The sequence below is a fragment of the Callospermophilus lateralis genome, chromosome 5 (assembly GCF_048772815.1).
Source record: "Callospermophilus lateralis isolate mCalLat2 chromosome 5, mCalLat2.hap1, whole genome shotgun sequence".
Lineage (NCBI taxonomy): Eukaryota > Metazoa > Chordata > Mammalia > Rodentia > Sciuridae > Callospermophilus > Callospermophilus lateralis.
In genome coordinates this window covers 143,468,982-143,613,160 of record NC_135309.1, presented here as the reverse complement: position 1 = coordinate 143,613,160, position 144,179 = coordinate 143,468,982, and the positions used below count along the sequence as shown (strand labels likewise).

General features: G+C 39.8%; 1 protein-coding gene across 4 annotated transcripts; it reads right to left on the bottom strand.

Moving 5' to 3' along the window:
* Positions 1–44,575: 44,575 nt before the first annotated feature.
* On the bottom strand, positions 44,576–112,618 carry Npr3 (natriuretic peptide receptor 3). 4 transcript variants are annotated; one of them, XM_076857355.2, is made up of 9 exons: positions 111,933–112,618; positions 111,768–111,838; positions 100,221–100,343; positions 86,018–86,184; positions 60,263–60,398; positions 54,464–54,558; positions 52,505–52,640; positions 50,892–50,979; positions 44,576–49,865 (listed from the first exon to the last, which is right to left on the bottom strand). In XM_076857355.2, the coding sequence occupies exons 3-9, from the start codon at positions 100,333–100,335 to the stop codon at positions 49,754–49,756; spliced, it is 849 nt and encodes a 282-aa protein (XP_076713470.1). In that variant the 5' UTR covers positions 100,336–100,343; positions 111,768–111,838; positions 111,933–112,618; the 3' UTR covers positions 44,576–49,753. The 4 variants fall into 4 exon arrangements, with proteins under 4 accessions (XP_076713470.1, XP_076713469.1, XP_076713467.1 ...); XM_076857354.2 differs by having other exon boundaries at positions 111,768–112,618; XM_076857352.2 differs by lacking the exons at positions 111,768–111,838; positions 111,933–112,618 and adding an exon at positions 110,034–110,847.
* Positions 112,619–144,179: the final 31,561 nt, after the last annotated feature.

The following is a 144,179-nucleotide window of genomic DNA, read 5'->3' as shown; positions in this document are numbered from 1 at the left end:
AAATGATGGCTGTATGGAACAGAAAATAATGGTTGCAGTGGAAACTGAGTGTAACCTTGGCGTTAGAGAACAGGCAACTGAGAATCCGAGGTTCTAAGGAAAAGAATATAGAGAGTCAGGAAAATCTAAACTCTTGTTCTGGCTCCACTAACTTACTGGGTGACATGAGCAAATCACTCAATCCTTCTGAGCTTCTAGTCCCCCATCTTAAAAATGAAGACAATAATATCTCACAGGGATACTATGAGGAGTAAATGAGATGATGTGATTAAAAAAACCCTTGTTAAGAGTTAATAAAGGGTTGTTACAGACAGTGTCTCTACAATATTTATAAGGAAGTAGAACCTAGGGGTAGATGTTCAAAGAGGGGATTCAGTGGGGAGATGTCATGGACAGAACTCAGAAGCTTTACACAGTGGAGTTCATAGGGGTTCAGGAAGAAGGATCTGGGGATGGAGAGGTACATATATAGTCCAGAAAAAGACATGTGGTTCCATAAAGTTCTAACGCTAGCTGGGCCATAGCCCTGGAAATTACCATAAAGATTTCCACCATCTATGAAAGCCAATCGCTAAAGTCAATGCACATATAACTCATCTTACAAAGTTCTTACACAATAATAGCCACATTGTGCTGTGCCTGAGTTTGTTGTATGGAGACGATACATGATAGGAGCAATGACTCCAGAGAGTGTAGAAGAAAGGGCAAGAGTTTGGAGGAGAAGTCACGTTGGGTGTGATAGAGGAAGGTTTTCAGTGTCTACCAACCCAGGCAGATGCATTCTGCCCAGATGATTCTGTTTAGCAAAGGCTCCACTTTGGAAACCCTGGCAGACAGTCAGAAAGGAGATCAAGTCAAATTTGAGTTGATCAAGTCAAATCAAACCATCTGAGTATGGTCATATCTGTTCCCTCAACTGCCCTGTATACGGGGTCACCCAGCTTTAAAGCTGAACAACGTGACAAAAGCTGCATCCCCAAATTCCAGTAGATACATATGACTGAGTGATTTTCTTGAAGCCCCTCCCCTATGTGACTTAAGGTGAGAGTGAGTATCCCCTGCTCTCACCACCATGTTGAAAATGTTCTTCAGAAATGTGCCCCTGGCTTGGCGACTTCTTCAAGAGTTCACCGACTTTTTAAATATAGCTCCTCCTATAATAATGGCAGACCTAGTCCTAGGTCTCCAACTTTGCAAAGTTTATTTGCATAAAACACTCTGATAACTTCACTCTAGAATGTAGATATCGGCACCTAACATATTGTTCTTGACTCTGTGGGCTTCTAGCAAATCCAAGATAGCAAGAACAAAATCTCAAAGAGCATCCCATTTCATTAGCATGTTTGTGAAAAAATCAGAAGAAACACATACAAAAGTCATTTTCAAGGAAATGAAGGTGCTCCCTCAGGGACTTTGATTTTTTACAGGACTATTCTACTAAGTGCAAACTTTTTAAATATCTTCTTTTATTCTAATTTGTTATGTATGACAGCAGAATGCATTACAATTCATATTTCACATATAGAGCACAATTTTTCATATCTCTGGTTATACACAAAGTAGAGTCACTCCATTCATGTCTTCATACATGTACTTAGGGTAATGATGTCCATCTCATTCCACCATCTTTCCTACCCTCATGCCCCCTCCCTTTCCTTCCTTCCCCTTTGCCCTATCTAGAGTTTGTCAAATCCTCCCATGCTCCCCAACCCTGGACAACCCCATTATGAATCAGCCTCCTTATATCAGAGAAAACATTCAGCATTTGGTTTTGGGGGATTGGATAACTTCACTTAGCATTATATTCTCCAACTCCATCCATTCACTGGCAAATGCCATGATTTAATTCTCTTTTAATGCTGAATAGTATTCCATTGTGTATATATACCACATTTTCGTTATCCATTCATCTACTGAAGGGCATCTAGGTTGGCTCCACAGTTGAGTTATTGTGAATTGTGCTGCTATAAACATTAATGTGGCTGTGTCCCTGTTGTATGCTGTTTTTAAATCCTTTGGGTATAGATGGAGAACAAGGATAGCTGCGTCAAATGGTGGTTCCATTCCCAGTTTTCCAAGTATTCTCCATACTGCTTTCAATATTGGCTGCACCAATTTGCAGTCCCACCAGCAATGCATGAGTGTGCCTTTCTCCCCACATTCTTGCCAACACTTATTGTTGTTTGTATTCTTTATAGCTACCATTCTGACTGGAGTGAGATGAAATCTTTGAGTAGTTTTGATTTGCATTTCTCTAACTGCCAGAGATGATGAACATTTTTTCATATATTTGTTGATTGATGATATGTCATCTTCTGAGAAGTGTCTATTTAATTCCTTGGCCCATTTATTGATTGGGTATTTGTTTTATGGTGTTAAGATTTTTGAGTTATTTTTATATCCTAGAGTTTAGTGTTCTATCTGATGTGTAAGTGGTAAAAAGTTGCTCCCAAATGTAGGCTCTCTATTCAACTCACTGATTGTTTCTTTTGCTGAGAAGAAGCTTTTTAGTTTGAATCCATCCATTTATTGACTCTTGATTTTAATTCTTGTGCTATAGAAATCTTATTAAGGAAGTCGGGGCCTAATCTGACATGATGGAGATTTGGGCTTACTTTTTCTTCTATTAGGCACAGTGTCTATGTTTTAATTCCTAGATCCTTGATCCTCTTTGAGTTCAGTTTTGTAAATGTTGAGAGATAGGGGCTTAATTTCATTTTGATGAATATAGATTTCCAGTTTTCCCAGCACCATTTATTAAAGAGGCTATACTTTCTCCAATGTATGTTTTTGGAGCCTTTATCTAATATAAGTATAGCTATGTTATATTTAAAGTCTTGTAGAATTCAGCTATGTATCCAGTTGATCTTGGGCTTTTCTTGGTTTGTAGATGTCTGATGGCATTCTCTATTTCATTGCTTGAAATTGATCTGTTTAAACTGATCTGATTCAATTTGGGCAAATCATATGACTCTAGTAATTTGAGTTTTCTCTCTCCTGTTTGTTAGCATGGCTAAAGGTCTGTCAATTTTATATATTTTTTTCAAAGAACCAACTTTTTATTTCATCAATTTTTTTTCAATTGTTTCTTTAATTTCAATTTCAGTGATTTCAGCTCTGATTTTATTTCCTGTATTCAACAAATTTTGGTGTTGATTTGTTCTTTTTTTTCCTAGGGCTTTGAGATATAATGTTAGGTCATTTATTTGTTGACTTTTTCTTCTTTTAAGGAATGAATTCCATGCAATGAACTTTCCTCTTAGTACTGCCTTCATAGTGTCCCAGAGATTTCAATATGCCATTTCAGTATTCTCATTTACCGCTAAGAATTTTTTTAATCTTCTTTTTGATGTCTTTTGAAACCCATTGTTCATTCAATAGTACATTATTTAGTCTCCAGGTGTTGGAGTAGCTTTTCTTTTTTATTTTATCATTGTTTTCTAGTTTCATTCCATTATGATCTGATAGAATGCAGGGTAGTATCTCTACTTTTTGTAGTTGCTAAGAGTTGCTTTGTGGCATAATATATGGTCTATTTTAGAGAAGGATCCATGTGCTATTGAGAAGAATGTGTATTCACTTGTTGATGGATGAAATATTTTATATATGTCAGTTAAGTTTAAGTTATTGGTTGTATTATTGAGTTCTATAGTTTCTTTCTTTTGATTTTGTTTGGAAGATCTATCCAGTGGGTTAAAGAGGTGTGTTAAAGTCACCCAGAATTATTGTGTTGTGGTCTATTTGACTCTTGAACTTGAGAAGAGTTTATTTGATTAAGGAGATGCTCCATATATATTTATAATTGTTATGTCTTATTGGTGTATGGTTCCCTTTAGGCATATGTAGTGTCCTTCTTTATCCCTTTGATTAACTTTAGCTTGAAGTCTAGTTTATTTGTTATGAGAATGGAAACTCCTGCTTGCTTCCATAGTCTATATGAGTGGTATGATTTTTCCTAACCTTTCACCTTTAGTCTGTGGATGTCTTTTCCTATGAGATGAGTCTCTTGGAAATAGCATATTGTTGGGTTTTTTTTTATTTTATTTTATTATTATTTTTTAATCCAGTCTGTTAGTCTGTGTCTTTTGATTGGTGAGTTTAGGCCATTAACATTCAGGGTTATTATTGAGACATGATTTGTATTCTCAGCCATTTTTGTTTATTTTTGGTATTTAATGTGACTTGGTTTCTCCTCTGATTAGACTTTTCCTTAGTGTAATACCACCTTCTGCTGATTTTCATCATTGTTTTTTATTTCCTCTTCATGGAATATTTTGAAGGTGTTCTGTAGTGCAGACTTTTTAGTTTCAATTCTTTTAACTTTGGTTTATCATGGAAGTTTTTATTTCAGTATCAAATCAAAACTTAATTTTGCTGGATAGGAGATTCTTGGTTAGCATCCATTTTCTTTCAGAGCTTGATGTATGCTGTTCCACTATTTCCTGGCTTTTAAGGTCTGGGTTGAAAAATCTGCTGAGATATGAATTGGTCTCCCCCTATATGTGATCTGATTTCTCTCTCTTGCAGCTTTTAAGATTCTATCCTTATTCTGTCTGCTAGGCATTTTCATTATAATGTGCCTTGGTGTAGATCTGTTGTAATTTTGTACATTTGATGCCCTTTAAGCCTCTTGTATTTGATTTTTCAATTCATTCTTCATGCTTGGGAAATTTTCTGATATTATCTCATTGAAGAGATTGTGCATTTTTTGGTTTGAAACTCTGTGCCTTCCTCTATCCCAATAACTCTTATATTTGGTCTTTTGATGCTGTCCCATAATTCTTGGATTTTCTGTTCATGGATTTTTACTATCTTCACTGTGTGGACAACTTTATTTTCCAGATTGTATACTTTGTCTTCATTATCTGAGTTTTGTCTTCTAAGTGATCTCTAGTCTGTTGGTTATACTTTCTGTTGAGTTTTTTATTGTTTCCTTCATTTCTTTCTTGAAATTATCTTTTGCTCTCTTATCTCTTATCTCTTTGTTGAGGTGATCAACTTTCACCTATATTTGCTCATTTAGGACATTCTTTAATTCACAGATCATTTTAATTATTAACATTCTGAACTCCTTCTCTGACATTTCATCAACTTCACTGTCCATCAGATCTGTTATTATAGTATCCTGGTTTGTTTGGGACAATTTCCTCCTTGGTTTTTAAATGTTGTCTATGTGTCTTCCTTTCTTGCAGTGTGGATATGAATATTACAGTATCTACCTGATAATCTTGTAGTATCCATGCAGCTTCTCTGTACCTCACCTTGATGCTGGGCTTGCAAACCCTGCAGGTATCCCACGATGGATGCTACTAATGGTGGTGGTGGCAATAGCGGAGGTAACTCGAGTTAGCAATGGAGGTGCCCCAATGGATGCAAGGTCTTTCAGAGATGGGGCTGAATTGGTGGGCCTTACACTGGCTTTGGGATGCCTGTTCCGAGATGCAGCTACTTCTAGGCCCTGTCTGTTGTTGAAAAGTAGAGGCTACTACATGGGGAAGACTATGGCAATGTCTGCAGTGTCCCAAGATGGAAGTGGCTTCCAGGTGTGTGTGTGTGGGGTGACCACCCCAGACCTATCCTGGGCCTGGGTCCCGAGCAGATGGGCAGAGGCAGATCTAGGCCGGGCTTGAGTTCTGGCAGGGTCTGCTGGTTGGAGGAGGTGGTTCTGTGCCAGAGTCTGAGCTCCATCAGGTGACTGCCAGTGGAATCGGGGCTACCCTGCCAGTGGAATCGGGGCTACCCTGGCCCTGAGCCCCACACTGCTGGGCAGAGGCAGATCTGGGCTGGGCCTGAGTTCTGGCAGGTGTCTGCCAGTGGTGGGATGGCAAATTTTTGTTTTTAATTTTTGTAATCAGGAACAACAGCAACAACAAAACATTACTATGAATGTCCCCAGGCCCTGGAGTTAAAGCATTCACAGGAAATGTTGAGTTGTATATGAAGTTCAAGGAAAGAGCTGATCCTGGTGTCAAGGGCATGGTGAATCCAGAGATTGAAAAGATGACATCCACTCCTGCCCATCTCTCCCTCCAACACTTTGCTTTTCTCTGAGTTGGTGCCATTCCTAGGCAGACTCTCTCTACATAGAAGAAAATGTGCTTCATGGAGTTTCAAGTTCACTTGGTGCTCACAAAGTCAGTCGTATGGAACTTCTTTCCATCATAGAGTTCATATTGTTCTCCACCCCCAAAGATTCTGTGGCCCTCTAATATCTCCAGACCCATCTCTGTGCCCAGGGGGTGGCTCACTTTAAATGGTAAGTATGGGTTAAGTGGCTTCCAAGTGGAAGGTCAGACAAGGTCCCCTTGATTATCAGCACAATTAAAATACACGTAAAGGAGAAAAGGACACACTCTGTAGTGACATGAGGCAGACAGAAAGGAAGGGAGGGGGGGAGGCAAGAGGGAAGGAAGGGAAAGATGCCTACTTCATTAAACACCCGGTATCTACAGGGAACATTTCTTGATTGCCAATTGAGTGAATGGTAATTATTGGAAATACAGAATTTAACATTGAAAATTTTACTATAAGAACTTCAAAGACTCATGATACAAAGATTTTAAGTTCAAGGCCAGTCTGGGCAACTTAGTAAGACCATGTCTCAAAAAATTAAAAGGGTTGGAGGTGTAGCTCAGCGGTAGACTGTTTGCCTAGCATCTGAGAAGCTCTGTGTTCCATCCCTAGTACCAATAAATAAATAAATTAAGATTCATGACATGTTTGGCACTTAATAAATTCTATAGTGATATGTTGATAATGTCTCCTACACCTGTGGTTCCCAAACTTAGTGTGCATTTGAATTGCTTGGAGAAATTGCTAGAATACAGATTTAGGGCCTAATAAGACAGGGGTAGGACCCAAGAATGTACAGTTCTAGCAAGTTCTCAGGTGACGCTGATTTTGTGAGGACTATACATTGAGAACAAACGACCTATATCAAAGGGATTCATGAAGGTAAAATCAGATAATATAAAAAAAAAAAAAAGTGGCTACTGCCAATTTGAATCTTAGTTTGGCAAGAAAGGTAACTTTATTGGTGAAGTCGTCAACTTCTATCTCATGGTTAATGGTGCTCTTGATGTTAGGAATGCCCTAAAGTCTATCCATGTATTCTTCACCATTATCAAGAGTTTGTTGTTCAAACAAGCTTCATGGTATGCCTAGAGAAGAGGGAGATTCAAATGCAAGTTCTCTGACTCAAGCAAAAGCCTGAAGCAAATGGCCTATCCTGACCTTTCCTCACTTCTGTCCCTTCCTATGCAAAACAATGCAAGTCCTGGCCAAGTCAAGGACACCATGAGAAAGATGCCAGGCCAACAGGCAGAAAAGGCACCAGGAGCTTTAAAATTAGTATGCTTTCATCTCCAAAACAACATGTTCTTTCTCTTTGGTTCATTCAATGTTTCTGACGGAAGTGAATTTCTTCTCTGGCGTCCAAGAAAGATTTATGACTGAAAAAGAACAGATTTTACCTGGCAGTGGGTGCATGCGAGGTTTGTTCTGTCTCCTACCAAGCCCAATTGCTCTTTATTTTGCAGATACTAATATTAGACCCAGTTAATCATTGCACATTCCTTTTATTAGGTGAGGAGCTACATTCTTGAAACCACTCTCAGGAAAACAATCCTTCCCTTCCAGACCACCCTGAGTCGTAGACTTGGGGTTTCGGCAGCGGCAGCACTGCTGAGCCATGTGGCAGACGTTTGGGCAGTCCAGAGACATCTGCTCTTTAGCCTCAACCCTTTGGAAGTGGTTCGGAACTTCCTCTTTTCTTGTTCACTTGGCCCAAGATTGCTCCTTTTACAAACATCGTGAAGGTGTTAGCACCACCAGAGTATTAGACTTTATTGCCTCTTTCCCTATGGGCAGAGCTGTCTTTAATCAGGGCAAGCCTGCTGGAGTAGGATGTATTCAATAGACTTTTTTGAAGGTCCTGATTCATACAAGCAAGAGCCTCCTGAGATCTGGGCAGTCTGAAATGTGAGATTGTTAGAGCATATTCAATTCCATTTATTCTAAGTGAATATATCTTGATTCTAATAATGTTTTTTTCTAATTTGATTACTGGCAAATTAGTAACCAATTTGCCATAGAAACACTGTGGTCAGCTTCTGAGCCAACTGCCAGATGCCTCCTGAACTCATCTTGTGCTTGAGTTATGTATGCAGTACTATACTAATAGTACCATGAAATCTCATCACCACTTCCAATTTTACTTTTGGAAGAAAAATAACCCAAGTTCCAACTCAGGACTTTAGGATGTATTTAGGGGGCTCCCCCTTCACTCTCTCTGATCCATCCATGGTGGTCAGCAGGACTCACAATAAACAGGTGGAAACTCTGAAAAAGAGAATGGAGTTTCTAAGAGGAGATTAGAAACATTAGAAAAACTTTGGTCACTGAGTGATACAGTGACCAAAACACAGATCTCTGGTGAACATGGGCAGTCAGTAGCAGGTGTCCACATTTTGCATGGTCCTTGCTGGGTGATGAAGATGCAAATGAGCAGTGAGGAAACAGAAGAAGGGAAAGATGGTCCTCAATCCCCCAAAGGGAGATAATCCTCTGGTTTGGCCTCTCGGTCACCAGAAGAAAATACTTCAGAGTCTTGAATTAACTCCATGTTGCCAACATGATCCTTACTGAACCAGCTTCACCAAAAAATGAATAAGATGATTTATAGCTGGCACATCAATTGGAAAACTCAATGCTTTCATTATGCTTGAAAATCATTTATTCTTTTAAGTCTTTTAGTACCTATTTCTCTGCCACCCACAGACTCTATAATAAGGCCATACCCAACAACTGTTGTGAATACCTAGTTCATAAGGTGCTTACAATCTTATGTATCCACTACTAGTAGAGCCTGCAGAGCATTTGCTGTGTGTATCAGGAATAAACTCACTCACCTCCACCTATGCACAACTTCTGTGCACCCTCTCTCCCTCCTCCTCACTTGCTCTCTTCTGTAAGAGTCACTCCAATTGACCAGTGTAAGAGGGCTCTTAGCACTGAAGTTTCTAGAATCCCATTCCTGGTCATAACCCCAGATTCACACCTATAAGATCTTACCAGCTCCTAGAACAGTGAAACAGACACGGGTCCTAGCCACAGCCACACTGTGGAACAGGACAAATGAAGCCTGTTTCTATTTCTGTGTTCTATTTTTCAGACTATATTTGAAATTTTTTCTTTCTTCCTTTATTCTTTCTTTTCTCTTCTTTTCCTTCTCTTTCTTCTTTTTTCTTCCCTTCCTTTTTCTTTATTTCTTTTCCTTTCATTTCTCTCTTTCTTTATTTTCTCCGCTGACATCCTTTCCTTTTCTTTCCCTTTAATTTTTCCTTACATTCTTTAAGCATTTACCTGAAAACCTTACACATTCTGCTAATTACATTACATACGCAAATGCCCAGCACACGTGGAAGAAAGACACATTTATTTATCAGGATGCAAATGATAACAACTGGAGCTCAAAGTTTCATTCCCAAAAGAAATCCACTTGGGACAGACACCTTGCAGGCATCCACAGAAGGGTCCAGCCTCTTAAGCTTTTTTACATTTCATAGCTTTTACTGAATTTTCTTCAACTGTGTCTCTGAACATACTTCTCTGGTTCATAAACTGTTTCAGTGAAACTTGGATCATATTTGGTGTGATTCCTGTAACACTGCAAGAATCTGAGACAGGCCATTCATTTCTAAGCCAACCTTTCTATTTAAAAGACCATGTTTGCCGTTTCTCTGTCAGTGTCTCAACCACAGCATCCTCACTGCCTCTGATAATCACTGTGGTCTGTGTCTTCCTCATATAGCAGTTGCTGGGACCCTGCTTGCCACTTTTAATTTTATTGCTTTTTTATAAACCTGCGTTTGCTTATTACGCTATGAACAAGTCAGCTTGAGTTGCTTGGGGCCACTTGTGAGAGAAATACTGATAACATTTGGTATCCAGCCTTTCCACCCACTCCTTTGCAAATAAAAAATATTCCATACTAAAATTTAGATAAAAGATAAGGCTTAGAAGCGACTTCTTCCAGGAGACTGTGGTTTAGTTGGGACTGAAGTAATGTGGAATTTCAGGGAGGACTCATCAAGGATATGTTCCGTGGCTCTTGAAAGATGATGTTACCTAGCCACTGGCTACCCTGCTTCTGGAGGTGGGGGGTGGGTTCCAGGAAATGAGAGGGATTGCTCACTGTCCCGCAGCTTTCTGGGGTTTCACTTTTAAAATAATCAGGATGTAATTAGGAGGTAGCCTTGTCTGTAAGACCATCTAAGACCCAGAACTTCACCAGTAAGGGAGGAAATAGCTCTGCTATTCCCCCTTGGAATGAAGAGAACACAGTCCTCATTAAGCCACCTAGGAGAAACAGTCTTTCTCCTGGGCATCTAGCCAAGGAAAAGAACATTTTGTTAATCATTACTCATTGTCAGTTTGGCCAAAGAATGGTTGTGGGTTTGGGGGTGTTTTTATTTGGTTTGGTTTGCATCTGGGTGGTACAGGCTCAAGGCAAGTTTCATCACATGAGCAGCCAGTTTACAATCCTGGGTGGTTTCCCTGGGGCAGAAATTCTCAAACCTGTCCTTCTGAACTTCCAGAGAATCTCTTTTGCCTTGAACTTGAAAGACTTGACTTTTTCAGGCATTCTCTTAACTTGGTGAAATGGAATTCTCCATTCCTCTCCTCAGGGCTCAGGAAGCCATTCTGTCAAATGGCTATTTCTCCAGGACTACTGCTTTCACATATATAGCCCCAAAGTGGAATCATCTTGAAACCCACTCCTGTGCACTCTTCTGCTCCCATCGCCTGGTGTTCTGGGCTCCAGGGCTCAGCTCTCGGGTCATATTTTCCAACACTACTAACAGCACCTGCTGCTCTTCCACAAGATAAGTTCTTCGAGCAGCGACCTTATTTAGTTTAGACAAGCCTCTGCCTTCAGCAAAGGGAAAAGTCCAATAGGAAATCCACATTTGCTCCTGTGGATGGTAGATATGCATTGTTAATGACTCTAATCCTCGAAAGTACTTAGAAGTGGGAGTCAAGTTTTCATCTGCAATTGTTGCTGCAGAAATTTCAAACACAAATCACTTGCTTAGGTAGGTAGGAAGCAATTGTTAGTGCTTCGTTTTGTTTCCTTTCCTGAGAGGACTTGGAAAATACAAATTCCTGCCATTCCTCTGATACAGGATATAGAACAAGACAAACTATTCTCCTTTGAATACACCTCAGGGCAGATTGGACTAGCCACAGCAGTCCTGATTCTAAGAAAAAGATCACTTATTCAGGTCAAAACCAGAGGATATTTTTTGGAGGTATTAAAATGGTATTTTTCAAATATGTATTCTAACTACAGCCCTAAGCAAAAAAACATATGTTTTACTTACATGATTCATACACAAATATTCGCCAAAATTATGTTTCACTATATGCTATGGACTCTGACACTTAGTCTGTTCTATTCCATTCTATTCAACTCAATTTTATTCTTTAAAAAAATACTAGCTGTGGGATAAGAGTGTGGCTCCATGAGCACTTGCCTAGTATGTGCAAGACCCAGCCCCACAAAACAAAAACAAACACACACCACCAGCTGTGACCCACGAAACTGATTTCCCAATCCATCACCCACAATGTGAAAAACATTCTTATGGGTAAGGGGTAGATTTATCACAAGTCCTCCAAATTCTCCTAGTCCAATGGAGGATGCCCAAAATTGCCATTAAGAATGTCATTGCTTTGGCCAAAAAGCTTCTCCCTTATTGAGACGTAAATGAAGCCTGAATGAGTAACACAGTGAAACAACAGGTCCATCAATCAGACCTTGACGGGTTGAGTCCACTGTATGGTTCACTGCACTGCACAGGCATCACAGTGAGAAAGGGAGGTCAAGTTGGGTGAGGGAGGAGTGCAAGTTGGGGGAAATGAGCCTCCTGAAAGCTCTGAGGAAGGGGAGGGGAGGGGGCTCTTTTGAGGAAGTTAGTGAGCCTCAGAGATACTGGGCTGTTGCCCCCTCCCAATATATGGATGGAGAGAACCTGGACTGAGGCCTCCTTGGCCCACCTGGAGTTCCCTGGCTATCCGCGCTCCATTCCTGCATGGATGTGGGGCAGGAGTGGAAACTGCTTGGTGGAAATGGAAGGGGCAGAGCCAGAGCACCACGAGGCCCATAGGGTACAAGTGGCAGGCCCCACTTCTTTCCCTTCACTGCCCTCTCTCTCCCCCTCTGGTGATGTTCTTCCTCTTCCTCTCAACTTGGCCCCCTTTTCTAGTAAGAGCCCAACTCTGCCAGACTTTCTCTAAGCTCCAGCAACCTTTTCTACCCTGATGCTCCCTGTGCTCTCACAGCGCCATGCCCGCACTCCACAGAGCGCTGTGTGCAGAGCGTCAGCATCATTTGATCAGTCACCCCAGGGTGAAGAGTGTCCATATGAGAGTCCCATGGTTACCTCCAGTGCAGCGCAACAGTGACTACACCCGTCACGCACCCACGCAGGCTCCCCTGTGCGAATACATATCAGGCACTGTGCCAAGTGTAGAGGACAGGAACCAACCGCTTTTCTTGTAGAACCTGTCTCCTGGTTAATGCTGTCTATGTGGTGAGTGAATAGTAGCTGTGAATGAGGGGAAGGAGGCATGAATTGATGTGTCCTGCGTGCCATATATTGTCATCTCACTGCTTCTGCATGCAGGCCCATCCATCCCAGGACAGCTTTAATTGTGAGAAAGTCCTTATGTTGAATAAAAATCTCTTGCTCTGAAGTTTCAGTGTATTAGTTCACAAGGAAGAGAAATAGCCACCCAACAATCCTGTGTCCCAGGCCTTCTCTTCTCCAGTCTAAATTTCCCCGGTTTTTTAGGGATCCCTCCGATAGCAACATCAGCCACAACATGGGATGGTTGAACTGCCTCTCTAGTCTTGGTGCTCTCCTAACAACACCCTTCACTTCATTTGGAGTGACCCCCCCAAGTGAAAACCCAGCCTCCAGGTACATAACTGCTGCACCCTAAACTCTTTGTTCCCAGAGATGCAGCCTCCCGCCCTACTGGCATCTCTGGAAAACACACTGTCACAGGCTTAACATGAACATTGACCACACACTCCTCAGTGGACTTGATGGAGTCATTTGTCCCCAAACCCCGTTTACTTCTTTAAAATTTGAAACAGCCCTTTATCTTCCCCTCCCCATAAGCATTTACATTCAAATGGCTGTTTTGAGAACTGATTTTTTTTTTTATTGGTTGTTCAAAACCTTACAAAGCTCATGATATATCATCTTTCATTGTTTTTTTTAACCTGGTTCTCTCTCCTGGCTGCAGGGGAACCCTTACCAGGTTTCCTATCAGAACTCCCCACAAAAATTTTCTGGCTGTTTCTGAAATAACTGGCTTCTCTCAAGTCCAGTAGCAAAAGTCAAAAGAGGTGAGACTCAGAGCACTTAAGGGCCATAATCCTGCCTTGTGCAGAAGGCTGGTCTGTAGTGAGAGAGAATAAACCCCAAGAGAGAAAGTGCCACCCAAGAAGAGGCCAGCCAGGGCGAGGAGAGGAGAGAGCCCCAGGGCTTTTGTGTTCCTAGCCCTATTTAGCCCCGAAACCCAGCAGCCTCCCTTTCCTTCCTTCAGTCAGGTTGTTCTTGGATTCTGAGAGCCAATAAATTCCCTTTTTGCCCTCTTGCCCAATCCCAGTGGGTTTCTGTAAGTTGCAACCAAAAAATTCCTGACTAATGCAACCCTTAATTTTTGATGCTTAAGTGTAGCCATGTTGCTCCTAAACCAAATATTCGCATCCTGTACTTACACGTCTCTGAACACAAGGGCAGGATCTCACACTTACTTCTGTGGAGTATCATCTTGTTTTATTTGATTCATAATTCTGGTGTATCAGGTCACAAATTTGCCCATACTCCTGTCAATTGTGCTAAGAAAATGTAGCTTTTGTCAATTTTCGGTAACAAAGCTAGTGACAGAGTAACAAAGAGAAAAATTTTTTTCAGGAACAGTGTCTCATTCATAAAAGACTTTTAATCTGGAAGAAAATGACTGGGTTTCTTTCGAGTACATTGTCAGTTCTTTGGAGCATTTGAGCTCATGTTCTCCAAAATGTCAACTGAGCAAATGGAGGGTCTCATGGACAAGGGTCCCAAATCCAAGTGACATTTCTCACTAGTCTGTACTATGGGACAACTTCTTTAGTCTCATCCCTGAGGTATGGATGAGTGAGAACCATGTTTAAAAAAAAAAAATCAGTCCTCAAAACAGCCATTTGAATATAAATGCTTATGGGGAGGGGAAGATAAAGGGCTGTTTCAAATTTTAAAGAAGTAAAAGGAGTTTGGGGACAAATGACTCCATCAAGTCCACTGATGAGTGTGTGGTTAATGTTCATGTAAGCCTGTGACAGGTATGGATGGCCCCCATCTGAGCCTTAGGGTGGCAAACTGTCCTCCACAGCTGGACTCAGTGGTCTTGGCCATTTGCATCTGGTCACAAACTCACTAGATGCTGTTGTAAAATAAAAGCAAATCCAGACTTAGAAAGGAGAGAGTTTGTTCAAATTATTTCAAGGGTAGAATGCTGCAGCCATTAGTTCTACAAGGCTCAAGAGTTGTATAGAAAAGGCTTTTGTCTTTATAGAAAGAAATAAACAAGGCTGAAAAGTACCAGGTGTGCAGAAACGGGATGAAAAGACCAGGTGATGAAACAGAAGATCTGAGAATATTTATCCCATGGCCAGTTTCCTCTTAGGAGGGGTTATATGCTGCCCCAGGCTGAAGGTGGACCTAAGTTTAGAGGCCTGGAGGGAGGAGAGCATCCTAACTGAAGTGTAATTTACACGCATCTTGTTCTGATTGATCAGTGAACACATGCAGTTTGGCAATATTTATGAGGCAAATATGGGAATTTGGAAGGTCTCTATGTGATCCTCTCACAGGTAAACAGACTACATTCATGAGTCTTAGAAAAAACATAAGGGGAAGAATGGATCCTTGTAGTAATCCCCCTCTCAGAATATATAGGCTCAAGAGAATTCATTTTTTGTTGTTGTTGTTGTTATTTGTTTGTCTTAATAATTAGTACATTTTAATTTTATGGAATAATTAGTTTCATTGTGACACACAGGACTTCTTAACCATTGCCCTTGTGCTTTTTTGGGTTTTTTATTTTGTTTTGTTTTGTTTTTCAGGATTATTAAGCTCAGGTAGGGTTCCACATTGTCACTGTCAACCTCTCTTGGAGTCCAAGCTCTCTCAGCTCCTCTTTGTGCCCTCCCTGGGTCCTGTGAGAACTTTGGGGTTGAAAGAAGGATATAGACAGTTCAGAGGAGGCTGGGAGTGATAGCCTGGGTCTGTCTCTCAATGTACCTCTTCATGAGTGACACTATGTTGGCATTTATGTCTGTGCCTCCAATTGCAAGACTAATTCCTGAAGTTTGCAGGTTACCTTGGGCTACTCCTAAGAAAACTGTCCAGTTGTCACCAAAATGTTTGGGTTTTGATAAATGGATATTTGTGTGGCCCTTGAACTTTTAACCTCGAAGTTGGTCTCTGAGTGCCCTGGCACCTGACCTCCATAGCCTAGGTTGACTCCTTTCTCATTTTTACAGTCCATTGGGATTCCAAGAGTAATCTAACTCACTTACTTTACTCTCCTCCCTATTACTTGTATTAAAACTCAGTGATCAAAATATTACTAAGATCTTAAGAAGCTTAGAAAATCTATTCTCTCTTGCCAAACCCTGTCTTTCAAAATATTGTCAAATTGAAAATTCAAAACTTCCAAATTAGAATATAAAATCTGAGCATTGACTTTTGTCTTTGTATTTCTACTGCAATAATCCTAATTCCTCTAAGACAAATTGAAGCCTCTAGATGAGTAGAAGATTATATACAGGCAATTTCAAATCAAAAAATCACTGTTATTCATCAAAAATTCTATCCTCATTATATTAGCAAGGAAATAAAACTGAAACCTAATTGTGTCATACAAATGATTTGCTAATACTCTGATCTCATTCATCCATAAATTTGAATTATTTGCCCTCTGTATCTTTATGAAATCACTGATAAAAAGTAAGAATTATTGGATGACATATAGAGCTCTAGAAACCTAGCACTAGAAGGATATTTTCAAATTAACAGTGATCCACAGTGAAAATATTGATTGCCTAGACTTTATTCATATGTTAGCCCAAGTAAATCCTTGGTTTGGGATTGTGATAGGAAGATCCGCAGGTGATTCCTGAAAATCCTCATCTTCTGGTATCTGTTCTCTTATATAATCTTTTCCCCTTGAATTTGGGAGCTACTTGTGGTAGGCTTCTAAGTGATATGACCTGGAAAAGTTTGAGGCAGTGTCTCTCTCAGGATTATTAGGTCAAATAAGACTTCATCTTTCTAGAGACTCTCCCTTACCAACTTCAATGAAGGAAGTGGACATGTTTGGAGGTGCAGATGTGTTATGGTTCAGATATGAAGTGTCTCTCAAAGCTCAAGTGTGAAATAATGGAAGAATGCTTGTTAAGGTCTGTAAACAAGTCAGATTGGCACCTGTTATTTTGCCAGAGAAATGTTAAAGTCTGTAAACAAGTCTGCATGGCACCTGGCAAAATGCCAGAGGGAGTGGTTTGTGAAGTAACAAAAGTGAGCCATTAAGTGTGGAGATTCCTTATTGGTTGACTGCTGTATCTATTTTATGCTAATTAGATAAGCTGTATAAAATGTATAAATATCGCTCAGATCCTACAATAAACGGCTTCCATTCCTGCTGCATCAACGTACACAAGTTATTCATCACCCCCCGGTTATTTTGCCCAGCCAGCCGGGCTGCGGCAAATGCTCAGAGGTAAAATGAGCATTCTTTCCTCCACCATGCTCCTCTGCCATGGTGTTCTGCCTCACCTCAGGCCCAGAGCTGTGGAGTGCACCGATCATGGACGTAACCTATGAAATCATGATCCAAAATAAACTTTTCCCCCACTAGGTTATTCTTATCAGGTCTTTTGGTCACAGCAACGTAAAACTGACTAAAATGATATGGCAAGGAAGTGAGGATGACCTCTGGGAACTGAGAACAGTCTAGTGAACAGCAGGAGGGAAAACCAGTTTTTACAGCCACAGGGAGTTGGGGTAGATGCTTCTCCTCTCAGGCCTCCAGATGAGAACACGACTGACTTGTGCTTTCATTGTTGCAGCCTGAATCCACAGACTCCAGCTAAGACTTTATCAGACTTCTGACTCTCAGAAATTGCAAGATGTAAACATGTGTTGTTTCAAGATGCCGTGTGTGACAACTGTGACACAGCACAGAGTATTACTCTAGGTTCAAAGAGCAAAGGAACAAAATGTACAGGTATGTGCCTGGGTTCTAATCCCTGCTTCAGCTTGCACTGCTCCTTTTGTCAGGTAACTCAGAAGACATAGGAACTAGGCAAAGTCAAGTAAGTAGTTTCATGAGTAGCAATCCACCGTGCCTAAATTTCCTTTTTAAAATGGGGTCATTGTACTTGGAGGACTCCAAGGAGCCTTTCAAGTAAGAGAATTTATGTCCTATCATTCAAAAAGAGAAATATCTTTGAAATAAATTTGAATTGAGGTGAAGCAGAAAGGACTTAAGTAAAATAACTTCCAATTGCTTGGAAATAATAGAACAGAAATTAGCAAGTATTAAAGACTAACATGAGAGATCCAAAATGGGGGGCTAGAGGAAGGCTGCCTTCCTAGTCGATCTGTGATTCAGGATTCAAGCAGCAGGAGTACTGCTTCTATGCAAGGTAGGTAAAAGAAGGATTTCAATATTGGACAGTCAGTCATAGAGACTCAGTAATTTGAATACATTGAACAAAGAAGAAAGACAACTTTGGAGTCAAGCCAGTTATGGAAGCAGTGGCAGCAGCAATAGCAGTGCTGGTTCAGCACAGAAGGAGGGAGAACACAGGCAGAAACCCAACAGAAAGATTTAGTACAGATAAACCTGAGATCAGAAAAGCAGCCTGCCTTTAGCTGATCCAGAGGCTGCACTGTGCATCAGTGCTTGAAAAGTGCCCCCATGTTTCTCAACTGGCTGCAGAGAGTTGAGGCAGGAGGCATTTTGAGGCATCCATGCTGCAGCTACTACAGTGAGTAGCAGAAGATCAGAGAAAACATGGTTGCACTGTCCTGGCAAGCACCTACCACATCACTCTCATACCTAGCAGAATGAGAGATAAATAGGCACAGAGAATATTTTGCCCAAGGGGATTCAGCCAGAAAAGCAAGGGGGAGCCCAACTTCTTCTCTTCTGAGTCAGACAGCACACATGACCAGCTGAAGTAATCAGGAATCTGAACAGGCAGATGTGAATGCACTCAGGGACTAAACCTATGAAGACTGTGTTCATTGGCAGCAGAGGGGGTGAAGGATTAGCTCCCTTGCTCCACAAGTAGAGTCCTTGAGAGGCTCCCAAGATCCAGACTCTCAGCTGAGATTGGCAACTGTCAGGCCCTAGGATTGTGCTGATCTAATCTCTGCAAACCAAATACCACCCAACAAAACCCATTAGGCCTGATTAGACCTAAACCCCAGCTGCAGGAACTCTACTCATAGAACTCTTCAGTAGCCCCACCTTGGGAGTGCATCTATCTGCACTGCACAGACAAAACTGACAGTTCTTCCCATCCCATCTAACCTCAGACTGGGGAGAAGAGAAGTTGAGAATTACTTGAACCAGTTTCAGTCTTCCACCACTCCAACTGGCAAGTTAGTGAGCAACACAAAAAGAGGAAGGGGTTAATAACCCCCAGCCTGTGCTCTTACTCTCAGTACACAGCTCAAGAAGAAACAGAAAGAAAGTCAGGCACAGACAGTGACCATCTCTTCTCATCTTCTATTTTGACCACCCCACCTCAGTAGAAATGATTCCTTTACTTTTCTTTCTTTTTTTTTTTTTTTTTTTTTTTTGGTTTTTGTTTTCATGTGTGTGTATTTGCTGTGCTGATTGCTTCATATTTGTTTCTTTTTTGTATTCCAACACAGGAATACAAGAAATATGAAAAAAAGGAAAAAAAGCTAACACAACTCCTCCTATAGGTCACGACCAGCAAATAACCCCCAAAATATTGAAGTCAATGAAATATGAAATAAGAAATTCAAAATAATCATTATAAAAATAATCAATGAATTCCAAGAGAATACAGAAAACAACTGAATGAATTAAGGAAGTCAGTACAGAATATGAACAAAAAATTCAATAAGGGTATAGAAATATTGAAAAAGAACCAAACAAATATCCAAAATGAAAGAAACAATAAATCAAATAAACTGTTCAAATCTCTCTAAAAGCATAGACCATGCTGAAGTCAGAATCTAAGAGCTGGAAGACAAAGTGGTCAGCCTTAACATTCAGACAGTATCAAAGAAAAGAAACTAATTAACCATGATCATAATGTACAAGAACTCCAGTACAACAAAAAGAGACCAAATTTAAGAGTAATTGGAATTAAGGAGGGTAGTGAGATGTGAGCTAATGGAATGGACAACATTTTTCAGGGAAAAAATAACAGAAAATTTTCTAAACCTTCAGCATGAGATGGACATACAGATACAGGAGGCATTCAGAACCCTGAAGAGACAAGATTCCAAAGGACTTAAAATCAACATATTACAGTGAGGCAGCCAAATCAATGTTTATAAGCAGCTCAACTCACAATGGCTAAACTATGGAACAAACCTAGGTATCCTTCAATGGATGAATGGGTAAAGAAAATGTGGTACATATACACAACAGAATATTACTCTACCATAAAGAAGAATGAAATTATGGCATTTTCCAGTAAATGGATGGAACTGGAGGCTGTCATGCTAAGGGAAATAAGCCAATCCCCCCAAAAACAAAGGCCAAATTTTCTCTCTGACATATAGATGCTGACTCACAATAGGCTTGGATGGGGAGAGAGGAAAGGAGGTTCACCTGAATAGACAGTAAATATGGAGAAAAGGAGGGGGGTAGAAATGGGAAAGATGCTTGAATGAATCGTACATAACTTTCCTATGTTCATAGATGAATACATGACCAGTATAACTCCACATCATGTACAATCACAAGAACAGGAAGTTATACTCCATGTATATATGTATGTCAAAATATATTTTACTGTCATATAACTAAAAAAAATTTAAAAGAGGAAAATAAAAATATAGGCTGGAAGAATGGATTAAAATAAGACCCAACTATGTGTTGTTTGCAAGAGATGCACCTTACAGTCAAAGACGGTCACAGACTGAAAGTGAAAAAATGGAAATTGATATATCATGCGAATGGAACCTAAAAACAAGCAGGAGTAGCTACTCTCATATCTGACAAAGAGTATTTCAAACCAAAATTAATCAGAAGAGACAAAGGTCACTTCTAATTGATAAAGGGAACAATCCAACAAGAAGATATAACAATAATAAATATTTATGCTCCAAACAGAGATGCAAGAAATTACATTAAAGAGACACTATTCGGGCTGGGGATGTGGCTCAAGCGGTAGCACGCTCACCTGGCATGCGTGCAGCCGGGGTTCGATCCTCAGCACCACATACAAACAAAGATGTTGTGTCCGCCAAAAACTGGAAAATAAATATTAAAAATTCTCTCTGTCTCTCTCTCTCTCTCTCTCACCTCTCTCTTTAAAAAAAAAAAAAAAAAGAGAGACACTACTCAATTGAAGCCTCAATTTGAATCACTAAGTACAATAATACTGGGTGATTTCAACACACCTCTCTCACCATAGATAGGTCATCCAGATTAAACTTGGCAAAGACTCTTTGGACATGAAAAATATTATAAATCAAATGGACTTAAAAGACAACTCTAGGATATTTCATTCAATGACAGTGAATACACTTTCTCCTCAGTGGCTCAGAAAACCTCTCCAACACAGACAATATTTTGGCCACAAAGCAATTCTCAGCGAATGTAGAAAACTGATATAATTTCTTGTATCTTATCAAATCATAATGGAAGTGAATTAGAAATAACATGACAAAGTTCTACAGAAACCATATAAACACATGGATTGAGACTGAACAACACTCTTTTGAATGATGAATACATGATAGACAAAATCAAGGCAGAAATTTAAAAATTCCTGGACTCAAATGAGAATGTAATACAACATACCAGAAATCTGGAACAATATGTAGGTAGTTCTAAGAGGGAAGTTGATAGTTATCAATGCCTAAATAAAAAGTAAGGAAGATCCCCAAATAAAAAACCTAATCAGGCATCTCAAGGACCTTTAAAAAAAAGAATAAAAAAATTCCAAAACCAATAGAAGGAAAGAAATAATTAAGATTAGAGCTAAAATAAGTTACTTTGAGAATTTTTAAAAAAATGATCAACGAAATGCAGAGTTGGTTCTTTGAAATTATAAACAAGATTGATGAGCACTTAGCCAAACTAACCAAAAGAAAAAGAGAGAAAACCCTTAATTAATAAAATTAGAAATGAAAAAGGAGAAATCACACAGACATCATGGAAATCCAGCAGATTATTAGGGATTATTTTGAAAACTTAAATTCCAATAAATTGGAAAACCTAGAAAAAATAAATACATATCTAAATCAATACGGTCTGCCAAAACTGATTTGAGACATAGAAAATCTAAACAAATAACTTGTAATTAGATACAAGCAGTAATAAAAATATTTTCTGACTAAGAAGTGTCCAAGACCAAATGTATTCTCAGCTAAATTCTACCAAACCTTTAAAGGAGAACTAATTCCAATACTCCTCAAATTATTCCATAAAATAGAAAGGGATAGAAACACTTACAAATTCATTCTATGAAGACAGTATCACACTCATACCAAAATCGGATAAAGACACATCAAGGAAAGAAAACTGTAGACCAATATCTCTGATGAACTTAGATGCAAAAATACTTAAAAAATTATAATAAAATTGTGTCGACAGTATATTAAGAGTATTGTACACCACAATCAAGTTGGATTTATTCCAGAGAAACAAAGATGGTTTAATATATGCAAATCAATAAATGTAATTCATCACCTAAACAGAATTAAGCACAAAAATCACTTAGTAATCTCAATATATGCACAGAAAGCCTTCAACAAAATTCAGCACTCATTCATGATAGAAAAAAAACTGAAGAAAGTAGAGATAGAAGGAACTTACCTCAACATCAAAAAGGTTATGTATGAAAAACCCAAAGGTAACCTCATAGTAAATGGGGAAAAACTGACAGCATTTCCTTTAAAATCTGGGACAAGACAAAGATGTCCAGTCTCACCACTCCTACTTAATATTGTGCTAGAAAAATTCTAGCCAGAGCACTTAGGCAAGAGAAGGAAACAAAAGGGATAAAAATAGGAAAAGAAGCAATCAAATTATCACTGTTTGTAGATTATATGATTCTATGCTTAGAAGATCTAAAGAATTCCACCAAAAGACTGTTAGAGCTAATAAACAAAATTGACACAATAGCAGGTTATAAAATCAACATACAAAAATCAAAAACTTTCCTACATACCAAAAAAATCTGAAAAATAAAACAGCAAACAATTCCCTTCACAACAGCCTCAAAAAATAAAATACCTAGGAATAAACCTAACCAAGGTGAAAGACCTCTACAATGAAAACTTCAGAAGTTCAAAGGAAGAAATTGAAGAGGACCTCAGAATAAAGAAAGATGTTCTGTATTTATGGATAAGCAGAATTAATTTTGTTAAAATGGCCATACTACCAAAAGCAATGTACGGATTAAATGAAATCCAATACCAATAACATTCTTAAAAAAAAAAAAAAAAACCTAGAAAAAAATCTTAAAATACATTTGAAAAATGAAAGACATAGAATAACCAAACCAATTTTAATCCAAAAAAAAAGCAATGCTGGAGGCATCACAATACCTGACTTCAAATTATACTACAGAGTGATGGTAACAAAAACTGCATGGTACTGGCATAAAAACAAACTCATAGACCGATGGACAGAATAGGAGACACAAAGACAAACCTACACATCTATAGTTACCTTATCCTTGAAAAGGTGCCAAAAACATATATTGGAGAAAAGACAGCCATTTTAACAACTGATGCTGGGAAAACGAATTATCCATATGTAGAAAAATAAAACCAGGCCCTTTTCTCTCACCTTATATAAAAATCAACCCAAAATGGATCAAAGACCTAAGTATTAGACCAGAAACTATGCAACTCTTAGAAGAAAATGTAGCTCAACACTCCAGCATACAGGCCCAGGCAAAGACTTTCTCAATAGGATCCCTAAAGTTCAGGAAATAATGCCAAGCATTAATAAATGGGATGGCATCAAATTAAAAATCTCCTGCACAGCAAAAGGAAACAATTAGGGATGTGAAGAGAAAGAAAATGGAAGAAAATCTTTTCTAGCTATTCTTCTGACAAAGGATTAATATCTAAAATATATAAAGAGATCAAAAACTTTATATCAAAAAATCAAATATTTGCCTATTAATAAGTGGGCAAATGAATTAAACAGACATTTCTCAAAAGAAGAAATACAGATGGCCAACAAATACATGAAAAGAATGTTCAACATCATTAGCAATTAGGGAAATGCAAATCAAAACTATGCTGAGATTTTATTTCACACCAGTTAGAATGGCAGTCATCAAGAATACAAATAATAAAAAATGCTGTAAAGATGTGAAGAAAAAAGAAGACTTTTCCATTGTTGGTGGCACTGTACATTAGTAAAACCACTATGGAAATCAGCATGCAGTTTTCTCAAAAGGCTAGACATGGAACCATCATATGACCCAGCTATGTCACTCCTCAGTATTCATCCTGAAGAATTAAAATTATCTTATTACCGTTATAGATGCATGCCCATGTTTATAGCAGCACAATTCACAATCATCAACCTGATGGAACCAGTCTAGACATTCCAACAATACAAAAGGGAATTTTATTCAGCCATAAATAAAAATGAAATGATGTCATTTGCAGGAAAATGGATAAAACTAGAGACCATTGTGTTAAGGAATATAGTCAAACTCAGAAGGTCAAAGGTCATATGTTTTCTCTTATATGCGGAAACTAGAGAGGAAAAGGGAAAACAAAGGGAGATCAGTAGAGGACAGGGACTGAGTGGTGGGAGGCAAGGGGGGGAGTGTGGGGGGGTGATACTGGCCAAATTACATTGTTATACTGTGTGCACGTACAAATATGTATCAACAAATTCTATTATTATATACAACTATAATGCCAAAAATGGGGAGGGGGGACAAACATAAAATTCAGCTCTAAGGAGACAGTATGGCAGCCCATATACTGATCAGAAAAGTTGATTAAGTGAAACAACCTGGACTAGCCACAGGTATGATACTGGCATACTCAGCCAAGTGGGCAATGAGCCTTTTGTACTTTCCAGTTTATTTTGGTGGACATTACTCTGAAGGCATGTAACTAACTCAAACTTAGACAAAAATACTAACTCAAGATTTTTCTGCTGAAAGAAGAAAGAACTTACCTTCAGCCCAACTGAGAAACTTAGCCTGGAAATCCTCTTCATGTTCTGCACCCCTAATAATAGACATTGCTTGGTTATTAAACCGCTGTCTTGACCTCTGGTTAGTTGTAAGAGCAAAGCCAATGTTCCTAGAAGTAAACCAGAGTAACAAACTCATGCAAAATAGTTTTGTGTGTCTTCACTTTCTAATGCTACATAAAGAAAGGCTTTGAATAGAGTTGAATTCTGGGAAGAACCATGGTAAGAATTTTCTTAGTTTTCAAAGTCAATGGGGGATAAAACTGAGAACATAAATTCTAAAACCATCATAAGCTGAATGTTGGAAAAAGAGAAGCAACTGTTCTTTCCAGTGTGAAAAAAAAAAAAAAAAAGACTCTGCTCATTAGAGCCTTAGAATGAATCTACTCTTACAAGCCTAATCCATGAATAAACTAAGAAATAGAACTTTGCTAAAAAATTCCTCATAGATTTACAAGTTGCTATAAGTCCCCAAGGAGTGGGGTTTGAGCTGTAAAGTTGCCCAAGGTACACACGTCTGTACAGTGTAGTAAGAATTTGGGAACTGACATCTTTCCACAACAAAGACACTACTGATACTAAAACCCAGACCTATCTGGCTTTCTGTCCTCTGTGTTAAATAGTACTTAGTGTGGGTTTAAGAGTAACTTAATGGTTGCTGGCTTAAGAAAAGGGAATTTTGAGAGACTGTTGGATATGTGAAAACAGAAAAGCCAATCTAGATTTCTTAAAAACCTAGGATTTGAAATTATTTAATTCAATTTTTTCCTAATCAATTGATAATTATAAATTATCTAATGATATTCAAATTCTTAATTACTTAGAAACATATAGGTAAAATCAAAAAACATGTAAAAAGAAGCAACAATATTTAAGAGCCCAGCAAATAAAATCGTTTAATAAATAATTTAATTTTATCTTTCATTCTGTGCTTTATTCAATTGGTTCATAGGAATAATGAACCAATTCTTTGCCCTTGGATTTTGTAATTAACTAAATGTCAAATGAATTGTTTTAGATAGACATCAATCATCCAAACAAACTATAGTTCATAGTTCATTCATCAACATGAAACAAACTAGAGTAGCATCCAAGGTGATAATTGATTATCTGAAGATTATGCTAATCTTTGATGTTGAATCCATTTTTGAAGTGTGCATTCACCCATTGCAACATTTCTTTCTTGCTCCACTGAAGAAAGATCCAATCTGGATGTGCTATAAAAGGGAAATTATTAGCTTTGGGTATATAAGAATGACTGGGCAGGATAAGGATCATTTTATTTTGTGTATGCTTTGATCATCAAATTGAATCAGAAATCTGGAAGTCTGTGATTAGTCCTGCTCTTACAACTTTAAACAGACAGCTAGATGCTCACCAGATGGGAAGTTAGGGGGCATGGTCTCTCCAGGGTGGGCTTTTTATTTATCTTTGAGTTCAATCATATTCTCTAAATCATATTTTAAAATTTAACAAAAGAAAAATTTTAGCAATTTCACTCAGTATTACCAAGCATTCTTTTACCAAAAGTATTGATTTCCAACTATAAGCAAAATACATTGCCTATTAGGGAGCATGGTTTGGGAAGAGAAGTAGAGAAAAGATTTAAGACATAATCCCTGGCCTCTAAAAACTAAAAGGTCAAAATCAGAAGGGATTATTTATGATTGGCAGGATTAAACAAAACATCAACAGCATTTATCCTCAATATCACAACATGGAGTAATCAGAATTATCTTATAATCAAGGATCTCAGAATTGGGAGGATTCTCATAATTCAAGTCCAATATTCTAGCCTATGAGTTCTAAAGTCAAAATCCATGGTCTGGCTTTAGAGTGTTCAGAGGCTCGACATTTGTGTGAGACATTGAAAGTCCCATGGTCCATTTTCAGAATATAGGATTCGGCCTTAAATGTAAAATTGGGATGTAAGAAAGGCAACCTGTAGCTTATCTATCTAAATTCTTGGATCCGTGCCACAGTCTGGCTGGGCACAAATCACGAGCCACTGAAGCAGGAACAAACTTTATTTCTGAACTCCACCAGCACACTCCACACACGCTCCCAGGAACTCTCCCGAACAAACACCACACGGCTCCTCCAGGAACCAGAAACCAGAACCAGCAACCAGCAACTCCTCTGGCACTTCCCCAACCAATGGAAACTCTCCAGGAATCCCTGCCAGAACTCCAAAGTAGCAGGCTGAGGCGGACAGCAGGGGTCTAATATACACAGCTTAACATAACCATTATCATCTCAATGGCTTGCTGGCATCACCTCTCAACCACTCTGTTCTGGCAAAAATGCCATGCGTCATTCAGACTGGCTATGGCTCTCAGCAGATCCGCTCTCCAGAAGATAGCCCAGATATATTCAGTTGTAGCCATTTAACTATAGCCCTTCCCTTTGTCCTCCCCAATTTTAAAATTAGCCAATCATGTAGATTGCAACCCCGAGCTCCTCCTATCAGAGCAGTGCTGCAGTAGAGACAAAAACCAGCAGACTGGGGCTGGGGCTGGGGCTTAGTGGAAGAGCACTTGCCTAGCATGTGCAGGGCGCTGGGTTTGATCCTCAGCACCACAGAAAAATAATATAAAGGTATTGTGTCCAACTACAACTAAAACAAAATATTAAAAAAAAAAAACCAAACTGCCCACCCAAGTGTGCTTGCTTTCCAGACTTTGTTCAGTAGCACACCTTTCTGCAGAAGTCAAGTTTTCCTTGCTGAGCTACTTCCAAGTACATGTCTGACTCTTCATGGCACCCCAACATTGCTAACAGTTGCCTCTCATTCTCTGTCCATTAAATATTGAAGTTCCTTTAGGATTAATCCCAAACCACCCATCTGTATTCATTGACACCTTATATTATATAATGAAATCGGGTGTAATTTAATGGTGAATGTTAGCTGAGTGACAATTTGGGATAAAAAACAAAAATGAGTTTTCTGGATATTTCCTTATCTTGATCAGAAGACTCTTATACAAAAACCTCTACACAGGATGGGGATGTAGCTCAGGTAGAGTGCTTGCTTAGCAAGCATGAGGCCCTGGGTTCAATCCCCAGCAGTGACAAACAAAACAGAAAACTTTTCAACATGAAGATTATTTGAATCCCCATCTGTCCTTAAAAGTTGACTGAGCTACTCAGTGTTCACTGACTTGTTTTCAAAGAGGCCCTAATGACCATATATAATTATAGTGAGAATCTTTGTACAAGAAATTTTCAAGTGTGAGAAGACAATCTTTAGGGGATATGCTGTCTCACCAGGGTGCACAATTTTGAGAACCACTATCCTACTGGTACAAAGAGCATCATGACTCCATGGACCAAATTATTTGCAAAGCACTAGCAGTCAATGAGTTTCAAAATAAGAAAAATTCAATTGTATTTGACTAAAATGTTTAATTGTGTTTGGCCAAGCATATGTTGACACACTGTGTTGCTTTTTAACCATGTACCAATAAATTAACATATTCCTCAATCGTGAGTCAGACATTCTCCCCTTGTTATGCTCTTAGCTGTGTTAATGAAGAGTTAATATAAGAAGTGTTATTTCTTATTTTAGAGTCATATATTAGAAGAGACGTAAACTGTGGTATACCCACATGGTATACCCAGAGGTAAGTTGCCTTTCCCTCCTTGGAAATGGAATGATACTAACTGGAACACAGGTTGCAAGGTAAACTCACCAGGTTCTGATTTAATATTTGCTGCAAATAAAACCTGATGAACAAGAAAGTCTTTTAAGATGAAAAGTATATGATCCTGTGGTCATTCCATAAAGGTAGCCAAACTGGTCTTTGTGACCTCCAAAAGAAGTCAGCTATTTCAGCTGGAGGAGAGATGAAGACCTAAGATCAGGAAGGATAGACAACTGTTATTCTAGTCTAGTCCAAGAATATAATATGTAGCATGATGACCCTATGATGAGCTCACAGAAGAAAATCAGAAACCAAGATGAAGTGGTCTTCCCATCATTAGGAACACACACACAAAAATGCTTACAAAGAAGGCTCTAAACCAGGTGCAGTGGTGCACACCTGTAATCCCAGCAGCAGATTGGGAGGCTGAGATAAGATAGCAAGTTCAAAGCCAGCCTGAGCAAAAAGCGAGGCACTAAGCAACTCAGTGAGACCCTATCTCTAAGTAAAATACAAAATAGGGCTGGGGATGTGCCGCAGTCTCTGGCTGGGCACAAATCACGAGTCACCACACAGCTTGTAGATTCAAACAGCAATTCTTTATTCCCGAACTCACACCGGCCGTCTACAAACACGTTCTGGGGGAATCCACGTTCTCTGCCCAAATCCACACTCTGCCCAAATCCACTACTCCTGGGCTTCTGTCTCCCGAAATATACTGTCTGACCCTAAGAACTCAAGAGGAACTCAGCAGCAGGATACGCCCTATTCTAAAGGGGGAACACCCTAATCTCCTATTATGCTAAACCAGGAACACCCTAAACATGGATCCGCCCTGGTCCTTGAGCAAAGTCACCTTACATGCAATGTCCTGCAAAATGTCCTATTTCCATGAGTCCTTCCACTAAAGAAACATGGGGGTACGCTGGCAAGGAAATTGTCATACCTACTTGGCTGATGGCTCCCAGCAGGGATGTGGCTTAGTGTTCAAGTGCCCCTGAGTTCAATCCCTAGTACCATGCCCTCCCCACCTACCCCCACCCCACAAAAAAAAAAAAAAAAAAAAAAAAAGCTCTACACATTGTGTAATGGAACTATGTGGAATTTGGTAATGAATGTTACCTGAGTGAGAGTTTGGGATGAAAACCAAATATGAATATTCTGGATGTTCTCCACCCTTGATCAAAACACTCTCAATTTATCAAAACTTTTCAACCCATCTGACCTTGAAAGTTGACCTCAGCTATCCGAGGATGACTGGTTGGATTATTTTCAAAACAATAATCCAGAGACCATATGGAGAAGTATAAAAAAGACAGTGCCACCTCACACACATTAAGTCAGCTACTATCAAAAATAATAAAAAAATAATAAGTGTTAGCAAGGAGAAACTTGAACTCTTGTGCAGTTAGTGGGATTGTAAAGTGCTGCAATCACAGTGGAAAACAGTATGGAGATTCCTCAAAATATTAACAGTAAAACTGCCATATGACCCAGCAATCCCACTTGCAAGTGTATATCCAAAATAATTGAAAGCAGAGATCCAAAAGGTATTTGCACATTCATGTTTATAGCAGCATTATTCACAATAGCCAAGAGATGGAAGCAACTTAAATATCCATCAACAGAAAAATGGACAAACCAAATGTGGTATAGACATAAAATGGAATATTAATTAGCCTTTAAAAAGAAGAACATCAAGTCACATGCTACAACATGAGTGAATCTTGAGGATATTATGCTAAATGAAATAAATCAGGTGTAGAAAGACAAATACTGTACAGTTCTACTTACATTAGAGTATCTAAAGTAGTAAATTTCACAGGAACATAAAGGAGAATGGTGGTTACCAGCGGCTGCAGGATGGGGGAAAGGGAATTTGTTTAATAAGTGTAGAGTTTCACATCTGCAAGATGAATAAGTTGTGGAGATCTGTCTTATGGCAATGTGAATGCACTTCACAATACTGAAAGATACACTTAAAAATGGTTAAGATGGGATCCAAGATGGCGAACTAGCAAGAGGCTGCATTCCTTGTCCCTCCATGACTTGGGATTCAAGCAGAGGAAAATACTGTTTTTCGGCGAGAGAGCCCTCCCTGCCAATGGATCTCCTGCTCTTTGCCCCATTTGTCCGCCCCAATCACCAGCCCTTTGCCAGTATATTGTCCGCCTTTTGCATGCAGATCATTTGCTGACCACCACCAAGCGCCCACCAGTTGCCCATATGCCCACCTTTTGCCTGCCCATCACCTGCTGCCCAGACATCCATCCACCCAGTGCCCTCTGTTTGCCCCCAGACAGCCCACAGACTGCCCACAACAGCACTCTGCTGTTGCTGCCTGGAAATCCATTGTTGGGATATCTGCAGGTTTTGTTTTAGGCAGTCACCATCATCTTGGGATACTGGCCAGGGCCTGGGAATCCAGGGCCAAGGGTCCTGCAGGTTTGCCACCAACACCACTGCCATCTCAGGACATGGCTGCCTCAGCCTGGGGTCACCAGCCAGAGCCTAGAGATATATTATCAGGATACCTGCAGGTCTGATTGCACCTGAGGTCTTCCTGATGGGTGTGCTAGTGGCCACCATCTGGCTACCATTAAGCTTCAGACAACTCTACCTGTCCGTAAAGAAGGGAAGATGAGAAGAATTTTGAAAGCCAACAGAAGCAATTAATTTTCCATAGAGACTTTCCTCCCTCTGCCCTCCAGCCCACATCTCTACTTTCTTTGAATCCAAATATTTTTCATGCATCAATTTATTGAGCAGTGGGTTGTCTAAATAGTATATAACAGTTTGATTGTATATTCTTCTTATATTTTTTTTTACTTTTTAAATCTGTATATACTTTTTCTCTCACGTATCTTTCTCCCTGGATTTCTCTTTCACACTTCTCTCATGCTAACAGACAACTTCTATTAATTCCTCCTTTGCTCTTACTATAAATTTTTACTTCTATCTTTTCTCCTTCTTCCTCATAAACATCACATCCTGTACTACTTCATTCATCATTTAAAATGGTAAATCCTTTCAGAAAACTTACAGTTTATATTGTAGACAATAACTGAGCACATCACTTCTGTTTATGGTGACAAAACTGTAGACGGTCAATAGGAGCTATTTGGCTGAAGATTGTATATTATTTACATTGAGTGCTGTTAATATTGGTCTTCCCCTTAAAGGTGAGGTACTAGAAGCCTTCAGGGATGGTATAAGACTACAGAGTACAAATTGTACTGCCTCAGATCCATACCACTAGATGGGAAGACACACAAACAACATGAAAAAAAAAAATCAGGGAACAAAGTACCTCAAACCAAGATGTTCCAAGTAGAATCCATAGATGATAAAGTAGAAAAAATGTCAGAGAAGGAGTTTAGAAGGTACATAGTAAAACTGATATGCAAAGTGAAAGATAGTATAAGGAGTGAAATCAAAGAGAAAATATAGGAAGTGAAAGATTACTTCAATAAAGAGTTAGAGATTGTGGGAGAAAAATAAGCAGAAATCCTCAAAATGAAGGAATCAATAAACTCAATTATAAATTCAATAGAAAGCATCACCAACAGAATAGACCACTTGGAAGACAGAACCTCAAGCAATGAAGGCAAAATATACACTCTTAAAAATACAGTTGACTGTACAGAGAAGATGGCAAGAAACCATGAACAGAGCTTCCAAGAAATATGGAATAACATGAAAATTTAAGATTTATTGGAATAGACAAAGGCATGTAGACACAAACCAAAGGAATGCACAATCTTTTCAATGACATAATATCGGAAAATTTCCCAACTCTAAAGAATGAAATAGAAAATCAACTACAGGAGGCTTACAGGATCTCAAATGTACAAAATTACAGCAGATCCACACGAAAGCACATTAGAAAGAGAATGACTAACATACAGAATAAGGATAGAATTTTAAAAGCTGTGAGAGGGAAAAAAACAAATTACATATAGGGAGAAACCAATTCATATCTCAGTTGATTTCTCAGCCCAGACCCTCAATGCCAGGAGGTCCTAGAACAACATATATCAAACTCTGAAAGAAGATGGATGCCAATTGAGAATTTTATATCCAGCAAAACTAAGATTCAGATTTGAAGATGAAATAAAAACCTCCATGACAAAGTTAAAAGAATTCTCAACTAGAAAGCCTGCTCAACAGAACATTCTCACAAAATATTCCATGAGAAGAAAATGAAAAAAAAAATTGAAAGCTAGCAAAGGGAGGAACTACATACACTAAAGGAAAAGCCAATCAAAGGAGAAACTAAGTCAAATTAAAAACCAAAAATGAACCGAAATGACTGGGATTAGAAATCATATTTCAATAATAACTCTGAATATTAATGGCCTAAACTAATTAATCAAAAGACATAGACAGGCAGATTGACTTTTTTTTTTAAGGTCCCAAAAATATGTGCCTTTAAGAGACTCATCTCTCAGGAAAAGATATCCAGAGACTGAAGGTGAAAGGTTGGGAAAAAATATATCACCCACTTGGACTTTGTAAACAAGGAGGGTTTTCCATCCTCATATCAGATAAAGTGGACTTCAGGCAAAAGTTAGTCAAAAGAGACAAAGAAGGACATTTCATGCTGTTTAGGGGAATCATAAATATCTATGCTCCAAACAATGGAGAATTTATGTACTTCAAACAAACCCTTCTCAATTTCAAGAAGCAAATAGGCCATAACACAATTATACTGGGTGACTTTAACACACCTCTCTCACCACTGGATAGTCCTTCCAAACAAAAACTAAACAAAGAAAATATAGAACTAAATAATACAATCAATTATTTAGACTTAACAGACGTATATAGAGTATTTCAGCCATCACTGAATGAATGCACCTTCTTCTCAGCAGCACATGGATCCTGCTCTAAAATAGACTATATGTTGTGCCAAAAAGTAAGCCTTAGTAAAAACAAAAAAATTAGATAATATCCTGATTTTATCACATCATAACAGAATAAAATAGAAATCAACAAAAAAATAAAAAGTAGAAGTTATTCCAACATCTGGAGACAAAAGAACATGCTATTGAATGACAAATGGATAGCACAATAAATTTTAAAAAATTCTTAGAAGTAAATAAGAACTCTGAAGAATAAAATCATGGCATTTGCAGGTAAATGGATGGCATTGGAGAAGATAATGCTAAGTGAAGTTAGCCAATCCCAAAAAACAAATGCTGCATGTTTTCTTTGATGTAAGAAGGCTGACTTATAGTGGAGTAGGGAGGGAAAGCATGGGAGGAATAGATGAATTCTAGATAGGGAAGAGGGGTGGGAGAGAAAGGGAGGGGGCAGGGGATTAGCAAAGATGGTGGAATGTGATGGACATCATTATCCAAAGTACCTGTATGAAGACTTGAATTGATGTGAACATACTTTATATATAGAGGTATGAAAAATTGTTCTCTATGTGCAACAAGAATTGTGATGCATTCTGCTGTCATGTATTTCAAAAATAAAACCAATTAAAAAAAGAAGTAAATGAGAACTCTGATACCACATATCAAAATCTCTGGGACACTAGGAAGGCAGTGTTAAGAGGGAAGTTCATTACATTGAGCTCATTCATTAAAAGAAGACAAAGGCAACACATAAACGTCCTGACATTAGATCTCAAAGCCTTAGAAAAAGAAGAACAAATGAACACCAAAAGCAATAGAAGACAAGAGATAATTAAAATCAGAGCTGAAATCAAAGAAATTGAAACACAAGAAACAATTCAAAAAACTGACAAAATAAAAAGTTGGTTCTTTGGGAAAATAAATAAAATTGACAAAACCTTAACCACACTAATGAAGAGAAAGAGAGAAAATCCAAATTACTAAAATTTATGATGGAAAAAAAATGATGGACACTATTGAAATACAGAATATAATTAGAAACTATTTTGAAAATTTATACTCCAATAAAATAGAAAATCTCAAAAATATCAAGAAATTTCCAGAGGCATATGAACTACCCAAACTTAATCAAGAGAACATACACAATTTAAACAGATCAATTGCAAGCAATAAAATAGAAGAAGCCATCAAAAGCCTACCAACCAAGAAAAGCCCAGGACCAGACAGATTCTCAGCCAAGTTCTACAAGACCTTCAAAGAAGAATTCACTCTATACTCCTCAAAGTATTCCATGAAACAGAAAAGGAGGGAACCCTTCCAAACTCATTCTATGAGGCTAATATCACCCTGATAACAAAACAAGACAAAGACACATCAAGAAAAGAAAACTTCAGACCAATATCCCTGATGAACAGAGATGCAAAAATTCTCAATAAAATTCTGACAAATGGCATACAAAAATATATCAAAAAGATAGTGCACCATGATCAAGTGGGGTTCATCCCAGGGATGCAATAGACTTAAAGATAGATAACAATCATATCATCTCAACAGATGCAGAAGAAGCATTTGACAAATGATAGCAGACCTTCGTGTTCAAAACACTAGAAAAACTAAGGAGGATAGGAACATACCTCAACAGTGTAAGAGCTATCAATGCTAAGCCCCAACATCATTCTAAATGGAGAAAAATTGAAAGCATTCCCTCTAAAACCTGGAACAAGACAGAGTTTCCTCTTTCACCACTTCTATTATAATTTCTAGTCCTGGAAACTCTAGCCAAAGCAATTAGACAAAAGAAAGAAATTAAAGGAATACAAATAGGAAGAAAAACTCACAAACTATCACTATCTGATGATGACATGATTCTATATTTAGAAGATCAAAAAAAAAATCTACCAGAAAACTTCTAGAGCTAATAAATGAATTCATCAAGGTGGCAGGATGTAAAATCAACACCCATAAATCAAATTCATTCTTATACATCAGTGATGAATCTACTGAAAGAGAAATTAGGAAAACTACTCCATTCACAATAGCCTCAAAAATATATGTATATATAAATAAAATACTTGGGAATCAACTAACAAAAGAGGTGAAATACCTCAACAATGAAAACTACAGAACACTAAAGAAAAAAATCAAAGAGAACATAAGATGGAAAGATCTCTTCATATTCATGGATAGGCAGAATTAATGTTGTCCAAATGGCCATACTACCAAAAGTGTTAAGCAGATTTAAAGCAATTCCTATTAAAATTTCAAAGACATTCTTCATAGAAATAGAAAAAACAATCGTGAAATTTCTTTGGAAAAAATAAGAGACCCAAAATAGCAAAGCAATCCTTAGCAAGAAGAGTGAAGCAGGAGACATCACAATACCAGAACTTAAACAGAACAACAGTTAAAAAAAAAAAAAGGCATGGTATTGGCACCAAAATAGATATGTAGACCAATAGTACAGAATAGAGGATGCAGAGACAAATCCCCATAAATATGGTTATTTCATACTAGGCAAAGGTGCCAAAAACATTCATTGGAGAAAAGATAGACTATTCAACAAATGGTGCTGGCAAAACTGTAAATCCATATGTAGCAAAATAAAATTAAACCTCTATCTCTCACCCTGCATAAAAATCAACTCAAAGAGGATCAAATATTTAGGCACCTGAACAGAGACCCTGTGACTAATTCAAGAAAGTAGCCCAAATCTCCACCATGTCAGCTTAGGAAATGACTTTTCTAATCAGACTCCTAAAGCACAAGAAGTAAAATCAAGAATCAATAAATGGGATCGATTCAAACTAAAATGCTTCTTCTCACAAAGGAAACAATTAACATAAAGACAGAGCCTACAGAATGGGAGAAAATCTTTACTACACACACCTCAGGTAGAGCACTAATCTCCAGGATATATAAAGAACTCAAAAAACAATACCAAAAACCAAATAACTCAATCAATAAGTGGGTTGAGGAACCAAACAGACACTTCACAGAACAGGAAATATAATCGATTAATAAGCATATGAAAAAAATATTCATCATCTCTAATGATTAGAGAAATGCAAATCAAAGCTACTCTGAGATAATTGCCATCAGAATGGCAATCATCAAGAATACAAGCAACAATAAGTGTTGGTGAGGATGTAGGGAAAAAGGTACACTCATACATTGTTGTTGGGACTACAAATTGGTGCAACACTCTGTAAAGCACTATGGAGATTCCTTGGTAAACTTGGAATGGAACCACCATTTTACCCAGTTATCCCACTCCTCAGTTTATACCCAAAGGACTTAAAATTAGCATACTATAGTGACACAGCCACACCAATGTTTATAGCTGCCCAATTCACAATAGCTAAACTATGGAACCAACCTAGATGTCCTTCACCAGATGAAAGGATAAAGGAAATGTGGTACATATACACAATGGAATATTACTCAGCAAATGAAATTATGGCATTTGCAGGTAAATGGATAGAGTGGGAGAATATCATGCTAAGTGAAATAAGCCAAACTCAAAAAATCAAAGACTGACTTCTCTGATAATCAGATGCTTATCCATAATGGGGCGTGGGTGGGTGGGGAAGAATGAAAGAACTTTGGATTGAGCAGAGGGGAGTGAGGGGAGGGGAGGGGAGGGCATGTGTGGATGGGAAGGACAGTGAAATGAGACAGACATTATTACCCATATATTTGTATCATTACACTACTGGCATGACTCTACATCATATTCAGCCAGAGAAATGAGAAGGTACGCTCCATTTGTGTACTATGTGTCAAAATGCATTCTACTGTCATGTGTAACTAATTAGAACAATTTTTTTAAAGAACTTTAATGGTTAAGATGGTAAACTTTATGTTATACTTTTTAACATAATGAGAGAGAGAGAGAGAGAGAGAGAGAGAAAGGGAGGAAGCGTCACCAATACCTTCACTGGCAACTAACTTCAGTAAAGACTGGGTTGAAGATGTCCTCATAAACAACAGAAAAATGAGTTTGGGGAGGAATACAGAGTGTTAGAGGGTCTAGATTGCCTGTGCCTCCCAGAAACTAGGCACTATTTGGGCTACAAAGTGTAAATAAAGATACAGCCAAAATAATAACCTTAGAATGCAAGAGGTATTGTTCCTGAGATCTGGAAGCTCATTCCATAGAAAAACCAAAGTCAAAGAGAAGAATGTTGCAGAGAAAGGAGATCTTTACTCAGCGGCCAATAAGTGGAGAAGTGGTAATTCTGCTTACAAATCAACTTCCCAACTCCAGGGGGGTGGAGGGTCTATAGGTACAGGATAGGAATAATGAGGGAGAGAGAGAGAGAGGCTAATAAGGGGGAAGACTATTCTTGGGAATAGAGTTTCTGGGAACTCAAATACCACCTCTTTTCACTCCTTTCAAGGTCTGGTGCTTCTGATCATAACCACTGGTAGGTGTTTCTGACCTTGAATAGGGAGAAGAGAAGCTAGGCAAGTCTAGCTTTCCTATGTTGTAGATCCAGACAAAACATTTCTCAACTGTTTAACACGTCTATACACAGAGCTGAGTAGGCTCTCGCCCAAAAGTTAAGGCAGTAAAAGAGGCAGACACAATATGAAGGCAGACGCCAGGACTTTCACTCATTCCAGTCACCCACTGGACATCTGCAGGCCCAAGGGAAGAGTCTGTGTTTTCAGCAAAAGCATTTTCAAGTCCCTGAAAAATAACCTAGGAAGCTGTTATCTTTATAACCCACATGTCAGAGGTGTATGGAGATCAAAGCTAGTGGGAGATCAAGAATGTATTGCTGTGTGACCTCCAAAATTTGTGAGAAGTTCAAGGGCTGATATAGGTTTTTCCTCAGCAGACTTATGTAAGTTCTCCTTTTTGCTAATTTGAGGTCTCCTCGTCCCAAATGATTTGGCAGATCTGTATTTCTTGGTACCACAGACGCACTCTCTCTTCTATATACTTCTTCTCTTCTATATACTACTTGAACTTTCAAAGCAGAATCTAAATATTATTTGCCTCTGTCAAGGACCAAGAGAAAATACAACAACCAGAAACTAAAACTCAAGAGTGGGTTCAGCCTGCAGGAGGCCTGGGGTCAGGTGTGTCATCCAAAGAAGGCTATGCATGTTTCTGCAGACCAGAGCATGGCAATGGTTCAAAAACAGCAAGAGAGAAAAGACAAGGCAAAAAAGAACTGAACATAAGGCAGTCTGTGGTCAGAACCCAAGAAGCAGAGACCAGTAGTCCAGCCTGGAGACACGAACAGGCGCCAGGTGGGAAGTCTAAGCAATAGAAGGCTCAGGCTCAATCAAGTGGTCCAGGCACCAGACCCAGGAGCCCCACAACCAAATGTGACCCAGTGTACCCATCACAAAGCTCCAGATGACTCCATAGGAAAACTCATTTTACCTCTCAGACCATGATTCAGGATTGCACCATGCCTGACACTTCCTGTTAATGGTGCAAGAGGACGTCCATTGTGGAACTCGTTCCAATTACTCCAGTGATGAAGACTTTGTTGCTGGCAGTGAGGACAATGTGAATACCTGGGAATGTTCACTACAACACACTGGATAAACACTAACAAACATCCTTTTAAATGCATAGCTGAGCTTGTTGGAAAATTAATGGAAAACTCCAGGAGCCCCAAATTTTAGGTCTTAGCACACATGAGTGATAAAAGCATGGGCCAGAGGGTCACTGCCCTAGGTATGAGGGGGACAGTTTGCCAGTTTTCAGAATTCATAAGTTGGGCTTAACCGCGATGCAGAAACAGAATGAATGTTTCAGAGAAAATTTGCCACGAGGAGTGTCTGTCTTGGGTGACCCCAGAGGACTGCTATTTTCCTGGTTGAAACCAGCTGCAGATCTTTCTTCCTACTGGCCGGTCCTGAGGAAGAATACAGTGAACTTACCTCAGTGCATCTTCTGGATACACTTATCTCTATTAGAAAGTGGAGGACATTTTAAGCCCCATAACTACAATAACAGATCCTCGGGACCCTTCAGCATTGGCAGCATTTCATGATTTAGAATTTTCTGTTCTCATGCGCTGCCTGGGCCCATGAGGTTCAGACGTTCATCTTCTGCTCTCCCTGCCTGCCCCATTCCAAGGCTTCTAGATTCTGGGATCTATAACCCCAAATAGACTGAGCCCAGAATCTACCTTGCCTTAAAAAAAATAGTAAATCTTAAAATATTCTCTCAGAGAATGAAACAATTCTTCCTTTTAGAAAGAAGGACTTTGCCTTTTGTTAAAGCCAAACATGATGTCCGACCGTCAACAAATCTCTATAGGGACAGTCTGGTGTTGGCCACCTCAAGTCTGGGACCAGCACCTGGGATGTGAATTGGAGTTCAGAGGAAATGGCAGCAAACTCTTAGGGCATGGAACCAGCAGGCACTTGGAAGGGGAAAGGAGCACATGCGACCAGTAAGACCAGAGCTCCTGATCTGGCTTTTCTTTCTCCACAAACAAGGAATTCCGTGTTTCCCTGAGAAGGTGAATATGAGAAGGTCAGTCAGCCCTGAGATGACTCACTGATACGCATCAGAGTAGCTGTGTATTCACCGGGAGACCCCCATCGGCATTGCCGGCTGTAAATTATGGTCATTCCTAAGAGGTAACAAGAGAGGTTCTGTCAGCTGTGCAATTACTTTGTTTTGGCAGGACACATTGGAGTCAAGAAAACATTGGCTGGAGTTCAAGGCCAAGATTTTGGATCAGCTGCCATCATAATTTTTCAGAAATGTGATGATCGTTCCTCAAGAAATAGTTTCCTAAGTAGGCTGCAGGAATGTCTCCCATGCATGTTCAAAAGGGACTTAAAGAATGAAGCCTGTGGGGACCGACCAGTACAGCTGAGTTATCGTGGGCTTTCCAAGCAAGGGGTGAGAAGTCCAGCTCACTTCAGGAACGCTCTTCAGTGAATATAGTGAAGTGGGAGAGGGTGGCTTCCAGTGAGCAAGGACATGCCCGGACTCTGTATCTTCTACAGCGCTATGAGCCCAATAGTAGGAAATCTGTCTGGAAAGATCTTCTCTTTTCTTCATTGCATGTTCTGTGCTAAACAACATAACGTCTCTACACTGCCCACTATCCATTTGAATGTAATGATAGTGATGAGGAAAATCTTACCAACCACCAAATGGCCACAAACTCTCCAGAGGTGGATGAAGCCCTGGATTCTGATGAAGCCCTAGATGGAATCGTTCCCCTTTCTTTCCTTTCACAGTCCTTCATCTGTATAGAAGAAAGCATCACTCATAGTTTAGAAAATCAAGAAAGCGTTGCAACTGGAAAACCCAAGTCTACGGCATGGCATGGAGAATGTTCTCTGCCCTTCTTTATTTAGCATAACATTGCCGCTAGACCCTCAAGTTTTTGCACTGTTGTGGTTGTTGAGGGAAACATTTTCAATGTACCTGAGTTTCTAAGGTAGAAAATGAAGTTTGAGTTGTGAGATGTTGGGTGTAAAACAATATTTTGAGTAGAAATATCATTCTGGAAGAACAAATGTGATGCTTATGGAGACACTGAGCATGTCTGGCCAGGGAGGTGAGAGAGAAAAATGTCAGTGTGAGGATGGTAGCTGGACTAGGCCAAGGATATCCTAGAAATAGGAGCCAAGTCATATTATCAATTCATTTTATAAATTTTATCTGAATGAAATTAAAAAACACTTATTAAGAAACACTCACTATAAGAGTATTTTTTAAAAGACTATGGCTGGCCTCTGAGGATTGTATACTTAAGACAAATGGTTTCCAAAATGAAGGCTCAGGCTGAATCTAAATTTTCTAAGGAAATTGTAGTCATTACTCAAGGAAGCCTGTAGAAATTTATCTGATATGAATGCACTTAGATTAGTTCTATATTACAAATATTGTATTTCAAATGTCAGAAAGGTTTGGACTCAGCTTACTTGGAAGACCTATGCAAAGTGACTCAATCACTTTGCACTGAATTTTTATTTTCTAGACTTTTTATCATGTTTCCAACTTTGCCCTGTGTGCTGTGTGGTGTGGGGAGGGCACTGTAAACTTAGGAAGTCAGAGGCCTGGCAGATTCACAGAAAAGCTTCCAACTGTCAGACTCCTAATATTTCTCATCCTTTAGCATCACCAAGTAGCAGTGCACACACTAATTTCACTAAAATACTGAGGGTTTCTGGTGAGATAACAATGTAGGATTTTCAATTGAGGCCACAAAAGTCCTTTGATATTTTAAGGATGTCTGTTACAGGAATCAAAATCTTTGATCTTCTGGCAGACCCTCACAACAGAGGCATCATGAAGCTGGGAAGCTTCTCCTGAAACCTTTCTTTTAGGGTATCCCTCATTCTCTAAAGTAACTACGACTAGGTATGGTTTTGAAGCCCTGGGTTCCAGTCCTGGGTTTACCGTTTGTAATGTGTAAGACTTTGAACAGATCACCTAACATCCCAGAATATTAATCTCCTTATCTGTGAAATACAAGTGTCATTGATGGGTTGAGTCGTGTCCACCTAAAAAGAAGAGAATGGTAGACAGCAGTTTTCTGCTCAATCCCTAACCACCAGGTGTGCAGGGAATGTGCCCTGTTGTATAGCATTTGTTGGTTCCCATGACATAAATACTTGCACCAATTCCAAGACACCAGTGTGACATCACTGGACACGGAGTTGGGAAGAAATACACAGCACCCACTGAGATAAGGAAGGTATTTCCACAGTAAAAGTTAAAAAAAAAAAAACTCCATAGCATAGTCATAGGAAAACATAGTCAAATAAGCAGCAAATAATATTTTGAATTTTTATTACCTTGATTTTTCACAAATTTAATGGAGGTTTTGTAATTTTGTTTTTTTAAGAAAAGCTTGTTGATCAACCAGCTCACAAAATTCCTGAAGACTTCAGCATTTGTTCTCATAAGCTGGTGTGGGTCAGCTCCAGCACACCACCAGAGGATTTCATTTCTTTTATATGATGGAGAAGAACCAGAGAATGCCAGTTAATTTTTAAATAAGATCTAAAAATAGCTTTGAGCCAAGGCTTACTTGAATGAGAAGATACAGGATCATGGCTGTGTAGAAATGAGAAGGATTTGGGCTTTTCTGTTTTTCTCTTAAGCCACAGCAGCTAAGTTTAGAAAAGGCTTACAGAGAAGAGAGAGAGAGAGAGAGAGAAAGAAAGAAAGAGAGAAGGAAGAAAGAAAGAAAGAAGGAAAGAAAGGTTCCATTCCATAGTTTAGAATGATCTACCTCTGAAGTGTCTGCACATTACCATCACTATCATTATTGCCATTATTAAAATAAGATAAGAAATCAAGATGTTTTGCCATAGAAGCTGCTTATAATTACAGTTAAAACATTTTGAGAAACATTTGGTTAAAACATTTCTCAACATTTTGAAGAAAAACTATGAAAAATTCTATATCATGTACAATCAGGAAAATGAGATATTACACTCCATTTATGTATGATGTGTCAAAATGCATTCTATTGTCAGTTCTAATTAGAAAAAAATAATAAATAAATAAATAGAATAGAATATTTAGCTACAAGACCAAAAAATGGGATGGGGGGGAAGCTATGAAAATCTTCCAAGGAAAGAGATGCTTGTTTTGCCAATGGTTTAGGTCTGAGGGTGACTTGTTAATAATTTGACTATAGTCAGAGTATGAGAGATTTCTCAAAGAAGAATAGAGATGATCTATTAGAAATCTGGCCCAGCACACAGGTTTTGTGTGGGCCTTAAAAGAGCCAGCAATCAGGGATTTACCAATAGAAATTTCTAAGTCACTGGGATACAAAACAAGGGGTAAGGTGTGTACTTCAGAGCAGACAGGGCCCTGGGCTCTTGGGCTAGAGTACCTATTCTCACACCCTGGCTCTATCATTTCCTGGGTAGATGACCAGGGTGAGTTATCTAACGACTCCATGTCTCAGAGATGACCACAGTGGCGGCTTCGCAGGGCGGTGGTGATGATTGTGTGAGACACAGGTCTTAGGCCAGCACACAGCAGAAGATCCGTGCCATCCACTTGAGCCCCTTGCTAGGGGCCCACCCCCACAATCTTGTGTATGCCTTGTGTCCTCGGCTGTGGAATAAGGGTAAAGATTGGAAAGGATGTGAATCTGCTCTATGGTCATGAAAAATAAGCCCTCAGAGCCTTAGTGATGAGCCAATCTTGATCCAAAGCCCAGGAAGTCGAGGGGCACTTGTAGGGTTTCCCTCATGAAGATCTTCATGGCTTCCTGTTTTGATACATATTAGGCACTGCCCCAAAATCCCACAAAGGAATTAGTATCCTTATAACTGTACAAAGGAGAAAACTGAGGCTCCAAATGGTCCTGTGGTGTGTGGAAATCACAGAGCTGGCCCATGGAAGAGCAGGATTGAAGCTCTATGGCTTTTGTTACGGGAAACCATTGAAGAATGGTTTTAAGAAAATCTGATTTCAGAAAACAGAAACATTATGAAGTGAGTATTAACATTGCAGAACCCTCGGGAGTTTTTTGAGTAATAGTTCTTTGTGGAGGAAATATTTTGCTTTGGGGTCAGTATTTAACCAAGAAGCCAAAGGGAGAGAAATGAATCTACACTGCCAGGGAATTCTTTGGACATAGGCAGATTGAAATCTGTGATGCTAAAAGAATATGTGGCAAGAAGAGAGATGGCACATGGCCCCACGTTTGCCCAGTTAGCCATACTTATGAGTTTGCAAGCCCCAAGGTTGTCATAGAAATTAGTGAAGAAGTCTGGATCTAAGAACATTGGGAGAGTAGGAACTTGGGAAAATTGGAGAGCACTTTCCCCATGCTGACATTCAAATTCCATATTTTTCTAAACATTGCCCAACAAAATACATCTGTAGACCGCCCCCCACACACACACCCATCATAACCCCTGAGATGACTAATGTCCCCAAATAAAGTAGAGCTTTTTTGAGATTAGGAGAGTCATGGAAGCTGCAGAATATCAAATGTGGACACAGTATAAGTGGAAGCTGTGGTGTTGATGATGGGGACCTCAGTGGTGACAGCAGCAGGACCAGGGGATGATTGCTCCAACCATAGGACTTGCTACGTATTTAAAGGAAGTCATAAGTAACTTCTCAGAAAGTGAAGCCACCCAGAGGCAGCTAAAGGTGCTAGAGGTCAGTTACTCTGCTTAACACTCAGGAACCTGGGGAGCTCTTGATAATGACAAAATAGACTGCAATCTCTTTAAAGTGGAAGATGGACATAATAGCATGAGTCAATGAGGTCAACTGGAACCATGAGTGTTCTCCATCTGCACAGACTCAAGAGAGTGGTTATTATTCATGAAGCTTTCTTCCTTTACCTGCTAATTCAAGGTCTGTCCCTTATTTAAATAAAATATTCTTATTTCTTTAAATTTCCCTTTGCTGAGCAGAAATTCTTGAGTCCTTTCATGGGTATCATTCAAACATCCATCAGGCCCACTGGCTGATCTTCCACTTAAACTAATCCTAAAATAGAAAGCCCCCAAAGGGTAGAAAACAGATTATTCACATATGGATGTGTGTAGTGTATGTTGGTTGAATTATACACAGGGAAAGGCTTCTGTGGTTGTATTTTTTTAATGAGAACACATTGTTATACTCTGAGTACGTGGCATTCTTGCTTAATATAAACATTTACAAGAACACATACACATTTATATCCAAACACAAAATGAAGTAGGTATATTTTAAATGACCAGTTTGCACCAGAAATAAAATATATTATACAAAACGGGTTATATCCACAGTCATTAATTCTCATTTTCTACACAAAACAACAATAAATTAAATCACATTATATGCAGATAGTTCTACTTACATTAGAATAATAAACTGTGTGTGGCTTGTGCAGCTTTCACTTTTACTTCTCTACCAGATTTGTAGTAGATTGTATTGGTTGGTAGTGCTATATTTATGTTAACAATGTATGATATGGTCTAGGAGACGAAGGCCACAGAATTGATACTCAACTATATCTATCCTATATCTTCTTGGTTTCGTTAATGCACAGGGAACAAAGCTCCCCTTCCCGGATATATCAGTCTTCAAACTCACAGCATCTCCATGCTGTTGAGGGGGCACTTCTTGCTGTCTTACATTACACTGAACATTTTCAGATCTTGGCACTGACTAATAAATAAGGCACCCCATTTCAAAATCCAAACTCGCCCCTTTCCTAGCCTTCTCTGTCCAATATTAATTATGTATTTTAACAGCTTTGTTCTAATAGCAAATGAAAAATAATTTGGTAGCTTGTGTTATAATTTACACAATTTACACATTGTGTAGTAAGTGGAGTCTTTCTTCCTTGTGCATAGAAATTTAAGTCTTCAAACATGAATCAAAGCAATGAAACATTTTATTCTACTTGTTCAAATCTCTCCACTAGGAATCATCCTACACCTGACACATCAAAGAGCTATTATAATATATGGATTTTTTTGCTTCTGAGACTCAGTTCCCACTGAAATCCTTCCACGGTGTTTGAAGTATCTTATTACATGAACATAACAGCATCATCTGGTGTAGCATGCTTTGCCTTTGGTATGAATTGACATTAGTGGTTAATGAGAAATTTGAACAAACTCCAACCCAGCACCTTTTGAAAGTTATTTTAATTCTACAGTCGATCTATGGGGTAAATGCCTGCAAGAGATATTTGTGAAATCTGCATGCTGAAAACCAAAGTCAGGCTTGTTGGAGTTGATGCATATCACAGGCTTGAACTGTGACGGGCATGTGTGGTCTAGTTAGTATAGGGTTCTGATGAAAAGCCAGCTACCTTCTTACAACCAGCATTATTTTGCCATTTTCCCTCTAAGGATGTACGGAGGCCTGTTCACAAGTTCCCACATGCTGACATATCTTTTCAGCCAAAACGGATGGAGGGTGGGGTTGGGGTATAAAGAGAGTGACAGCCTGCAAAGCTACACTCTTCCATTTCTGTTGGTGGGATGAAGTGCCTACTGAGTGTGGCCATTGGAGAGGGACTAAATTGTTGGTTATTCTTCAATTCTAAGACAAACTGAAAAAGAAACTCATCCCTCTGAATATCACCATCTCATTCCCTCTGATTCCAAGCTGCCCCTAAACATATCCTGTGTTTTTAAACAGTTTCAGTTTTTTCCACTGAATGAGAAATTGAACTCATTACCAGCTTCCTTAGGAGGCTCTGAACCACAGGGTGTAACTAAACAAAACCTATGACACGTAGATCAAGGAGCCTAATTTAGGTTGGCACTTGCCTTGAGGACTGCATCCATTCAGCATCAGAGTTCTTTGTGTCCCAAAAACACAGACACTTGCTCCTTCCAATTTATGAACACTCCCTTAATACTGGTAGCCTAGTATTCCACTCAGTCTCCTGAAGAGACTTCCACAAATAGCCAGCATGTGCCCACTTACAGGAAGGTGACGATGCCACTGGACCTGATTCTGAATCCACGGCTGTCTGTGTGTGAGGTCTACCTTGGCCTTGATTTTCACTGCCCACAGCAGATCTTAGGCCCCAAATCGGTCCCAACCAGAAGAAAAGTGATAAGATAGGGGCAAAGAAAGCACATGGGCCTTGAGCTAATTAATGGTCCTCAAAGCCTGTGAACAGGGAGACGTGATTGGCACTCCAAAGCAAAAGTCTTTGAACTTTAGGAAGGAGAAAAGGAGGCATTTGTTCTTTCCAAACATTTCTCCCCTCCCTCCATTAAATGTGGCTTCTGACATTTAGAGAACTATTATAAAGCCTATGGAGCCATATCTGTGGTTCAGAGAAAAACAAGTTGATGACTCTTCAGACAAATGCAATTTCCAGGGGCTTCCTCATAAAACCTGTGATCAGGCTGCAAGAAAATATGGACTCTATGCAGGAAGTTCTTTCCAGATACAAGTTGTCATGTGGGGAAAGTTTTTGTTTCTGAGTTCCTCTCCCACCCTCCAAAATCTAAGACAATAATAAAGGCATAAAATCTACACTTATTTCTAACATCAAAGAGTATATGCTCATTTTGACCTGTATCAATGTGAGCTTATATGTGACCAGATGAAGAATACTGATAAAATATCCCTTTTGAAATCTGAACACCTTGGATTTCAAGGTAAAACTTTATTTTAAGAACCAAAGCCCTATTTATTTTATTATATAATTTGTGGCTACTGGCAGAGTATGAATGACTAGTTGTCAAGATGTTGCTTAACAATTAGGAATTTAAGTCCCAAAATACAACCTCTAGAGATCTTAATGAAGGACAACCCTGGGCCAAACATCTATACTTTTAGCAAAGGTTTCCCACTGGGGAGCTTTCAGAACTTAATGGAGTAATTCATATGAAGATTTCAAGGAAGAAAAAACAATAAGATGTAAATAAGCAACCAGAATGATTTCCACATACCAAAAACCTTGTGATCTGTCCTGCCATTTTTAGAAGATTAAATTCTCACTTGTCTTTAAGATCTTATCTAGGGATACAATATTAAATTTAGAACTACTTTTCTATCTGAAGTATTAAAAAAAGATATTTACTCTAAAAATGTTGGTGTTTGTGGACACACTAAAAGATTAGAAGTGTTTATAACCAAAGACAGCAACCAGGTAGAGTAGTAAGCACCTAGGTTTGGAAGGTAAATGTTCTCACCAAATAAAAATTAATAGAAAATGAGTATCTCTAAAATATATGAAAAACACCATTGAAAAGAAAGAGTTAAAGAGAAATCAGTTCTCTGATTCACATAATTAAGGTAGATGCGATCCCTCCTCACCTCTGTTTTGGCTCTGGGGACCCCATAGCCATCAAACATTGCTTTCCTGTGTTTTACTTCTCAATCTTCTTACATCCGGATTTCAGGAGTTTGCCTTTCTTGACTTCTTTTTTTCCCCATTGTTTTTAGAATTCAGCACTTTTTCCTTTGCATTCAGCATGGGCACCTACAACTGTCATTGTTTCTGTGACTATTATTAATTCATCTTCCACACCCTCCCAGCAACCTGCATTCCATTTTCTAAACAATAGAGGGAAAACTGGCCCATGCAGAAATACTCCTTCCCTTGGGATGATGAATTGTGAGTCACAGAGCAGTCCCCTGGGGAAGCAGGCTCAGGCTAAGGACAAGGACATGCTGCACCCACTCAGCTTGCCTCCACACTCACCTTCGCTCCACCACCACCACCACCACCGAGGAGCTGTTCAGATTCCTGTCTGTGGCCTTTACAGATATGAAAATGACTTTTAAAACTATGTTTCAGATCCTCAAACTGTGGCTAAGGAAGAACCCTGGTGGCATAACTAAGATGGAACACTCATCAGACAGCCACCCATCTTCCCCCACTGTCTATTTTTTCCACGTATGATAAGTGAAATTGGCAACCTTAGTTTAAACCTCTGTGCACCATCATGGATGCAAAATAGATACCCAATAAGTACTTATTTTCCTTCTCCAAAATTCCTAATGTCTGCACCTAACCCACTCATTAACACAGGTGTTTAGGGGGTGGCCATGAAGCTCTATGGAGTTGACTGCAAGCGGACATGGTGGACATTTAGATGCCCTCTTTTAGCCAAAATCACCACTGTGAATTTTGGCAAATATCATGTATGTGTTTTTTTCAATTTCTCATTTCTGTGCTTACTGTCAAATTCTCTCTCTATTTAGTTGTTCTTGAGGAAAAACCGCTACCTGTCTTTATAAAACTCTGTTTAATTCTAAATAGCTTTTCCTTCCTGATCTTGAAACTCATAATCTAGCCAGAATTGGAAGGGATATAACCCTGAAATGATTTGCACTTAACGCAGTCAAAAATGCAAAATGGTTTTGGAAATTTATGACTCCTGTAAGTGTCTATAACCTGAATACAGTTCTAGCTCTCTGTGATTAAAGCAGCAAATTGGCCAAGATAGAAACAGAAGAGAAGTATCTTTCAACATCATTGATTTGTTGTACACTTTACCCATTCATTTAAAATATAAGTGAAATTTAATCTTCAAAATGAAAAAATAGACACATTTTTCTAATACCAAAATATAAGATTAAAATACTTAAAAATAAAATGTTAGTGTGAAATAGGTTTTTTTACATAAAAAAAAGAAAGAAACATTTCAGACTTGCTTTTCTTGTAAAAACCCTCCTACCTCACTAATATTTACAACTTTCCAGAGTAGCTTTTATGAGACACTGAGAGAGACAGGGAGGATCCTTTCTCGAGATATGAAGTCAGACCTGAATGTAGACGTTGGACAGAGTCCTGCTCCACCACAACCTGTCCTCCAGCTCCAGAGAGACGGACACTGTATTTCCAACCTCAAATTTTTTTCATTACAGTTTCCTCTCATTGGGTGTTAAATTCTTTCCAAGAATATTCTACTTATAAAAATGATTTTATTCTAGCTACAAAACATTTCATTTAAGAAAACCACATTTTTATATCCTTGTGTGATGTGTCCCCAGAAACCATCCAGATATGGAGACAGCAGGTTGTAAAAACACAAATCTAATCCTATGCCCTCCAAGCAGTATGAACATTTAACAGAGTGACGTTATATCCTTATATTTCTTTGTCATGAGATGAAAGGCTAGGAGGCCGATGGTGATTAATAATAGTTCCTGAGCTTCTAAAGAAATTTTAAGACAAAATGACTAACTGCTTAAAAGAATGAATTCTTCAAGAACACCCCTTCTGTTCCATGGATGTCTTTCATCCCAGCTTAAGAATCTCAAGCAGAGGGGGTGGGCGGGGAGGAAGGCTTCTTTTAAGCCACTGAAAAATGGGATCTGATGGAATCTTCCCGCAACTCTCGATGTTTTCCAATGTTACTTTCTTCTTGCTGGTTTCGCCTCTCAATGGTTATTCTGTATTTCTTCCTGGGTAAAGGGAAAGTAAATGTAGTAATAAAACCTCGCTGGCTACAAAATACTATGGTTTCTCTTACAGAGAATGCCCTCAAGGGACATCTGGGTTTGGTTTGATAAATGAGAAGTGACAGAATATGAAACCCTGGTCAGAGATTAAAGTAGTGTGCCCCAAGGCGTTATGTCTCTATTCAAGCACAAAAATTGGCATGCTCTCCTAAAGACCATAGAACAAGCCTTCCCCTTCTTCCCTGGGTGCCTTGTGGGTGAGATCTTGTCCATTCTGCCACAGAGAATGCTTAATTCCCAGGATATGCTCCAGATAGCATCAGATGAAGGGTACTGTGACCAAAGGAACAGGAGTACAATTGTTTCCATAAAGGGTCACACACACTGGGAGTTACAATTCCATGCAGAAGTAAAGAAATCTTAGGTCTGATGACACAGACCCAGCCGTCAGAGATTACAAAGGAATGGACCGCCTTGCAGAGTGAAGCAATCAGCACCTTGGACACATGAACAGAATACAATTTTACAGGGCTTGGGGCTTAGCCACTGTGGTAACCTAGCATGCGAGTTCTCCAAGTACAGCGCACAGAGCAGCCCGAGAGCAAGGAATCAAGCGCTCGGACTCCTTCTCCTCATGAGGAAGGCAAACACAGGCACCTATTTCTGAATTGAAGGATGCCTGCACACAGGGAAGTCCCTTGCACCCTCTGTCCAGATTCCCTCTCTATTCATAGGTTTTGGTGAGTGCCAGGAATGCTTGTCAGAATATCTGTGGTCAAAGGATCACAGCAGGTCTCTGGCCCCGGGGGTTGGGGGTCATTACAACAGAAATTTGTGACCCCAGTACCCACTTCGTTAACCCACTGACCATCAAGCCCAGGTCACACTAAAAGAATAGCTTGGATCTTTAAACCTCCAAGCTTCTTGGAGGAAAGAAAGATATAGACAAATCACAAGGAGCACTGTGCAAGGATAATTGGCAGAGGCAGTAAAGGGAGTGACTCTTGACTTTATAAAAACTGTTCCTACCTGAAAAAGTAGAAGGCCATTAGCAAACCAGCTCCAAGAAGGGCCCCCACAACAATTCCCGTCACTGCTGATTCTTCTAGGCCACCTGCTTGAAAAAGAAACAGATAATCAGGGATCATTTTGAGAAAATGATAGAAATGAAAGTTTCATTCATTGGAAAGTATCTCTCAATCTCCCTCTCAAAGCAAAATTTCCTTTCTTTGTAAGAAAAAAAGTTCCTAGGAGATCCTGGTTTCTTTGTTTCCTTGCTTAGTGTAAAGCTTAAGAAACGCTTTTGGGAAAGCACTAGATAAGCATACTGCTGCACGACAGTGAGCAGAATGGCAACTGAAACAAATTCTAGAAGGATCTGAGGAAAACTGGAAATCAAAGACTTCAGATACATCCACACTCTTTAAAGTTGATAGTCAAGGACAACTGGGTAGACCACGGCGCTGACCCAGCACCTCTTTTTTTTTCACAGATGGATGGTAACACTTAAAGGCGCTAGAAGATTTGGTGAAAAATTCACTGGGGCAGGGTTCTGTTTTTAGATATTCTCTCACAAAAGCCAGAGTTCCATGTCAAAATGTCCTATATAACTCTGGAAAAAGGTGAATCATAATTTGAAATAATCCTGTTTGGTAGTGTCCTAGTTATATAAAAATGATAAATAACTAGCTCATACATACAGAATTTAACATAAGGCCTTTGGAGTATTGTCTCATTTAGTCCCCATACAGAAGACTTAAGAGTTGGGCACATTTCTTTCATTTACATATGGGGAAAGTGAGGCTTTGAAAGAGTTAAGGGAATACTCCGAGGGTGAAAAAAACCAGCGCAAGTAATGAGGGTAAGCAATCAGAGCCAGGTCTACTAACTTCAGAAACTTAGCACATACAGTTCTTCCTAGATTCCTTTCCATAATTATTGCCTGGATAGACAATCTTTATAATTTGAAAAACAAATGGGCCCAAAAAATAATGAGCGTACGTATATCCACCTAAAATGATAAATCTTCCTGAAAGATGGATCCCCACCTGATTCTGTATCACCAGGCCGTAAAGGGTCTAAAATGATGGTTTTTGATGCTTTTCCTTCCTACATGAGTCATAAAAATATCCATTTGCATCTTTGTTTATGTACAGAGGCTTTTCATAAATAAATGTTTCATGCTTATTTGGCAATTTATTAAATTTTCAGGTGTTTAAAAGGCACTATCAGTTTGATTCTGAGGAGTTGGAGGATAACTACAGACCAAAAATCCAAATGAGACTTGTTATGACTCTTATGATAGATGAATAAGTGCACAGAGTTTAGTGATTGACATTTTGATTTCACCTGAAAGTGGAAACCTCAAATAACTAAGGTTACAATAAGAGATGTAAAACCAGGAGAAGGCTTCTACTATTTTGGAAGAGGGGAATGGAAGAGAAGAAAAATCTAGAAGCCTCTAATAAAGATAAGCACCAGTTTGTGAACTGTTCTCATGTGCTTTTTCACATCAAGAAAAAAAAAAAAAGAAATGGAAACTTTCAGAACAGGAGCTTCCACAGAACACCTGCACGTGAGACTTTGCACAATCCTGAGACTGAGAGGAGGAAACACACAGCAGATTAAGTCTCTAAACTTACACGATTTGCAAGGAGGGCCATTGCTATGCTCCACAGTTCTGGTTTCATCTATTCGCAGTTTCAAAGGGCCCCAAGGATATTTAACATTAGGACGCATTTCAAAACGACCCTCTTTTCCAAAGTAGTCGCCAATAACCTACCAAAAGGGAAAAAAAAATTAACAAAAGGAAAGGTCAAAGGTATCTGTTTCCAAAACAGACATTAAGCTCACAGCCTTGCATTACCACCCCAAAAAATGCACAGCCTGAACTAAATGCCTCCAGTACCAAGGAAGCCACACAGCCCCTCACATCAATTCACCTCTTGTGGGAGTGACAGCAGGAGCTGTTCCTGGTATTCTGCAGTTACACTACCAAGTGAAAAGAGAAGAGTTCTCCCCTCCACACAAAAACAGTGATCTTGGAATTCATGGCCTTTTCCTTGCTCATCTGACAGGACATTGCTTCACTTACCTGCCACAGAGCAGCCATGCAATCAGCCATTTGTAAGGCCCCAGTAATCTCAGGGAGGAGTGCAGGAAAGCCATGGGTCACTGAATACCCAGGCTACCCCTCATTTAGTTTAGCATATAATTAAAGCATTAAATAGTATCTTTTAAGAACATCCTGTTTTGCCTCATTCGGTTGAAAGGCAAGTCCTTTGGGGATCACATTCTCCTCTCCAGTAAATTCACCCCTTTTCTAGCCTCATTACCAACCTGAACTCTTTCAGTTGTGTCCTAGAGCCCCTAGAAAACAGTTACTTTTTCCTGGTTCAGTTTCAGGGTCACCCCTTGGATTCTGGTTAAGATGACCAACCAGCTCCCCAAGCCAGGATCTGGGAGTACCCTCCCACTGGGTTCTCAGAATTCATCTTTCTTTTGTCTGAGCACAGGCACATGGCTTCTAGGCAGCTGGGGATAGCTCCTCTCTCTCTCTCTCCTGACTGGGGTCCAGCAGGCTCTCACAGGCTACATGGGGTCACAATAAAAAGAGTTCTAGATCCTTACTAAAATAATATCAATCACTAATGTGCACCAAGCTGTTACCAAGTTCCTTATACTCCCACACCTGCAGCCTCACAATGGACCATGATGGAATATTACTTCCCACCTTTCCTTGAGGAGGACACTGTACTACAGATGAGACCCAAACCACCAAAAAGGTAAGCAGTGAAGGTAATTCTGGCTGCCTTGTGCCTCTTGCACAAAGACCAGGCACATCTGTACAGGGAGAAAACAACAGTTTCCACATGCCAAGACCATAAAGGGCAACAAGAGCAATGACCCTGGGCAAGAACTTTCAAAGAAACACAGGGGAAGTGGCATTAAATTGCTGGAACATCACATGTTTGTAAAATTCTTATACACATATTTATTACCAAGTGTGTATGGTACTTTTCTAGGTTTCATCTTATCTGGTCCTCACAACAGTCTTGTGAGATTAGCAAGGAAGCTATTATGATTTTTATGTTACAGCTGAAAAAACTGAGATAGAGAGCTCACACCCCCAGTAAGCATCAGACTCATCTTTTCACTTCAGATGCTATCCTGAAACTATACCATCTTTTGAAATATTAACATGTGTAGAATTTATAACCAACCACTCTCATACACACACACACACACACACACACACACACACACACACACACACACATAAACCCCAAAATCTAAGGGACAAATACAGTTTCACTTTACCTCTTTCATCCAATGCCCCTGTTGCAGAGGACTCCATGTGATTCTTGATCACTTGAAAGTTTGGATTTCCCCAGGGAGAATAAACATGGAATCATTTCCTGACGTCCTCCCCAACACCCTCAACCAACAGTGAGCTCTCCCTACTTGGAAACTCCCATGTATTCAATTCCTTTGCATCTGAGGGCTGCTTTGGGGACAGCTCTTTGGATACCAGGACAAATCCACTCTTGGAGTCCCCATGTGCAGAAGGAGCTATAGATGCAGAAGTCTCATTTGCTCACCTCCTGGGTCCCTGCTTCGACGTCCGTCATGGCGATCACAGAGAAGTCTCCGTACCGATCTCCATTGGCATCTATGGAGACCTGCCCAGCAATACCTGCAGGACAAGAAGTGAGGAACTCCAAGTTGGTTACTTAAAATACCTCTGTCTGCCAAGAAGAACCAGAAAATGAATTGAGAGGATTTCTTTAAACAAATTCATGCCACAGGGAATCTCATCAGACTTCAGCATTTTTGTTGGCATTTGGAAAGACATTGTAATTTCATCTGTGTCTGCATTCCTAAATTCTTAACATTTCTCCATTTAAAATGAAAAGAAAGAGAAATAAATGATCTTCGTTGGAGAGTATGGTTAAAAAAAAAAAAAAAAAGATTAAGACTAATCCTGAAAGCAGAATGCTTATTCCTGAGTTTTTTATCAATTTTTCTTAAAAAATGGCTGAATAGGCAGTGGAGGTGGGGTACATTCACAGCCTTTTCATAGGTTCCATTATCACTGGACAAATGTTACCAAAGAAAAATCATTCCAGGCCCAAGACCCCATGAACATGCTTGAAACAGGCTTCTTTCCTATACAGGAAAGCAGAGGGGCTCCTTCATGAGTCATCAGAACCAATAGCTGAAGCACTATTCTTCTTTATCCTGATGGGCTCATTATTTATCCACGTGTCTGGAAGGTGACTAGGTGCTGAATTAGTATGGCAGCTGAGGCCAACTTCAATCAGACGCATTCCCTGCTCAAGAGAGGGACAGACTAAACTGGGGATTTAGCTGGCTCACCTGAGAGTCTAACTGCTTGCACTAAATTCCAGCATTAACATTTCCTGCCTTTGCGCAAGGCACTTATCCCTCTGAGTATCAGTCACCACAAGTGTAAAACAAGTATCATAACACTTCCCTCCCGAGGGGCAGAAGAGATGATGACATGGGATAAAACAGGTAAAGCACTCTGACACATATTTAAGAGAAGTTAGGTGTTTCCTTCTGGTGTTATAACTATCACTATTGCTAATACTACAGATTGAGATTCTTTACCAAATGTTTGGGACCAGAAATGTTTTGGGTTTCAGGGTTTTGCATATTTTAGAACACTTGCATATAAGATGTGAGATATCTTAGGGATGGAACTCACATCTAAACAGAAAATTCATTTATGTTTCATAGACATCTGATGCACATAGCCAGAAGGTTAATTTTACATAATATTTTAAATAACTTTGTGCATGAAACAAACTTTCACAGTGAGGAACTTTCCACCTGCAGTGTCATTTCAGCACTCAAAAAGTTTCGGATTTTGGAGCACTTTGAATTTCAGATATTTTAATTAAAGATGCTTATCCTGTATTTATCTTATAATTACTATTATTGTTACTTTGCTTGAGGTCAGACAGAAAACACCTGACCATGCCCAATCTCTCAGAGAATGAACTAGCTCATTGAGTTGGAGAATGAGAAGGGATTCAGTAAAAGAGCAGGGATTTTATAGGTACATGGGAGGAAGTAGCAATTGAGACAAGCAGCAATTGAGTAGTGTGAGTATATAGGCAGAAAGGTTGGCCTATTTGTATTTACCAAGGCAGAGAGGCCAAGAAGAACCAGAGGAACTGTGAGGTTTCCGGAGAGATGGCCCATGTGCATGAAGGGGTACAGTAGAGGTAAGGCTGGAATGTAGAGTGGAGAAAACAACACACACTTGCTTCAGCCAGCGATGATGAGCTGATATTAAATACATCTGTATTCTCATTTTCATTCACTAAGTTGGAGAATGCTTACATCAGCCACATTCTGATTAACTAAAGCTATTTCTCTTATTTTGGGGGAGTCCATGTAATTCTTAATTGGCATTTCGATTGATTTGGGTCTCTTGGGAAGTACCGATGGCTCCAGTAAAATGGTTGTCTGGGGAAAAGCATCCCAAGGGAAAGTTCCATCCTCTGGTGTGGTCTGGAGAGGGCAAGTATTTGGGTTTACTGTCCTTTGGGCTGTGGTTTTAAGGTCCACTGATTTTTCCAGACTTTGGTCTACTTTGCTGGAAACAGAATGGAGCTACCATTCATCCTGATTTTTTGTCTTCTTAATATAGACTGGTTATAAAGAATACACCTATCTTCAACTTATGTATCCTTAACAGGCTATAAAACATTTAAACATTTAAGCAATAAATATGCTGTGTGTGTGTGTGTGTGTGTGTGTGTGTGTGTGTGTGTGTGATATTGGCTATCCAAAACCATTTATCTTTCTCTGCAGAGGTGTTTGAGAGGGTGTGTCTTGCTAAGTGTTTTTCAGAGTATTTTATAAAGCAAGGTGGCCCTAGTAATCCAAGACCTCATTACACCTTTAAGTTTTGACAATTCTGCCAAGAAAGGGGGTGAGAACCCTCAGGATGGCCAATTAGCAAAGTGAGATTTCACCTGAGAGTATCGAACATAAGGCGAGATTGTCAGGCTGACAGCAGAATTTTCCTGTCCATGAGTAATAAGACCTTCTCCCTCATTTCTATTTGCCTGTAGTGGACGGAGCTCAAGGTCTGAGCCACAGTCCTATTTACCCTGTCACTCTGACCTCTCACACAGAGGAAACTCAGCTTCTTCCCAAGCCATTTATTGAAAGTCTTGAGAGTTGATCACAGGGTTCGTGGTAATAAAATCCAAATTTGTCAAATAACATCCAGAGTATTTTTACCTTGACAACTTAATGATCACTTACCATGACCACTAAAATTAAAATTGTTTTTAATTTTAGGAAGGTTAAGGTTTTTCTTCATATAGATATCTTAGCGTTCTTTGGGGGCCTACCCTCAAATGGATCATTGTTTAGCAAATAAAAAGGCTCTGCAAACCATTCAAACCCAAAACTTATCTTGGCTTCAATTGTCTTTACATTTGGACATACGGGATGCTAATTTTAGACCAAACTAGACAATTGATTGTTTCAGGATTGTTTCAGGATTCATTTCATATTGTGTAGACCCCACTCTGGAAAGGAAATATCTAATCAAGATGGCCCACAGGAAAATCCATCCCATGCCCTGGCTCTAAAAAACTATATTCCAACCACCATGGGCACCTGCCCTTCCCTAACGACCTCCCTCAGTGGTGCCCTCCAACATCCCCCAACTCTGGCTTCTGTCCCTCTGTCAAAAGACCAAGAACAGATGACCACACCAGGAGTGAGTAACAGCTACAAGTGGGATGTGGCCGACCAAGGTTGTGTCCCCACACATGGGCTTCTCCGCGTATTGTGTACAGCTTCTGGGAAATTCGACTTTGTCCTAATGTGCCCCTTGAATCACCCTATTTGATCTCAGCTCCTCAGCTAAAGCAGTGAGAGGTAAAGCAAGATCACTCTGGAGACTTACTCACTCACATCCGACTATCAGCCCAGAATAAAGGAGATGTCACTCTGGTTTCAAGTAAGACACAGCATTCATTGAAACCACCATGGAAAAATGAAATCCACCAATGGCCACCATGGCTACTCCCCAGACAACACTAAATGGAGCCTGACCCCTTCCTTCTGTCCTAACCTTTGTAATGACTAAGAATGAGGTGAGGCCGTAGAGTGGCTAGGAGGCCTTCATGGGGAAAAAATAAAAAGTGCCCAAAACCTGGACTTGGTTGTTCCTGATGCTGAGATTTTTCACTAGTGTGATTACGAAGACATGCATCTGCATGCCCCAATCCATGAAAGGGCCAAAGGAAGAGTTAGTACAACGTAGAACTGGGAGAAGGGTCCTTGCCAGTCATCAGCTAGTCCAACCTCCTGACCAAGCAGGTCAAGAAAGAGTAGCCCAAAGGACAGAGGTTATCAGTCAGTGGCTGGTGTGAGGGTACCTGATCCCTGGTCCTTTCATCTGCACTTATGTTAATGGTTCTCAGAAGAAGCCCCTCAGCAATACTACAGTTTATTTCAATAAATAATGCAGATCATTATCACTCTAAACCCATGGGTGCCTTTCCAAATCACCCAAATGGAGCCCAGTTCCTCAGCAAGGCATCTGGGTCCACAGGCTGTCTGGTTTTGACCCCTATCACACTGCCCACTCAGGGGGAGTCAGTCACACAGACTCCCTGATCCTCAGGGGACACTGCACTTTGTAACTGGGGGCAGTGAGGCTCTCTGCAATTGCTACTTCTCCTGCAGGGTTCTCCTCAACAGCTCCATAACCTCTCCCCCTTCTCAAGTCTCTACCAACTGCCAACTCAGGCAGGCCTTCCCTGACCACTGAACCAGCTCCTTCTACCTCCCTACCTGCTTCACTTCATAACCCCTGAAATGGAATGCCTTTTAACTCTCTGTTCCTCCCTCTTGGTGTAAGCTCAACTGATCACAGGGAACATTTTTAGTTCACTGGCAAATCCTCAGCACCTTGAATACTGCCTAGTACATAGTAGGTTCTCAGAGGATGTTTGTCAAATGAATCAATGAATGAATATTCCCATATTAGATTTTTTTGCTTTTTTGAGGTTAGAGGAAATCTGTACTCTTCTGTACATTGTTGGCAGAATATAGATTAGTAGACCTTTCTGAAAGACAATTTGGCAATATCTAATGCAATTTATAAAGCACCAAAGTATTTTTAGACCCAGAAATCTCACAACTAGGCATGTTCTCTGTTGAAAACAGTCACAAAAATTTACTAAAATGGGCAAGAAACCTGTGATAGCATATTGTATAACAGCAAAAACTGTAAACACTTAAAAGTTGAGTAAAGAAATTCTGGTACAGACATAAGGTGGAATAATATATAATTCTCATTGTATGTTGGATCTATGAGTTCTCATAAGAAAAATTCTTTTATTTGACATACAAGCAGAAAAATGGTAAGATGAAAAATGACGTTCCCATATGATCCGTTTGTGTAAAGTATACATGCAAGCAGAAGGCATAATTTTAGACAAGAGCACATAGGAAACTGTTGATATTGATGGCATTGGGGAAAGAGCACTACGGTGGAAAGGAAAGCTTTAACTTTTCATTTTGTACTGTTTAAATTTATTAGCCAACAAAAGTCTCATTCGTATATAATTTGTAAATGTCAAATGAGGTTGCTTGAGTGTTGAGGCTATAGGCCTCCCCACCGCTGCTGTTGTTCTCAGACTTCTCTATTTTTAATAAAGCAACACTACGGCAACTTAGGAGGCTGAGGCAGAAGAGTTGCAAGTCTGAGGCCAGCCTCAGCAACTTAGTGAGTTCCTAAGCGATTTAGTGAGATCCTATCTCAAAATAAAGAGATAAAAAGGACTGGGGATGTAGCTCAGTGGTTAAGTGGCCTGGGGTTCAAGCCCCAGTACCAAAAAAAATAGTGGGGTAGGGGAGAGAGAAGGAGAATATTAGCCATTTTAAAAGTAAATAAAAGCAGAGGGCCCAGGTGGACCTGCACACCATCTTTAATCACCAGGATTAACCACAACAGCAGTGTCTTCAGAGCGTCGCAAAAACCAACACAGTCTGAACAAGGAATGTCTACCTGTAATTTCTTCACAAACTGATTGTCCTGCTGGGAATGAAGCTCGTGTTCAATGTAAATTGAAAAAGCATAAAGTTGCTACCTAAATAATCAGAAGACAAGAAGATATTTCCTATTTTGGTGGGACCTTCTCAAAGCACATCCACATAACCTAATTTCATTTAATTTTTCACAAGCCTATAAGGTAGGTTGATCTTGATTTTTATCCATACTTTAAAACTAGGAAAAGCAAGACATCGAAAGGTCCCACAGATCAACAGAGAGAAAGAGGCCCACCAAAGCAGCCGCTCAGTGGGCTGCAATGCTGTCTCCATGTAGATCAAATCCCTACCTTCAAATGTTCTGTTCCAGGTCTGCTGGATAATCTTCCCACCATCCTTCTTGCTATAACCAGCTCTGAGTACTTCATGTAAAGCCAGGACATAGAGGAGGATGGCATCATGGAATCCTTCAACGAACATGTTCACCTGGAAAGAAAGCCCCGTTGGGTGATCCCAAAGACCAGCTGACTCACATTCACCATGTAACAGAAGCAATCACAACAGTTAACAAGTGGTCTGGGGGTCCGTGAGCAATGCAGGGGTGGGCAGAGGGGAACTAACTAGAGTCATGTCAAAGTTTTCCTGGCACTGGCTTAGTGAAGAAAACTCTCCCCCTGTGTGGGTGTTACAGAAGCCAAGAAAATCACACACATTAGGACTGTGTTGGGGCTCAGAGGTAGAGCACTCATCTCGCATGCATGAGGCACTGGGTTCAATCCTCAGCACTACATGAAAATAAAATAAAAGTATTGTGAAAAAAAAAAAAAAAAACATTGGCCAGGGGAAATGTCCCAGGCATACCGGCCTTTGCCAATAGTTGCCTCTCAGGAGTGTCCTCCTCTCACACTTCTGCTCTCTACTTCAACATGACCCCAACACCCCCACATCCCAAGATTTTCTTCACCTTCAACAGCCTCGGTGATCTCTCTAGGCTCTACTGTGGAATATGCTACAAGAACAGCAGGAACCCATTCTTTCATACTCAACTCTACCAGGGGCTTGGTAATAGCTAGTGCTAAAGAAGCAGAGAAGAATGTGCACCATGACTTCTGCCTGCCTGAGGAGCCAGGGCTGGTGTCTCACCTCTATCAGCCACGACACCTCAATTCCTCTTTCCACCCCTGCCAAGTTCCACCGACAGGAATGGGTGATGAGCTTGGGCCGTCAGTGCGACGACCTGTGGAGTTCTGTCTCAAGTGAAGGTGGCCCTGCCCTCTGGCAACTTAGTTTCATTAAAAAAATAATAAAAAATTAAAAAAAAAAAAAAAAACATGGCCCTGTGAACTTGGAACTGTCACTTAAAGATGCTGAGCGTTGTTTCTTTCATCTACATATTGACCATGAGACTAGCACCTGCTTCACGGGGTGGTTACAAGAACCACTTGGCACAGCAGCCTAGGGTGCTTAATGCATGATGTGAGCACACGTCAAGTAGTCAATGAATTTGAGCCAGCGCTACTGTGACTCTTTTATGGACTCTGAAGTATCCCCAGGGCCCTGTTAGAGATCTGTTCAGGGCACAAGAGAAAGAGAAGTCAACATTATGGGTTGGGGAAGGGAAGTCGGAGAGGCCTAACAGGGATGGAAAAGTCGAACCTTTTAAAAGTGAACCCAAGCCACCTTCTCTCAGGAGAAAGTGTCAATGATGGAACCTCAAGGCTTCAGAACAAATGGGGCGTCCCTCAGGGGCCCAGCAGGAAGCTCTTGTGTGAGGCACCACCTGCCCCAGCAGAAGAGAACACAACTGGCCCTGCGTCCTCAGGTCAAACACGCGCTCTTTACGGGACAGACCTCAGCTCAATGTCCTGCTCTTCTTGGCCTCCTTCCACCCTTAAGGTTGGGGAGTCCTATTTGTGTTCCAGAAGCAAATGTTCCAGGTCTGCCAAATCCCAGGGATGAAAAACAGCTTAAAATACTGGTTCAAGAACCCAGGTCCCCTTTGCAGCCCTGTCAACTCCTCACCATGTTTTGGCACCATTCTAAGCCTCAGTTTCTTCATCTAGAATATGAAGGAAATAACAGTACCTATCTCATAGGTGGCTGTTGGGCTTAAAAGAATTAGTGAATGTACCAGTTGACCCAGCTATCCCACTCCTTGGTTTATACCCAAAGGACTTAAAATCAGCATACTACAGTGACACAGCCACATCAATGTTTATAGCAGCTGAATGCACAATGGCTAAACTATGGAACTAACCTACATGCCCTTCAACAGATGAATGGATAAAGAAAATGCGGTACATATACATAATTGAATATTACTCAGCTTTGAAAAAGAACAAAATATGGCATTTGCCAATAAATGGATGAAAGCAGAGACTATCACACTAAGTGAAATAAAGCAATCCCCAAAAACCAAAGGCCGAATATTTTCTCTAATAAGACAATGCTGATCCATAGTCTGGTGGGATTGTGCAGAGGGGAGTGAGGGGAGGGGTGGGGCTGTGGAGAAGGGAAGGATGGTAAAATGAGACAGACATTATTACCCTGTATACATGTGTGATTACACTACTGGGGTGACTCTGCACTATGTACAGCCAGAGGAATGAGAAGTTGTGCTCCACTTGTGTATAATGTGTCAAAATGCATTCTAATAGCTAATTAGAACAAATTTTAAATTTTAAAAAGAGAATAATAAGATTCTCTATAAGTCAAACATATTCTCATCTAATGATTTTAGGGACAAGTTCAATTAAAAAAAGTTCTGTTTAAAAAAAAAAAGAATTAGTGAATATAAGACTTCAAATAGCATCTGACAGAATCAGCACCTGCTATTGGCTTTAGCTACCTAGAGATGGATAGTCACAAACCAGGGATCCTGCTTAGCTTCTAATTCCAAGAGGAGCATAGGAAGTAAGTGACTCACTCACAGGCATGACAGATCCCATCAACCTATCTAACACTAGAAACTATGGCTCCTCATTGATGCCCTCTTACTTCCTCATGGCCATAACCTTGATTCTGCCCTGGGCGCAGCCCAAGTTGGTCAATCACACTGACCCACCGGGAGAGCTGAGGGTGAGATAGAGTGCAGGTTCATAGGAGAGCTGAGATGGCTGGCTGCAGCCACAGTCCAGGCCCAGCCCTGACGTCACTTATGCTCTCCAATCTTTAGTTTTCCCATCCCTTAAGCAGGAGTTAGAACCTCGAAGAGCTTTTCCGGGGCTTCAATGAACTAGTGCCCATAGAACACCTGAAACAGTCCCTGGGACAGTGAAGCACTGGTAATGTTGGCCATCAAGCTTATGTCCCAGGGCCATATTTTCTTGAACAAAAAATAAAAAGATACAGAAATAACATCTACTGGTCAAAGATAATTTTCTGCTGCTTTGGCTGTGCTAACTCAATTTTCCAAAGGAATGTGAAATTTTTGCTCAGACCCTGAAGTCATCAGGGCTTGAGAAAGCATGCATGCAGATGAATTTTAACAAGTAGACTTTAGCTGTGTCACTTAATTCTGAAGCCATACTTCTTTTTCAAAAGCTCTGTTTTCTCTTTGGTAATGTTACAGAGGAAGTCATAGAATCACAAAAATGCAGGCCTCTTAGAAAAGCCCTAGTTTAATCCCTTCCTTGTTTTGAAGACCAAAAGAGCATTGCTCTTCTCAGTCTCCCTGTGTTCTGTACTCAAGTGTTGTGCTCTGTAAGCTCCTGGATCCTGGGGTACCTAGAATACCCCAGCTTAAATTGTAAAGTACAAGTGGGCCTCACCTGCCCACCTCCTCCCTTCCTTCTCCTCCTGTCCTGTTCTCAAAATCCTCAACCAAGGTTCCCACACTGACGTTGGCCACCTGACACTCCGCACATGTGCCGTAGCTCCGCTCTGTCTGGCCTTTCTTTGTCTCCCTTCTTAATATGCCCTGTACCATACAGGATGGGAAAAGCGATTATCTGCCTGCACTTAGATTATTTGTCCAACAGGTACCATAAAAGAAGAGGATAGATAAGTGCTGAACACAAGCTCGGGTCTGAAAACTCAGTCTATCCCGATTTGCAAGAGCATCGCAACATTTACCTCCTTTCCTCTCAAAGTGGCTGAGTGTCTCCCTCTCCTGCCAAATTTAGCAGGTGAGCTGCTGACCCTGCGGAGGTTTGCTGGCACCCTAGCCTGCTGCGGAGGAGGTTTCATAACACCTACCTCATAAGACCTCAAGCCAGAAGCAAAACCCTAGAGACCGTCTTTTCTCGAGGAGAACATTTTCACATCTACACGTGTTTTTTGGTGGGAGGAAAGCCCGTTAGCACGTTACAGACACTGAAAATTGGAAGTGCAAATTAAGGGGAGGAACTGAGAAAGAGAGAAAAAAAAAACACAGAGTATTAAGTTGTCTTAGGAACACTTTCTACTGGGCCTCTAAGCTGAAAGGAACCAGGTCATCTGGTCTGTCCCCCTGCCTCTGGACACAACATCACTTGATTCTCTAAGTCCTGACTAACACAGATCATGCCATTATTTCCAATCACAGAAAATGGGATTCCCTCACCTGAGTAACTTGTTTTAGCATTTAGCATCTTTTCTAGCCAGAAAGCTCTCCCTTACCATCACTAGCCATAGGTCATCAATTTCCTAAAGGCAGTCATTCCTCTGATAGCCACTGAACAGCTACATTAAGAGGACAATACAGTTTGCAACCTGTACCAGATAGCACAGCTGCTCCGTACACACACAGAGCTGGGCTGACAGCTGCTCTGTACACACAGAGGTGGGCTGAGTGCGCGGAAGTGCATGCATGAGGGCCTTCATCCCTGGTAGTGCCTGCCAGCCACATCTCCTTATTAGAGTTTTTGAAAATTCCGTATCACAGCAAAAGCTGAATAGACATCTTGGGGTGGGGGTTGTTTTTGTTTTTTAACTGAGCATAAAGAGTTGGCATTCATGACTTGGCTCCTATCAGTGACTTTGGACAGCATCTTCTTCATTCCTGTGAAGGAGGTGGCAAATTCATGTTTAGATGAATTTCTCAATGTTTATATTCCAAACAAATTAGCAAAGGCTGCTACATGCCTCAGATGTTGTTAAAAAAGGAGTGACATGTCACATGAGGACACCTGCATATCTGAGGAGGCCTGTGAAGCTGTGAGATAGAAGGTCCTAGAAGAACACTACCAGAGTTCAAAGGAAGGCAAGGCAGGTCCAGCGTGTTGCTTGTGGTATACAAAGCGTGTAGCTTGTGGTATACACATGAACTCACATGTATCACTCGGTGGATCTATCTTCCTTACCACAAACCAGTGGTTCTCAGTGCAAAAGAGGGAAGCAGAGGGTTTGGGCAGAATTCCTTAAGAGTCCTTTGAAAATGAAGGGCAGATAGGGAAAGCAAAATTTTGATGGAGAGCAAGCAAAAGTCCATGACCTGACCTTCCCCCTTAAAAGCCAATGATGACAGCATTACATTGTCCAATTAGTAAAAAAAGCCCTGCATATGAACCTTGTCCAGCTCTCCTGGACCACTGGAGATGGAAGACAGCAGATGTGGCCTAGGAATGCTATACCGGTAGCCAAAATGTCAAAGAATTTCTACATCTGTTGAACACTTTACATGCAACTTCTCTTCTTCAAAAATAAAGCATCTGCTTTCATTCAATTTCCTTTTAAATCATAAAATCAGAAGTCTACAATTTAGGGTAATAACTGCAAACCGTCATGTATCAAGTGACATCACCCAACTCCTTAACACCAAACCTAGGGGGCCTCACTCATGCTGATAGACATCCCCACATCTGCTTTTCTATACTGGGTTTATCTTCGTGGAATTCACACTTGGGCTTTTATAGCTGACTTTTTTAGTTTTGAAGGAATTAAACTAAACATCCGCCCCTTTATCTTAGTTGAACTTTGAGAAATGCACAGGGCAGTTAGGTTGAGAGAGCTGAGATCTCCACCTATGGTTCTGTGCTTGGCAGCCTTCTTTCTTTCCAGGTTGAAGTTACGACTTCCTGGGGTAGGAGTTTGCTCTAAGTTTCCCTAACATCTGTCTCTACCCTGGGATCAGCTCCATCCATATAGCAATGCCCTTGACTAGCAAATTAACAGATCTTACAGCCTAGAGACAGCTGCCTGCAGATAGATTTTTCTTCTCTCTCATAATCTAGAAAAATAGCTTATTAAAGAAAATTTGTCTTGGGAGATCATTAAGTCATGACCCCTCATTCACCTCCCATAATGACTGGGATGGCAGTAGAGGCTGAGCACAGGGGTCACATGGAATCCAGACATGAGCAAATTCCAGGTTCCTCTTTTGCAAGCCTTAGAGTTCTCTGCCATCCTTTCCTGGTTTTCTTCAATCCCACAAGTATCTCTGCTAATAGTACCTTTATTAAGATTCTTCCATTTTCTGTAAGACTGGCTTCTATTTCCTCCCAGGACCCTCAAACAACCTACTATGAGCCACTCAAACTTGTTCCTGCTGAAGACTCTGAACCACCCAAGGTCTTCCTTGCTTCTTCAGGTTCCCTTGGTGCAAACTTGTGTTTTCACTCACTGATTTTGCACTTTTTCCCCCTATATTGAGGACTAAAGCTAGGGCCTGGTGCATGCTAGGCCAGTCCTTTATCTCTGAGTTACATCCCCAACCCTCTATTATTATTGTTGTTGTTGTTGTTGTTGTTATTGACAGGTTCTTGCTAAGTTATTCAGGCTAGCCTTAAGTTTGCAACGTTCCTGTCTCAGCCTCCTGAGTAGCTGGGATTACCTCACCAATGTAATGCTTTTTCATGCCTGGGCACCCTGACACTGCATAAGCTCGGGATGCACAACCAATACCATAAGTATATTTGACTCAGACCCACATCTTTCAGAAACTGCACTCAAGGTGACTCCATTACCACCTGTCACTTCCTTCTACTCTGTCTGTGCCTGCCTCTAGCTTGCAATCTTCTCTCTTGCTTGCTAATGTTAATGTTCTAAAAAGAAATTGCAAGGCTTGTTATAGCCATACTTAATATAAGGGCAGGGCTGATGGTTTAGCTCAGCGATAAAGTGCTTCCCTAGGGTGAAGGCATAGGCTCAATTCCCAGCACCAAAGGGAAAAAAAAAAAAAGTCAGAAAAGCAAAAGTAAGAATAAACCAAGCACTGTGGCTTATATTGTAGTCCCAGCTACTCAGAAGGCTGGGACAGAAGGATTACTTGAGCCCAGGAGTTCAAGGCAGACCTGGGCAACATAGCAAGATACCATCTCAAAACAAATCAAAAAGGGTAAATCAGGTTTAAATGAGTATTTGAGAGACTCTCCTGTGATAAAATTAATAAATCACATTTCTATTCTAGATGCTCAAAGGCCTTCTTTGCTCTTTACCAGCTCAGGTTGCCATAAAATTGGTTCAGGAGCTATTGCCATGGGTAAGGTTTTCAGGCCATTAAGAGAAGCACATCCTGAAACTAACGATCTCAATCTGTGGATGAGAAAGATCAATTTTTGCCTGAGAAATCTTTTCCATCAATAATTTGCGATCAAACTAAATTTCATCTCCCTCACAAGAAACTTAATTTCCTACATTTTGGACACCATTTATGGATAAAGTTAAGGAATTATTGTCAACTTTTGGGTGTGATAATAGTATTTTAAAAGAGAGTTCTAGTAGTAGCAGAATAGTCTGTACCCAGTTAATGCTACAAAATTACCATTATACACTCAAGACAAAAATTTTTTTTAAAAAAGCTCTAGGAAATGACCAAAAGTAACATAGTTGCAATATATGTGGCCCCTGAAAGGCAGAACCACACTGCATGTAACTAAACTTACATGGATTTTCCTCCCTGGTCCAAGAAGCAAGGAGTAGATGGAACTCAAACAGAAAGTGACAGGACTTGTGGCTTTTGAGTTCAGGATGTAATTGAGAACAAACACCGAGGGCATAAGTTCAGGGAATAACTTCTGGGGGGAAAAATCCCCAAAAGGGGAACACCTTTTGTCTATAAACTTCATCTACCTTTGGCTGATCCTAACCTGCACCACGCCCAGAGGAAATACCAGTAAGTTCAGTGGAAGGCTGGAAGACCAATGGAAAGTTTGCACTGTGATCTTCTGCAATCAAGATAGTTTGGAGCTTAAATACCACCAAGTTAGAGACTCTCGGGAACCAAGGGCACCCTAGGAAGTCAAGGCTATGTCCAAAGACTAAGGATTCATCCTAAGTCTAACATTCAGCATAAAAGTTTAAACTACTAGATGTGCAGGGGAAGGGAGGTGGCCTGTAGTAAAGAAAAGAATGTCTAGAAAGTGACCCTGAGATGATTCAAATGCTGGAATTAGGATAAATTCATTAAAGTTGCTATTATCAAGTGTTTAATAACCTAAAGAAAAAACAAACAAACAAACAAAAACTACCAGATGAAGGATTTCAGCAGGGAAATGGAAGCTATAAAAAAAGAACACATGAATATTACAGAATTGAAAAGTACAAAATTGAAAAGGGAAAGATTCACTAAATAGGCTTTAAAGCCTATCCAGACTGCAGAAGAGTCTGTGACGATGCATCAGTAGAAAATATGCCAGCGTAACAAACAAACAATACAATGTCAGTATACCAAAATAAGTTGTATTTCTGTAAACTAGCAACAAACAATGAAATGGGATTATTTTATTTTGGTTTGCAACATCAAAAGACATAAGGTTATTTGCAACATCAAAAGATATAAGGTTATTATCAAAAAATAATAATAATAATCAAAAAGTGCAGGACCTCCCCACAGAAAACTTCAAACATTGCTGATAGAAATTAAAGAAGGCCCAATTAATGAAGAAATATCTTAAGTACAAGGATTAGAAGAACCAATATATTCAAGATGTAAATTTTCTCCAAAATTGTTCTATAGATCAATATAATCTAGATCAGAAATCACAAGAAGGTTTTTTTTTAAAGAAATTGAAAAGTCAATTCTAATATTTATACATTAAAAGGAAATATCTTAGAATAGGCAAAACTTCCTTGAAAGAGAAAAACAAATTAGAGGACTTACATTACCAGATTTCAATATTACTATAAAGCTTCAGTATTTACCATGAATTGGTATAAAAACAGATAGACCGATGGGACAGAATAGAGTCTAAAAATCACAAACAGTCATTTGAGTTTTGACTAAGATAGCTGAGCAATTCAATGGAAAAAAAATAAAGTCTTCAGGACATGGTGGTAGGACAAAAAAAGACAGATAAAAATTAAATCTTGATTCTTTGCTCACAGCAGATACAAAAATCCATTTGTAATAGATCATAGACCTGAACTAAAGTTAAAACTTTTATAAAGCTCTAAAAGAAAACAGGAGAATTATCACTGTGATGTCGGTGCTGGCAAGTTGTTATTAAAGACAATACCAAAAAAAGGACTGAACATAAAAGAAATTGATTTCATCTAAATAGAAAATTGCTCATTGAAATGTGCCATTAAAAATATTAAAAAGCAAGAGACAAAATATCCAATAATATATATCTGACTTATATCCAGAATATTAAAAAAAATTTAAGTCAGTAATAAAAAGTCAAATAACCCAACTTAAAACACAGCAGAAGACACAAAGTGAAGTGACCAGGAAGCATATGAAAAGAAGCTATACATTCCTAGTCATCAGCAGAGTACAATTTAAAACCACAACAGGATGATATTCACATTTATCACAATTGCTAACATTAGGATGCAGGCAAGAGCAAGTGCAGAAGCATCATGGAACTCTCATTCATTCATGGCTGGTGGAATGTCAAATGGTTCTACTTTGGCAGTTTCTTATAAAATTCAACATGCATTATGTTATAACCAGCAATTTCATTCCCAGATATTTACTTGATAGAAATGAAAGCATATGTCCACAAGAATTCTCATTGTGGCTTTAGTCATGAAAATCCCAAATTAGGGGGAATAATATTTATGTTATTATTTTATATTATAACAATAATAACATTCCATTGTATAAATACACCACAGTTTTACACACACACACACACACACACACACACACACAAACCTACACCTACAAACCACCAGAAGAATAAACTAACTGTAGTATATTTATACAATGGAATATTATTCAGCAATTTTTAAAAAGAAGAACAACACACTACAATAATATGCAACACCAGGCAAAATCTTCAAAACAGCATATGGGGTGAAGGAAGCCAGACACAAAAACATTTAATGTATGATTCCACTCATAAGGTATGTGCTCTATGAGTTCAAGAACTGGCAAAATTAAGAAAAACGCTTGCTTAGGGGGATGGTGGGAAGTAACACAAAGGAAATGCATGTGGCTGTGCAAATGTCCTAGATCTTGAATGAGGTGCTGCTTTTAAGAATGTATACGTTTACTAGAGCTAACCAAATTCTACAACTAAGATCTATGCAGCTAACTATATATAAATTCTATTTTGACAAGATAATAGAAAGTCTATCTTTTAGACACATACTACAATAGTTACAGATGGAACAACAATGTCTTGATCTGTTTGGAATGAAGATGGGAAAACACAGATGAAGTTAGAGCTGACAACTGCAGGAGCTGAGTGACGGGAACCTGGCTCTCTACCTGAGAACATATTTTAAAATATGCTATTTTTAAAAGTATTTTTATTAATCAGTTCCCTACATGAACAACCAAAACCTGAAAAATCCTGGACACTTTCCCACAGTCAGGGAGTGCATTTAGAACATAGGAAAATATATAATGATATTAAAGTCAACATTTATATTTTGTTCAGTTCAGTACTATGTTTCCATATCACTGAACCAAAATAATTTTTTTTAAAAGGACACTTACAGATCTCAAATATCAACCTAAAAGAAATAAGGCAACATACCAAACGCCCCTCAGTCCCATTTGGGACCCATTATAATGAACTGATCTAAAACATTCTGCAACCCATTTTAAAATAGTCTTTAGAAACTATGCAATAATAAATTTCGTATTCTTACTAATTATCAGGAGAACCAGCAATTCTTCTTAACTATCCTTAAAGTATTACTTCAAGTTTACAGTTTGAGAACTCGCTTAAGTCTCCAATTTTAAAGAATATCCCATAATCTTCACAAGGTTGGATCATGCTACATCTTATGATATCTTTTTGAAGAGCTGGATATTGTTAGCCTGTTTCAAACTTCTTCCACTCTCTTGAGCAACTTAAAGATATTCTAATTATTTTTTAAAATCTTTAGGGCTTACATACTCTCCTAATGTGCAGAGACTTGTTTCTCTTAAGAAAGCTATCTCAACTAGGCAGGGTATTCTAGATACAGATTCTGGATACAGATGTATCATGATTTGAATCATGAAGCTATTCTCAATATTTTGAAAGGTGGAATAATGACCTGAGGTTAATAAATACACTGGCCACAAAACAAGAGACTCCTACGTGCACATGTCTTACAGAGATGCATTATCTTAACCTTATAGGCATTCTTATCTTAGCAGTCCAAAAGAATTACAGAATCACAAACTGCACAACTGGAAAGGAACTGGGAGCTCATCAAGTCCAAAAACTCTACTGTGCAAATGAAAAACTGAACCCACAACAGTTGCCTGATTTGCCCATTGTGGTGCAGAGAGGAGGGGAGAATGCAACTAAGACCAAAGTTGCCTGACTCCAAACAAGCACCTTCAGCATCAGCTAATGAACGGATCAAGTGAAACTCCTCCCTAAACACCTAACTCACACTCAGAGAGCCAAAGATACCAGCCTCTTCTTTAGAAGACTTAAATCTGACTTCTTGATTATGTATAAAGACTGCCAAGATGTTATCTGCACATCAGGAAGAAGGGAAATGAGGAAGTTTTCCCTAGCAAACACAATTTTTCACTACCAGGATAAAAAAAGAATGGGAGGTAATATTGGATATTGGGTTGTTAAAGTCAGCTTCAAGTTTCTGAAAAAAATTGTAAATCTGACATGAATCCAGAAGAAAAAAGGCTTAGTCTCAATAAACTCACTGAGATAAAGTCAATGCTCATTATTTAAGGGACAGCTATAATTTTTTAAGAGTTGAGACACATGGGTCTGGGGTTGTGCCTCAGTGGTAGAGCGCTTGCCTAACAAGTATGAGACACCGGGTTTGAGTCTCAGCACTGCATATAAATAAATGAATAAAATAAAGGTCCATCAACATCCAAAATAAATTTTTTTAAAAAAAGAGTTGAGATACATGAAAATAGAAGAGAGACCAGTGGAATAGAGAAAGGGGATAGAGGGGGAGGGAAGAGGAAAGGGAAAAGGGAGGAGCAGTGGAATTAAATTGACCAAACTATGCTATGAACACATATGAATATATCACAGTGAATTCCACCTTTATATATATCTATAAAGCACTAATTTTTTAAAAAAACTATAAACAAATAGAAGGAAAACCATTAAATGAAGGGAAGTGGAGTAGGGAACGGGAAAAAAAGAGGAAGCCCTGGGGACTGAAGTGGAGCAAATTATGATTGTGTCAATATGAACCCCAATATTATGTATGACTATAATGCACTAATAAAAACATTTTTACAAAAAGAGTAGAGAAACAAAATTTAAAAGAGAAAACATATTAACTAAAAAAAAAATGTGTCTAAAAAAACAGACACATCAAAAAGTCTATGTCAAATACCACTATTACCTGGTGCAAGGGCCTTTCCTCAATCCCAGGGCAGGAGGTATGCATCAAGAAGGCTGGCAGTAACTCACATTCTTCCTTGGCACCACAGCCATAATGGGCTATCTCAATGTCCTGGTCCACTATCCATGCATTCAACACCATAGCCTCTTGGTTTCCTGACAGCTATTACTATGACACATACCATCAACTCACACTCAGACACACACTCTCAATCAATGTTTCTTAGGTTTTAATGTGCGTCCAGATCCCCTGAGGATCTTATTCAAAGGTAGATTCTGAGTCAGTAGGTCTCAGGGATGGAAAGCTAAGCTTCATCATTTCCACAGTCTCTCAGGTGATGTTATTGCCACTGCTCCATGGACCACCCTTTGAGGAGCAAGACACTCAACCTTATCATCACCTAGATGCTCAACCTTCCAAATCCTTGAAGTCATGTTCTACCACAATTCCCTCTCCTTCCTATACTCTCCTGTGTGCAGAACAAGCCCTTTGGACTCAGTCGGAATTCCACCCTCCTTGACTTTTCCCCTTTGCTTGGTCTTAGAGCTCTGAATGGAGCAGTCCCAGTAAGGAGAGGAAGTAAATAGTCACAGTGTTATTCTGGCAGAGAAGCCGATGGGAAATGAGGAGTGAGGTCCTGCTGCTTAGGAGAGAGGCTGGAGCCAGGGACATAAATGTAGGTGTTATCCACATAGAGGTGATCAACCGACACAGGCACATATATTGCCCAGAAACAGTGAGGAGAGAGAGAGAGAGAGAAGGAAGAACTTTGGGAAATACCAGCATTTGTGCTGCAAGCAGAAAGGAGGAGTTATCTTAAGAAGCAGCCGCACACAGCAATGTAGACAGAGAACTGGGAGACCACAGTGTGGGTGCAGGTAGTGGAGAAGCACACTTCAAAAAAAGAGAGAGATCTTTCCAATGTATCGTCCTAAGGAATCGCTCCATTCAAGCTGAATTGTTGCACTATTCCTTAAATGGGTCTAATCCATTCCTATTTCTAAGCTTGGATTCCTTTTTGTTTCATTTAAGAGGCTCATTTGATCCCATCTCTTTTTTTGTAATTTTTTTTTGTTTTAATTAGTTATACATGACAGTAGAATGCATTCATGCACTTTGATATATCATACATAGATGGGATATAATTTCTCATTTTTCTCAGTGTGCATGTTATAGAATCATATTGGTCATGCAGTCACATATATACATAAAGTAATAATGTCTGTTTCATTCTACTATCTTTCCTATCCCCATATCCCACCCCCTCCCCTCCCTTCTGTTTTGATCCACCAAAAGCCACTACTCGGGCACTGAGTTGTCCTCACCTACACAATCTTTACCCAAAGGAGGAGCTCAGCAAGCTTGCTTGTGTGCACAGAGGGTCAAACAACAACCATCTTCAGGCCTGACTGCACATGCATGGCTAACCTTGGTTAAGAGGTCAGAAAAATATATTTGCTCCTAGAGGACACCAAATAAATGAACCAAATCTGAAATCTGTTCAGCTCGAGGAATTCTTGGACATATAGGAGCCATAAATATGTTACCAGTGAGTATATAAAAGAAAAATGGCCTAAAATTTAAATGCATATAATTTGTATGGTGAAAATGGGAGAATTAGTATGCCAATCTCATACAAGACTGCTAATTAATAAAGAAATTATGGGGCTGGGGATGTGGCTGAAGCGGTGGCATGCTCACCTGGCATGTGTGGGGCGCTGGGTTCGATCCTCAGCACCACATAAAAAAATTTTTAAAATGAAGATGTTGTGTCCACCGAAAACTGAAAAATAAAATATTGAGGAATTCTCTCTCTCTCTCTCTTCTCTTTCTCTCTTTAAATATATATATTAAAAAAAGAAATTAAATCCCCTTAAGAGCTCTAAAATAGGATAGAGACACATCTATCAGACTTCAGATTTATTCTTTAACCCCACAGAGATAGATAGATAGAAGAAATAATAAAAATCCTCAAATTAGTGCCAAAAGTCAAATTGTTCACTATATCATAAAAAAATAAAATCTCTACCTCCAATCATAGCCTGCAGGGGTAAGGTTTTTAGATCTTTATAAAATGAAGCAAGTTCACTGCAGGGGGAAAATGTCAGAAGATAAGTATCAATTCCTGAATAATTTCCTAAAGTACAAGCTACTTTCAGATTTCATAACCAGTTAAGATGGTTGAATCCCCAGGAATATATCATCCCAGTTCCTCTCTTTTAACAACTGGCTGGACCCAAAGAAGGATGTCATTTAAAACTGCTACTACACACTCCTTTCAGGGCCACAGGGATATTCTTGCAGCAGACAGGGCTGTTTTCTTTGGACACTGTCACTCAACACAGTTAAGCTTTTAAAACTCCTTTACAATCATTTTTCATAACTTCCAAGGGCAACTTCGTGTGGTTTTCTCCATTTAACAGAATGAAGTCTCTGGCACACAGGATCGGATGCCTGGGGGTCATCAATTGTTTTAATGCCCATCAATTAATATTTATTGAACCACTGTGTTGGGCTCCTTCACCACATCTACCCACATGGATGGCAGCATCACTGGCTAGGCCTTATGAACCATAACTCTGCCCTGAGACTTTAAAAACCTGTGGCTGCTGTCAGCATCAAACACCAGAGTCTTCTGTGAGTACAGTGGCCAAGGCAGCTGGCAGCGGCCAGGTTACTTCCAAGCTGGAAGGCTCAATACCTGGGAGTTCCCTTCTGGTTCCTGTCAAATGATCTGAAATGCAGTTATTCCATTGCTGGTCTGTGAGTTACATGCAAACTCTCATGGAAGAGAGTTCAAGTTTTGAAAGTACCACACCACCCTAGCCATTGGGTGCTATGATGAACAACACATTTCATGAGCAGAGCTCCCCTGTAGAAGGAGGAAATCCTGGCATTTGAGGGTTACTATCTCGTCTCCTCTACTAAACAGCAAAATACCACCTTTAGATTCACTTGCTTTTAGGCTACTTTTTCCAAGTTCCTTCTTTCAATACAACATTCTGGTAAAGTTGATCTACTGCAGCCCTAAGATCTTCACCAGCTAAAGAAAAAAGGATGCTGAGACCCTGAAATGCGTGGGAATTGGAAGGAGGGAGAAAAGGAAAAGCAAGGAATCTGAGTGTTCACCCTCCATCAGTTGGCTGGCGTCCTTCACTTAACACTCATGGCTATAATTATTAAGGCTGATGCGTGTTCTTGCACCAGCTAAACTGGTCACATGTCTATAGTTCATATTTGAAGTGATCTGACCATTCTGGGGAAAAAAAATAAGTTGTATTTCAATTGTAAAAAAGTTGGTAAATATGAGTGAGCTGAAATGCTCTTCTTTTCTAAGCAGTGACAATAAAAGGGGGGAAAGGGAAATAAAATAGTTCAGCTTCTTGATCATGAAACATATTTCCACACTGTACTGCTATTCCAGTCATGCATACTTGTGACATAATTGTCACCACTACAAAATATCTTTTTTTTAATATCCTTATTTATTTAGTTAGTTTTATATAGTGCTGAGGGTTGAACCCTGTGCCCCACATGTGCTAGGCAAGCACTCTATCACTGAGCTACAACTGCAGCCCCTGCAAAATATTTTTCTAACTCAAATTAATTACATCACTACACGTAACAACAACAACAACAAATTAGTGACTATCTTTCAAAAGGACAACATGAAGCTTACTGCTTGGGAAAGTCTTTTTTCATGAGCACTGTGGTTCTTCACTGAGTACTTGGAGATTATACCAGTTCACTAGTTTTTCTTGCAATTAGTAAACCCACACCTACCACCATGTGACAAGCACAATGAATATTTACTTATAATCAAACCAAAAAACACTTTAATTAGGATATTTCCAAGCTCTTCAAATACTCTAATGCAGCACAATGAAAGCTATTTAAACGTTCCATGGACAAACAATTTAAAGCAATTTTCTCCTTTATTTCAAGAAAAGTAAAGTGAAGGTTTTTTCATTTCAATACATCTTTATTTAAATGTGTTTGGAAAGCTGAAAAATATTTCTTTGGCTAGAAAAAAACCTCTTGCACTGCCTCTGTCCATCTGATTACATTTTCCCAATAGAGCTAATCTTATTAATATGCTGGCATGTGAACTCATGATTTTGCTATTGTTAAAAGTCAACTTGTGGTTTGCTTTTATTCTTTCAAATACAATTAGCAAAGCCCTCCAGTGCCTGAAAGAGCCTTTTCATTTGGACAAATTATTCTCTGGCTGGTTTTAAAGAAAGGGGTGAGGGCAAGCAGGGCAGAGGGCAGCCTCCCCGCATTCTGAAGCAGCTCTTGCAGAAAAGCTTGTCTGTGTAGTGTCGCCACAAGTGAGGCAAATACAGCTTGCTTCGTTTTTTCTTTTTCTTTCATTAATTTAACTGAATAACTATCTTTTAACCTTTTCAGTAGAGTATACAGTCCCAATTAAGTGATATTATATAAGACAAGAGGGGATGAAATGTCTGGCCAAGATTTTATTGATGACCTGATAACTTTTAAATAATGTCATCTCCCACACAGCTTCTGTGCAAAATCAGTGTCAAAATAAAGTTAGTTTCAAAAGCATTGTTACTGGGCTTCTTCCTCCTTTTAGGAAATTAGAATGTTGTTTTTCAACATCTTGGACTTTCCAAAATGTAATGTCTGGCCTCTTTTAAACAATTATTTATTAAACCCTGTCTCTGTTCGCATACCCTGGTTAGATAAACTACACACTCCTCAGCCTCACATTTCATTTCTGAGTGTCAGAGGGAGACCTGGGACAGAGGAAAATCCAAAGACATGTCCCACCTCCCTGACAATATTTCTGTGCATTGGACACTGCTGGAATATTTGTTTAATTAGTTAAATTTTCAACTTTTAAATAAGGAGGAAAAAACAAGCTATGGGTGGCCCGCTAACCTCAAACGAGCAAATATCCAAAGTTATAAAATCACCCCCTGCTCAGAATACCTGGTTAGAAATAAAAACAGCATTTACCAAATTCTACCCCAAGTCAAGAACAGAGGTCTCATTAAGAAGTATGAAACTGAATTTGAAAGCCAAAATACTAAGGATGCAGCATTATTTCATTAAAAAATTGGACTCTACACATTTTTTATAATTAAAACACCTTAAACAAAACCCCCCAAAATCTGTCTCTGATGTAAGTCAGAGAAGTTTTGATCCACTCTTTGAAAGTAGCCTCTAATTCTATGCCTGCAAAATTACACTTGCAGTTCTTTATAGATGCAAATTGGACAGAGAACACTGCGATTATTTAATCTGTGTGTCCAACATTGAGGTTTGCATGTTCAGTTGCAGGCCATAGAATGGCAAATGATTTGGAGCTGAAGAAAAACAGAGAGATGTGATCAGGAGGGTACTTGGGCCTGAAGGAGACTGGCTGAGATGTGAAACTCAAAAGGAGCTAAAGTGTGCAATCCTGAAGGCAGGAGACACTCCCCTTCCCAGGGCTCCCAGAATGCAGTGCAGCCTTAGGACCCTCAAGAAGGGCTCCAAGGAGAATTCTCCAGTGAAACTCACCAACCTAAGGGAAGCAAGTTCCCAGTGGTTTTATTAGGTATAACCATTTGAACAGACACATGACCTACCATAAAGTACACCACTAGACAAGGTTCACCCATACCCACAGAGCTTCTCAAGCACTCCACAACAGCTCCAATGAGAACTGGTGGGAAAATGGAGTCAGGAGGGAGGGAAATCAGGATACTTATTTCTCCTCATCCCTGCTGCCTTGGGTCCCATCTCCAGAAGAGACTGTATTACTGCATGCTCCTAGCTCCCATGGATAGCCCTGATTTTTGAGTCCTGGTAATAATTCTCTTGCCCTTGGGCCTTCCAGCTCTAGGGTGCTGTGACTAATCTCTGGCTTGCCTTACTCTTTTTTTCTTTTTGCAGCTCTTCCTGCACCATAAAGTAAGTTCCTCCTATTAAGTTCCTTCTGGCCAAGTAAAAGTGGCACACACTTGTAATCCCAGTGGCTCAGGAAGCTGAGGCAGGAGGATCACTAGTTCAAAACCAGCTTCAGCAATTTAGCAAGGCCCTATGCAACTTAGCAAAACCCTATCTCAAAATTTTAAAAAATAAATAAAAAGGGCTGGAGATGTAGCTTAATGGTTAAGCACCCTTGGGTTCAAACCAGCAGTACAAAAAAAAAAAAAAAAAAAATCCTTCCATTGAATTACCTGGCCTAAATTCTATTTTCCTGATTGGGACTACATGGAACACAATTCCTAGCTCTAGATATTACAAACGGAACATTTATATGATCATAATAACAAAATTTCTGAATGTGATTTTTTTAGCATTTCTTCAAATTTTATTTTGTGAATATCTCTTTAACCAGAAACTGTTATTGGAAAATATTGAGAGGGTGGGAGTAAAAAGTAGTTTTAGCAGAGGAAGAGTATGTAAAAGAGGTAAATATTTTCCCATTTTAGTAAATTAAGAGATAATATTAAAATATCAGAAACAGCAATACAGAATGGGATCCTAATTCAAATGTTATACTCCATATATGTATAGTATGTCAAAATACATTTTACTGTCATATATATCTAAAAAGAAATTTAAAACTCAAAAAAAGAGGAAAAATCGATACAAATATTTTATAATGTCTCTAATATTTTAAAAATATGGAAGAGCAAAAAGGTCATATGAAAACATGAAGGACTATTGCCCCAAAGGACTGAGAATCAGAAGGAGAGAAGGACAGGACAAGAGAGAATTCACGTTTGTCTATAACTCTCATGGTCCTATGGAGTTATTTTTAATTCAAAGCTTTTTTCACTCATCGTGTTGGGCCCTTTCAATCAGGAAACTCATGTATCATTCTGATTTAAACAACAACATCAAGGAAAGAAGGTGAGCTTCGTGAGAGGGAAGAGCCAACTGTTAAAGGGTCAGCCAGTGAATGGGTCTCAAAAATGCCAAATACAATAGGGAGATTGGGTTTAGGCCAAGAGCGGGATTTACAGGGAGGAGAAGCCAGAGAGGGTGCCAGAGCGGAAAAAGTGTCTCCAACGTTGGCTCAGTCTAGCTTGGGAAATAGCAGCAGGGACAAATTTAAGTCTACCTTTTAAAGGCATAAAGCAAGAACATAGAATTGGAAAGATTGGACTGATCCTCTATTCTGGAATGAATGAATGAATGAATGAATACCTCTTTAATCTCAGATAAAAATAAGTGATTTTTAAATATAAGATGAGGTAGTAAGTTGAGCATTTATGTGTTTCTTCCTTCTTTTCCAGGGAGTGATTTTTTTCAATGCAACCCTGTTTGTACAATGTTACCATCCCCTACCCATGTGAATAAACAGGGTCAGGACAATAACTGAGCCAATGGTATGCTAACCAGTCATGATCTAGTTCAGTGATTCTCAGCTTTTTGCTACTGTTAAAAGTCAACTTGTGATTTGCTTTTATTCTCTCAAATACAATTAGCAATTAGTAAACCCACACCTATCATCCCAGTAAGGATCAGATGAGGAGTACTGACTCTTTTCCCCAAAAGTACACACATGAACACATACCCAAAGTTTTGTACATAATTATGACAAGGTAATGCAAATTAGGTCAAGAAACCTTGTCCACTGACAGAGCTCATAGGACCTTGGATGAATGTGAAAAGTAGTCTCCTGCTAAAGAAGTGAACCCATGCCCTTTGATTTCATCTACCTAAGAAAATGGAGATTTTCACACAATGCCCCACAATTGGTGCCCACACTTCCATGAGTGCCATCAGTGTTTCAGAGTGCTTCACACCACGGTGAATGACGTTTTACATGTGTGCTGGCATGGGGATGAAGCTCTTAGAAACCCCCAAAGCTCATGGCCACAGATTTTATATGTCTACTTAAGAATGTGTAGGTGTGAGGATCCTGCCCTTGATGGTACCACTCACTGTCCAGAAGCAAGCTGACAACCATGCTCCCTGGAGCACTCCAACAACAGCAGCTGATGATCAAGAAAACAAATTTTACACTTCAGAAAAAAATAGGGATGACAGGTCACTGCAGATGAAGACAAGAGTCGTAATCAGACTTTGTTGAGTGTGTAAAGGAGTGAAAAGAAACTGACATCTTCAAAGTGTGTATTTGTGCAGGTGGGTGCAAGGAAAAGAAGGAACTGCTGCAGCTTCTGGTCCCTGCCAGGCTTGCTCAGAGCCTGAGACACTTAATCTTCGGGTCATGGGTTTGCCTCCTTATTGGGCACCTTGTTGTTTAAAGGGTCAGACTGATGTAGTGGAAAAAGAAAGTCACTGGCCCAGGAGTGAGGGGATGCAACTAATCTTGGTTTGGCCATCACACAGCACATTCTAAAGCCAGATGCCAGTGCTCTGGAATTGGAAAGGCTCGTGTGGCAGAGGCCAAGCAGCTCCATTAAGATGCCCTTGAGTGGGAGCCACTGCACATGTAGGTGACCCAATAAAATCCACTAGAGAAGGTCAGGCAGGCACTTGGAAAAACTTGACTAAGCCATGCCGGGAGCCCTTCTGATACTTGAGGGCCTCTCCAGTGGAGCTTTTCTTTCCACTCTGATGAGCCCCAGATTGTCTTCAGGACCCCCATGTGGAGCCCTTTTACTGCTTCCCATAGCCATCCCCCACAGTACAAGTGCAAATGAACACCTGGCTTTGTGTACCTGAGACGGGCTAAGCACAGTGGACAGAGACACTGCTATGCTGGCTGCGATTCCCCAGTTCCATCTGGAAAGGCTACCTCACACTCCCTGTTCCATCACTGGACAAGAAGGGGGTTGGATCTGAGATGCTTCTGATTCAATGATAACAAAATAATAAGCATAATACAGGTCAAGTATCCCTAATCTGAAATGCTTGGGTCCAGAAGTATTTCTGAATTTTTTTTTTTTTTGGCATATACATGATGAGATATTTTGGGGATGGGACCCAAGTCTAAATATGAAATTCACTGATGTTCCATATATACCTTACACCATAGTCTAAAGGTAAGATTGTACATCTTTAGTGCACCTGTATTTCAACTGTGACAGTCAGGTAAGAACAAGGTAAGGTAGGCAATTTCCCTCTTATGATGCTGTGTCAGTGCTCAGAGAGCTTAATATTTGGGAGCATTTGGGATTTGGGATTTTCAGATTGAGGATACTCCTGTTGTTACAATAGTTCTTTCGTTAGTTGCTTCCTCTGTGCCACACACACAGTAAGAGGATGCCAAGAGTGAACAGACACGGACCTCATTCCTATTCTCATAGGGTGTGAAAGAGACCAAAGGCTAGAAAATCCCACACAAAGGTATGGGGATATACCTGAGAGATACGCTCTACTAGAAGGGATTAGAGTGCAGTGAGACAATGTGGGAGGACATACTGAGAAAGTGGAATTTGACCAGGATATGGGGAGTACTAGGAACACAGGGCAGGCAGGAGGATCACTCACTTGACCTGGAGTGTAAGGAAAGAAAGTAAGAAAAACACCACTGAGTACTTACCACCCTCTGAATCCTCACTAAGGGCCTGGAATTGTGTGGATTATTATTTATACAATTCTTGAGCTCTATCAACAACTTTTGACAATTAAAAATTATTATCCTCTACAATTAGAAAAATGTAAATTAAAACTACAACTGAGGTCCCATCTCACTCTAATCAGAATAGCAATTATCAAGAATACAGGTAACAATAAACATTGGCAAGGATGTGGGGGAAAGGTACACTCATAAATTGGACTGCAAATTGGTGCAACCACTATGGAAAGCAGAATAGGAATTACTCAGAAAACCTGAATGGAACCACCATTTGACCCAATTGTCTCACTCCTCAGTATATAGCCAAAGGATTTTAAATCAGCATAGTGCAGTAACACATCCACATTAATGTTTCTTGCAGCACAACTCACAATAGCCAAGCTATGGAACTAACCTAGGTGTCCTTCCACAGATGAATGGATAAAGAAAATATGGTATATATACACAATGAAGTATGACTCAGCCATAAAGAAGGATGACTTTATGACATTTGCCAGTAAATGGATGGATGTGGAGACTACCATGCCAAGTGAAATAAGTCAATCCCCAAAAGACAAAGGCCTAATGCTTTCTTTGATATGTGGAAGCTAACCCACAATAAGGCAGAGGTGGGCAGAACAACAGATATTCTGTAGATTAGACAATGGGGAATGGAGAGGAGGGAAATGGGGTAGGAATAGGAAAGACAATGGAATGAATCTGACATAAATTTCCTATGTACATATATGAAAACAGCACAGTGAATCCCACCATCATGTACATCCATAAGAATGGAATCCTAACTAGAATAAGACATACTCCATGCTTATATAACTATATCAAAATGGATTCTGCTGTCATGTATAACTAAAAAGAACTAATACATTTTTTTAAAAAATTATCATTCTTGTTTAATAGTGAGTAAACTATTAAAGGCAGCTTCAGAAACATGCCCAAAAAAACAATTACTTAGTAACAGAGAAAGCCAGGGCTATGATACTCCAAGCCTGTGTGTTTAACCACTGGGCAATGATTCAACTAATGGTAGCCACTGGCCCCATTAAAGCTTGTTGTATTGGAATGGATACAACAGGTTCACAAGCAAGGAAAACGTACTTATAAAATGTTACCCAAAGGATTATACAAGGTGACATGCACCAGTAAATAGATGATTATAGCACATGTAACACTCACAGTCCTGATAGAAGCTCAGACGTAAGCACTCCCAGCTTCTACCACACTACACACACACACTGCCCAACCAACCACCAAAGTTCAGTAATGCAGGAGCGGACATATTTGACCCAGAAAAGCTGATTCACAGGCTGCCAGAGCCTTTAAGATGGCCCAGCCTGAAGAGTTCTACCTAAACAGGTAGAGGATTGACCATAATTATACTCTCCAGTGCTGGGGTGGTGGCTCAGTGGTAGAGCACTTGCCTAGCATGTGTGACGCACTGGGTTCAATTCTCAGCACCACACATAATAAATTTTAAAAAAATAAAGGTCCATGAACAACTAAAAAATAAAAGATACATATATATTTTAAAACTATACTCTCCAAAATATGAACTGAGAGAGAGGGAGAAGCTCAAAGTCTTAAGGTAGAGAGAATACAGATGGCAAAAATTAGGAAAAATCTAGTAATGCAATTCATCACATTACAATTTTATAACAGAATAAACTCCTTGGTTTATGCCCACAGGACTTAAAATCTGCATACTACAGTGACACAGCCACATCAATGTGTACAGCAGCTTAATTCACAACAGCCAAACTATGGAACCAATCTAAGTGCCCTACGACAGATGAATAGATAAAGAAAAATGTGATAGATTATCATACACATATATACATACACATATACACACACACACAAGGGAATATTACTCAGCCATCAAGAAATTATGAAATTATGGCATTTGCCAGTAAATGGATAGTAAATGGAATCAGCCATAACTAACCTATCCTTGTACATGAATACCAGTGTAACTCCACATCATGTACAACCACAAGAATTGAATCCTAATTAGAATAAATTATACTCCATGTATGTATAATATGTCAAAGTACATTCCACTGTCATGTATATCTAAAAAGAACAAATTTTTAAAAAGCTATCAATTATCTCAATCAATGTAGAAAAGGCATTTGATAAAATTCAAAGCTCCAAATCACACAGGTGACAAAATTATATAGAACTCAACACACATACACACACATGCACACAAGAAATCTGGGAGCTGGGCACAATGGCACATTACATTACATATCTGTAATCCCAGCAACATGGGATGCTAAGGCAGGAAGATTATAAATTCAAGCCAAGCTTCAGCAACTGGGGGAGACCGTGAGTTAGGGATGTAGCTCAGTAGTAGAGCACCCCTGGCTTCAATTCCAAGAAGGAAGGAGAGAAATCTGAGTATGACCAATGCTTTGTATCAGTGTCAATATCCTGTTGTGAGCTTATAATTTTCCAAATTCCAAAATGTTACTCTTGGGAAAAACTTAGTAACAGAGAAATGAATCTGACATAACTTTCCTATGTACATATATGAAAACAGCACAATGCCTTGCAATACGCAAGGCATTTCTCTGTATTGCATATTCTTTTTTTCTTTTTCTTTTTTTTTTTTTTTTTTTTAGGACCAGGGACTGAACGCAGGGCACTTGACCACTGAGCCACATCACCAGTCCTTTTGGATTTTATTTAGACACAGGGTCTCACTGAGTTGCTTAGCTCCTCACTTCTGCTGAGGCTGGCTCACTATCCTCCCTCCTATCTCGGCCTCCCAAGCTGCTGGGATCACAGGCTTAAACTACCATGCCCGGCTGTTAAGCAAATTTTTATAAAGACAGGTATGATCTTATAACAGTAACTGTTTATAACAGAGGCACTATTTATTAAGTTCCAACTTTTTGACAGAGATAGTGCTAAAAGCATCAGACCAATTATCTGCATTTTCCCAGCAGTGAGGTGTCAGTTTGGATCTAGGAGACTGAGTAATTTGTCCAAGCTCACACAACATGCAGAAGTGTGAGATACAGGCTGAGTGTAGTTCTGTCTGATGCCAATAACAACACACTGTCATATTTCAACAAAGACTCTGGGAGACGACCTGTTTGGAAGTGACCATCTCTTGTAAAGTTGGTCCTGATCCAACTTGGGCAGGGACTATCCAAGCCATACATCGATCATTAAGGAGGCTTCTGTTTTGGATAGTGTAGAGTAAGCAGTTTTGAAAACCAGCACACCTACTCAGCCAGCCCAAGGGCCCACTGTTCCTCCTGCTCTGAGAAAGGATTTGCCATGGTGATACCACAGACGCCTCAGACACATGGTAAAACAAAGACACCCAGGAAGGTATAGCTGGCTGCCTTCGGCAGTTCTTACACAAGTTCCCCTGCTTAATCTTTAGTCCTGGCTAAGCTTCTGACTTCAGTCCATTCTTAGAAAATTCAATAGTAACAACGGCACTGCAGGATTGGGAAGCCTAAAAAAGCAGCAGCTTGCAGCAGAAGAGAGCAAGGGCACTGTCTACAAGAAAGAGAAGCAGCCGACCATAAAGCAGAGACAGATTGCCAAAAGAGATTTCCAAATCCAAAAATAACTTCTGCCACCATGCTTTGGAGATATCAGGCATGCAGAACCTGGGTGCTCCTTTGGTCATCTTTTCCTGATCCCTTCTAGCTGAATAGGTGATGGATGTCTGCAGACATTCTGCTCAGCATTACAGACCCCCATAAAAAGGCAATTTTCCTTCCAGAAAAAGTATAAGTGAAGGGCAGAGATGATAGAGGTGTGGTGGGGGAAGGAGGGAGGAAAATTGGCCAGGGGGGAAAAAAAAACACAGAGACAGTAACATTCAGACCTGAACTTGGAATTTCTGAATGGTTCAGAATGGGACACTTTGTCACCTTTGACTTAATTATAAGACTGTTTTCAGAATGTTGAAGGGCTAGGCTCATAATCAAGCACTTACGTAATCCTCCTCATTGAGCCCTTGTTTCTCAACAGAACTTTTCACCTCCATGGAAAACTTCTCAAACTCAGGTTTCACGGTCCTCAGTAGAGTGACTGTTTGGAGGGATGAGTATGCTTGCTTAGCCTCAAAGTCGTGTTTGTCTCCTCTCTTCCATGAGCCATCTCCTACGGGAGAAATAAAAATATTTATAATTCCAGGCCAGTCACCATAAAGAGGCCATTCTCTCTTTTCAACCGCAATGTGTCCTACATGTTACTTTTGGCAGCCAGGGCAAAAGGCATTGTCATAGTTTTACACTTGGGTATAATGTGACAATGTCGAGATCATTAAAGGAGAACAAGGCTCTTGGGACACATGTTGCTTTGAAATGTGAGAGAGAAAGAAAAGCCCTGTTGATGTAATTGCCTTATAATAACCATGTAACTGCAATTTTCAGCGCACCCCACACCCTGTGGAATTGCAGAACTACAAGAGCAAGAAGTAAGCCTTTGTTCCTTTCCATTCATACTTATTTTTCAAGACCTAAAATCAACCAAGGAGGTGAACCAAGTTGTTTACATTACACAAGTAATAGCATGCAATAGCAGGTTATAGCCACGCACAACAATGGATATGCATGAGTATTATAAATTTGGAACTGTTTAAAAAAAAAGAAATTGCATCTCTCTGGGGTGAAAAGTAACTTAGGTAAATTTGAGGATTTGTATCTCTCTCATTTATTGGACAATATCCATCAATATATTGATGGTAATAAATAAATGTATTGAGTACATAGTAATAATAATAAAGGCTTTATTTATTGAGCATTTTGTATAAACTCATGAGATGCTCTAATGGGAGTACTATCATCCTTTCTATTTTACAGATGAGGAAACTGAGGCAGAGACATTGAAGAGCTGGCTGCTTCACAGCTCTGCCTTTCACCAAAACAAAGGCAAGTTACATGGAGAAAAATCATTATTCTTCTATTTATTTCATTTTTGAGAAACATGTGGCTTGTGGGGTCTTAAAAGGCAACAGGGACACCCAGATTTTGACAATTTTTTCCCTTTGAATTATGATTATAATTCCTGGAGATCTCTGAAAATACAAGGAACACAACCTGTTGAAGTTCCAACACAAGTAATCTGTGCACCTCAAGCTCCCAGTGCACAGGAAATACCTGGAGCCCAACAGCCAAGCAGCAAGGATGTCTCTGGAATAAGGGGTCATGTCTACAGTGCTCACTGTACTCTTCCAGAAGTTCAATAAAGACCTGGTGGCTCTTGAATTTCTAACACAGCTTGAACCGAAGATATCTAAACTATGTACATGTTATATGCAAGAATCTGACAGCCATGGTGGGCATCATAAATGTCTTGAATAGTCTCCATCAAATTCAAGAGCAATTTAGCATTTGACGTGTAAACAACTAAAGTTATTAAAGGGTAGAACTAACAGTTTACTATGCCAGGGAGGGGAGGAGAGCTGGGGGAGAGGAAACAGAGCAGATTATAGATGAACAGGCAATGTGCTCCAAACAGGGGGAAGTTTTCATGCGAGAAGCCTCATCCTAAATGTGTGAATAGGATTTTAATAGGAGGAGAGAAGGGTGGAAAGGCAGGCCTGGCAGAGTCTACAACACGGGCAAAGGTGCAAATGTGTATGACATCCAGTGGGCAGCTGGGAACCTCAGTCTGGAGTGAGAGAAAAAGCAAAGACAAAGAATGTGTTTGTGGAGGCATCAGTATAATCATAATCCTAATAATAGCAACCATTTATTAATTGCTTACCATGTGCCAGGGAGCTGCTAAAAGATAAATAAGACAGAGCCGAGGACATAATTCATTAAGGAGTAGATCCATGCATGCTCAATGAGCAGTAGATTAAATTTCAAGCTACCAAACCCAACTTGACAAAGTCCTCCTCCTCTGCTCTGAATCCTCCCAAACCCAGAAGAGGCTACAGTCTGAGCAAAGGCTAGCCTGTTCTCAGGGAGCTGGTGAGTTCAGCTTCACCATCACCAGGCTGGGTAAATCCAGCAGGGTACCCAAGCCCCAAAACACAAATGTGGTGGTGTTTGCTAAGGTCCAAACCCATTGGCCAGAAAGACGCCAAATTCAAGAATGCCTAGGAAATTTTCATCCCATGAAGGAACCCATTTCTTACAGACCTGCAATAAACACTTATTGATTCATTTTTAATTGACTCGAGGCCTCGAGACTCCACAGAAGTGAAATTTCTTAGAGTTTCTCAGTTCAGGGAAAGAATTCTCTCCATGGGCACATGAAGGAGAACACTCAGCTCCATGGGGCTTTATGCTATGTAATCAGAAAATATGGTAGAACTAGAAATAGCAACTATCTCAGTTAGAGAAATGGGAAAAAAAACATATTTTGGGGGGAAAGAATTGAAATCCAGGCCAATAAATCTGTCTACCACAGTCTAACAGGTAATAATTTTGGAGTTTTGTTTTCTTGAAGAAAGAATGAAAACAATAGTGCTTCATGGATTGAAGCCAAGTGAAATAAGTAACCACTCACAACCTGCAAGTCCTGCTCCTGTGGGCATTTCTTAGTGCCATGTGTCCCATATCAGCGCTGTTGAAAACTAGGAAAGCAAAGGTCAGGTTGGCATGACACCCCATCAGTGGAGACAAATTTAATTCAGTAGACAACTGGGTGCCTCGGAGATTTATGGGCGGAACAGAAGAGTGACATGATGAGAATCATGCCTTGGGAAATAGCGGTGGATTAGAGTGGGGAGACGCTGAGCATTCACAGCCACAGTGATGCAGGCAAGAGGTTGTGAGAGGTCACATGGGGGAAGTCAGAACCAAAAAATAAAAAATGGCACTCTGGTTGCTGAGGCTTATGACATACTTTCATTCTTTTTATTTCTTACATTTTTTTCTCAATGCATTAAGTTTGCAACAATAAACATTTAGGACTACTTTTTGTCATCCTAAAAAAAAGATAGCACTCTTGAGAATGAAAGTAGAGGGCTGTGCCAGAGGAATTCCAAAACTCCACAACAGTCAGAGAGGAAGAGATGCCAGAGAGGGAGGATGCTAAAGAGAAGAGGAAATCAGGTGATCATTAGAAGAAAGAGCAGAGTCACAGGGAGGGAGGTAAGCAACAGATGTGGATGTGATGGCTTCAGTTCAGTTCCAAGGTGACCACAGAATGTCCAAGTAACACCACCAGGCTGGGGTTGGAAACAGTGGTGTGGGGTAAAAAGACCTGGGTGTCATTTCCACAGAGCTCACTGTTAGAGCTCAGGGGCTACCTCCCCTGGAGAAGGGAGTATAGGAAGAGACGGGGAAGGGTTAAGCACAAACACTTTGGGGAGGCTATTTTTAGAGGGCAGGAGGAGTAAGAAGAGACAGAGAGTAGCTAACAGAACCAGAAGAATGCTGTGTCATCAAAGCTGGGAGCATAGGATTTCCAGAAACAGGTGGATGGAAACAATATTGGATGCTGTAGTGTCATGCTGTCTAACCTAGTAGCCACTAGACACATGTTTAAGTTTAAATTCATTAAAATTAAAAATTCAGTTCATTGATCGTACTAGCCACCTATCAAATGTTCAACAGCCACATATGGCTAGTGGCTACCATATTGAGTGGCACAGAAGAGAACTAGACATCACACAGAAAGTTCCATTGGATAGGACTATTTTGGAAGCATGGAGCACCTTAATTAGTGCCTTCTGAGTTCTTGGAAGGCAGGAAAACTCTATAATAATTTTAGTAATAATGATTTCAAATATCTCAGATAGGATTTCCCAAATAACTTTCTACCTTACATTCTAAGATAATGCCAATGGACAAAAACGCCAATAGATGCTATTAAAACCTCTATAGGATAATATATATATCATCTTCTCTCCAGATTTTTAAACCTATCTTTTAAATCTTGTTTTAAACCATTTGAACTACCCCATAATATATTATGTACTGAATCATAACCATATAATTTGGGCAAATCCAGGAATATTTTATGAGCGCTCACCAAGACCAATCTAGTAATTAGTAAAAATGGACATACTACCAACATATTTTCTAAAAATCTAATATCAAGTAAATATTGATTAAAACAGAAGGCTTTCTCTAGAACAAGTATAAGGATTTGATGTGAGGAGGCATAGGGAAAGTGGGTATTGAAGAACTTTTCATAAGCATACATTTTAAAACATAAAATGTATTTTAAAATAAATGCCCTTTATTAATGATGTATAACAGAACTTTGGTCTAGGTGAATGTACCCATCTGCTCTTTCTGCTCCAAGAACAAAGACAGACAGTTGCCTTTTTATAAACACTCTCCTTTCTTTCTTACTAAAGGATTCCCAAATTGATTTAGGGTATCAGTGAGTACACGGAAAAGCATACAATTCCTGATTTCCCTTGCAATCAATGATAGCCAATCTTATGTAACCAAAAGTTAATGAGTGAGGCTTCTAGAAGAGCCCTGAAAGAACCAAGTAAACTGGAAGGATCTCTTTTCACCTTTCTTGTCTTTCCCCTATCTTGTCTAGAATTAAGACATGATCTTTGGTGCCCTAGGCACCATCTTTGATCTTGAAAATGGACACCATGCACTAAGACTGAGGGAACAGGAAGACAAAATAAGCTTGTACCCTGATGACATTGTGGATTCTCATCTTTATCTTTGACTTTCTAACTATGGAATTATTTCAAGTGAGATAATAAATCTCCACCTTTGTAATTGAGAGTCTTGGTTTTGTGCATGTAGGTGTAACTCCTAATGCACTCATGTCCTTAGGATATAGTAGATAAAAGTTTGTTAGTTTCATAAGAGAATTTATGGCCAGCCCTAAATTTATCAAGAAACTACAACTAGAGAAACTTAATTATAATTTTAAGTTCCATGTGTAATGGTCAAAGTGAACTAAGAAGAATAATAAAAATAGCTAACATTTGTTCAAAGTTACATTCCAAAAAGTTTGCTAGGTATTTTACATACACCCCTCATTTATTAGTCAGTCTGATGCCATGAGGCTAGTGTTATTACTACAGAAGAAACTAAGGCTTGCCAAAAGGGCAGGGTTAAGTCACTTTGCCAGGGCTAAGAGTTAAGATATTAACCTTTATCTCTTAGAATGAGGAGTCAGTGTCTGGTGTGGTGGTGCCCTCCTATAATCCCAGTGACATGGGAGGTTGAGGAAGGATGATCACAAATTGAAGAACATTCTCTGCAACTTAGCAAGGCCCTTAGCATCTTGGCAAGACCCTGCCTCAGAATAAAAACTCAAAAGAACTGGAAATGTAGCTCAGTGCCCCTGGGTTCAATCCCCAGTACCAAAAATAAATAAATCAATAAATGAGTTAATATGTGGCTTAGCCTCTCATGTAGATTTATCCCAAGAGTCCACAGTCTGAACAAACAGTGTAAAAGGTAAAAAAAGTGTGGGGGGGGGCTTTAATTAGACACTTCAAGAATTTTTGTAAGTTGTATAATTCTGTGCAATTAAATTTTAAAGATGGAGAAAATTCCACTCATACGACAACAAGTTTTTAAAAGTTGTCCAGCTTTCCAAAATGGCAGATTAGAACACTCACCTATCTCTCCATGTGATAGAATTAAAACAACTGGAATTTAGCTGCTCCTTGAGGATGACAATGGAGAACACCAGAGTTCAACAATGGACAGCCAGGACTTGGAGAAACCCAGAGACATGGGTTAGAGAACAGAGAGTGAAAGAAAACACCCCAGCATCAATGGCACAGAAGCAAGACAGAGAGAGGAGAAGGGCCCCCTGGCAAGGATAGAAGAGAAAGGGGAGAGTCCCCTTGAGCACCACTACCCAGGATTCAGCATCCTGCAGAAACAGAAGCTAAACAAACAACATTCCTAAGATTTACAAGGTGAACTGGCTCTGGAGAAGTTCTCTGAACTTGCCAACATGTTCTCATGGTACCATAACTGGAAGACATTTTGAGAAAGGCCCTGTTGTCTGAGCTTACTGCTTTGGGAATCAAAACATGGAGGAACAGAGGCACTTCCTTTGGGAATCAGTGGTTTTCCAGGCCAGCTATAAAAGTCTGGAGATGCAAGCAGTCGTGTGTTATGACACATGGGAGTCAGGTCTGGTGGATCACTCAGAAACTACCGACATCCCCCCCACAGCACAGGTCTTTGAAACTCCATAACCTCACTCTGTAGCATTCCCCTGCCTCTGTGTCCCTGTGGGCAGAGAGAGGTTATGCCCTGAGAGACATGTGGTGGGGGGGCATGTCACAAGACTGGTGTTCTCCCTTTCCTCTGAGAGCATAGTTCCAGAGCACTTTGGGGTTATCTGCATTCTGCACTAGCTCCATGATAAGCCACAGCATCAACTTCTATCCTGCTCTTAGTGCATAACCCAAATTCTCTGGAGAGAATTGTTTCTAGGGAGCTCTGTGTTCTTCCCTATGACTGACTACAGCCACAAATCACTCTTGCTAGTCACCTGAGGAGCACCACAAAGGAAAGAAAAGGGGGTGAATAATCCTGAGGTTTTGCTCTAAGCAAGGGATACACAGCCTAAGAAGACATGGAGATAAGATCTGATCACCATAAGATGGGAAATTCTATTAGCACATTTTAACAAAGGAAAATTTTTATTAATACTCTTTCAAAATCCACTAACCACAGTCAAAGAAACCAGAAGAAAAGAACAATCTGAATTAGAATTAAACTCAACACAGCAAACCAATATCCCAGGACACATCATAAAGATAAGGCTATTTACTAAAACAAACTCTCTCTAACATAAAAGTGAAAGAAATATTCATCATAAAAGATGTGCAAATCTCAACATAGAACCACTAGAAATTAGAAAAAGCAAGACAATATGACACTCCTAAAGTTCATAACTCTGATAATGGATGTCAAAGATATCAAAGTAGATGAAATGCTGAACAAATAATTCAAAAAAATATATTTTTTTAAAAAGTTCAGTAAAATCCAAGAGAGTACAAATAAAAAGCTGAATGTATTAAGAAAGACATGAAAGAGCATGTCAATAAAGAGATTTTGGATGAGCACTTCAATAAAGAGATAAAATTTTTTAAAAGAAACCAAGTAGAAATCTTAGAAATGAAAAGCACAATAAGTCAGTTAATAATCTCAGTTGAAAGTTTAACAACAGACCAGGAAAAAGCAAAAGAAAGAACATCAGAAAACTCTGCCAAAATAGTTGTCATTCAAATACAAAGAAAAAATAAGAAAAGATTGAAGATAACATAGAATAACTCTGAAACACAATTAAAAGACCAAACATCTGAATAACTGTCGTACTGAAGGGAGAAGAGATACATGCTAAGAGAATTAAAAACCTATTCAGGGAAATAACAGCAGAAAATTTTCTACATTTTACGAAAGACATGAATCCCCAGGTATAGGATGTATTTAAAACCCCAAATAGACATGATCAGAAAAGAACCTCTCTGCTTCACATTATAAATCGTCAAAAATACAGAACAAAGAAAGAATATTAAAAGCTGCTACTGAGAAGTGCCAACCTAGATTGAAAGGCAAACCTTTCACCAGATTTCTTAGTAGAAACTCTAAAGGTCAGGAGGGCATGGAATGACGTATTTCAGGTCCTGAAAGAAAATAAATGCCAATCAAGATTACTATGACTATCAAGGCTAAACTTCATATTGAAGGAGAAATACAAATCTTCCAAGATAATCATAAACTTAAAGAATTAATGACCTCTAGACCAGCATTACAGAAGACACTTAAGGGAATACTACATCCAGATGAGGAAGAAAGATTAACAATCACAAGAGCACAGGAAAGAATAAATCTTACTAGATGAGTAGACATGCAAATGAGAAATGAAAAGAATCAAATATTACCAATATAGTAAACCTTCAAATGTCTAAGGTGAAAAACAATGAGCAATGAACACAGAATATTCAAAACAACCCAAAGAAAAATCAACAAAATGACAAGAACAAGTATAAACCTTTCAATAATAACCTGAATGTAAATGGTCTTAATTCTTCAATTAAAAGATACAGGTTGGGTAAATGCATTAAAAGAATTCATGACTACTAAGATGGTACTACAGAAAATACTTAAAAAAAAAAAAAGAAATGCTACCCAAAAAAAACCCAGAACTCACAAATGAATAAATCTTATTTGAAAAGTAAGCAAATGAGAAATAGAACCAAAATAAAAAATCAAAATGGCAGGAATTAATAAACATCTCTCTATAATAACATTGTATGTAAATGGTCTCAAGTCTTCAACCAAAAGACATAGGCTGGTAGAATTAATTTATAAAGAAGATCCAACTATGTGTTGTTTATAAAGACTCACCTTACAGGCAAAGACAGCCACAGGCTGAACATTAAAGGATGGAAATGGATACACTGTACAAATGGAGTCTGAAGACAAACAGGAATAGTTACTGTCATATCTGAGAAAGTAGACTTCAAGCTAAAATTAGTCCAAAGAGACAAAGAATGTCATATTGGTAAAGGGAACAATCCAACAAGAAGAGACAGAATCATAAATACTTATGCCCCAAACGCTGGTGCACCTCATTACAAAAACTGACACTATTCAAACTGAAGACCCAGGCAGACCCCAGTATAAGACCCTGCAGAAAACATATAAACACATGGACATTAAACAATACAATTCTGAATGAATGGGTGACAGAAGAAATTAGTTTTAAATAATTTTTAGACTCAAACAAGGATAACAATACAACATAACAAAACCTTTGGACACTATGAAAGTGGTTTTAAGAGGAAAGTTTACAGCTATGAGCACCTACATAAGAAAATCAAAAAGATCCCAAATAAAAAATATAATGATGCATTTCATTATAGTAGTCAATGACGGGTAAGATCCAATTGCAATGGTACCAACCTAAGACAGGAGGCTGACGCCTTGAGGTCAGCTCATCCGATAACAGGTAAGGACCATATGTACTATTGGACAACCTAAGGCAGACACGGTCCCTAAGCCATATGCTTGTTGTTTAAACAGAGAGGGGGAGATGTTGAGAGCCACAGCAAACTGCCAGCTGCCAGCAAACTGCCAGCTGCCAGCAAACTGCCAGCTGCCAGCTGATGATTGGCTCACAGCGGCCCCAGCAACTTCTAGCTGCCAACTGATTGGCTCCTCTGCAGTGATGCCCATTGGGATGTTTCCCCGCCCTTTCAGACCATGGAGCTGCTCATTGGGGGACTTTTTTGGCTCCGCCCATGCGACCCAGCCAATCGGCCTCAAGAGCAGGAAGAGTGGGGGAGGTTGAGAGGCTTGTGGGAAACCGGTGGTGGCAGTTGGGCTCTGAAGGTTTTCCTGAGGAGCTGTTTTGTTTGGCGTGTGTGGTTCTAAAATAAAGTTCGTTTCTTTTGACAAGTGGCTCCTGAATTGTGCCCAGCCACACTGTGGCATATACCAATAATGAATCTGCTGGGAAATAAATCAAGAAAACAATCCCATTCACAACAGCCTAAAAAAAAAAAATCAAGGAATAAATCTACGAAGAAGGTGAAATACCTTTACAATGAAAATTATAGCACGCTGAGGAAACAAATTGAAGAAGACACAAGATATCCTTGTTCAAGGATAGGCAGAATATCATTAAAATAGTCATACTACCAAAAGCAATCTACAAGCTCAATGCAATCATAAGAAAATCAAAAAGATCCCAAATAAAAAATATAATGATGCATTTCAAGACCCTAGAAAAACAAGAGCAAACCAATTCCAAAACAAATAGAAAAAAGAAAATAATTAGGCAAAATCGATAAAATAGGATCAATATGTACTGGTACATATTAGAAGTACATATTAGAAGACTTGGAGAAAAATCCAGGAACACAGTCATCTGATACAATACTAAGGAGCCAAAAACATACACTGGAGAAAAGACAGCCTTTTTAACACATGGTGCTAGAAAAAAAATGGTTATCCATATGTAGAAGAATGAGTCTATTTCCTTATCTCTCACTCTGCACAAAAGCCAATTCAAAATGAATCAAGAGCTAGGAATTAGCCCAGAAACTATGTAATTCCTAGAAGAAAATGTAAGATTAATACTCAACACATAGGCATAAGCAATAATTTTCTCAAGAGGAATACTAAGGTTCAAGAAACAATGCCAAGAATTAATAAATGGGATGGCATCAAATTTAAAAGCTCCTTCAGAGTAAAGTAAACAATTAAGAATGGGAGAAAAATGCTAACTGTTCTTCTGACAGAGGATTAATATCCAGAATATATAAATAACTCAAAAAACTGAACACCAAAATAAATCAATAAATAAATAAACAAACTTATAAGTAATGGGAAATAAACTAAACAGATACTTCTCAAAAGAAGAAATTCAAATGACCAACAAATATATGAAAAAAATATTCAACAGCAATAGAAAGTAGGGAAATACAAATCAAAACTACACTGAGTTTTCAACTCACACCAATCAGAACAGCAGCCATCAAGAATACAAACAATAATAAATGCTGAAGAGGATGTGAAGAAAAAAGGAACACTGTTGGTAGAATTGTAAATTAGTACAACTATAGCAAAAATCAGGTTCTCAAAAGACTGGGCATGGGACCACCATATGACCCATCTATATCACTAGATCAGAATATGGAACAGAACATGAACATTAGGAAGAAAGGTGGTAAATTTCAAATACAGCCTGAAGTTTAGTTAGTAGTACTCTAAAAATGTTAATTGTCTTAGTTGATAATTGGTTTAGTTATTAACATTAGAGGAAGTTTGGTAAAACATATACATGAACTCTCTATATTATTTTTGCAAGTTTTCTATAAGTTTAAAAACATTCTAAAATAAAAAGATTTTTGTAAAAAGTTGTCCAACAATTACCTCTAGCAGAAGTGAACACCAAATACAGAGTTGAATTGTTTTCATATTTCAAGGGATGTACCTATGGTATATATTTACTGTTCCAGAGCATTTAAAATGAGAACATTCCAAATTAGTTCTATAAAGTTAATGCAAACCTCACATTCAAATCTAGCAATATCATCTTAAGGAAGAAAACTACTATCTAATCTCATCCATGAATACAAATTCAAAATCCAAATAAAATACTAAAACCTTAAATACATCTCAAAATACCATCATAATGCAGTACACTTACTTCTAAGAATGTTATGATAGCTTACTATTATGAAATTTACTAAAAATATGGGGCAAAAGCATTTGAAAAATCAACATTCATCTCTTATTTTTAAAATCACAAGTCATATACTTTTAAAAAATATATTTATTTTTAGTTGTAGTTAGACACAATACCTTTATTTTATTTATTTTTATGTGGGGCTGAGATCGAACCCAGGGCCTTGCACGTGCTAGGCAGGCACTCCACTGCTGAGCCACAACCTTAGCCCACAATTCACATACTTTAAAGTATAAAAGAATACTTTAACATCTACTTCAAGACAAGAGGTCAGAAACTTAAATATCACCACTGTTATATAATATCACTTTTTAGGATCTTGCCAATGTAATAAGAATAAGAAAAAAGATGTTCAACTATTAAAAGAGGAAATGCTGCTACTGTAATGTGGTAATGACACAGAAGCAATTAGAACACAGGATTCAATAAGTGAAATTCTTAAAAAATTAATAAGAACTCATAGGTTTTTCTATATAACTATAGTACAAAATGTAACAGAAAAGATCATGATTATAAGAACCACCAAAACCATAAAATACTCAAAAATAAACTCAACAAAAGTGTCACAGAGGGAAACACGTTTCAAAATAACTAAGAGTAAGTTTCAAAAGTATCACCATAAAAATAACATAATGTGACAAATGTTAATTCATTTGATTTAAATTAATATTTTTTTAAAAATATTAAAAGGTGGTAGTTGAACCACAGCGTCAATGTAGTAAGAGTCACAAAACTGTTCACATTAAAGTGATTAACTTTATATTATTAAAATTTTAAATTATTTAAAATATTTATGTTGAAAAAAGAAAACTGCATATCTTTGCTTGTGAATACAATAAGAAATTCAAATAAATAAAATAATTTGAAAGAAAGATTATACAATGTTGACAAGAATAATAAAAACAGATAATCTCATACTTCTGTATGCAAAAGTATAAACTGGTAAACCTCTTCACAGGATAACTGAGCAATACTTGTCAAAACTTAAATGCACATAACTTTTGAGTCAGCAATTTTCTATAAATTTCTCTTACAGAAAATATATATACATAAATATGTGAGTGAATGCATGTGTGCACACAAAGTACTCAATGTGGAACAGTTCTCAACAACAAAAAGCTAGAAACAACATAAATATTGAAAAATAAGAGACTGATTAAAGAAAGCATGTCAATATTATAAAATACTATGTAGCCATACTGTTAGTGATATAATCATTTTATTAAAAAATATTTTATAAAATAAATGTATATGTATATGTGTGTGTTTATAAAGCAGGGTGTGCATACTTCTAAAAATTACAATGTACTTTTATCTAAGTGGTATAATTATAACTATGTCTTCTTCCCTGTGTTTTTCCTATGTTTTCCAAATTTTCTACAATACTATGTATTACAATTAGCTGGGAAAAATAATACAGTCTTATCTGTAGTTGAAAGAAACTCCAGCATCATGTTGCATTAAGTACTAAATGCACAATGTATGTGAATGTGCATTGTAAATGCACTTCTTCATATATAATGTGCACCCATACGCATTAATGTGCATTGCCTCTAAATTCTATATTTGCCAGTGGCCACCTTGAAAAACTTAGAATAAATGCTTTTCATTTTCATCAGCTTCAACCACAGTGTCAAAAAACTCAAAGCTAGGACTGTAGCTCAGTGGAAGAGTGCTTGCCTTCCACGTGTAGGCACTGGGTTCCATCCTCAGCACCACTAAAAATAAAGAAAGATATTGTGTCTATCTACAACTAAAAAAAAAAAAATTTAAAAACTCCCAATAATGTAAAGACATTCTGATGTTAGGTCAAGAATTGAAAGCAACACTCCATTTTTGGAAAGAAGAAAGGAAAAGATCATCCTGGCAGGCATGAGGGCAAGATAGCAAGTTGATCTTGCAAGCCTTAAATCTCCTGTTTTATCCATGACAGAAAACAGTGTCTACTTTTGTTTCATCAACTTTTCTTTATCCCCATGAGAAATGTGTTATAGTATCTATATATACACAATGGTCTACTGCTTAAGTAAGCCAGGACAGCAAGGCAGGAAACTAGGGTGTATGTTTTAAGGTTTAGATCCTGTCTAATCACATATCATCAGCAAGAATTCAAAAGTGCAGCTCAATATAAACATGCCATATGTGGGATCTGCACACTTACTATTCCCCCAGAACTTCTCAGCTTTGAGCAGCCAGTGTTCAGACTTGAGAAAATACTAGGTAGCCTTCATATCTATTTCCAAGAGCCTTACCACATCTGGGGGGTGGGAGGGAGCGGGAAATACACCCGTGATCATGGGTGTAAACAGCCTTCATCACAGGGACCCTGGGAATTGCCCAGATCCATTATAAGGAATTAAATGTTTTCAACTCTCTATGTTGATGGCTCCCAAAATTCCACATAGGAGAGGTTTAAAGTGTAGTAACCTGGAAGAAAGAGGGGCTTGGAGCAGTGGCTTTCACATTTTTACTTCAATGTTTAGTAATTGTTACTTTCCCATTGTGACCTTTTACAAGCATATGTGAACTGTGACTGTGCATAAATATAAGCACACACATTTACAGTACTAAAATGAGAGTTTTATGAAGCAATACATACACTGTGTGATACACCTTGTTCTATTCTATTATGTTATGTTCCAATGCATTCATTCAATTTAAACTTCTACCCAAATTTCACTAAAATTATTCTGTTAGTCCATCATCACAGCGGCAACCTGCAATTGGAAAAGTATTGGGCAATGGGTGTTTGGGGCTTCATTTATGATCATTTGGAGTCTGAGATAGAGCTATGCTGACCCCCTGACACCACAGGTACACTGTTTAAATTTGCTCTCATTGAGTTCTTTAAGAAGAAAAGCTTGAGAATTTATGATATGTTATAGAAGTGTTCCAAATCACAAATTTCCAAAATCATATTTACAGAAATCACTTCTTTGGGCATAACTCAAATGTCTGACTTTTCCTTCCAATCCCTCTTTGACACCTTGGCATAGTAACACTATTGGCACCATGGGGGAAGCTGGAAGTGGAGTTACCATAGGAAGAACTGTTGAAGAGTTCAATGTTGAAGAAAGCGTAGTCTCCACTGGTCATGCCATGTCTGTGTGCTGCCAGCATGATACTCCGGATGGTGTCACCGCTCGCACACATGATCACCACTGGAGAGACAAACAAACAACAAATGTGAGACACCCAACACAGCAGACAGTAAGCATGCAAAACCAGTCTGGAGTGCTGGACATGGGACAGGGTAGTTAAAGGGTCCTGAAGCATTTCCTCACATAAGGTACTTTCTACAGTAGTTCCCCTTCTCTGCAGGGGAAATGTTCCAAGGACCCACCAGATGCCTGGAACTGTGGATGATGCCAACCCCTATATATACCATATTTCTTCCTATAAGAAAATACCTATGATAGAGCTTAATTTGTAAATTAGGCAGAGAAGAGACTAACAACAACAACTAATAATAAAATAGAACAATTATAATAATATACTATAACAAGTGTTTAAAACCCCTTGAATTGTTTATTTTTAGAATTTTTCATTTAATATTTGCAGACCACAATTCAATACAGGTAACTGAAACCTCAGACAGCAAAACCACAGATAAAGAGGAGACTACTATATTCACAAAGGGAAAAATGGTAACTTTATGGAAATTAATAAAAATCACTGAAAGAAATTATAAGGAGGAATGCTTCTTTATATTTTCTTAATATTTGTACCTTCAAATTAAAGGAACAATAAATCATTTAAACTATTTCACTTAATATTTATCTCTTTGACCCTAATACTGTTATAGAAAATAGTGTAATATTTGTTGAATTAAAATGTATCCATTTATGCATGCCCAGCTTCTATAATAAATACTTGATAAACTTTTATAGGTGAATAAATGAAACTTTTCTAAATCAAAGATTTGCAATCATAATCTTTAGTGTTTTCTAGTCTTCCCATAAAATAAGGTTGCATTTAAAAATCAAAAACACAGTAACTTTATTGAGGGGGATCTAGCAGAAACCACCATAAACAAGTGAGACAACATCACCAACTGAGGAAAAGAAGGCTCACCAGCCTCCTGACAGAACACAGCCGGTAGGCAACCGGCACCTTGTCAAGAGGAAGCAGCCGCAAACCCAGCTGGGGACAGACTGTGGAATAACTGACCTGGGCTCTTTAAAATGGTCAATGTCATGAAAAACAAAGACAGGTTGAGGACACATTCTTGACTGGAAGAGACTTAGAAAATGAAAGAACGAACAAGGCTTGTCGTCGGAGAAAATGCCCATTTATTGAGGAACAGCTCTGTATATTTATAGAGCTGGAGGTGGTTTGACGGTTTTGACAGTTTAATGGTTGAACAGTCTGACAGTTGGCATGGGGTGCTTTCTGATTGGTGGGTAAGGATCATGTGAGCCAGCAGGGCTAGTCTGATTGGTGGGTAAGGATCATGTGAGCCAGCAGGGCTAGTCTGATTGGTGGGTAAGGATCATGTGAGCCAGCAGGACTAGTCTGATTGGTGGGTAAGGATCATGTGAGCCAACAGGGCTCACCATTGGTCGGCTCTTCTGGGGGGATAAGGAAGTCAGTCTTTGGAGCCGGGCAACTCCCAACATAAAACATGGCAATGTATGATACTTAATTGGACTCTGGACCTTAAGTATATATATATGTAAAAAGCAGGTGGGGGGGTGGGGGGGCGGGCATTGTTTAAACAGCTGGTGAAATTTGACTAACTCCTGTGAACTAGATAATAGAACTGCATTATCACTTTTCATGACTCCTCCTTATTCTTAGAAAACATACCCTTAAATATGTAGGAGTAAAGAAACAATAATGGGGTTGGGGATGTAGCTCAGTGACAAAGAGCCTGGCATGCACAAAGCCCTGAGTTCAGTCCTTGGCCCTGGGGGAAAAATCAAAAGAAACAATGATTGTGGGCTGGGGATTTAACTCAGCAGTAGGGCACTTCCCTAGCAAGTGTGAGGACCTGAATTCTATCCCCAGTACTGGAAAGCAGAGGAGGAGGAGGAGGGAGGGCTACAAAAAGGGAGGGAGAAGAGGAAAAACAATCCTGTACTTATAAAAATACGTATTATCTGTGTGTGTGTGTGTGTGTGTGTGTGTGTGTGTAAACAGAAAAGAGGAAGGGAAGGGAGGGAACAGATTTGTATTGAAAAAGCAAAATGTTAATATTTACAATTGGTGAAAATCTGGGAGAAGGCTGTATAAAGGTTCTTCAGATTTTCCAAAAGTGCACAACTATTTCAAAATAAAGGGATTTTTCCATTAAGCATGGTAGTACACACCTGTAATCCCAGTTACTCCAGAAGCTGAGATAAGAGGATCACAAGTTCAAGGCCAGCCTGAATAATTCAGTGAGACCTGTCTCAAAATTAAATTTAAAAAAGGGATGGGGATGTAGCTCCATGGCAGAGTGCTTGCCTTACCAGTATGTGCAAGGCTCTGGGTTCAATTCTAGTATCTCAAAATGAAAGGGTTTTTTTCTAAGTAATACATTAAGTAAATCACTAGATTTTCCCATTATAAACTAAGAAAGAGTACTAACTGCTTTTCATACTTAATAGCATGGCAAATGCATTTCCCTTAAAAAGCAAACTCAGTGGCTATAGAAAGAACATTTTTTTGGCATATCAGAAGATGCAGTGAGTTCCATACACATTTTACTGTCTGCATTTAAAAACATTATTTTCAGGTTGTCTCAACACAGAGGAAATAGTTAACAAGATTCCCATGTTCCCTTTTCATGTCCTCTCAGTTTATAGCCACGCTATGGGATTTGAGAGGCTTTAAGCAGCTCCAGATGATTGTTGCCTGACACCTAAGAGGGACACCAGCTGAAGTAAAGTGAGGACTTGGCTGTTGTCCAATTTGGTCACTACTGATGGTCCCAGACTCCACCACCATGTATTTGCTGCATACACACTGTGCAGAGAAGAGACCCACAGAGACCTGGGTTTTGTAAACCATGTTATCACGATGCATGCCAGACCTCCAAGATGTTTATGTGCTTGGTAAAAGCAGGGGTGCTGAAAGGCTATGCCTGAGCAGCTTTGGCAACCTGCATGGAGGGCTGGGCTCTTGCTGATATTTTGTTTACTGCACATTAACTCAAGAGGGTTAGATCTTGATTCTGTCATTTCGTATTACAAAAGGGCTCCGAGCACGGGATAAAAGCTTTAGAGAACAAGTTTTTAAAACAGTGTAAAACTGCTAATAGACCTATAAAGATGGGAGCAGGTATTGCTTATGCTTGGAAATACAGTTATATGCATTTGGGATAAACAAATGTCATGATATCTCAGTGGGGAAGCTCTCAAAGAAACTCCTAATTATTCATTATGACAGAACCTTGTTTTAGCTCTCATTCAAATCTGGCCCTTTCACGTAAAAAAAAAAAAAAAAAAAAAAAAAAACAGTCAAGATGTCCCACAAAATAGCCAGCTAGGAGGTAAGGCCAGACAAGTTTGAAGAATATGGATTCCAGGAGTAAGCGTCTCCAGAAAGGAGCCAGGAAGCTCTATCTGGCTGCCTACTAGACAGTCCTTATCATTTTTTAATCAACTGCTTGTAGTCTAGGGTGTATTTCTCAGTTCCCATGTGCAAAACCTGATTCTGCCATTACATAGAGAGTAATGTCGTTGCTTAGGGGCAGATTTCCAATAACCTACATCAGATATTTGTGGCTGCAGATTACTTAAGTTTCATGGAGACCAGAATGGCCATGAATATATTTGGGTCAACTTGCCCTGTACCTTGGGCATGCCAACAGGGTTGGGGGGGGGGGCAAAAGATGAGCAGTAAGATGCCAGTGAGGATGGAATCAGAATCAAAAAGATGATTTGAAGGATTCAGGCATCCAAAGGCATCAGCCACTGATAACCTTAAACACCCACATAAGAGCTACACTGCCTAGGACTGAAAAAACTATGCCTCAGGGCCAGAGCACACGCTTCCCCAGGTCATGGGTGTGTTCTGCCCAACACTGGCTTCTGTGGTTTCTTCTATCTTTAAACTCCTGGCCCATCTCCTCCTCTCTCCCCATCAACACTACCCCAAGCCTTCTGATGGGCACATTCTTTCTTTAAATGTTAGTACCCACTTAGTCTGAGCAAAAGTGTTATAATACAGCATTTATCTAACTATGCAGACTTTGATTATTTTCAATCTTACCATTTTGTGTTAACCTTGTGATTTACTCTCAAAAGGAACCCCTAATTCCCAAGTTCATGGGCAGTTCACTGTCTTTCTTGAATAAACCAAATCCATAACATACATTGTCATCAAGTTTCAGTGCAAGTTGAAGCAAGTATTTAATGACTCTAGCAAAGCAGTCAGAATGCAGAATCCCAAATTTTTATGATGCTCTCTGATCTCCTTCAGTTGTCTTATTCATGCCTAAGTAAACAGCAAGTATTTTTAGGAACTTGTCTTTATACAGTTTATCAAAAGGTTTTAAATAGTTTTCATTGAAATAGCTTTCTCTTCCTATTCATGTCTAATCAGTTTATACAATAACTAATTAAATTAAGTAATAAGCACAAGTGGCATAAACAGATTTGGAAAGTATGCAGAGAAGTATGAGAAGTGCCTAGAAAATTCCAGAGAAATATATTACCCACCAGCATCAGTAACATTTCCCAGCAAGAGGAAAAGGAGAGATTGTATGTTTGGTGAGTCTGAAAGAAAACACTGGGCACTCCAGGCCCTGTCCTCTTTCTTCCCCTTTGAGTTATGTCTACCAACAGAGAGTACCTTTTATGGGTTACTGCTCCTGGAGAGGGAAATTACAGCTTCAAAGCACTGGCTGTGATTTGGTAGATGTCTCTGCCTAATTTGGGGAGGAAGTACTAGTAAGCAGGCCCTTTTAGCATCAGATCTAAATCCACGATCTCCAATCCTTTTAAGTAATAATAAACAGGACATTTTCATATTCTCCATCTGATTTCTGCACCTATGTTCCTTTTAACTCTAAATTTGGAAGGGAAAGAGAGATAGATGTTACTGCATGGAGGCAAGACAAAGTGTACCACATCCTGCAAGCCAAAAGTGTGATAAAAGAAATGAAAAACCCAAACTCAATAGTATTTTTGGAAGAAATGCAAAAATAAAAATCTGAAAACCCTCCAACCATGAAAAATAAAAATTTAAAGATAAATCAGGGGTATATAGGAAAAAAATCATAAAAATAGAAGATCAATCCAAATAAGAAAAAAAAATCTAGAAAGAGAAAAGCATTGGGGATAAAAATCTTCAAAGAAGGAGATGTGGCTCGGTACATACATAATATATACACACATACACATATCACACACACATCACACACTCACAAATAAACACTCATCAAAGAAATAATTTAAGAAATGTTCCAAGAATTACAAGACAAGAGTTTCTGGAAAGAAGCAGTCTACCAAGAGTAATAAGGCAAAATACTGGCACTAATGCACATCCTAATGAAATGTTAAAACACTGGGAGCAAAGAGAAGATTCTAGAACTTTTCAGCAGAGGTGGGGGGGAAGACAAGATTAATTCCAGAATCTGAATCTATTCAAGCTTCCTAATAGTAACATCAGGATTTAGAAGACAACGGAGCATGTTTTCAAATGTTGGGAGAAAATTATTTCCAACCTAGAATTCTACAATCATGTTTAAAGGCAAGATGAAGAAATTTCCATTTGTGACAAGTCTGAAAATTCTCATTCATTCTTTCTCAGAAAGTTCCTAGATGATATGCTTCCCCCAAACAAGGGCTTGAAGCAAAAAACAGGAGCACTAGGACCTAGCTCAAAAATAGAGGTGACTAGAGACCTAGGAAGATATTAAAGGAACAACACAGAATGACAACTATGAAATATAGCTCAAACACTACTACACTGAAGCAGCTCAGGAGCTTAAAACAGATAATTTTGTAATGGTTTAATTTTAAGTCCATAGGAAACTAAGAAAACAAACAAAAAAAAAGGTTGTTTTTGTTTTTGTTTTTAATTTTTACCCTAAGCCTGAAAGCGGAGCAAGAAAGATAGTGTCATCCTAGTAACCTGCATGTCTTGACTGTGAGCAGTATTTAGAAGAAAATAATAATATTGATACTGAATACTGAGCTAAACAAAATTTTGACAGGTCCATGTTAAAAGGAAAATGTGTATGTGGTTAGCAGACAGTAGAAGCGACCTTGATCAACATCTTCCATGGGGATATCAAGAGAGAAGGTCTAAAACTGACAAAATCAAAAATAATCTGTTATTTAGAGATATAAAGACAAATGACTACAAGAAAGCTACATTAGCTAAAAATGATTGCCTCTGGAAAGTCAGAAATGGGGAGTAGAAAGCAATGAAAGTTTTCTTAATCAGATTTGTATAATTTTCTGATTTTAAATTATGTGGCTATATAATTAATTTTGCTAAATTAAAATCTATATTTTTTTCAAAAAAAGTTTTCTCTGGATGTTTTCTACATTTAATAGCAATGGATATTGTTTGCAAAAATGAGATATATCTTCTTTTTTGTTGTTCACAAAGCGCTACCTTCTCTGAAGGTCTGGAATTTCTGCATTGCAGCCTACAGTGCTTCTTTTTCCATGTTATTCTGTGTAAGTTATTTTACACTTATAGTGCATTATTTAGAAATTCTGATCAACCACTTTATCATTTACCACTCATTTACCCGAGACTATTAAAAATGGATGATACCTGTATTGATTAATTACTATTATCTCTACAGCTATTACTTAGGCCCAGTTTGATGACATATTAATAACTAAAATAATAAAACTCCAGTTTTTCATTTAAAAAAATCTTGTGTGTAGAATACTCTGAATACTGCATTTTATAAGGAATATAAATGAAAAACTCCTGGTTTTAATTGCTTGAAAAAAATGACTTAATTCTAACTCTGTCTTTTTAAAAATAAATCTATCAATTGGGGATATAGTTCATTATCTATCATGTAAGTGTGAAATATTGAGGGTAGTAATCAGGTGTACAAGTGAATCTATTTTAAATAAAAATCATTATTTCTAAAAAAAGAGACTATGCACAAATCAGAACCAACAAACATCAGTTTGAAGAGGCCTAATTCTCACCAGAGTCCCTGTGCCTCTGGGTAGGAAGCTCCTGCACAGTGCCTTGCACAGGTAAACCCAAGCTGGTAAGTTAAGACACCAGATCCCCAAGCATCTGCTTCTCAACCCAGGGTTTTCTTCCCTTCTCAGTAAAGGTGCTTATCATCACATATATAAAGTAACAACCATTATGATAAAACCACATTTATTGAGCCCTTACTATGGGTCTGGCACTGTTTCATCACATTCCAGGAGTTAGTTCCTCCCATCATCCCAAAGACTGGGCACTCTCCCTAACCCAATTTTACCTAAAGAGTCCCAGGTACAGAGTTCAATAGCAGCCCAAGATTCACCAGCCAGTGAGTGGCTGAGCTACAGACTCCACTGAAACTGAACCCCCTATTTAACACATTAACTGAATGTGTTTGCAGAAGATCCCCTGAGATCTTTGTTATCAAGCAACTTTCTCTCCTGAGAGTAAGGACTTTGGAAGGTAGGGAAAATGGTTTAGGAAAGAAACTATTTTATTTCATATTTCAGAATATATGTCAGGTCCTTGTTGGAAATATATTTTAAAGTAAGAATCATAAAGATCATAACTTTATCACCTATAAGGTATAAACCTGAGCCCAAAAAACTTTCATTGCTAAATTCAAATCTAGAAGGAAAAAAAAAAAAGCGGAGACTTGGTAATATCTATGAGGTTTTGAGATAGATATATATATATATATATATATATATATATATATATATATATATATACACACACATACACACACACACACTATATATATATATATAGCATATATATAAATTTTATATATAATGTGTAATATAGCAGATATATATACATATATATATGTATATATAACACAAAAAGGGGGGAGGGAGCGCGCAGTAGCAACACAAGGCAGCCCAAATCCTCTAAAGCCTGAGGCCACCAGCCCCCCAGGCCCACCACAGGACTACTGCCCTCCCGGTGCCAGGGCCTCAGCAACTCATGTGAGATCTACCCTCACTTGGGCAAACAGATCCATTCTGCCTTGCATCCCACGCCACCACGTGCGCTGAGGTCTCTGACTGCCCACCGGAACCAATCCAGCAAAGGCAGCACACACGCGCTTGCAAACCACGGATCTCGCCGATAGAGAGACACACCCCCAACCCCAACCAGCCCTAAGAAGTCTCCAACTTCTAGTTCCTGGCCCTGGAAAACTGAGAACTGAAGAAGCAGGTTCCGGGGGCTATAGCAGTCCGAGATCTGCAAGGAGGCTGCGGCAACCCGGGGACCGCAAGGACGGAGAGAAACAGATGTGGGTTCCCAGGCCAAGCGTGGCGAGTCCGCAGCCGTTGAACACAAATGCTCTTTTTCATAATCAGCAGAGCCCGCGCCCCGCCTGCTTAGCTGGCAGGGATTCGGCGCAGACAGCCTGGAGTTCGAATGCTCAAAACATGCCAGGCAGCCTACTGTCAACACCTCCTGCCCTTTCGTTCTAAAGGGTGTGTTCATTCAAGTCCGAGGCCAAGATGGGAAGCGGGATGGCTACAGCTTCATCCTCAATGTATTCTCTGCCTACTCTCACCTGCTTCTGAGGTTCCCAGCCTCAGTTGTGCTGGCCCCTATGGCCAAAGCTCAGATGCCAGTCCTACCAAGATGTAGACAAACCCTGCGCATGGCTCAACCCTGCTCCCCTCGGTGGCACAGGGGTTGCGAAGAGCTTTGCTGGGGTTTCGCCCCTGGCACTCCAGGCGCGTGCGCACTGAAGGAAATCGGAGGCGGGATTCCCTGAGTGCAGTTCACACCAACCCCTCTACCACCGAGGAGGCAACTGCACCATGCTGGGATCTCACCACCAACCCCCTCCCCGCAGTCTACCTGCAGTAAAATGGGCCGCAATAGGGGCTTTCGCTATTACCTTTCCTCGACACTACTCGCCGCAGCCATAGCCACCATTTCCAGTCTTGAGCACTTTATCCAGTTTGGATATTATTCCAAACCCCCTAGAGACCCGCCGAGAATATTTGGCGCTGAGTGGAGGCAGGTGGAAAGGAGATTCAATGGCCGCTTTCCGAGAGCGCTCCCGCAAAAAAATCTAGTTCTGAGCGCTCTAGAGACTGTGATGACGAAAGCCCCGGGGAAAATGAGTGTTGCCCGAGTCCAAACACTACGAAGCATTTTTAGTAGAAACCACAGAAACTTGTTTGTAAGGGACTAGAGGGGTCATGGAAGGAATGACAGAGCGACACAATGAGACTTATAATCGAGAGGCCAGGGCGTGAGCCAAGTGGCAGCGCGCAGCTGCACAGCGTCCTAGGACGCTGCCACTAAGCGGGAGCGCACAACAGCAATGGAGAGGGTAACAACTTCTTTCGGCCTTGGCATGCTTCAGACCCTGAAGCAGGGCACTGGTTGTGCGCCTCTAATCGCCAACCCTGCGCTGGCAAAGAGGGAGCTGGGAAGAAAAAAAAACCCGAGTGGTTTGACAGCACCTGTCGGACATGAACCCGCAGAAGACAGCTTTCTCCTTGCCCAGACCCTTCCACCTCCCCAGGACCCTCTAAGTACACCCCTCCACAGCGATGGGCGATCCTCAAAGATCGCTGCCAAACAGCTCACACCTGGCAAGTCCCCGCGCACACCCTCTCGGGATCCTTAGCGCCACAGGGAACAGTGAGGTCTGCAGAGGACAGGACCGGTGTGTAAGGAGAGTCGCGGAGAAAGGATGGGTTAGGACCAGGGTTCCGGGACGCGCTCTTGCTCACCTCGCTCACTGGCCTGGATGTAGCGCACGATGTCGTCCAGGTCCAAATCTTTGGTTTCGTCGAAATTGTAGGCAGAAGTATGCAAACCCTCCTCCTGGAAAACCTCGTGAACACCCTCGAGGGTAAAGTAACAGTTCCGTTCCAGTTTGTCATCGCTGTAGACGAGCGCAGCGCGGCTCCAGTGGTGGTGGCGGAACAAGGCTAGCATCATCTCGCCCATTTTGGCGTAGGCAGGCGCCACGCGCGTGAGGTGCGAGTACTCAGTTTCCTTGTGTTGGAAGCCCGCGGCCAGTGCTCCAGCCGACAACATGGGCAGATCCCAGTGCGACGCAAGTCGGGCCACCGGTGCTGCAGCGTACTCGCAAACAGGCCCCAAGATGAGGTCGGGCTTGGCGCCTCGTGCAGCCGCCACGCGGTCCACCAGACTGAAGAGTGCGCGGTTACCGCAATCCGAGTCCTCGTAGGCCACCTGGAAGCTAGTGCCCGGAGGCAGAAGCCGTCTCCCGGTCCCGTTGCCCTCCACGTTGCGCAGGGCATACTCGATGGCCGGCCGCACCCGAGCCAGTGAGAACAAGTACGAGTCGTCCTGGGGCAACAGCACCAGCACCTCGATCTTCTGAGGAGGCAGCGCCTCTCTTTCCCGGCGCCCGCTGCCTGGGCCCGTGCCCCCGCCGCCACCCGCGCCGCCAGCCAGCAACGCCCAGCCGAGCAGGACGCACACGGAGAAAGTGAGCACCAGCAGGGACGGCATCGTGCCGCAAGAAAGCGGTCGCCTTCGCCGCCGACTCACCCTCTGCCCCCCACCCACCCTTCCTCTTTCTTCCCCACTCTTCTTTCTGAGGTCCCTGCGCCCCCTTGGGCGATCTAAGAAAACAGAATACCCCCTTCACTAACTCGCCAAAAGATAGAGAGGAACAGTCCTTCTCTTCAATGTCACTAGTTTTTTTTTTAAAAAAAAGAAAAAGTTCACCGAGTGTAAACCTGTGCGTCTGTAATATACATATATACTTATTATAAATATATATATTCGCCCTCCCTTTATACATATGCTATTTGCTTAGAGGTGGCTTCTTATTTGGGCGTCGCTAAGGTTGCTTTTGAAAGCGTATTTGTAAAAGAAAAAAAAAAGTTAGACTTGTCCAAGTGCTTGTAATTGACGGTGCATCTCCTTCGCGTTTGATCTCATTGATTCGCGCCGGTTCCTGGATCCATAGCCCGCGTTTAAATAGCGTGGCAGCGGCGGAGCGTGTTACCACACATGGCGAGCCAAGGACGGACTTGTATTTCCAGGGGGTGGGGTGGGTGGGGGTGGGGAAAGGTGGGGGCTGGGCTGGGGGAGCCTGTCATTAACATTCTTACATCAGGGCTCCTCCCCGCACCCCTTCCTTGCCCGCCGCTCCCCTCTTCCCTAACCCTGACTCCTGGCCGCCCTTAGGCCGGTTCCTTAAACCCTCATCCGCCCACGTTTGCACCGGCGGCAGCCCCTACAGATCCGCGCGCCTCTCGGATCCCCGCCTTTCCCTGGCCACGCTCTCTCCAGCTCCAGGCTTTAAAAGAGGAAATGTGTTTGAAAGTAAAGAAATGCGCGCGCACACATACACACACACACACACACACACACACACACACAAACACTCATATACTGGGGGGGGGGGACGACAGGATTGGAGGGAGGGAGTGGTTCTCGAAATTGATAGTTTGGGTGCAAAAGTCGTAGGTCCCCTTTGCTCTCACCTCTCTAATGATCCGTGCACATTCCTTCCTGGTGAGCCTATCCCGGTCGGGCACCTGACCTTCCTGGTCGCCTGGAGAAAGGTCAGGAAACTAGGAGCAAGGTCCCAATGCAGAAGGCTCATTTGAGGGACCGACGTGCCCAGCCGACCGGGGCGTTACCCTCACCTTTCCTTCCCCGACTCCGCCAGCCCCCTCTCTCTGAGCCGCGCAGGTTCACTCTGGGAGTCGCAGCGGTGTCGGGGTCGGTCACTGCGTTTCCGCGTGCAGACCCTCCGCCAACGCACTGAGAGCAAGAAAGCGAAACTTGTTGCTCCCGATTCGGCTCCTGGAGATGGCACTAAGCTTGAAATGCATCGCCGAGACGTTCTCCAGGCTTTGTTTGTTAAACCAGGTAACTAAATAAAGGGACTGTCTCTTCGCACTGCTTCCTGGAAGATCCCCTGAGTGGGGACGAACGCACTCTGCCAGACCAGGCTCCGGGGAGATCCATCCGCTTCTTCTCCCGAGCGCGCTAGGCACTAGGCTGGAGGCTAGCGATGCCAAGGAAGGTCCTGCTTCCTAGACCCAGTTTATTCACTGGTCACAGCCACAACGGTAGTAGAGACGTGGTGGAAACAGAGGAGCGTCGCCTGGAGTTCGCCGCACAGCTAGGCAGGCCAAAAAGGAACTGGCCTCTGTACGCCTTAACACACCGAAGTCATTTGCACTGTGAACGTGCTGCATTGCACGAGAGAACTCTAACACTTAAGTCCCGCAAATTAAAATAAATTGAAGAATGTTTTAAAATGTTCTTTCATTTGACTGGGCGCCCCTGTCCATAAATTTCTATTAGTCTTAAACGTACGCCCTCTCTCGGCAGAAGCTTACATCTTAACCCCGGTGCCACCGCCCAGGTGCTTTTTTTTTTTTTTTTTTTTTAACGTTGAGGCCCTAAAGCGCCCTCGCTCTGATTTGTGACCGTGAAAAGGCAAATTGAGGTTTCCGGAGATGTGGCAACTTTTGGCATCAGCTCTCTTCGCTCTTAACGACACTCCTTATCACTCTTTCTGGCATCATAAATGTAATTATGGGTAACGTCTGAGCCTCTTGGTCATTTAGATTTCAGATTATGCACCGTTTTTGCCTAAATCCTAAAGTAGGAGCTTCTAACTCCTGCGAGAACTAATTTAGTTAGAGCTGCCAACCAGTAGCAAAAGCAGCATCTATATAAAATGTAATTCCAACAAACAGGTAATACACACACACACACACACACACACACACACACACACACTGGAAATTTAGATTTAGCGCTTCACAGCAATTAAATCCTTCCTGAGCTCTAGTAGGGCGGACGTTTGTTTATAGGATCATAGTTACTTCAAAAAAAAAAAAAAAAAAGACAACAGGACAACAGCTAAATCCAGAATTCCAAGGGTCTTAATGGATTTCAATTGGTTGCCAGGAGACGTGAAGGACCGAGGTTTCCGATTACTCCCCGGTATGCCCAGTGTCTGGGGAACACCCGCCAAGGGCGATATGATTCTGCAATGTGTGATGTGGGCTTACTCGAAGAGTCTGGGGTTTCAGTGGCAACCGGCATGAATGCCTCTCCTATCCAGGCGCTGCCCAGCTTCGCCCGAAGGTCAGCTGCAGGGCAGTGCGATTACTTTAGGGTGAGCACCTTAGCCTCAACTTCCAGCTTGTCACTGAACAGTTCTGTTACTGAACACCAAGAAAGCTGGTGTTCCTACCCTTGCACATACTCCAAACACCCCTTGAAAATTCCAGTGAGCAGAAGTTAGGATTCCAAAGAAAGTTCTTCAAATGCAAACAGGCAGAAGATTATAGAAAGACTCACCAAGTATTACAAGTATATGAATTTTAATGGTATGGGCTTGTTTTCTTTCCATCAAATCAGATTGTTTTTTTAGTAGCCAGCTGAGAGTGTGTGTAAATATAGTGGAGTTCTACAAGAAGTCACTCAGCTTGACATCTCCACTTCTCTAGTTGAAGAATTGAGGCCCAAAGAGTATAAATCATACATATAAATACCTCTTCAACCCCTGAGAACATCTTAAGAGTTAGAGACAAAGCCAACTCCCACTTTAAGTAACAACATTATTTGTATTGATTTTTTTAATCTTATATATTGCTGTTTCCAAGCTATATGGCCCACTAAAACTAAAAATAACATCATTTTATAACAGAATTTTTGTAATACTATCATAAAACTAAAACAAGAAAAAAGGAAAGGAATGAAAAATAAAAATAACTCATCCTTGGACTCAGTTTTTAAATATGATTCCTTTTCACTCTGTGAAACTGAAATGGGAGAAAAGAAGCATATTTTCATATTTAAAAAAAACCACTAAGCTTTTTAATGGGTGCATCTTTTCTGGCTTCAAATGTCACATGAAAACAAATGAAAGTTATGAATAAATGCTACAAAATAAAATTAACCAGTTGAAAGCCTGAAGACAATGTTAGTCCTAAATGTGATGTTATAGAAATTAATAGATTTTTATAGGTTTAGATATGTTTTCATCAATATCCAAAAACCATGATTTTTAAACTTTAAGCTACTAAAATAAGGAGGCAACGTTTCCATAGAGTATTCAACTGCTTAGTTTCCAGCTCTGTGAACTGAAATTTGTGTCCATATATCATTCTGCTTCTATCTGGAAAGACAGCACCACATAGGGCAACTAGCGTGAATCTATGTAGTAGAAAATCTATGTAGTAGAAAAGCTACTGGAATGAAGTTTTCTCTAACCATTCGTAACAATCTCTACCACCCTCCTCCCTCAGAATCCTGGCTGCAACCTTTAAAGTGGACTGTTCAGATTTTCAAGGGGCCTCTTCCTTGTCCAGTCAGCTCTGAAGTCACACTAAAGAACACTCTGAAAGCCTATAGCCTACAAGAAATTACCTTCTGGGGACAGAATTGTTGAAAACACACTTCCCCCTAGAGGCAGAAAAGATGAAAAAACATGACACATAATTTAAGAACATTTCTGTAATTTTAAAGGTTTATGTGATTTGAAGAGAAACCAGAGTAATTTAATGAGTGTCAAGATCTTCATTTCCTAAATAGAATTGATATTTCAGAGGGAACCAACTGCCCAAGAAGTGGGAGAAAACTTAACAGACATCAAAAAACTAAATTAAAACTTTGACTCTGGGTTTCAGCTTTCTTTACAGGACTCTATTAATGGACTCCTTTTCTTATATTATGCATATCTATGTACTTTTTTTGCCAGCACTACAAGTAATAGCAATTGTGTCTTTTTCTGTTTAAATTTATGATTCTATTTCATCTGAAACTGCAGTTAAATGTGGCCTTGAGAAGGCTTCTATTGAAAATCCACTGTGTGTATTATTATCCTTTTAGTCCGTCAATTACAATATTCTTTTACTTGAAGATATTCTGAGACAAAGTGGCACTGGGAAGATCTCTGAAAAATGTATTGCTTTTCTGTGATTTGACCTTAGTACTGAGATAAGAATGCAAGCTACCCAGTCTCATTGACATATGGAAAAGTTATTTCATGTAGATTATTATATTACAAAACAAGACATTACATTACCTCCAAAGTATCTGTACTTCAACTTCATGGGTATAATATTGACTGCGTTTAATTGGTTTCTTTAATTACACACTGTGTTCTTCCAAAAAGCATTTTAGAAGGCCACATAAATATATAAAATGGAACTTTAGAAAATTTTCACTTAGGATAACATGCACAGTCAGTGGGTCCTACTCTCTTGGGATTTATTTTCCTCCTTAAGCCTTTAGTAGTGGACCCAAGCCTCAGAAATGTTCTGCTCTTCCATCTGAGTTTCCATAACATTCCTGGTTCATGATCACACTGAATTATATTTCCATTTAATGAGGAAGTCTCTCTGGGTTGAAATAAGTCTCCAGGGTTTTGCAGCATAGAAAGAGCATGCACTCAGAAGCCTCACAAATAAGTCCACAGGTTATCTTCTGACCTGTTTGACTTTCAGTTTCCTCTATTCTCACACTTTTAAAATGAAGACATTGTCCTTGGGTTATAGAAGTAGGTTGAGAAAAAAAATGAAAGCTGAATGCTTTTTATACTGCAGAAAATTAATAAATGGCAGCTCTTGTTATAACATTCCCTTCAATGCCTAGTTAAATATATATATATATATATATATATATATATATATATATATACACACACACACACACACACACACACACACACATACATTACACCAAGAAAGTGTTCAATAAATGTTTATGGGATGAATTAATAAATGAATAAATTCAAGGGCCAAGAGCAGTGGCCCATGCCTGAAATCCCAGAGGCTCGAGAGGCTGAGGCAGGAGGATCACAAGTTCAAAGCCAGCCACAGCAACTTAGCAAGGTCCTAAGCAACCTAGAGAGACCATGTCTCTAAATAAAATATAAAAAGGGCCGGGATGTGGCTCAGTAGTTAAGCAACCCTGGGTTCAATCCCAGGTCCAAAAAATAAATAAATAATAAGTAAATGAATTCAAAACTCTAAAAAATATGATTTATGTGTGACTCAATTGCAACAGACCTTATTTTATAATGTTTGTTTGTTAACAGTGGCCTCCCTGGGGGAACTCTTTTGGCAATCACTTTGGTATTGGCCCTGGATTCCCAGCCTCAGCAATTTCCTGGTAAGCTTGTGACAAGAGCCTGTTCAATATTTTTTCTCCCCCATAATGTGGCAAAGAGAGCAGGAGCTAATATTTGTCACCCTGCACCTACCCATAACAGCCCCAAGGCTCCTCTAGAATTCAGACTGAGAGAACTAAAGAGAATAAGGAGAGACAAGGGTCAATCAGAAGATAATAAAAATGAGGGGGAACAGGAAAGGTGGTGCCAGGCACAGGATTTTGAGGATTGGAAGGGAGGAGGAAGCAGGAAACACAAAGAGGATTGTATTGGGAAGAATGTATTTAATTTATAGATTACAGATGTTAGCATTAATGAGGGAGCAACAGAATGTACCAAAATGTACTAACTACCCAGGCTATAAAAATGTTTGGCCCAGAGCTTAATGCTCTTGTTCAATTCAAACTTTTTAAACCTCTATAATGTGTCCAGGACTATGGGGTTCTGTAGCTTTACCCTATTGTATCAGATTTTGCTTGGAGAAATGAGTTGACCCAAGTTATATTTAAATCTACATGACAGCTAGACATGTCATAATGTCAAATACGCTAAATTCAAAAGCAACATTATCAGGACAAGAACATGGCAAATTTCAGAAACATCTCATAAAATTATTTATCTGATTTTATACCATAATCTTGAACATTTTAAACTCTGAATTAAATCAGCATTAAATCATTAAAATATAGATTCCATAAAGTCTGGAATTTTTTTCCTTCAGTCCTATATTCCCTCCTTCAAGAACGATATATGGATGCTTAGATTTTTATTTTACAATGATACATCCACAGAAAGCAAAGATTACTATGAAATACAATTTAAAAGAGAAATCATGAATCAATAAAAGGAAAAAGGATAATTCAAAGAGAAATTAGCTCGTATATATAAATTCATGTATATGAAGTTCTAAAATCAAAATTCGCAGAACCTTCAGATATGATCATGTTGGATTTTTGATTGTCTAAACGATGTAAGAGGTCCAAGATCCTAAATACTAATTTTTATGGGTTTTTTTCTTCTGTTGTCATTGTTTTGTTTTATTTTGTTTTATGGTATCAGGGATTGAACTCAGGGGTGCTAAACCACTGAACTATATCCCCAGCCTTTAGCCACTAAGCCACATCCCTAACCCCTTTTTTTATTTTGCAACAGGGTCTCACAAAAGTTGCTTAGGACCTTGCTAAATTGCTAAGGCTGCCTTTGAATCCTCCTGCTTCAGCCTCCCAAATTGCTGGGATTACAGGCATGCGCCATGGCACCTTGCCTAAATACTAATTTTAAGTGGCCTTAGCACATTGATTTTTTACCAGCACCTCATCATTCACATTTAATTCTTGATTATTTTCTTGCTAATGAGAAAAATGCACTACACAGATTCTTAAAAACATCAGGGCATTATCTTTTATCATCCTCCAAACAGGAATTAAAGGTGATAAGGAAAATTTCTCTTACCATCATGTGCAATGTTGTGAGATACAGGTTTTTATTTCTTTCCAGCAAGTACATTCCACTTGGCACTATATCTTGGATAGCTGATGCATGAGACCAAAATAGAATAGAATGCCATGAGGAAAACATCAGGAAAATTCTTGACATTTGCCCTCTCATATTTTTGGTGATCATGTTGTGACATCAAATTTCACCCTCACATTAAGGGAGAAAATTGTCTCATCAAGTTGACATTGTTCCTGTTCGATTGTTGGTAATTCCTTAACAGTACATGTTCTTTGCTGTTTATCTGACCTAAAAAATATTCTCCTTTCAGCCTTTTTGTTCTTTTTCCCTTTGCCATCTGCCTGGAGAAATAATGAGGACTATGTTAACCTGAACTCTGCTGCCTGGCAGATTCCTGATTGCCTTTAGGTCTGACCTGGAAACAACCTTCTATGTGGATGATTTCTCATAATCAAGTGTATATAAATGTACAAATTATCTTAAATTGCAAATCATTCAGTGGTCTAGTGAATGAATCCTTTGGGTTCTTTTTGAACCTTAGGTACCAATTTTTAAGTTAGCTGTGTCCTTAATCCTAAGCACATTCATCATCATTCCCCAGGTCCTGGCCTTATTTGATTTTTCCCTTCATTTCTCTCTTCACATTCCTTTTATTTAGGATCCTTTCTAATATAATTAACATAGGCCACAGATAAATTCACATTCTTCAAAAAGAATGTTCTTTGTGCATGCATGTATTACTCCAATTGAGAAACTGAACTATATTCTTTTTTATTTTCTCAGAGAGTAACGTGGATAGGACTGCACACATACTAAGTGTAAAATTTATCTCATGACTTTGGCATGTTGCCTAATATTCTACCATACTTTATTTATATATTTTCCAAGATTTTGACCCTTATGTTAATCCTTGCTACCAGAAACTGCCCTCACGAAGATCTTCATCTGTGTTCCCTTATGGACTTACATGACCACTTCCCTGGGTTCATGTTTCTGGCTCAGTGGAATATGCATTTTTATTTTATTTAGTATGCCCAAATTACTCCACAGAATGGCAGCATCAGTTTGCTCTCCTACCAGCTCTATAGAAGGGTTCCCTCAGTACAAACTGAGTGTGTTTCTAATGCCTGTCGAGAGTGTCTCCATTACCAAAAAGAAGGATTGACTTGCTTTCCTGAGATCCTCCCTAGCTTCAGACTCTTCTTTTTTTCTAGATAAAAACAGAGTTTGAACACACAGCCTGACCTTGACCTCTAATTGATCTTAACCAGGTCATTTACTTCTTTCTGTTCAAACATTGTAGACAAAAGAATTTCATGTGATTACTTAATAATTGATTGCCCTAAGTAAAATCCCAGTGTTGTTGACAAAACAGGGAGAAATGGATGATGAATGACCAAAGACAGGGAGATAACTGGAAAATACAGTCATCCCTTGGTATCCATGGAGAATTGGTTCCAGGATTCCTTAAGGATATCAAAATCCATGGATGTTCATGTCCTCTATATAAAGTGGTGGGTTTACAGAGTGGTGACAGCAATCCAGGAAGGCAAGTCCCAATGCACAAGTACTTCTTAGGCCTCTAGCATGTCACTTGCTGATGTCCCATTGGCCACACCATGTCACATGGCAAAACCCAGAGTCACCGTAGGAAGGCACTGCAAAGGAAGTGAGTACCAGGAGCATGCTTCATTGGAGACCATGAAGTAACAATTGACAATGCTAGAGAACCATCCCATAGCTCCTTACACTGAAATTGAGTTTCACTAAAAATCACCTAAGAAGAGGTACTACCACTAACTAGGCCAAGAACTGCAATCAAGTATGACAAACCCACAAAACGTCTTCTCTAGCTTATGCCAGTTCATAGTATAACAAGGGAGCACCAAGGTCATGAGCATTTAAGATGACACCTCACATGAAGACTAGAGAGATGCTCAGAGCACAGACAGCAATGGGCTTTGAGCTTGAGCCAGGTTCTTGGAGCTGAGGACGTCTACTGAACAGGGCCCCTGAGCCATTTGAGTGATCTGTGGCAAAGATGGCTAGTTGTTGATTGGGTTATTCGTTATCTCATTGTCTAATTTTTTTAGTTCTTTGTATATTCTGGATATTAGGGCTCTGTCTGAAGTGTGAGGAGTAAAGATTTGTTCCCAGGACGTAGGCTCCCTATTTACCTCTCTTATTGTTTCTTTTGCTGAGAAAAAACTTTTTAGTTTGAGTAAGTCCCATTTGTTGATTCTAGTTATTAACTGTTGTGCTATGGGTGTCCTGTTGAGGAATTTGGAGCCCGACCCCACAGTATGTAGATCATAGCCAACTTTTTCTTCTATCAGACGCCATGTCTCTGATTTGATATCAAGTTCCTTGATCCACTTTGAGTTAACTTTTGTGCATGGCGAGAGAAAGGGATTCAGTTTCATTTTGTTGCAAATGGATTTCCAGTTTTCCCAACACCATTTGTTGAAGATGCTATCCTTCTTCCATTGCATGCTTTTAGCCCCTTTATCGAATATAAGATAGTTGTAGTTTTGTGGATTGGTTTCTGTGTCCTCTATTCTGTACCATTGGTCCACCCGCCTGTTTTGGTACCAGTACCATGCTGTTTTTGTTACTATTGCTCTGTAGTATAGTTTGAAGTCTGGTATAGCTATACCGCCTGATTCACACTTCCTGCTTAGCATTGTTTTTGCTATTCTGGGTCTTTTATTTTTCCATATGAATTTCATGATTGCTTTCTCTATTTCTACAAGAAATGCCGTTGGGATTTTGATTGGCATTGCATTAAACCTATAGAGAACTTTTGGTAATATCGCCATTTTGATGATGTTACTTCTACCTATCCATGAACAGGGTATATTTTTCCATCTTCTAAGATCTTCTTCTATTTCTCTCTTTAGGATTCTGTAGTTTTCATTGTATAAGTCTTTCACCTCTTTTGTTAGGTTGATTCCCAAGTATTTTATTTTTTTTGAGGATATTGTGAATGGGGTGGTTGTCCTCATTTCCATTTCAGAGGATTTGTTGCTGATATACAGGAATGCCTTTGATTTATGCGTGTTGATTTTATAGCCTGCCACTTTGCTGAATTCATTTATTAGCTCTAATAGTTTCTTTGTAGACCCTTTTGGGTCTGCTAGGTATAGAATCATGTCATCTGCAAATAGTGATAATTTGAGTTCTTCTTTTCCTATTTTTATGCCTTTAATTTCTTTCGTCTAATTGCTCTGGCCAGTGATTCGAGAACTATGTTGAACAGAAGTGGTGAGAGAGGGCATCCCTGTCTTGTTCCAGATTTTAGAGGGAATGCCTTCAGTTTTTCTCCATTCAGAATGATGCTAGCCTGAGGCTTGGCATAGATTGCTTTTACAATATTGAGGTATGTTCCTGTTATCCCTATTTTTTCTAGAGTTTTGAACATAAAGGGATGCTGTACTTTGTCGAATGCCTTTTCCGCATCTATCGAGATGATCATATAGTTCTTATTTTTAAGCCTATTGATGTGGTGAATAACATTTATTGATTTCCGTATATTGAACCAGCCTTGCATCCCAGGGATAAATCCTACCTGATCATGGTGCACAATTTTTTTGATATGTTTTTGTATCCGGTTCGCCAGAAGTTTATTGAGGATTTTTGCATCTAGGTTCATTAGAGATATTGGTCTGTAGTTTTTTTTCTTTGAAGTGTCTTTGTCTGGTTTAGGAATCAGGGTGATGTTGGCCTCATAGAATGAATTTGGAAGTTCTCCCTCTTTTTCTATTTCCTGAAATAGCTTGAAAAGTATTGGTATTAGTTCCTCTTTAAAGGTTTTGTAAAACTCTGCTGTATACCCATCCGGTCCTGGGCTTTTCTTAGTTGGTAATCTTTTGATGGTATCTTCTATTTCCTCAATTGATATTGGTCTGTTTAGGTTGTCAATATCCTCCTGACTCAATCTGGGCAAATCATATGACTTAAGAAATTTATCGATGCCTTCACTATCTTCTATTTTATTGGAGTATAAGGATTCAAAATAGTTTCTGATAATCTTCTGTATTTCTGAAGTGTCTGTTGTGATATTGCCTTTTTCATCCCGTATGCTGGTAATTTGAGTTCTCTCTCTTCTTCTCTTCATTAGCGTGGCTAAGGGTCTGTCGATTTTATTTATTTTTTCAAAGAACCAACTTTTAGTTTTGTCAATTTTTTCAATTGTTTCTTTCATTTCGATTTCATTAATTTCACCTCTGATTTTAATTATTTCTTGTCTTCTACTTCTTTTGCTGTTGTTTTGCTCTTCTTTTTCTAGGATTTTGAGTTGAAGTATTAGATCATTTATTTGTTGGTTTTTTCTTTTTCTAAGGAATGAACTCCAAGCAATAAATTTTCCTCTTAGAACTGCTTTCAATGTGTCCCATAGATTCCGATATGTTGTGTCTGTGTTTTCATTTATCTCTAAGAATTTTTTAATTTCCTCCTTGATGTCTTCTATAACCCATTGATCATTCAGTAACCTATTGTTCATTCTCCAAGTGATGCATGATTTTTCCTTCTTTTATCGTTAATTTTCAATTTCATTCCATTATGGTCAGATAAGATACATGGTATTATCTCTAATCCTTTGTATTGTCTAAGAGTTGCCCTGTGACATAATATATGATCTATTTTTGAGAAGGATCCATGTGCTGCTGAGAAAAAAGTGTAACTGCTTGATGTTGGGTGGTATATTCTATATATGTCAATTAAGTCTAGGTTATTAATTGTGTTATTGAGCTCTATAGTTTCCTTATTCAACTTTTGTTTGGAAGATCTGTCCAGTGGTGAGAGAGGTGTGTTGAAGTCTCCCATGATTATTGTATGGTGGTCTATTAGACTCTTGAACTTGAGAAGAGTTTGTTTGATGAACATAGCTGCACCATTGTTTGGGGCATATATATTTATAATTGTTATGTCTTGTTGGTGTATGGTTCCCTTGAGAAGTATGTAGTGTCCCTCTTCATCCCTTTTGATTAACTTTGGCTTGAAATCTATTTTATTTGATATGAGTATGGACACTCCTGCTTGTTTCCGAAGTCCATATGAGTGATATGATTTTTCCCAACCTTTCACCTTCAGTCTATGTATGTCTTTTCCTATCAAATGCGTCTCCTGAAGGCAGCATATTGTTGGGTCTTGTTTTGTGATCCATTCTACTAGCCTGTGTCTCTTAATTGGTGAGTTTAAGCCATTAACATTTAGGGTTATTATTGAGATATGGGTTGTTCTTCCAGCCATATTTGTTTATTTATGTTACTAAACATGGTTTGTTTTCCTCTTTGATTATTCCCCCCCCTTTACTGTACTACCTCCCACTGTTGGTTTTCATTGATATTTTCCATTTCCTCTTCCTGTAATATTTTGCCGAGGATGTTTTGAAGAGATGGTTTTCTAGCTGCAAATTCTTTTAACTTTTGTTTATCATGGAAGGTTTTAATTTCATCTTCCATCCTGAAGCTTAATTTCGCGGGATACACGATTCTTGGTTGGAACCCATTTTCTTTCAGTGTTTGAAATATGTTATTCCAGGATCTTCTATCTTTCAGAGTCTGTGTTGAAAGATCAGCTGTTATCCTGATTGGTTTACCCCTAAATGTAATCTGCTTCCTTTCTCTTGTAGCTTTTAAAATTCTCTCCTTATTCTGTATGTTGGGCATCTTCATTATAATGTGTCTAGGTGTGGATCTCTTATGATTTTGCACATTCGGCGTCCTGTAGGCTTCTAGGATTTGGGATTCTGTCTCATTCTTCAAGTCTGGGAAGTTTTCTCGTATTATTTCGTTGAATAGATTGCTCATTCCTTTGGTTTGGACCTCAGTACCTTCCTGTATCCCAATGACTCTTAAGTTTGGTCTCTTTATGTTATCCCATATTTCTTGAATGTTCTGCTCATGGTTTCTTAACAGCTTTGCTGAGCTGTCTATGTTCTTCTCCAGTTGAAATACTTTGTCTTCATTGTCTGATGTTCTATCTTCTAAGTGTTCTACTCTGCTGGTAGTATTCTCAATTGAGTTTTTAAGTTGGTTTATTGTTTCCTGCATTTCCAGGATTTCTGTTTGTTTGTTTTTTATAACCTCTATCTCCCTGTATAATTGATCTTTTGCTTCTTGGATTTGTTTATGTAATTTATTGTCAAAGTGGTCGAAGTGGTCTTTCATTGTCTGATTTTGCTGTCTAATGTCTTCCTTGAGACTCCAGATCATCTGAAGCATGTATATCCTGAATTCTTTATCTGACATTCCATCTGCTGCAGATATTACCTCTTCTAAAGTTGAGTTGACCTGTATTGCTTGTGGTCCTTTCTTTCCTTGTCTTTTCATATTGATCGCGTTTCTTTCTGCTTGGTGAAACTGTTGTGTTATTGATTTTTCCCCCTATATATTTATATTGCTCTTGTATAGCTGCAAAGTCTCCCTCGCAGGCTTTGGCAGTGGTTCTGCCCCTCCTCCAATTGAGGCAATGTGTCTACCACGCCGGGAGGCCGCTGTGCCTGTACTTTCGATGGGCCTGTTCTTTCGGTGGTCACAGGTCCGCCTATCTTGCAGGCGTGAGCAGCGGCTTTGTCCCTCCGCTGGCCACTAGGCCTGTTCTGTCTGTCGGTTGCAGGTCTGTCTACCTAAAAGGTGCTGGTGGCGGCTCTGCCCCTCCCCCAACTGGGGCGATGTATCTGGCGGGCCACTGGGCCTGTTTTGTCAGTGGTCACGGTTCCGCCTACCTTGCACGTGCGTGGAGCAGCTGTGTCCCTCCGAGAGTTGCTGGGCCTAACCTGCCGGTGGGTGGCAAGTGCGCCTACCTTGCAGGCCCCGGGGGTGGCTCTGCTGCTCCGCGGGTTGCTGGGCCTGATATGCTGGTGAGACGCAGGTTTGCCTACCTTGCAGGCGCCTGGCGGCTCTGCCCCTCCCCCAACCGGGGCGGGCGATGTGTCTGGCCGTCCTCTGAGCCTGTTCTGTTGGTGGTCAGGGTACTGCCTACCTAGCAGGATCGTGGGGCAGCTGTGCCCCTCCGCAGTTTGTTGGGCCTGACCTGCTGGTGTGTGGCAAGTGCGCCTACCTTGCAGGCCCGGGGGTGGCTCTGCCGCTCCGCGGTTGCTGGGCCTGATCTGCTGGTGATTCGCAGGTCTGCATAACTTGCAGGCGCCCGGCGGCTCTGCCCCTCCCCCAATCTGAGCGATGTGTCTGGCAGTCCACTGGGCCTGTTTTGTCGGTGGTCACAGTTCCGCCTACCTTGCACACGCGTGGAGCAGCTGTTTCATTAGTGCCTGGGCACACTCTCCTTGTTTGCCTCCCTCAGGCCCTAAGTTTGTAGAGCTTGGGGCTGAGAACCCCCAGCAAATTTGCTTACCTTCTGGTAGCCACGCCCCCGTATCTGATGCAAGAGACCTCAGTTGTCAGCACTGGTGGGAGCGGTAGCCATGAGTCCCACGCCAAGGCAAGTCGGTGCAAGAGACCTCAGTTGTCAGCACTGGTGGGAGCGGTAGCTGGGAGTCCCGCGCCGCGCGGTTCCTGCCGACTCCTGTGCCAGCACCGCCGCGGCTCCCACCGGCTCCCTCGCCACAGCCGCGGCTGCCGCCGGCTCCCGTGCCACCCTCGGTCTGGCTATTGCGCTCACAGGAGAGCTGGGAGGGGCCCTTAAGTTTTCCCCGCTGATCTATAGCTGAAAGAGCTGTGATCACTCAAAAAAAAAAAAAAAAAAAAAACAGAGATGATGACGTCAGCTCTCCAAGATGGTGGCCGCTGGCTTCCTCTGTGGTCTGACCGATGTGGAGAACCGAATTGGATGGCTTCCTTCCCCGTCTCAAGCCCAGAATTCAGCTCTGAGTACACTATTTGCACAGCTGGCGGGAGCCTGCAGAATCCGTAGCGCTGTATCTTTGCATTGTTATCTTAGCAGAGCCAGAGGGGAATGGCGGGAGCTGTCTGCCGGCCGGGCGGGGACCCTTCTCGCCAAGCGGGGCCGCCGGGGGCCGCTTGTCTTTTTTTTTTTTTTTTACCCCAAGGGTACTTAACCACTGAGCAGCATCCTCAGCCCTTTTTATTTTTTATTTTGAGACAGGGTCTCTCTAAGTCTCTTAGAGCCTCGCAATGTTGCTGAGGATGTTTTGAACTTGTGATCCTCCTGCTTCAACCTCCTGAGCTCCTGAGTTGCTGGGATTATAGGCATGATGAGTGAACCATCACACTCAGTACAAGAAGGCTCTTTAAAGGAGGGCATACACTATGACCTTTGGCCCTTTCTCTTCTTCCTGCCTGGAATGTGTACAAGATGGCTGGAACTCCAGCATTCCTATTAAGTCCTAAACTGACCCTGAGGATGGAACCCTCACATTAAGGGTAGTGGAATAGAAAAATCAGGGTCTGAATGCCTGATGCTAGACCTGCAAGCTTCTTTTACAAGAGTGAATAAACTCATATATTTTATGCTATTTTTTGAAAGTTGGACCAATGCATCTGAACCTAATCCTAATGTATCAAGATAGGCTGAGTTATTGTGTTATGTAAAGTGAGCTGTTTGTGGCTTCTTGAAACTTGGTATTTATTTTTTCTTTTGTCCTCTCCTGTTGTTAGAAAAGTCTTTTAAAGTTCTGTCTTTGTTTCATTGTGCACAGGGAAAACAAGGAGAGAGGATTTTGCCTATACACAGATTGAGTATGGCTCACCCAGGGGTCAGTGTGGTAGTGGTGCTGGTGGTGGTAGTAACAAAGGAGAAGACACTCAAGGGAACATAATTAGGACCACAAAAGAGTCTCCCCTTTCCACCTGAACAATTGTCAGTCAAACATTGGACATTCTGATTCACTAAGAAAAGTATATTCTCTTTATGGAGAGGCATCAGATAAATCTTGAGCCATTCTTTAAAAGAAAGAAAACACTCGGACACAGAAATGAAATGACAAAAAATATATATGTCATATAGGGTTTGGTATAAGCAGAAGCTTTCCATCAGAGTGTAGCATGCTGGGTGGACCCTGAGGAATGAGACTCATTGGAAGCCAGGTTGATGGTGGAGAGTCATGGGAAGTTTATTTGGAGAGGTGGGATAACAGGAGAATAAAGAAAGCATTTAATTATATTTTAGGGTTTGAATGTTTCTCCTGAAATCTTGAGGACAACCTGAGGATTTCTGAGCAAGGATATAATATAATAAAACTAGTGTGTCACAGAAATTAGAAACAACTATGCTACTTTAACTTAGCAAGATTAAGTTTTCAACTTCCACCTGAGCTAAATTCAAATGAGAATATGTTTCCTTTTGCCTGATTTTGTGCCCATTGCTCTCTGAGGAAGGTTGAATGACAATCTGTTTGAATATTAAAAAATGTAGATTTTTGCTGACATCAACCATCAGACAAACTGAAGATAAACACTGGCAAAGCCCCCACAGATAGGAAATCTGATAGCTTATAATGTTCACCTGAGGTCACCTGCAGATGATCATTCACCTAACTCTAATTTGTGAAGAACTGAACAAGTTAGAAGTTTCCCTTGGAGCCAGGTATGGTGACACATGCTTGCAATCCCAGTGACTCCGGAGGTTGGGCAGGAAGATTGCCAAGTTTGACGCCAGCCTCAGCAACTTAGTGACACCATAAGCAACTTATCAAGACTCTGTCTCAAAATAAAACATAAAATTTTTTTAAAAAAGCACTGGGGATGTTGCTCAGTGGTTTGATGAGGGGTGTGTGTATGTATGGAAAAGACGTTTCTTGTGTAGAAAGGATGTAGCTAAGAAGTGGGGGTTTTTTTAACCATATGATTACAACATATTAAAAACAAATATAGATTATAGTCCTGCAAGTCAAATCATCCCATTGACGCCTCCTATGGAGTCATTAGGCTTAGGGTCAATTAATAGCAAACTATCAAGAAACAACAAAAAGAAACAAGACAGAATGTTCTTCTGGAATAAGGACAGTAACATGAACTCAACGTTGATTTTCCTTCCTGTCAGTCCTTACAGCATCCTGACATGCTTGCTCTGTTATAGAGTCAGGCTAAATTTATCTGGTTTCCATGAAAGAATTTGCAAATTGATCTCCTAATTCTTTTCCAAGTTCCCATCCCCATCCCAGTGTGAAAATCAAGCCTAAAGGTCCACAGTTTCCAAAGTCAACTTTCTCCTCAACCCCATCCTAAATGGAAAATAATATTTATGGAATTTCCCACATTCCACCCAAGCAGATGTCAGAGTTTTCCAATCAGTAGCCCATGTTGTTGCAATATCCTGAATTAGTCCTCTTGGGGTATAACCATAACTTGCAAATTGGAAATCATAAAACCTAACATCTTCCTTTCTACTTTTCCTTCCTTCTGATTAACTTTCCTCCATATCTGTCAGGTATAACTGAAAGAAATGGAACACCACAGGTATTTCAATCAGAAAGGCCTTTAACACAGAGATTTAGATGCTTTAAAATCTATTGGAGGGCCGGGGTTGTGGCTCAGTGATAGAGCGCTTGCCTAGCATGCGCTGGATCTCTGGCACCACATAAAAATAAACAAATGAAATAAAGGCATTGTGTCTATCTACAAGTAAAAAATAATAATAAAAATAAATAAATAAAATTAAAACTACTGGAATTTGCTTTGTATTCATGTATTAAACTCCCTCTACATCCCTCCCAAACTTTTTTAGACAAATTTATTTTTTCTTAAAGTTCACTCTAACAGGTTATTTCGGTTTAAAATTTCTGCCTATTACTTCCACCAGTAATTTGTTGTTCAGTACCCACACATGGAGCCCCTGTTTTGCATCAGGCACTGTGCCAGCAGTTGGAATATGTTTCTGCTCTAGAAAATTATAAATAGGTGGAGTGGAAAGCCAAAATTCTAGAGCTGGTATTGTACCAACCCTGGAGAATATTTTAGTTTCTCAGTCTTTTTTTTTTTTTTTTTTTTTAGCTGTGACTCATTTTTTTATCATTTATGGAAGGGGACATCTTTTAAAATCTTACTCACACGACTGACTTGCTTTTTAAAAACACAGTAAAAGTCCTCTTTTCATTAGTAAAGTACACAGTGTAATTACAGGATGTTTGGAAAATTTAGAAGAGGGGAAAGTACACCATTATTTTCTGATCCCATAAATAATTGATATTAGCCATTGGTGTATTTCCTTCCATATTTTTTCTGTGCATAGGTAATCAAGGCTCTTTGTTCTTATAATTATGATATTATTTATTATTTTGCATCTTACATTATTTTTTTTCCATTTCTATGCAGGGATACCATTGTTAACTTTTATTTTTTTTATTATTTATAATCAAAATCTTTTTTTTTGGTTGTTCAAAACATTACAAAGCTCATGATATATCATCTTTCATACATTTGACTCAATTGGGTTATGAACTCCCATTTTTACCCCAAATACAAATTGCAGAATCACATTGGTTACGCACTCACATTTTGACATAATGGCATATTAGTGACTGTTGTATTCTGCTACCTTTCCTATCCCCTACTATCCCCCCTCCCCTCCCCTCCCATCTTCCCTCTCTACCTCATCTGCTGTTGTTTTCAATTCTCTCCCTTGTTCCCCCCCCTTCCCCTCACAACCTCTTATATGTAATTTTGTGTAACATTGAGGGTCTCCTACCATTTCCATATGCTTTCCCTTCTCTCTCCCTTTCTCTCCCCCCAATCGTCTTTGTTTAATGTTAATCTTTTCCTCATGCTCTTCCTCCCTGTTCTGTTCTTAGTTGCTCTCTTTATATCAAAGAAGACATTTGGCATTTGTTTTTTAAGGATTGGCTAGCTTCGATTAGCATAATCTGCTCTAATGCCATCCATTTCCCTGCAAATTCTATGATTTTGTCATTTTTTAGTGCTGTGTAATACTCCATTGTGTATAGATGCCACATTTTTTTTATCCATTCATCTATAAGGGCATCTAGGTTGGTTCCACCATCTAGCTATTGTGAATTGTGCCTCTATGATCATTGATGTGGCAGTGTCCCTATAGTACGCTCTTTTAAGATCCTCAGGGAATAGTCCGAGAAGGGCAATAGCTGGGTCAAATGGTGGATCCGTTCCCAACTTTCCCAGGAATCTCCATACTGCTTTCCAAATTGCCCTCACCAATTTGCAGTCCCACCAGCAGTGTACAAGTGTACCCTTTTCCCCACATACTCGCCAACACTTGTTGTTGTTTGACTTCAGAATGGATGCCAATCTTACTGGAGTGAGATGATATCTTAGGGTAGTTTTGATTTGCATTTCTCTGACTGCTAGAGATGGTGAGCATTTTTTCATGTACTTGTTGGTTGATTGTATGTCCTCCTCTGTGAAGTGTCTGTTCAGGTCCTTGGCCCATTTATTGATTGGGTTATTTGTTATCTTATTGTTTAATTTTTTGAGTTCTTTGTATATTCTGGATATTAGAACCCTATCTGAAGTGTGAGGGGTAAAAATTTGTTCCCAGGATGTAGGCTCCCTATTTACCTCTTTTATTGTTTCTCTTGCTGAGAAAAAAGCTTTTTAGTTTAAGTAAGTCCCATTTGTTTATTCTTGTTATTAACTTGGGCTATGGGCGTCCTATTAAGAATTTGGGGCCCGACCCCACAGTATGTAGATCGTAGCCAACTTTTTCTTCTATCAGACGCAGTGTCTCTGATTTGATATCAAGCTCCTTGATCCATTTTGAGTTAACTTTTGTGCATGGCAAGAGAAAGGGGTTCAGTTTCATTTTGTTGCATATGGATTTCCAATTTTCCCAGCACCATTTGTTGAAGATGCTATCCTTCCTCCATTGCATGTTTTTAGCCCCTTTATCAAATATAAGAAAGTTGTAATTTTGTGGATTTGTTTCTGTGTCCTCTATTCTGTACCATTGGTCCACCTGCCTGTTTTGGTACCAGTACCACGCTGTTTTTGTTACTATTGCTTTGTAGTACAGTTTGAACTCTGGTATCGCTATACCTCCAGATTCACACTTCCCACTTAGAATTGCTTTTGCTATTCTGGGTCTTTTATTTTTCCATATGAATTTCATGATTGCTTTATCTATTTCTACAAGAAATGCCGTTGGGATTTTGATTGGCATCGCATTAAACCTGTAGAGAACTTTGGATAATATTGCCATTTTGATGATGTTAGTTCTGCCTACCCATGAACAGGGTACATTTTTCCATCTTCTAAGATCTTCTTCTATCTCTCTCTTTAGGGTTCTGTAGTTTTCATTATATAAATCTTTCACCTCTTTTGTTAGGTTGATTCCCAAGTATCTTATTTTCTTTGAGGCTATTGTGAATGGAGTGGTTTTCCTCATTTCCATTTCAGAAGTTTTGTTGCTGATATACAGAAATGCCTTTGATTTATACGTATTGATTTTATATCCTGCTACTTTGCTGAATTCATTTATTAACTCTAGCAGTTTCTTTGTAGACCCTTTTGGGTCTGTTAAATATATTATGTCATCCGCAAATAGCGATAATTTAAGTTCTTCTTTTCCTATTTTTATGCCTTTAATTTCTTTTGTCTGTCTAATTGCTCTGGCTAGTATTTCAAGAACTAAATTGAATAGAAGTGGTGATAGAGGGCATCCCTGTCTTGTTCCAGATTTTAGAGGGAATGCCTTCAGTTTTTCTCCATTTAGGGTGATGCTAGCCTGAGGTTTAGCATATATAGCTTTTACAATGTTGAGGTAAGTTCCTGTTATCCCTAGTTTTTCTAGTGTTTTGAACATAAAGGGATGCTGTACTTTGTCGAATGCTTTTTCTGCATCTATCGAGATAATCATATGGTTCTTGTCTTTAAGTCTATTGATGTGGTGAATAGCATTTATTGATTTCCGTATATTGAACCAGCCTTGCATCCCAGGAATGAATCCTACTTGATCATGGTGCATAATTTTTTTGATATGCTTTTGTATTCGATTCGCCAGGATTTTATTGAGAATTTTTGCATCCAAGTTCATTAGAGATATTGGTCTGTAGTTTTCTTTCTTTGAGGTGTCTTTGTCTGGTTTCGGGATCAGGGTGATGTTGGCCTCATAGAATGAATTTGGAAGAGCTCCTTCTTTTTCTATTTCTTGAAATAGCTTGAAAAGTATTGGTATTAATTCTTCTTTGAAGGTTTTGTAGAACTCCGCTGTATACCCATCCAATCCAGGGCTTTTTTTGGTTGGTAGTCTTTTGATGGCTTCTTCTATTTCTTCCTTTGTTATTGGTCTGTTTAAATTGTGTGTGTCTTCCTGACTCAATCTGGGCAGATCATATGACTTAAGAAATTTATCGATATCTTCACTATCTTCTATTTTATTGGAATATAGGGTTTCAAAATACTTTCTAATTATCTTCTGTATTTCTGTAGTGTCTGTTGTGATATTGCCTTTTTCATCCCGTATGTTAGTAATTTGAGTTCTCTCTCTTCTCTCTTCGTTAGCATGGCTAAGGGCCTGTCGATCTTATTTATTTTTTCAAAGAACCAACTTTTAGTTTTATCAATTTTTTCAATGGTTTTTTTTTGTTTCAATTTCGTTGATTTCTGCTCTAATTTTAATTATTTCTTGTCTTCTATACATTTGCTGTTGTTTTGCTCTTCCTTTTCTAGGTTTTTGAGGTGTAGTGTAAGTTCACTTATTTGTTGTTTTTTTTTCTTTTTTTGAGGAAAGAACTCCAAGAAATGAATTTCCCTCTTAAAACTGCTTTCATTGTGTCCCATAGATTCCGGTATGTTGTGTCTGTATTGTCATTTGTCTCTAAGAATTTTTTTATCTCCTCCTTTATGTCTTCTGTAACCCATTCAGTAGCATATTGTTCATTTTCCATGTGATGTAGGATTTTTTCTTTCTTTTTTTATCATTGATTTCCAGTTTCATTCCATTATGATCAGATATGGTGCATGGTATTATCTCCATGCCTTTATATTTACTAAGAGTTGCCCTATGGCATAATATATGGTCTATCTTTGAGTAGGATCTATGTGCTACTGTGAAGAAAGTGTATCCACTTGATGATGGTTGATATATTCTATATATGTCGGTTAAGTCTAGGTTATTGATTGTGCTGTTGAGTTCTATAGTTTCTTTATTCAGTTTTTGTCTAGAGGATCTGTCTAATGGCAAGAGCAGTGTGTTGAAGTCACCCATAATTATGGTGTTGTAGTCTATTTGACTCTTGAACTTGAGGAGAGTTTGTTTTATGAACGTTGTAGCTCCATTGTTTGGTGCATACAAATTGATAATTGTTATGTCTTGTTGGTGGATGGTTCCTTTTAACAGTATATAGGGTCCTTCTTTATCCCTTTTGATTAACTTAGGTTTGAAGTTGATTTTATTCGATATGAGTATGGCCACTCCTGCTTGCTTCCGAGGGCCATGTGAGTGGTATGATTTTTCCCAACCTTTCACCTTCAGCCTGTGTATGTCTTTTCCTATCATATGAGTCTCCTGAAGGCAGCATATTGTTGGATTTGTTTTTTTGATCCAGGTTACTAGCCTATGTCTCTTGATTGGTGAATTTAAGCCATTAACATTTAAGGTTACAATTGAAATATGATTTGTACTTCCAGTCATGTTTATTTATTTATTTATTTTAGTTTGGCTAGTTTTTACTTTTTGGTTATTTTCCTCCCCCTTTACTGAGATACCTCCCACTGTTAGTTTTGGGCACTATTTTTCAATTCCTCTTCTTGTAGTATTTTGCTCAAAATGCTTTGCAGTGCTGGTTTTCTGGCTGCGAATTCTTTTAGCTTTTGTTTATCATGAAAGATTTTAATTTCATTGTCAAATCTGAAGCTTAATTTTGCTGGATACAGTATTCTTGGTTGGAATTCATTATTTTTCAGCATTTGAAATACATTGTTCCAGGATCTTCTCGCTTTTAAAGTCTGTGATGAAAAATCAATCGTTAACCTAATTGGTTTACCCCTGAATGTAATCTGCCTCCTTTCTCTCGTAGCTTTTAATATTCTCTCCTTGTTCTGTATGTTGGATATCTTCATAATTATATGTCTTGGAGTTGGTCTATTACAGTTTTGAATGTTTGGGGTCTTGTAGGCTTCCAGGATTTGGCAATCCATTCCATCTTTCATCTCTGGGAAATTTTCTAGAATTATTTCATTTAATATGTTGTCCATTCCTTTGATTTGAATCTCTATGCCTTCTTCTATCCCGATGACTCTCAAATTTGGTTTTTTTATGACATCCCATATCTCTTGAATAGATTGCTCATGGGATTTAAGCATCTTTTCTGTGTTGACTATATACTTTTCAAGTTGATAAACTTTGTCTTCATTATCTGATGTTCTGACTTCTACTTGATCTAGTCTATTTGTAATATTCTCGTTTGAGATTTTAATTTGGTTTATAGATTCCTGCATTTCTAGGATTACTGTTTGATTTTTTTAAAAAATCCTGGTAAAGCTCATTCTTTGCCATTTGAATTTGTTTGTTTAATTCATTTTCAAAATATACTTTTATTGCGTGGACTTGTTGTCTCATGTCTTCTCTAATATTCCTTTCCATCTGAGTTAGGTATGCCTTGAGTTCTTTCCCTATCCCTGTTTCTGTTGCTTGTAGGTTCTCCTGTAGAATTAAGTTGTCCTGCATTGTTTGTACTCCTTTTTTTCCTTGTTTTTTCATGATGTTCACGTACTTTCCAGTTCTGTTTGATTGCTGTGTTTCTGCTCTCTTCTATAGATTTGTTTTGGTTTTGTATATCTCTGTTGTCTCTCCTTTGTGTTGGTAGACGATGCCTGCTAAAGTGGATTCCGCTGGGAAGGAATTCTGACATCCAAGCTCCAGTGACGTCACCTCTCTGCTATGGCGGGCCCCAGGCTCCTTGCCGGGGTGTCCGAATTGGGGGGGTGGGACTGGACTGTCTCTGGTTGGTTTCAGCTCCTGGTCGCTGGCGGGCAGGCGGTCTCCAGCCGCCCAGTTGCGCGGGCAGCGGGTGAACTGTCGCCGGCAGGCGTGTGGTCTCCAGCCGCCCAGTCGCGAGGGCCTGGCCTCTAGTCCCCTGGTTTCTCCTGCTAGACCAGATTTCCCCTGAGTGGTGCCTCTCGGCAGTTCAAACTGTACTCTGGGCCTGCCGTTTGTTGGGTGTGGAGGGTGGCTATTGGGAACGCCAGCACTCTATTGTTTTGATTTTTTCCGCCTTCCCCTCCCCCAGCGCTGGCTAGACGGGTTTCATTTTCGCTGCTGTTGGGAGGGGGAGTTGAAGGTCAGGTGTCTCTAGTTTTCCCCACGTCTTTATGCAGGCTCGCTCTGATAAGCCCTCCCCCGGAAAGCCTAGGAGAGATTTTATGCGAATTCCCCGCTGTATGGGAGATGAGCTGAGTAACACGCACCTGTTTTATTGTTGCAATCTGTCGTAGAGTGGCGGTGGTTACTTCAGCTCTCCAAGATGGTGGCCACTGGTTTCCTTGGTGGAGTTTCCATTGTGGGGGATAGAACTGTACCACTTCCTTCCCTGTCTGAAATCCCGAACTCAGCCCGGGGCTCAGTGGGGGCTCAGCCGGCAGGATTCCACAGAATCCGCATCAACGTTTTCAGTTTCTCAGTCTTCACTAAATCTACCTAATTGTAATTATAGTGAACATGATTTTAAGAAAACAAACATAAGTTATAGGATGATTACACTATTTTAAACAAACTATCCTCCAACTAAGAAAAGAGTCATCGGAGTCTGGAGGAGCAGAACTGGAGATCTCAGCTCCAGAAGCCACCTTAGTGCAATGTCAAGGCTATAAAATGGTGGCCACAACTTCTGTCTCCACTGCCCTTTGCTCCAAAGATGGTGTTTCAGTCAACTCTTTTGCTGCTGTGATCAAAAGACCTGACAAGAACAATTTTAGAGGAGGAAAATTTTATTTTGGAGCTAATGGTTTCAGAGCTGTCAGTCCACAGATGGCCAGCTCCACTGCTGTGGGTCCAAGGTGTGACAGAGCGTCATGGCAGAAGAGTGCAGTGGAGGAAAGCAGTTCAGGACAATGCCACCAGACAGCAGAGCGAGACTGAGCTCAGCTCACAAAATATATATCCCAAGGGCCCTCCCCCCATCACCTACCTGCCTACAGTTACCACCCAGGCAATCCCTATCAGGGGATTAAGGTGCTAATTAGGTTAAAGTTCTCATAACTCAATAATTCCACCTCCAAACTTTCTTGCATTGTCTCCTACATGAGCTTTTGGAGGACACTGTATACCTAAACCATATCAGTTGGTGACTGAACTGTAGAGAACATGAGTGAGGCTCCTTGGAAGCCCACCATCTGGCACAGGAACAATGGTCTTCCTCACTTCTGCTTGCCAGTCTCTCAAGAGATGCACCCAGTAGTAGAGCAGCAAGGGAGTCTGGGGAGTTTCCCAGACTCTGTGACGTGTGCCGGACCCGGGAACCCGGGTGAACCACGTAACACACATCCACATTTTATATCTAGACTACCCTCCAAGTCAGAGTGTCTCATAATTCAACAAAAAAATATTCAGAAGCTGTGGACCTTTGACCTATAGAAAGACGGGATGTCAACGATATCACAATGAGCCTCCTCCCTGACCTTCACTTTATTCATCACCGTAACACGATTTCTATCCCCTTTCCTAACCCTTTTCCTGTTTCCAACCTCACCCCATTTCTGACCCTCACCTCATCCTTGACCACGACTTCATTCCACTCCCGATCGCCAGCCTGCTCCCTGGGCGTCACCTAACAACCGTCCCTCACCCCTTCCCTGGTCTCACTGCACCCCCCACCATCACACTACCCTTGATCTTCGCCCCTTTCTCCCTGGGTAGACACCGATCCCTTTTTTTTAAATGTGAAGCACCCTATTTTAGAAAGGTCACTTGACAAGCACTGGACCAAGCACACCTTCCACTCACCCCCTCCTGCCGTTCTATTTTTAAAGAGATATCCAATGCTAGTGGAAGCAGCTACCCCATCCCTACATTGCTGAATGTCTCAATGTTCTTATATTCTGTGTTGGATATAAACAGTAGCAGAACAGTAGCAAGATCAAACACTTGTCCTCTTCACTCGAGACACACCGAAACCCAGCGACTCCATGCTTCTGGCTACAGGCAGAGAGCGGCAAAAAGCTAACGCAGCTTAGTTCTGTTGTTTCCTGATGGGCAACTTGGGTTGAATGAAATGCTTTCTTAGGTCTCTTATAGGAAAGCGGAGGAACAGAGGAGCAGAAAGTGGCACTCTGAGAATAGGAAGGGGGACATGTGAGAGGACTGGTGCTGTGCAAGCCCTCCACCCCACCAAGCTTCCCTCATCCAGGCCCTTCTCCCTATATTTGGAGTCTAATCCTAAATTTCCCAAAGGCTCAATGAAAAAGCCAAGTTTTGAAGAAGATGACTTAAATACAAAAGAATTATAGTACTTTTGTAATTCACATTAGCAGAAATCGAGGGGATGTATGAATATATATTCTGAGAATTTTTAATCAAGTTAAAAAAATATCTAGATTCCATTTTTAAGGTGGATTGAACTTTTTAAAATTTCTTAGGTACCAGGGATTGAACTCAGGGGCACTCAACCACTGAGCCACATCCCCAACCCTATTTTGTATTTTATTTAAAGACAGGATCTCACTGAGTTGCTCAGTACCTCACTTTTGCTGAGGGTGGCTTTGAACTCATGATCCTCCTGCCTCAGCCTCCTGAGCTGCTGGGATTCCATGCGTGTGCCTCTGTGTGCCCAGCAATAGGATTGAATTTAATGTTCTGGGTATATTGATGGCCAAATTTTAAACAGATATCATAATTGTACATATTGTGGGGCATAATGTGATAATTTCATACACATATACAACATATAATGACTAAATCTGGATAATTAACATTTTTCTGTGTTGGGAAGCTTCAAACTCCTTTTTTTAAGGTATAAAATATTTTTATATTTTAAGGTATAAAATAAATCATTATACACTCTAGTCAACCTATTATGCTGCAGAATTAGAACTAGAACCTATTCCTTCTACCTCTATCCCACCTCTCTCCACCCACTTCTACTAAGCACTACTGTAATCTCCACTTTCAGGATATCAACTTTTTTAAAGCTCTGCATATGAGTGAGAACACACAGTATTTGTCTTTCTGTTCCTAGATTATTTCACTTAACATAACATCTTCCAATTCTATCCATATTGCTAAAATGACAGGATTTCATCCTTTTTTATGGCTGAATAGTATTTCACTGGGTATACATACCACATTTATTGCAATGGTCACTTTTATGTGTCAACTTGTCTGGGCATATTTTCCCAGTTATTCAATCATCTAAGTGCTGTTATGAAGGTATTTTTTAATGTGATTAAAATCTATAATCAAATCTCCCTTACTTAAAATACTTAAAGCTGGGTTCCAAGATCCCAATGCCAACTTGCCCAGGGATCCTTGAAATGTTTGGGTGTTCCCTTTCCCAGGTGACCAGTTATTGAGTAAATAGCCATAGGTCTCTCTGGGGAATTGTAGCCATGAATACTTGCCATGGTACTCCAGGTCCTTCCTCCTGGACCCATGGTTTCTCCTTATTTTTTGGATCTGTATCTTGAATCAAGTCTGGAAACTTACCTAGAGATCATGGCTTTTTATTGGGCTGGCTGTCTTCTGCTTTTTATCATCAATCCTTTATTTCTCTGAATTGCATAAATTAAACAAAGCTCTTATTGTCTGACCATCTATCTTGTTCTTAAGTAATACATCTTCTATTAACCAATTTTTAGCCTTCTTAACAGGTCAGACCCATGTCACCCTGCCCAAGGCACTCTGGTTTAATAATTTCATTGTTTTTGATGGTTAAGTACCACCTTTATTATTTTGCAATCCTGACATCTCTGTGTTATCAGGAAGCCCAGCTATTACCATCTCCTATCATCAGGTCTAGTCTACAGGGACAGCCACCAAAGAGAAACTCAGTGAATCGCTGCCCTTTCACCAGCATATTCTTTAACACATTGACAAATGGACTGTCTTCAGGGTCCTTCATTGGAACATGTCAGCTGGTGGGTTTTCTGACCTTGGGTTGGGTGTGCACTCCAGCTCACCCACTCCTTTGAGCCTTGTAATCCATTTTCCCACTGTCTGCCATATCAGGTCTTGAATTTCAACTTTACTTAGTGTAAACCTTCACCTTCTTCAAATTTCCAAGTCATGGTTTCCCAGAGTCATTGCCAAAGACATTAAGTCATGTGTCGTGGAAAAACTGGAGCCCACGATCCTGTCCCACACCTATTCTCCCAGCTGCTGCTAGTCCACGTCGGTGAGGTCTTGCAGGCCCCATCCTTTCCTAGCAGACCCAGCATCAGGTGAGTTATATTGGGATTGGACCCTAATTATTGATCCTGTAGCTAGAAAATGGGCTGGTGTAGATCCTGAGGGGTTTCAATTGTCCTGCATGACAGAAGCTTCTGAGTATCTTCAAGCAAGAGGGCAGCACAGCCCTTTAAGGGAAAGCATTGTGCCCTTTCTGCAGGCTTAGAAAGTTCAGAGAGATCTGGGGATTCGAGATTTTCCAATGCATGGGCCAGATGTGGTCATCCCATGTGTGCCCATCTTTCCCAATCAGGGCCTTCTAATGTGGAGAATCAGACCTCCTCTGAAGCTAGTTCTATTATTGTTATTATTATTATTATTATTATTATTATTATTATTATTATTATCATCATCATCATCATCATCGTCATCATCTGCTAGACCTGATCCTCAGGTTTTTCTGCCCTCAAGCTTCAGAAATCTTTTCATATGCTGCCAGAGTGGCCCTCTCTCTCACATTTAGCCTTTAATTACTGATTAATACCTTTTGACTTTTCATTGTCTTATTCCATTGCCTTAATTACCCCCAGTAATAGCCATTTAATTTCACAATTCTTCTAATTACTACCTTCACCAACTTCGCACATACCTGTTGTATTTCCCTACCTCTACGTTCCTTTCCATATACCAGCAGTGAAAGCTGTATGGAGTGTGTGACAGGGACTTTCAGTTCCACCTGCCACCAGGGATGCTGTTCTTTTTTTTTTTAATTGTTATTCTTTTTTAATATTTACTTTTTAATTATACATGACAATAGAATGTATTTGGGCAAAATATACATACATAGAATATAACTTATTCTATTTAGGTTACCACTCTTATAATAATACATACATAATGTGGAGTTACCCTGGTCACGTACACAAATACAAGGTTGGGAAAGTTATGACCAATTAATTTTACTCTTTCCTATTCCCCTCCCCCAGCCCTTCCCTTTGTTTCCTCTTGTCTAGTTCAAGGGATTTCTAGTATTCTCCCCACCAACCTCCCTTGTTTTGGGTTAGCATCCACAAATCAGAAAGAACATTTGGCCTTTGGTTTTTTGGGATTGGTTTATTTCATTTAGCATGATCTCCTCCAGTTCCATTCCTTTACCAGAAAAAGCCATAATTTCATTCTTCTTTATTCTTTATAATTTAATTCTTCTGAGTAATATTCCATTGTGTATATGTACCATATTTTCTTTATCAGTTCATCTGTTGAAGGGCACCTCAGTTGCTTCCATAGTTTAGCTGTTGTGAATTGAGCTGCTATAAACATTGATGTGGCTGTGTCACCATAGTATGCTATTTTTAAGTCCTTTGAATACAGACCAAGGAGTAGGATAACTGGGTCAAATGGTGATTCCATTCGAAGTCTTCTGAGGAATCTTCCTACTGCTTTCCATAGTAGTTGTACCAATTTGCAGTCCTACCAGCAATGTATAAGTGAACCTCTTTCCCTACATCCTCACCAACACGTGTTGTTCCTTGTATTCTTGATAATTACCATTCTGACTGGAGTAAGATAAAATCTCACTGTAGCTTTAATTTGCATTTCTTTAATTGCTACAGATGTTGAACATTTTTTCATATCTTTTGACCATTCATATTTCTTCTTCTGTGAAGTGTTTTTTCAGTTCCTTGTGAACCAAATTCCTCAACAAGACTCCTAAAGTGCAAGAAGTAAAATCAAGAATCAATAAATGGGATGATATCAAACTGAAAAGCTTCTTCACAGTGAAGGAAAGAATCAAGAATGTGAAGAGAGAGCCTAGGGAATGGGAGGAAAACTTCACCACCAGCACCTCAGATACGGCATTAATTTCTAGGATATACAAAGAACTCAAAAAACTCAACCTAGAAAAATAAATAACCAATCAATAAATGGAATACTGTCCATTTATTGTAAGGAAGGAATGCTGTCCTTAATGCCAGCCAGCTGGAAGGTACCATGCTCCAAAATCTCATGCACTCTGCTTCCCCATACAGCAGCTGCACCAGTGGGCTCAGATTTGGTAACCAGGAAACAAAATTTGAGAGGACACTTGTGTGCAGAAAGTTTCTTGCTGAATGTTCTTGTGATCAACATCGGTCAGGGAGCAAAGGCAGGAAGTTTTGGCAGAGGGAGGGGTGGAACTGCAGTGTAATTCCCACCAAAAGCTCTGGATCTAGAATGTCCAACTCTAAAGCAAGGTGTGTAGACCCTTATAGCCTCAGCCACCAATACTTCTAACAAGTAGCAAAAAGAGTGCCTCTGTCCTACAGGGAGGGTTTTGACAGCACAGAACATACAATCACCAGAGAGAGACTGAGACTGAAATGATCCCTCTGATTTCAACGCAGCAGCTTGAATGACCTAAGAGATGTCGAAGGCCAACATACAGGACTTAACACTCAGCGGTGAAGTAGAAAACACGTGATTACTATTGTACCGGACAGGGACAAGGAACCCAGGACATAGCATGCAAGATGTTCACTCCCCAGGTTGTCAAGAGAGAGGCTTGGCACTGGCTTTCCCTGGAGAGTGAGGGCCTGCTGGCACCCTGATTGCCTTCCCTTCCTTGCCTCACTGCCATCATAGTCGGGAAATCATCTCATCGCCGTAATAGTGGTCAGACCACATGAAACTTGGGTGACTTTTTATGGATTATTTGATTCCTAGCATAAAAATATAAAAGCTGAGCTGCTATAGCCCTGCCCTAATAAAAAAAAATACCAAGTGCTAAGAATGGCCTAGGTCTTCACACTGACCAGTGCTTCATGACATGGGAAGGATACCTGGATACCCAAAATGCAGATATCATTCATCCACTTTAAATATATGTTTAGGTGGAATTGATGGATCCCATGAAATTAAATACACATATAAATGAATACACGCATATAAACATATACACAAATATATAAACACCCCTCTCAATGCATATGTACACATTCACAAATACATACACATGTGCATACACAGACACAGACATATATCCATCCTATAGGACAAATTCATGCTTCTTACACTCCATGTCTCTAAGAAAGAGCCATTTCACTGACTGAGCCTCTTTGAATTTTGAAGGTACCGTTCACCATGTTTGGGTTTGCTATACCGACACATGTGGACGTAGACGGCTAGCTTTCAGTGGGCACACCAAGGTCAAACAAGCTTTCCAACAGGTCCAAGCTGAAGTGGAAACAGTTGGTTACCTGTCATTCTGATTTAGGAGATTCTTGAAGTATCTTTGGAAGACAGGGATACTATCTAGAGCCTATCACAGTCTTTATCAGAATAATCACAATGAATGGCCTAGAGTTTCGAAGCAAGTAAATACTCCCTTTAGAGAAACATCACCATTGGCTTGCTGCTGTACCCAGATGGAGACTGATCATGGACCATCAAGTGACCATGTGACTTGCACTATCCATCATTAATCGAGTTTTATTCAACCACTTAACATAAAGTCAAATATGCCCAACAATAATATATAAGGTCAAGACCAACAAGTCCAAAGGCATGAGCCACTTCTGCATGTTCCAGTCCAGGGCCGACTGCCAGTACCTGCTTCCCTGACTGAGGGGCTCCTCAAAGCAGGAGAAGGCTGCTCTGCCTGCGCTCATGGAAGCCAGAAGGGCCAGATGATGGGCCACCCCGGGAGCAGCCTTCCGTCTAGCATTAACAATGGTCAGTACATGAACACTTCAGTGCCTGCCCCCCGTTGGTGACATAAGACATATGTCCCCACAGTTTCTTTCTTCAAGATTAATTTCGGGCTGGGATTGTGGCTCAGTGGTGGAGCGCTCGTCTATCATGGGTGGGACCCGGGTTCGATCCTCAGCACCACATAAAAAAAAATAAAGGCATTTTGTTGTGTCCATCTACACCTAAAAAATAAACATTAAAAAAAAAAGATTAATTTCAGCAGCCCCCGTGAGGATGGCACACTTCCTCACCTGCCTTCTCTTTCTGTCTCACTTCTTTATCCTCCTAGCCTCCCATGTAAACTCCCTACATTCAAATTCTTTTCTCTGGGTCTGCTTTGGGGGCCAAGGGGACTAAACTAGTTCCCTCTTGGGGAAAAAAAAAAAAAAGAGAGACTATCACTGAAGGGTACTGGAAACTCCTTGAGGGGAACAAGAGCTCACAGCCAAGCCTGAGAAATAGACTTCCCGAAGTCACTCAGGAAGACAGGCTTGACAAAGTCCTGCCTTGTTGCGTCACTGTGTCCCTCACAGAAAAGTAAAGCCTGAGAGATGTGTCTAGTTGGCAGAATCCAAGATGCAGCCTGCTTCAGGCTCTGGGTGCATGTTGGAGGAGAGAAAAACATCCCATTCATCTTCCTAGTGGGAAGTGGGTGCCCATCTAGATTGTGCTATGGGGGCACTTGCAGCATAAGCTGGGATGCTATTCTGAGGAAAGGTTGGACACTTGTCAAAAGAAGAAGAAGACAATGTCTACTTCGAGCAGGGGGGAAAAAACCTAGCTGATGGCTTTGCATATACTTAATTTTATTCTCCAGGGTCACTGTCAAAAAAGAATACAATTCAGTGATACTGGTCTGAGCACAGTAAGGTAAACTTTATTCAAAACCATTGCAGTAGGTACAGGGACCATGGTTATGGGATTTTGCAGTATGAGAGAGATTGGGCTCAACTCTGAATACAGCATGGGCAAGTGGGAATGTATGGCCAAAGAACAGAATGAGTGTCATTGGATGGAAAATTATTTAAGAGGAAACATCATGGGTAAGGGAGATCTGGCTAAATTGACCTAACAGGATTCTTGCTGAAAACCTGGGGGTGCTGGAGGATGAGGAACTAGATCAAATGAGGTTGATCAGATATCAACAGGGGCAACTGACTTAGCTGGGATCTGCTAAAATTGGATTTTACAAGGAAGTGCACAGATAGGCACCAGGGAGAGGGAACCTGACTAAAGTTTGGTCAGGAAAAGAATCTTTGTCATCATGAGGAGGATAATGAAGCCATTGGCTGACATCTGCTCATACCATCAATATGACAGTCACAGTCTTTGCCCTGTGCTTAACAAAAATGTCTAGGTA

Excerpts from the sequence above, each read along its gene's own strand:
- Npr3 (XM_076857352.2), bottom strand. The coding sequence starts at position 110,784 with ATGCCGTCCCTGCTGGTGCTCACTTTCTCCGTGTGCGTCCTGCTCGGC. Across the intron at positions 86,185-100,220 it reads CTTCAACAGTTCTTCCTATG|GAGATGGCTCATGGAAGAGA; the intron begins GTAACTCCACTT and ends TTTCTCCCGTAG. Across the intron at positions 54,559-60,262 it reads CTGGAACAGAACATTTGAAG|GTATTGCTGGGCAGGTCTCC; the intron begins GTAGGGATTTGA and ends CTTGTCCTGCAG.